We start from the raw sequence: 144,179 nt of genomic DNA, 5'->3' as shown, positions 1-144,179 counted from the left end.
ACGTAATTTTTTTTTGGGTCCCCCATTTTAATAGCTAGTAAAGGCTAGGTATTCAGCTGGGGGCTGATATTAGTAGCCTGGGAAGCTCTATGGGTATTACCCCCTTCCCAGGCTTCAAACATCTGCCCCAGCCGTCTGCTTAACCTCCGCTAGAGACAAAAATTACGGGGAACCCCACGCCAATTTTTTTAAAATAAATCCTTTATTTTAAAACTAAATGACAAGCACAGTAACCAACACTGTCACTGTACTTATTATATATGTGACTGACATGTTTCTAATCTATGTGTGATGCTCTATTCTTTCTGTTCTAAATTGTTGGGTACCGATGTATGCCGCTGATGAATTGCCGGCCAGCTTTTTTAAAGAGACAAAAACACTATTATTTTTTTTTTTTATAAATCCTTTATTTTAACACTAAATAACAAGTACGGTAACCAACACTGTCACTGTACTTATTATATATGTGATTTACATGTTTCTATCTATCTAATCTATGTGTGATGCTCTATTCTTTCTGTTCTAAATTGTCGGGTACCGGTGTATGCCGCTGATGAATTGCCGGCCGGCTTTTTTAAAGAGACGGGTGCATGAAATTCGGAGGGCACTAGTGTGTTCCAAGTGCCCTGCTATGTTTTTCATACACCCTCCTATATACCCTGCCTGCCTGTCTGCCTATATATTCTGCCTGCCTGACGTTTAATTGAGTACTGTTCCCATCGATTTGGGCAATTTTTTGACCTTCTGCAGACCGCCACGGGGGGGGGTGGGGCACCAGAAAAATGCTAGAGTTTCCCATAGACTTACATTGGGCTCGTTGCTCAGGTCGAGCACCCGAGTATTCCAATGTGATCGACCCGAGCTTCGAGCACCCGAGCATTTTAGTGCTCGCTCATCACTAATCCTCACCAGTGCTCAGTAAATGATCGGTTAATTAGTGAGTGTGTATAAAAAGAAACCCAGCACCCCAGACCTTCACTTGAACTGCAACTTGAGCTCTGACAACATGCCAAAAATCCACCCTGAAACCAAAGCCCTGATTATCAAGAGGCTGAAGACGAAATCCACTGCAGAGGTGGCTGGCACCTTTAATGTGTCTCACCGTCAAGTACAAAGAATTAAAAAAAGATTTGAAGAGACTGGAGATGTGTTTGACAAGCCCAGGTCCCGCAGACCCCACAAGACAACTGCTCAGGAGGAACGTTTGTTGGTTAGAAAATCCAAAGCAAGCCCCTCTTCCATTGCAGCAGAGTTCCAACAGGCCTGGTCACCTCAAGTCCCTGTGTCAACTAGAACAGTTTGTAGGATTCGGTCTCGAAATGGCCTCCATGGTCGAATCAGTGCCCAAAAGCCAGCACTTAACAAAAGGCAAATAAAAAAACGCGTGGCATTTGCAAAGTCCCACACCCTGCTAAACAGATGGACACTGGAAAAGTGGCAGAAGGTGGATTTCTCTGATGAATCTTCAGTAGAATTACACCACAGCCTCTGCAAATACTGCAGGAGACCTACTGGAGCCCGTATGGATCCAAAATACACCCAGAAAACAGTTACATTTGGTGGTGAAAAGATCATGGTCTGGGGTTACATTCAGTATGGGGGTGTGCGAAACATCTGCAAGGTGGAAGGCATTATCAATAACCTAAAATATCAAGAAGTCTTAGCTACCTCTTACATTCCAAATCACAAAAGGGGTCAAATTCTGCAGCAGGATGGTGCTCCATCTCATACATCCATCTCTACAACAAAGTTCCTCCAGGCAAAAAGATCAAGGTGCTCAAGGACTGGCCAGCCCAGTCACCAGACATGAACATCATTGAGCATGTTTGGGGTAGGATGAAAGAGGAAGCTTGGAAGACAAAACCAAAGAATCTAGATGACCTCTGGGAGGCATGTAAGATGGCATTCTCTGCTATTCCTGAAGACTTCATTAATAAATTGTATGAATCATTGTTGAGCCGCATGGATGTAGTCCTTCAAGCTCATGGAAGTCACAAAATATTAAATATGACTCTAATAGCACCACGACTTCATTCATCAATGTTATGCAACATATATTTGTATTTTAAGATAATTATTTGTTTGAACATCACATTACTTTCTGTGGGCGACAAAACTTTTGTCTTGCCAAAATCTGACCATTCTGCGTTCATTAAATGATCAATATTTCAGCATTGATGCCAATTTATTTTCTTAGACAACATACCCCTGACGAAGCTGCGTCTGAGCAGCGTAACGCGTAGGGTCTCTGGTGCCAGCAGGTCATTATTCTTCCATATATTTTTTATTTACTTATTTTCTTGACTTGACCACTCAGGAATGCCTGGCTTGTTATTTATATGTGGATCAACTGTGCCACGTCATATATGACTTTGGTGACACAATCTGGCCAATACCTCTAAAATATGGGTCCCCATTGCCAATAGACCATCTCTCCTACTCATTCCTTGATTCACTTATATTATTTAGGGGGGTTTGCTTTGTCATAAACACATATTTTGACTGGTTGTGCTGTGCTATTTATAGCCAGGATTGCTTAGTTGGTCTACATTAATCGAATGTTATATAAGTGATGTAAAATATACCTGTGGCACATAACATAGTGGGGTTTATTGCTATTTTTATGCATATTATCATGAATTCCCCCATATGAAGATTGCACATGTTTTTGTCTGTTTTAAATGCTTTTAAAAAAATTTTCTTTTGTTGTCTAAATGTAATCATGTAATAAAGATTTTTTTCACTTTTCCAACATTGGGTGTGCATGGTTATATATCCTGAGTCTTTTTCTTCCGAATAATTTTGTGTCTTTACATCAGGTTACTGTAGCACCCCTTTCTATTTGTGATTATTATTCCCCAGCAGTGCCCACTTTTTCTTTTTGTGTACTTGGAATTCTTTGATTGCAGACATAAATTAGATTTATTTTCTAGCGAGTAAAAATACACTTTTTCTGTGTTACGTCTAGTATGGCGGTGTTTAGCTGACAATGTGATGTGGAATTGCTTTGAGCTGACCACACGGCCGCATCACGCTATCAGATGATAGCACTGGACACTATCTGGTCAGGAGGAGGCGTTGCTGGGTTAGTGGTCATTTTATCTGGTAGCCAGGGCACCTAGCTGGTAATCGCTCTAAAAACAGTCTCTGACCATGCTGAAAATGATGCTGGCCCTGCGACATCCTACATGTGTAGAGGTCAGCGGTCTGAGACTCGCTTGTAAAATGCCTGTGCTACTACAGATTATGAAATACTTTTTGTATTATTCTGAACACTTGTAAAACATTTTTTTAAATTCAGCACCTTATGTTATTGTAATGCTTTACAGCATTCTGTTTGGCTGAAATGTGTCTGATACATTCTATTTTTTAATAAAATCATTAAAACTTATGAAGTGCCTTTCATATTCACTGTGCAGTACAACAACATAATAATAATAGTGAATTTGATAGTGACATACATAATATGCCACGATCAAATTCAACCAAATTCAAAACAACATAATAATAATAATAATAATAGCCCCCGGACATTTAATTGATAGTAACACTATAAAGATAGTTTCAATAGTGTCACTATCAAATTCATTGTGCAGCACAGACCCAAAAATAATAATAAACCCCGGAAATTGATAGTAACATTATCAAATCAATTAATTTATCAAAATTAAATGATTTGATAATGACCCTATCAATTTCAATTGATACACTAATAACACTATCAATTTCATAGTGTCAAAGGGGAGGGGTCAAGCTCTACAAAAAGGGGAGGGGTTAGACAGTTTGATACACTTTGATGGGGACGGGGCACCTGTCAGATTGAGTTTGATGGATTATATGAATTCTCTACTATTAGTATTTTAACTCTGGAGTGAGAGCCAAAACCAGATGAGGAACAATCAGAGAAAAGGTATAATAGAAACAAGTGCACCACTTCTGAATTTTTGACCCACTTCTGGTTTTGGCTCTCACTTTTTATGGATCCGGGTGATGGAACATCTGTGCTGCGGTGCAAGGAGGGACCAGAGGGGCGTAACTAAGTATCTACTTGGACTGACCAAGGTCGCACGGCGGTTCAATCGACTCCGTGAACCAGGGAGGGACTGAGCAGAGGGACCAGGTGCCACTCTGGGCCAGACCTTGTATGAGAGCAGGTGACTTCCACGGGTCAGATGGCAGGGACTGACCGCTACAGCAGATGAGCACGGCAGGCAGGCTGACGGGTGGTCCGGGTAGACGGACCGGCAGACACGACTGGTAACAGGCAGGAGCCTCCAGGCAGGCAGGCTGGTAGGCACGGCGGGTAGCAGGCAAGAGCCTCCAGGTAGGCAGACTGGTAGGCACGGCAGGTAACAGGCAGGAGCTTCCAGGTAGGCAGGCTGGTAGGCACGACAGGTAACAGGCAGGAGCCTCCAGGTAGGCAGGCTGGTAGGCACGAAAGGTAACAGGCAGGAGCCTATAGGTAGGCTGGCTGGCAGGCACCACAGGTTACTGGTAAGTTCTCCGGGTTGGCAGACTGGCCAAGCCCATAGACAGACTGGCGGGTTGGACCGTTGGCAGACTGTCGGGCTGGAGTGTGTACTGGCTGGCGGAGACAGGTAAAGGCTCCGGATAAGCGAACTGGCCAAGCCCATAGACAGACTGGCGGACTGGGCAGTAGCAGACTGTCAGGCTGGACTGGTAGTCAGGCTGGCGGACTGGACTGGTAGTCAGGCTGGCGGACTGGTAGTGAGGCTGGTGGACTGGACTGGTAGTCAGGCTGGCGGACTGGACCTGAGGGCTGAAGCAGAGTTTAGTACACAGAGCAACAACCTTGCACGGGCACCTCCATTTTGGAGGAGGTGCCTTATATATGAGAAGTCCCCCGGCCATTGGTCGGGGACTCTTTAGGATGGCGCACGCGGCCCCTTTAAGACGGAGGAAGCGCACGCCCTAAGCATAGTGCCCGGGAAGCTGCGCGCGCCGGCAGCAGCAGCAGGGGAGCAGGAGGACGCCAGGCCAGGAGCGCGGCGGTAAGGGGGACGGCATCTCTGACCGTCAGGGGGCAGAGATGCCGATGCTACACTACTCCGGAGAAAAAATACTCACCAAATACTGATAGTGGGGTCGTAGCCTCATATATAGCCATCCACCTCTCCAGTCGACTTGGGGGGTTGTCTTGTTAAAAAAGGTTGGAGGGTTGCATTTGTGCTTGGATTTTAGAGAGATCAATTAAATAACGGTTCACAATCCCTATCCTTTACCCCTTATACCGGACCAGTTTAACCAATTTTCTGGAGCTGCATGGTTTACCAAATGTGACTTGAGAGGGGTATATAACCTTATACTCGTACGTCAGGGTGACGAATGGAAGACCGCATTCAATACCAGGGCTGTGGAGTCGATAAGCTAAACCTCTGACTCAGACTCCTCAATTTCCATGACACCAACTCCGACTCCCTCATACATGGCTCATGTTTAATTTACTGTAGCACAGATTCATCTCAGCTAAAAGTCTAGACCCTTAGATCAGGGATAGGAAAGATATTTACAGGACATTTCATAACTTTCCCAAATTCTTATGAAAAAAATATTCCCCACAAACTGCATTGAACTACTGTACCCAATTTATTATATATTTTAGGAGTTGGAGTCGGTTCATTTTATACCGACTCCATCAAAATGGAATCGGACTCTGACTCCACAGCCCTGTTCAATACTCCTCAGTGTAATTTTGAAAATTTAGTGATGTAATTTGGGTTAACCAATGCTCCGGCCGTCTTTCAAAATTTCATACAATTTTTGCTCACTGGTGGGTAGATTTGTGGTGATTTACCCAGATGACATTGATTAATTCACATACTCTGGAGGAGCATTGTGAGCATGTCAGACAGTTTCTCCAGGTTCCACATGACAACCTTTATTTGCCAAACTGGAGAAATGTAAATTTGAGATCCAGCACATAAGGTGACTGTCTTAACCGATCATAAGAACCTGTTGTATATTGATGGTGCTAAGTGCTTAAACACCTGACAGGCTTGGTGAGCCCTGTATTTTTTGCCCGTTTAGATTTTGCCGTTACTTATCTCCCCAGATCTAAGAATGCTAACACGATATTCCAATCAAGATTCTTAGTGAGGTGGTGAAGATCTCAGGCACCATATTGAGGATGCTGAGGACAGTGTGAAGGAAGGTTTACCTATAAACAAACTTTATATACCTCCCTCTTTACGCGTAGATCTTCTTAATGAAGTACATGATTCCGTTTTAGCTATGTGGGTTCGTCTGCCACTTGGAGATCTCTTTCTACGTCCTTTTGGTTTCAGAATGCTCTTAAGGATATTGAAGAGTATGTCTGTAAATACAAAGTCTGTGCCAGGGCTAAAGCCTCTCATCAAGGTCAGCGGGTTATCTCTTTCCTAACGATGTTCCGTCGCAGCCCTGGACCCACGTCCATGGTACTTTGTCACCGATTTGCTGAACACTGGTAGTAATACTGTAGTGTTGTTGGTGGTGTACATTTTAGCAAACTGGTTCTTTTGGTCCCTCTTCAAAAGCTGCTTGGGTATCAAGCTGTCTTTTCTCTCAGTCTATCATCCCGAGACTAATGGACAAATGGAAAGAATGAACCAGGGAATAGAGCAGTATTAGGGAATTAGTGATGTTTTTTCTCCTCTAATCAGGAAGACTGGGTGGAATTTCTGCCCCTTACAAAGTATGCGCTAAATAAACATTCCTCAAAGGGTACTGAGACCTTGCCTTTTTTAGCTGTGGTAGTTTTCATCCAGTGTTTGGGAATTTTTCAGGATTACAGTCCTCTATGCCAGAGGAGGAGAGATTTTGTTCGCAATTAATTAAGGTCTGGAGGGAGGTCGAAAGGTATCTTTTGGTAGCTGGTGACCAGGCCAAAAGAGGTGCTAATCGCAGACATAGGAAGGCTCCTGTCTTTAGGGTGGGGGATTTTGTGAGGTTGTCCTCAAAAACTCTACGCTTAAAGATCACATCTAGAAAGTTTGCACTTAAATTTGTAAGTTCTTATAAAATTACAATTTTAAATTCTGTGATAATTTAAGTTGCAACTTCCTTTTGCCTGGAAAATCAATAATTCTTTCCATTCTTCTCTTTTAAAAAATTTGAGGGGACCTCAAGACATAATTGAGGTGGATTTGGAAGGGTATCAAGAGTATGAGGTAGGGTGAGTTCTTGGTTCCAGGTGGGTCAGGTGCTGTCTGCATTATCTCATTAAGTAAAAAGATAATGGTCCTTAACATAATTCCTAAGTTAATTCAGTGGATCTTCATGCGATCAGATAGACAATTTGTTGGGTGGGGCTGAGGAAAACCTAGTGGTCATGGTACACATTGGTACAAATGACAGAGTTAGAGGGAGGTGGAAGGTCTTTAAAAATTAGGAGAGAAGCTGAATTATAGGACCTCCATGGTGGTGTTCTCAGAAATACTGCTGATTCCACTAGCATCACTAGAAAGTCAGCGGGAGCTTAAGGAGATAATTAAGTAGCTGGAAGAAAGGGTTTGGGTTCATGGAGAACTGGGCATACTTTTCTGTCAGCTACAGGCTCTACGATAGAGACAGGCTGCAGTTCTAATGGGGAGGGTGCAGCTGTGCTGGGAGAAAAAATGGTTCGATGGATGGAGGAGCTTTCAAACTAGGATGTGGGGGAGGGAGGGTAGCTGTGCAAATAAGGGAGTAGAGTAGACAGAGTGACACAGTAGGGGTCAATGAGGATTTAGGGGGGCTGGAACATGCAAGGAAAGAAAGTAGGAGTAATAAATGTACTAATAGTATTAAATGTCTGCAGACAAATGCAAGAAGTCTTGAAAACAAAATGAATGACTTAGAGACTCTTATGTCAGCCACAGATTACGATGTAGTGGCCATTACGGAAACCTGGCTGGATGAAAGCTTGGGTGACAAACAGAGGGTTACACTACATTCAAAAGGATAGGAAAGAAAAGAAGGTAGAAGGATGGGTAATTTTGTTAAATCCAACTTAAGACCTTGAGCTCAAGAACGACTTAGGAGAAGCTTCAACAATGTAGAGCACACATGACCAACTTTGGGTGATTATATTTGGCCTGCGACACCAGAACCACCACACCTATGTGGTGCTATTATTCTGCATAGAGGACTTTGTGGGGCCCATTATACTGTATGGAAAGCTATATGGAGCCCATTATACTGTATGGAAAGCTATGTGGGGCCCATTATACTGTATGGAAAGCTATAAAGGGCCCACTAAACTGTATGGAGGACTTTGTGGGGTTCATTATACTGTATACTGGTTGGCTCACGACTTTGTTCAAGTTTTTCAATTTGGCCCTCTGCGTGTTTTGAGTTTTACATCCCTGATGTAGAGTCAGTATGGGTAATGTACATGAAAATGGCAATAATGGAAATCTGCTAATTGGAGTATAAGCTTCCTAATATAGTTCAACACGAAGAGGATAATATGCTGCAACAAATTAAAAAGGAAACAAAAACAAGTCATGGTCAAAAGTGTTGGCTCCCTTGAAATTGTTCCAGAAAATGAAGTAATTCTCTCAGAAAATTATTGCAGTTACATGTTTTGTTATACACGTTTATTTTCTTTGTGTTTATTGGAACAACACAAGAAAACAGAGAAAAAAAGGCAAATTGAACATAATTGCACACAAAACCACATAAAATGGGCCGGACAAAATTGTTGGCATCTTGCCAAAATTGTGGGTAAACAACTTTTTTTCAAGCATGTGAAGGTTGTTCAAATGCAACTGTGGCAAGTAACAGGTGTGGGCAATATGAAAATCACAACTAAAACCAGATAAAAAAGGGAGAAGTTGATTCAATCTTTGCATTGTGCGCATGGCATGTGCCACACTAAGCATGGAGAAAACAGAACAAGAAGAGAACTGTCTGAGGACTTGAGAACCAAAATTGTTGAAAAATATCAACAATTTCAAGATTACAAGTCCATCTTCAGAGATCCGGATGTTCCTTTGTCCATGGTGCGCAACATAATCAATACATTTACAATTCATACAGTCAAATATGGTGGAGGTTCAAAGATGTTTTGGGGTTGTTTTGCTGCCTCTGGCACTTGGTGCCCTGACTCTGTGCAAGGCATCATGAAATCTGAAGATCAGCAAAGGATTTGGGGTCACAATGTAGTGCCTAGTGTCAGAAAGCTGGGTTTGCGTCCTAGGTCATGTGTCTTCCAGCAAGGCAATGACACACTTCAAGAAGCACCCAGAAATGGGTGAAAACAAAGTGCTGGAGAGTTCTGACCAGCAATGAGTCAGGAGCTAAATCCCATTGAACACATGTGGAGAGATCTTAAAATTGCTGTTTGGAGAAAAATATTAAAATTTGAGAGTCATCAGTGGTGGATACCATCTTTTCAGTTAGCCATTAAAAGGTAAGAAATTTCAAGCTTTCGAGACTACTCAGGTCTCTTCATCAGACATAGTATAACACAAAATCTGAAGAGTCACATATTTATACACAACAGGGCACAGGAATAATGCAATAGATAAGACAAGTGACGTGAAGCAGAACTAGGAAAAGGGAGAAGCAGTTGTGGCCGTAATTATTAGAACAGTTCAAAGATAAGGAGTATGAAAGTTTTATTGTCCTGTGTCTGAGGTTTGGTTCATGATTGTGATGCCCTTAAATGGTCTGAGGAGCACATTCCTTAACTGATGTAAGTAGACAAATCCATGTGACACATTCATTCCTGCTCTGTGTCAAAGGTTGTCATAACTCTGTCTCTCTGAGATTTGAAGTTACCTTTTAATACAATTAGTTTCATGTCCGTGATGCTGTGATCAGGGACACAAAAATGTTTGGTAACAAGTAGGTCTATTCTTTTATTGTATGGCGATGAGAATTCATCATTGTTCCAAGTTTTTGCCCTGTCTCCCCTACATACCGACCCCAGTTGGACATTTGCTACATATAATTGAGTACACTACATTAGATGTGATGCATCTGAAAGTCCCTGGGATCTTGTGGTCCTGATGAGAGTTGGGAATCTTCATCTTGTCCGTGGTCATTATAAATGGACAGTTTTTACATTTACAGTTGGCGAGGATGAATTTTGTAAGTTTCACAACAAAAGTGAAACTGTCCTCCCGGTCAGTTTGCTTTCCCTCCCAGTATCTTTTCATTCTAACAATGTTAGGTTTCTGGGAGATTATACTTGTTCTTTTTATTTTTGGTTCTCCTTAGCTTGCCTTCTTTGCCCTATATGAATGTGTTTTAGTTTCTCACTCAGTGTTTTCATATATTTCTTCATACTTTCCTTTCCCCTTGTTCACAGTGTTGCGACCTCCCCTCTGGTTCCTCAGGAGGCACGAGAAACTCATCAACAGCCTATTAGGGAGTTAGGTCCGTGGTGGCGTTTTTAGTTGTGCAGCTAGTGCCTTTCTAGTCTGTACAGAGACCAGTTGGGTGTGGCTGCAAAATTCTTACCTGGGTGGTTTCTCCGGTGGCTATCAAGATGCCCTTACGGGTTAAAACATTTTCCACATTCTGAACATGAAAAAGGCTTCTCCCCTGTGTGGGTTCTCTGATGTGCAATAAGATTTGATTTCTTTGCAAAACATTTCCCACATTCTGAACATGAAAATGGCTTCTCCCTTGTGTGAGTTCTCTGATGTGCGATAAGATTTGATTTCTCTGTAAAACAGTTCCCACATTCTGAACATGAAAATGGTTTCTCCCCTGTGTGGGTTCTCTGGTGCTTAACAAAGTCTGATCTCTGGTTAAAACATTTTCAACATTCTGAACATGAAAATGGCTTCTCCCTTGTGTGAGTTCCCTGATGTGCGATAAGATTTGATTTCTCTGTAAAACAGTTCCCACATTCTGAACATGAAAAAGGCTTCTCCCCTGTGTGAGTTCTCCAATGTCTGATAAAAGTTGATTTCTGTGTAAAACATTTACCACATTCTGAACAGGAAAAAGGCTTCTCTCCTGTGTGAGTTCTCTGGTGCCTAACAAGATCTGATTTCTGATTAAAACATCTCCAACATGTGGAACAAGAAAATCTATTCTTCGCTGTGTGAATTTTTTTATGTTTATGAAAATACTTTTTAAGGGAAAAACTATTTCTATATTCTGAACCTGAAAATGGCTTCTTTGCATTAGGAGCAGTTTGTTTTTTAATGCTTATTTTGTGACTTTGATTTTCCTTAGTAGTCGGTAATGAATCAGAACACAGGATCTGTTTCAAAGGATCAGATGACAGATCTTTGCTGTGAAGGGATGATGGTAAATCTGGAGTAATGACATTCACTTCAATTGTATCCTGTGGGATCTCAAAATCATCTGTTTTAAAAATTGAAGATGTCGGCTGTCCCTCTGATCTCCTGGTACAGACATCTGCCAAGAATAAAACCAATTATTATTTTTTAATAAAAAATTGTTGAATTTTATATTTTTGAACATCTCTATTTAAACTGTCCGAAAAAATGGCAAGTTTTGCAAAAAAATGTACTCCTCACCTTGACAATGACAGTTTACAGTCTAATAGACAACCTCATAGCATGAACCAGTGTAGTGTGGTGTTCAATTGTTTGTTCATTCTGCCTCCCAAATATGGAATAAAAAGCCACCAAACAATGTTATGTAGGCAAAAATAATACCAATAAAAACTTCTACTCAGCTCACAAAAAACAAGTCCCCACTCAGGTCCATCATCTGTCAATGGAAAAACAGAGGTTTCCACATCACTAGTGGCTCAAAGGCTCTTGAAAATCAACATGGCTTCCATAAACCAATCCAGCAATATCCGCTCTCCCAAAGTCAAATCTCCCCTCACTTCTGAGCCTTGCAGGGTGCTGAAGCCACATAGCATCCATGTATTCGACATTACTATAGTGAGAAGAACCCACTTAATTTACGGTTTGTGTGTCTCCTGGGGCACAATCTGGGCATCATGTGTTGGGTTATAAAAACGGCAATTTTCACTCTACAACATCCACTGCGTGTTAATTTCTAGAAAGAGCCTGTGGAGTCAAAATAGTCACTACTCCTATAGATTAGTTCACTGAGGGATATAATTTCCAAAATGGAGTCACTTTATGGGGATTTCTACTGCTCTGGTTTTCTGCCATTTTGTAACATTAGGGCTTCTGAAAATGTGTGTGTCCCATCTCCTCTGGGATCTGCTTGTGCGACGTCTGTTTCTGTCACCAGGAAGCGTCTTATTCAATATGTAGGCGGCGCTGGAGGAGACATCAGAAAAAGAAGCTCTGGGCGGTGCAGGCTCTGTTCAGCCACTAATAGCCCCAGCCCCCTGAGGAAGCCAGACATGGCGAAACTTGTTGGGGAGGATATGTATATATTTTAGTTAGCACTAGGAAACCTGTGTATGTCCTAAATAATCTGACCAACCAATCTATGAACTACAGACATAGAGTAAGACTATAATGAATATAATGAGCTCATGATATCAGATGTATCCTAATACTATACAATTTCTAGAGACTTATTATTATAGTAAGGGCACAGACAAACTAGTGTAGTTTTAATTTACTTCTTTACCACATTTTAGTAAAACAGTAATAAAAGTAATGTTTTAATACACCCCTCAACCATTTTTTTTACCCTCTGGGTAATTTGTCAATATGTATATGACCGAAAATACCCAAAAGTGACACCATTCTAAAAACTGCACCCCTCAAGGTGCTTAAAACCACATTCAAGACATGCATTAACCCTTCAGGTGTTTTACAGGAATTAATGGAATGTGGAAGGAAAAAATTAACATTTAAGTATTTTTCACAAAAAATTTAATTTACACCCAATTTATTTTAGTTTTACAAGGAGACAGGAGACAATGGTTGTGTAAACATAAATCCTCTAAAACGTATCATTTTTATTGAGATGCTATTAAAAATACCAAACCCATATGATCAAAGGGATTTAAAATCATGTCACTCTATGGTGGTCCTACTAAAAAAACAGTGTCCCCATGGGACTAAATAGAGTCAATGCAATACATAAAGACATGAGCACAAGTGTACTATATATGATAATCCCCTTAACTTGCCTTGTCTGTAGCCTGTTCTGATACTGCCTATCATGGGGGTTGGCACCCTAGAGAGTGAGTTTGGCGCCCTCGTCCCTCACTATCCCGGTCTTGCCCTGATGGAGTGAGCTATATACAGGAAATGAGTGACGGCCTGCTCTAATACATATATAACACTAAACTACTGCATAACAATAAACATATCCAGATAGTAAAACTTATCTCTTATTCTGGAAACCGCCTAACGCGTTTCCAGGTTCTGTCGGTTCATCAGGCCATATAGTGAGTGATCCAGAGAGGTGTCAATATAAATGCATGGTAGATGAGGGCAAGCTATATTGATTTGATGGAAGGCTGTGTTTAAATAGGTTAATCCATCCCTTTTTAGTGAGTCCCACATGCTCATTCTCTCTAGCTCTCCCCCATTAAAAAGACAGTCTCCTGTCCTCAGATATGGACTGCGCATGTCACATACCTTTGGGCACTAGAGGCTGCAAATTCAAAAAGGTTTTTAGCGCGTCCATGTCACTTCCGGTTCATTACGAAAATGACGGTTGCATCTCACATTGGCGTGCACAGAAGAGATACTGCGCATGCACTAGAACGTCACCTCCACCCCGGAAGTGACGCGTGTCTCACAATAGAGCGCAGAGAGAGGTACCACGCATGTGCCATCGCGTCATCTCCGGGGTGTGACTTACCAACGTGGGGTCCGGATTAGACCAATGCCCGCATTTGCATACACACAACCCCGCCAGGATATGGTGTATATATTTCCAATCACGGCACACATTGAGATTAAGACTTGAGTTGCAGTATTCACCAGTGCACCATATAAAAACATATCATTCAATACCCCCGCTGATATAAATATATAGATATACAGTTTCATTACAGAGAAATTCATATAAAGATTTAGATCTTTAGTATCATAGCAAAACAGTCTTCTGAACAAATGAATAAATCCCCTCTCTGAGAATTAATATGGACCTTGCATGTATTTTGTATAGGATCCCAGTCTGTCACATGTCCCTAATGTTATACAGGGATTAAAGTCAATTTAAAGGGGAGGATGAGGCTTGGGAAAAAAAACTCCAAAAGAGATGGTGGCAGATTCTTGCCAATCTTAAATAGATATAGATAAATCAGATAACTTTATCCTGGTATTTCCCAATGGGGAATTCTGCCAGATTGGAGGAAAAAGAATGGCATCCTGTCATGAGTACACCCATATTGTCACAAGGGTAAAGGAGGCAAAAATTCAGGAAGTGCGAAGCGAGGGGGGCGACAGGTATACATTCAGATGGCATTTATATATCATTGTATATACGAACACGTGTATAGAGGAAGAAAACGTGGAGCCTTTTACAGAAAGCACACATATGAGAGCTGCTCGTTTAATCCTCTTGGGGATACCGACTATAGTCTCAATATCCATTCAGATTCTTTTCTAAGAGGTGTTTTATCTAATTCCCTCCTCTCATTTTAGGTCTTAGGAGTTCAATCATGTTAAATCATACTTCTCTAAGTCGGCCCCCATGGATTTCATTCATGTGATGGGCAATGGGAGTATCCCGCTTATTTATAATGTCTCTTAAATGTTTCCCCACACGTTCATAGCTCCCTCGTGGTTTTACCCACGTAGTCTTTCGGTCATGTACATGTAGCTTTGTATACCACCCCTGATGCCCTGCAATTACCAAAATCTCTCAGAGAATAAAGCCTGCCTGTTGTCGAGCTGGTAAAAGGTTTTACACACAACCATCCAGTCGCACCTACTGCAATTGCCACATCTATAATAGCCACAAGGTTTTCTATCAAGCCAGGTTCCTGGTTCAGTAGGTCTTTGATATAGGCTATGCATCAGATGGTCGCCAATAGGCCTACCCCTTCTGTATGTAATGCTTGGAACAGGAGGAATCAACCTCTTGACATTTGTATCCGCTAATAGGATACCCCAGTGTTTTCTTAGGATATGAGAGACTCTTTCAGACTCATTATCAAAAGTGCCTATTATCCTTGTAGTCTCTTTTTCCTCTATTTTAATATTGGGGTTGACTAGAAGCGACTGTCTGTCCCTTCCCAAGGCCTCCGAGTAGGACATCCCTGTCACGGAACCTATGGTACAAATCATTGGCATGTTCTCTAAAGGTGCTGATGTTAGTGCAATTTCTCCTTATTCGTAAGAACTGGCCTTTAGGAATACCCTGCTTTAGATTCTCAAGACGATGACTATTCCAATTCAAAAGGCTACTTGTTTCAGTAGGTTTGCGATACGTGCATGTGCCTATGGAACCATCCTTCTCCTTTTTTATTTTAACATCTAAGAATATTGGCAGTCTTTATGGTATTCAGATGTAAACCTGAGTCCAAAGGAGTTTATGTTGATGGATTCCATAAATCGCCTAAAGTCGGCCTCTGGGCCAGACCAGAACACCAGTATGTCATCGAAGTATCTGGCCCAGCGGCCAACCTGGGAGTGCTCCTCCTCCCCAAAAATGATGGTTTCCTCCCAGCAGCCCAGGAGCAGACTGGTGTACGTGGGGGCACAGGGGCTCCCCAACACTTTGCCCCTGAGCTGGTGGAAGTACTTACCATCAAAGACTAAGTAGTTATTGGTAAGTGTGAGCCGCAACAATTCCTCCACCAGTCTTTGTGATTGTAGCACTCCACTGCCCTCGATTTTAGGAAATGTCCAACTGTCTGTATCCTCGCCTCATGAGGGATGCTGCTGTAGAGGGCCTCCACATCAATGGAGGCCAGATAGGTGTTCTCCTCCACAGCAACACCCTCAAGTTGAGTAAGCAGGTGAGGTGTATGCCGAATATATGAAGGCAGGGAGATCTCAAAAGGACACAATATTCTGTCAATGTAAATACCGATATTTTGTGATAGCGAATCTATTACAGCAACCATAGGGAGACCTTTTAATGGACTGAGGACCTTATGGACCTTCGGGAGGGAATAGAAGGTAGGTACTGTTGGTGTTTCAGGTTTGAGATATTCAAATTCATTATTTGATAATAGACCTCTTTTTCTGCCCTCTTTCAAGTTATCAAGCAAGATAACCCTTCAAGTGTTTCACAGGAATTAATGGTATGTGGAAGGAAAAAAAATGAACATTTAACTATTTTTCACAAAAATTCTAATTTACACCCAATTTTTTTTAGTTTTACAGGAGAAAATGGACACAAAAATTAGTTGTGCTTTTTCTCCTGAGCACGCCGATACCCCACATGGGGGAAACAACTGTTTGAAGTATGGTGAGCACCTTGAACCCCCATGTTCTTCACAGAAGAAATTTATAATGTTGAGCCGTGAAAATACAGAAAATCATTTGACTTTTTGAATGCAAAATTTGCTGGAATAATTAGCGGATGCCATGTCGCGTTTGGAAAGCCCCGATGTGCTTAAATAATGGAAATTCCTCACAAGTGACACCATTTTGGAAACTAGATCCCTCAGGGAACTTATCTATATGTGTGGTGAGCACTTTGAGCACCTTGAACCCCCAGGTGCTTCACAGAAGCTTATAACATTGAGCCATGAAAAGAAAAAAAAAATTACCAAAATTTGTTTATTTTAGCCCCAAATTTCTTATTTTCTCCAGGGTAACAGGAAAAAATGGACTCCAAAATTTGTTGTACAATTTCTCCTGCGTATTCAGATACTCCATATGTGGGGGAAACTACTGTTTGGGCGCCTGGTAGATCTCACAAAGGAAGGAGTGACATTTTGGAACACAAACTTTGATGGAATGGTCTGCGAGTGTCATATTGCATTTGGAGAGCCTCTGATTTGCCTAAACAGTGGGAAACTTCTACAAGTGACCCGATTTTGGAAATCTGACCCCTGAGGGAACTTATCTAGATGTGTGATGAGCACCTTGTACACACAGGTGCTTCACAGAATTTTACTTTGATCTGTAAAAATGAAAAAATATATATATTTTTCCCACAAAAATGTTTTAACCACAATTTTTTTTTCATTTTCACAAGAATATCAGGGGAAAATGGACCCCAAAATGTGTTGTGAAATTTCTCCTGAGTTTGCCAATACCACATATGTGGAAGAAAACTACTTTTGAGGCACAGTGCAAAGCTCAGAAAGGAAAAAGTGCCATATTGGATTTCAGATTTTGCTGGACTGGTTCGAAGGTGCGATATCACATTGGCAGAGCCCCTGAGGTGCCAGAACAGTAGAACTCCCCTCCGTAAGAGACCCCATTTTACAAACTAAACCGCTCAATGAATTCATATAGGGGTGCAGTAATCATATGGACACCACAGGTGGGTCACAGAATTTAATACTATTGGGCAGTAAAGAAAAAAAAATTACATTTTTCCCACTAAAATTTTGTTTTAGACTACGATTTTACATTTTCACACTGGGAATGGGTAAAAATTGTACCAAAATGTATCCCACAATTTCTGCTCAATGTTGAAATACATTGAGCAAGACTCCATATAAAGAGCACCTAAGAACTCTAAGAGCAGAATCCCCCCATTTTGGAAAATATACCTCTTTGGGAATTTATCTACAGGTGTAGTGAAGATTTTGACTCCATGGGTTTTTTCCAGAAACAAGCAGCAGTGGATGTTGCTGAGTGAAAATTGCAAACTGCCGTTGTAGTGACCAGTACGTTGCAGTGCCCAGTACATTGCAGTGCCTGTACATTGCACCTAGATCATGCTTCTGGAGACATGCACCCGTAAATTAGGTTGAATCTCTTCAATACAGAAACGCCAAACATATGGACGCTAACTGCAGTTTTGGCACACTGTGGTGCTCACTCAGAAGGGAGGGGAGCCTTTGAATATCGGAGAGAATTTGCTGAATTTCTTTTGGGGGGGCGAGGAGCCATTTCACTATTCCAGAGCCTCTGTGCTTCCAGAGCTACTACTACTGTGCTACTTTTATGCACACCTAAATAGACAGGACACTGCCGAATCATAGGCAAGACTGCAACCACAGTGCGCCGAGAGTTCTGTCTGAATCACATATTTCAGAGATTTACATGGAAACCTTGGTATAAGCGCTCAGCGCAGGATAAATGTGAGCCGAGCTTTACGGCAATCTTTGAGAGGCAGAATAAACAAATCAGCAGCAGATGAAGAATTGGTTTTATTTATTTTTTACACCGTTCATCGTGCAGCATGAGTGACTAGACGACATTATACTTCGGGTTGGTGCGATTACAGCAATACCATGTTTATATAGTTTTTTTAAGTTTGGCTTTTGTCACACACTAAAAGATGATTTTTTTTGCAAAAACTAGTATTGCCATATTTTGAAAGCTATAATTTTTCCATATTTCTGCTGACAGAGTCATGCATGGCTTATTTTTTGCGGAACGAGTTGATTCTTTTATTGGTACCATTTTTGGGCACATAACATTTTTTGATCACTTTCTATTGCAATTTTTGGGAGGCAGAATCAATGAAAACCAGAAATTCAGGAATTGTTTTTTTCTTTTTTTTTATGTTGTTCCGCATGTGGTAAAATTGATAAGGCAGGATTATTCTTCGGGTCAGTACGATTACAGCGATACCACATTTATTTCTTGTTTTTTATGTTTTGGCGCTTTTATACAATAAAAACTATTTTATAAAACAAAATATTATTTTTGCATCACTTTATTCTAAGAGAGCTATAACTTTTTTGTTTCCACTGAAGGAGCTGTATGGCAGATTGTTTTTTGCAGGACAAGATGATGTTTTCAGAGATACCATATTTATTTACATTTATATTTTTGATCACTGTGAAGAAACGGCACCAGGGGGGCCCCGCAGAATCCCGCTGTCGCCGCTTCCGGTGGATACACAGCCCGCCACCCGCCTGATGTCACACTACGCCAGACAAAGCACATGATACGGATCTACCCTTTGCACCATGACGTTCCGCACCCCCCACAAGGATGCGTAAGGTCAGATCGGCACAGTTCTACACTGTCACCTCCTGTCCACGCGGGTACAGAGAGGCACCAAGGAGTGGGACAAGGTGGTCCACTCAGATGCTGACGTGGCCCCACACTCTTGACAGGCTGAGAGGCTCTTTCACTACTCCAGTGAAGCAGAGCCTTGTTGGCCTGGATAGAGCTGCCACCAGTTTCTATTTGATATAACAGACTTCTATCGAGCTAGAAACCAGCCCGGTAGCGCATTCGTCGGCCCAAACAACCGACGTAAAGTTTGTGTTTCGAGATAAAAGGACAGCCCAAGATTAAATTATATATTTAATCGCCATAAGGGCTCACTAAACAATCTACTATATACATCAGGGTTATATATACAGTGGTCAGAGTTACAAATACAAAAGCATGGTACATCAAGCATAACAGATCTTAAAGTCAATTACCATGGAAAGCATGGCTTGGGGATTGGGCGACCACATGGGGAAGAATGTGTGCCCTGTTTGGTTGCTGGACTTGTCCCTCACATCTGCATATCACGAGCTGCGCCAGGGAAAAGACAATAGGTTTTTGCTACACAGACCTTGCAACTCTCTGGAAACTCCCACTACCTGCCCCCTGTTCAGCCCAAGTCTCCACTCCCTGTTCCGTCCTGGCTAAGAGACTCCCAGAACTAACATGGCCCATACCTCCATACTGGATGGTCCCAGGGAACCGGTTCTAGTGTTAACGGACCCGGCTGGGCCCCTGTGGGTACCAAACACAGCAGTTGTAGGAGGTTCCAAAAGGCTGGGACGTGTATGTCCTCATCCCTACATGCTAGAGTGGACTAGGATGCAGTCTGCCATTCGCTATCTTCCCCTGAGCTAAAAATCCATTTTGTGAAGAGCTGGGACATATACTTCTTCCACAGCTATGTATTGAAGTATAGTACCTTACACAACATAGCACATGTTGAGAACAAAGAGGATCTCGGCAGGGAGACAGCCTGTCAGCTCAGCTCACAGCTGCCAGGGGAGGGGGATTTCTCACCCCCCTTTGTTGGCTGCAAAGGAATTCAAGAAAGTCAGATTACACTATGCCTGAAGACCTGACAACCAGGGCACATGTGATTATTCTAGAATATTCTTCACAATCACATTTTACTCCACTTTTTGTTCGGCAGTATGATGATAAAACATAATTTTTTGCCTTGTTTTTATTTTTTTTTACGGTGTTCAATAAAGGGGTTAACTGGCAGGAAGTTTTATAGGTTGGGTCGTTCCAGATGCAGCAATACCAATTATGTGTATTTTTTTTGTTTATTTTTTTTATCATAAAAATATTTATGTACAAAACATATATATTTTCATTATTTAGTGTTTTTTTTTATATATATTTTTACAGTTTTTTTTACTTTGTCCCACTATGAAACTTTCACTTTTTGCAATCTGATCGCTTATAAAGAATAGCAATAATAGCTTTGCTATGCTTTACAAACTGTCAGCGCTGCACTGGCAGACAAACTTGCTCTGGGCATGGTGTAACAAGTTTACTAGCTCTGATGACACGGATGTCGTCATGATGACATTGGTTCAGCATGGCACGGGGGGCGCCAATTGGAGGGCAGAGGGGGCTCCCTCCTAAATGCTGGGATGGATATCAATAGCAGCTGTGAGAGGCTAAAGTAGCAGGAGCGGTGCACTGAGTGCCGGGTGTCAGCTGTCAAAACAGTTATTAACTAATTGCAATAAGGAAAATGATCCCTAACTCAAGATTCTCTATTAATATATAACGTTTATTTACCAATAACAAGAAAAATTGTGCAATTTTTAAGTTACAGTGACTGTGTGGTCTTTATATAGTCTTGATGTAAAGCTATATTATTATCTTTTCCAACTTATCGCCTATATTCATTGATAATGAACACATCCACTAGAGGACATCTCCTACTAGTTTGACGTTGTCTCACTGCCAAAATGTATGATTTTTTTAAGTATGATTGTTTTGCACATTCTGCACTTTAATATTATATTTTATATTGGAGTTGTTGTGCATGCACTATTCACTTTATGTATTATATCTCATACATCACGTTGCACTTTTTTTTATCATGTTTAACCATTGCACTATGCACTTTACGAACTGATCTAATGAACACTCAGCTATGCATTTCTTGAATTTTTCTTTCATATATTTTGCACATTTAAGTGTCCCTTATCTTATAATTGCACCATAATGTCTATTCTTCAGGCAGTTATGTACGTGATGAATTCTTCTCAAATGCATTCAGTTTATTTGTATCATTCGCTCACTCTTTTGACATATTTGGGCTGGATTCCCTGGCTACGTGTCCTGCTTTGCCTCTCTCCTCCCGCATTGTGTTTACAGTTGTGGGCGGGCGAGGGGTGATGCGGGTTTATCCCCTCCTTCCTGGCCGGGTTGCTATGGCCTGCGTGTCCCTCTTTCCACTCCCCGCCCACATTCGGATCTAGTGCGTGGGTGGTATGAGGTGGCTTGGGTCACAGGTCCATTGTTCTGTGCCAGCTGGGCTTCTGTGGTTACGCGTCCCGGCTTTGCCTCTCCCCGCCTGCACTGTGGTCACGTGTGTGGGAGGGCGGAGGTGACAGATCGCCATGGCAACGCGTCCCTACCTTGTCTCTCCCCGTCCACATGAGGATTTCTTCCGATGTGGGCGGGCGGAGGTGACGTGGGACGCCGACCCTGGTTGTTCCGGCGTGGGATACAAGGGACGTGAACATCTCAAACACCGGTCATTGGTAAGCCATGATATATAAACCTTCTCCTGACACCTTTACATCACCCCTCAGAGGAAGCTGCACGCGAAACGCGCATCAGGGGTGTCCCATTGGTAGTCACACAGGTCACCTTATCTCGTCACATTTTAGGTATACTCTGGGCCTTTTCTTTACTTGGATTCATCCATATAACATATTTCAGGCAGACATTCAATTCTTTTTACCTAAGTTCCTGTGTCACCACATTTGTGTGTTGTTAAGAACACACTGATTCCTTGCTATATTTTATTTGACTCGCTCAGGTCAGTTGTATATCACTGTTTGGTTTACTGCATAAGGAAATCTCCTTTGTTAGGATTCATTGCCACCATTGAATTCAGTCATTTATTTATAAGCATGAATATGTAGACCATGCATAGTGTTTTTTTTGGGAATTATTGTCTATGACTATGATTGCAGCATTTTTTCTTTCATGATGCTGTTGGTTTCCAGCATTCTTCCTGTGTGACGTTGCCTATGTCTGATAATACATTACTGGTAAAAAGAGAGTGTGTTATTTGTGTTAATAAACAGTCTTATGTTTGGCTTATACTCCTGTGTATTTATTATGATTTTGTAATCTTCTAATCCCAGGGGGTAAGTGGATCCTCCAGGTAGTAAGTTCTATAGAAAAGGGCTTTCAATGCACAAAGTCATTCGAACAGTTTTGGGTAGAGGACAATGTTGTGTTCTAGAGGCAAAATGGTGATCATACGATTGTGATATGGCCGGACTACACCACCGATAAAGCAGCCACAGCCGGTGGCTGAGAATAATCTGTAAATGTTTTGGATTTTCAGATGATTATGAATTTCAGAAATACCTTATGACAGTTTGTTCCTAGTACTTTTTATGTTTTTGTCTGATATTTGTAGTTTTTATTTTTATGTGTTTAAGCTGTAGTACACACTGATGACGGTCTTGAGGACCGAAACGTTTGTACCTGTGTTGGACTGCAATTAAATACTTTAAAATTATGCCTGTTTGATTGCCAAGTTTCATTTGCCTTTTGTATGGTTTTAGACCCTACTTGCGCACCTATTCCAGCAGTGCTGCAGTTTTCTACACTATTATCTACTCCAGTACGTAAGCACGCTGAAGTGTCATGTCCTCTTCCACGTTCTCGTATAACGTTGAGGAAACATCCAATATCATTGCACAATCTAACCTATCATGTGATTTCTTAAAAGTCCCTCCGAAGGAGACACGAGGATGGAACTTAAAGCGAGAATTACGCCACCTCACCAGCATTGAGTTGCATTGTGCCACATTGACGGAATACTTGAGAGTGCAAAGGATCCCAAGGAGATTGAGGGTCCCAATTCGTCCAACCCTGTTTAGCGATCAGTCTGAGCACTGCATAAAATTTGAACATATACTTAATAAATGCTCTTTCGATATTATTACCCTAAGAATTGACTACTTACAGAAGGCTATTGTATCTACCAAGGAACAGGTAAAAAATCTTGAAACTCAGCTTGCCGCTATCTCTACAGAAGAACTCATCACTCTACAAAACAAAATCAAGATGAGAATCGACGAGATACGGAGAGCAAGAAAAGGAATAAGTTTGCGAGATACCGAAGATTATGAGCAAGATAGATACACCTCAAGAAATTATGCTCCCAGATTTGCCAAATCCACTACAGATCCTTCTACCTCCGGTTCGGACACAGACAGGAGGGACCCTTTCACCACTTCTGCTCGTTTTTTGGATCAACGAAAAAGATATTCCCAACGCAGAAGAACCGAAGAGGTGGCCAACACAAGCGGAAACACAGACTTCATCCGAGTGACCAGCTCTCAGGCACACAGCACCGTTGGTGGTAAATATCTCCTCTAGGACTTTGAGTATTAACCCCTTCTGTAGTACAGAAAGTTGTGCATCTTTTTCTCCCACTAACAAGTACAACACATTCAATCTTGATATGGAGTTACAGCATTTTTGTCGCTCACTACGCCTTAGGACACACTTTACCAATGACACACTAGGCAATACCTTGTCTATTCCTTCTACCCTCTCTGATGTTAATACCTCCATCACGGCGCCAGTCTCGGCCTATGCCTCAAAAGTGCATACAGACCTCCACATGACTCACGTGCGCTTGAGACCTTCATTGGTTTCGTGGATAGTGCCTTTCAGGACTTACATTCCAAGGTAGACAAAGGGCTGCTTCATTACCAGTCCAATCTTTCTCCCCTTGACCTTCAGGCCCTCAGAAGCCTTCAGGAAGAGAGTAATCTTATCATCAAACTGGCATACAAAGGGGACACCATAGTAGTGATGTATAAAGGGGATTACCTCCTGGTAGTCAATAGACAACTTAACAATAACTCCACATACCAACGACTACCCCATGACCCAACACACAAAGTCAGGACTGCAATAGCATCTGTGTTGGAACATTTTCTCGCCAGAGGAGTGATTGACAGTAAGGCACGTGATTTTCTTACTAAGCAACATCCTATCACACCTGTCTTTTATGTACTCCCCAAAATTCACAAAAGCCTTGACCATCCTCGCGGTCGTCCTATAGTAACCTCAACAGATTTGCTTCTTTAACCTTTATCAATTTTCTTAGAGAAAATATTAATACCATTGATTAAAAAAGTCCCTCCTTTTTACTAGATACAGGAGCTTTTCTCAATTTTATCACTGACCTAAAATGTGTCCCCCCCCCTAAATGCATCTTGGTTTCTTTTGATGTCAACAGCCTCTATACGTGCATTCCACACTCTGAAGGTATACAGTACAGACCAAAAGTTTGGACATACGTTTTCATTTAAAGATTTTTCTGTATTTTCTTGACTATGAAAATTGTACATTCACACTGAAGGCATCAAAACTATGAATTACCACATGTGGAATTATATACTTAACAAAAAAGTGTGAAAGAACTGAAAATATGTCTTATATTCTAGGTTCTTCAAACTAGCCACCTTTTGCTCTGATGACAGCTTTGCACACTCTTGGCATTCTCTTGATGAGCTTCAAGAGGCAGTCACCGGAAATGGTCTTCCAACAATCTTGAAGGAGATCTCAGAGATCCTTAGCACTTGTTGGCCCTTTTGCCTTCACTCTGCGGTCCAGCTCACCCCAAACCATCTCGATTGGGTTCAGGTCTGGTGACTGTGGAGGCCAGGTCATCTGGCGTAGCACCCCATCACTCTCTTTCTTGGTCAAATAGCCCTTACACAGCCTGGAGGTGTGTTTGGGGTCACTGTCCTGTTGAAAAATAAATGATGGTCCAACTAAACGCAAACCAGATGGAATAGAATGCCACTGCAAGATGCTGTGGTAGCCATGCTGGTTCAGTATACCTTCAATTTTGAATAAATCCCCAACAGTGTCACCAGCAAAGCACCCCCACACCATCACACCTCCTCCTCCATGCTTCACGGTGGGAACCAGGCATGTAGAGTCCATCCGTTCACCTTTTCTGTGTCGCACAAAGACACGGTGGTTGAAAGTCTCAAATTTGGACTCATCAGACCAAAGCTCAGATTTCCACTGGTTTAATGTCCATTCCTTGTGTTCTTTAGCCCAAACAAGTCTCTTCTGTATGTTGCCTGTCCTTAGCAGTGGTTTCCTAGCAGCTATTTTACCATGAAGGCCTGCTGCACAAAGTCTCCTCTTAACAGTTGTTGAAGAGATGTGTCTGCTGCTAGAACTCTGTGTGGCATTGACCTGGTCTCTAATCTGAGCTGCTGTTAACCTGCGATTTCTGAGGCTGATGACGCGGATAAACTTATCCTCAAAAGCAGAGGTGACTCTTGGTCTTCCTTTCCTGGAGCGGTCCTCATGTGAGCCAGTTTCTTTGTAGCGCTTGATGGTTTTTGCAACTGGAATTGGGGACACTTTCAAAGTTTTCCCAGTTTTTCGGACTGACTGACCTTCATTTCTTAAAGTAATGATGGCCACTCGTTTTTCTTTACTTAGCTGCTTTTTTCTTGTCATAATACAAATTCTAACAGTCTATTCAGTAGGACTATCAGTTGTGTATCCACCTGACTTCTGCACAACACAACTGATGGTCCCAACCCCATTTATATGGCAAGAAATCCCACTTATTAAACCTGACAGGGCACACCTGTGAAGTGAAAACCATTTCCGGTGACTACCTCTTGAAGCTCATCAGGAGAATGCCAAGAATGTGCAAAGCAGTCATCAAAGCAAAAGGTGGCTACTTTGAAGAACCTAGAATATAAGACATAATTTCAGATGTTTCACTTTTTTGTTAAGTATATAATTCCACATGTGTTAATTCATAGTTTTGATGCCTTCAGTGTGAATGTACAATTTTCATGGTCATGAAAATACAGAAAAATCTTTAAATGAGAAGGTGTGTCCAAACTTTTGGTCTGTATTGTACGTGCTGTACACAGTCTATTGCTTGAGTCACAGACAGATCACCTTATCATTGAACTTTGCATTGAACTCCTGACCTTAGTTCTTAACAAAAGTATCTTGAAACAAGAAATAATTTACTTCCTACAGACTAAAGGGACAGCGATGGGCTCTGATGTGCCCCCCCCTTATGCAAACTGTTATATGGCCACCTTTGAGGCCCTAGTAGCTTACTCCAATCCACTCTTTCGTAATCACTCCATCGCATGGAAACATTACATCGATGACATTTTTTTGCATAGCGGGTGCCCACCGGAATCTCTAAATGAGTTCTATGACCTTTTGAACTCCTCATGGACAGACCTTGGCTTTACCATGACTCACAGTTCTCATCAAATCAGTTTCCTGGATACCATGGTCCTCAAGGACCAACGAGGATTACTAACCACTAACATACACAAAAACTACCGATCTAAACGGTCTCTTACACTTTACGAATAATCACGCTTTACAAATGAAACGGTCAATTCCAAATTCCAAATCCCAGCTCCAGCAAGTAAATAGGATAGTGAGCAATCATCAATTACGCTCAGAGAGGCTACAGGAAAAGTGCCACAAATTTGAGAAAAGGGGCTATTCCCCCGAAATCCTACACCAACATAACACACCTTCAGGCCACACCCGTCCTAAACCCATGAACCGGATTCTGTTTGTCCACACTTACCATCCGTTCGCATACATCTTGCACAAAACCATCCGGAGACATTGGAACATCCTACAATCCGCTTATCCCCACATCCCAGAGTTCCAACAACCATTTTTTCCGTGTTTCAAAAGGGCGCCCAGTCTCAAGGATTCATTACTTTGTGCCGACGTGAGCCCCACACATATAGGGGTCAAACAACATTTTTTACTAATTCCTAAGAGGGGGACCTTCCCCTGCTTGCAGTGCCACCAATGCAACAACATCCTACATGGGAACACCATTTACCATCCCCATACCGGTAAACAATACCCGGTCACAGGGTATTTTACGTGTTACACCAACTTCGTAGTATACCTCATTAAATGCCATTGTGGTCTGGCATACATTGGTGAGATGACACAACCACAACCATAAGTCCACAATTAGATGTAAGAATCTACTACTACTCTTGCTACAACATTTCGTTACATTAGGCCATAACATATCTCAACTCAAGTTCCAGGTCATTGAACAGGTGCTTCCCACTATTCGCGGTGATCATGTACGCCTACTGAAGGGAGGCCTTTTGGATCCAAGAACTTCAAACCTTTACCCCCAGGGGGCTCAATATGGATTATGATTTGTTGTCATTCCTGTGATAATTTTAGGGAGAACTGTATAAGATGTACCACATTGTTGTCAGCCTTGAGTTTTCACTGTTGGAGTGTACATACAGTCATGGCCAAAAGTATTGAGAATGAGACATTGGAAAAATTACTAAGTTTACTGCTTCATTTTTTGTAATAGCAATTTGCATATACTCCTGAATGTCAAAGAGTGATCAGCTTAACAGCAATTACTGTACTTGCAAAGTCAATATTTGCCCAGAAAATGAACTTTAACCCCCAAAACACATTTCAACATCATTGCAGTCCTGCCTTAAAAGGAGCAGCTAACATCGTTTTAGTGATTGATCCATTAACACAGGTGTGGGTGTTGATGAGGACAGGGCTGGCAATCAATCAGTCATGATTAAGTAAGAATGACATCACTGGACACTTTAAAAGGAGGCTGGTTCTTGGTATCATTGTTTCTCTTCAGTTAACCATGGTTATCTCTAAAGAAACACGTGCAGCCATCATTGCACTGCACAAAAATGGCCTAACAGGGAAGAGTATCGCAGCTACAAAGATTGCACCTCAGTCAACAATCTATCGCATCATCAAGAACTTCAAGGAGAGAGCTTCCATTGTTGTCAAAAAGGCTCCAGGGCGCCCAAGAAAGACCAGCAAGCGCCAGGACCGTATCTTAAAACTGTTTCAGCTGCGGGATCGGACTACCAGCAGTGCCGAGCTTGCTCAGGAATGGCAGCAGGCTGGTGTGAGTGCTTCTGCACGCACTGTGAGGCGGAGACTCTTTGAGCAAGGGCTGGTTTCAAGGAGGGCAGCAAAGAAGCCACTTCTCTCCAGAAAAAACATCAGGGACCGACTGATATTCTGCAAAAGGTACAGGGAGTGGACTGCTGAGGACTGGGGCAAAGTAATTTTCTCTGATGAATCCCCTTTTCGATTGTTTGGGACATCTGGAAAACAGCTTATTCGGAGAAGAAGAGGTGAGTGCTACCACCAGTCTTGTCTCATGCCAACTGTAAAGCATCCTGAAACCATTCATGTGTGGGGTTGCTTCTCAGCCAAGGGAATCGGCTCACTCATAGTCTTGCCTAAAAACACAGCCATGAATAAAGAATGGTATCAGAATATCCTCCAAGAGCAACTTCTCCCAACCGTCCAAGAGCAGTTTGGCGCCCAACAATGCCTTTTCCAGCATGATGGAGCACCTTGCCATAAAGCAAAGGTGATAACTAAATGACTCATGGAACAAAACATAGAGATTTTGGGTCCATGGCCTGGAAACTCCCCAGATCTTAATCCCATTGAGAACTTGTGGTCAATCATCAAGAGACGGGTGGACAAACAAAAACCAACAAATTCTGGCAAAATGCAAGCATTGATTATGCAAGAATGGACTGCTATCAGTCAGGATTTGGTCCAAAAGTTGATTGAGAGCATGCCAGGGAGAATTACAGAGGTCTTGAAGAAGAAGGGGCAACACTGCAAATATTGACTTGCTGCATTAACTCATTCTAACTGTCAATATAACCTATTGGTACTCATAATATGATTGCAATTATATTTCTGTATGTGATATAAACATCAGACAAACACTAATAAAAATCAGAGGCCAGCAGATCATGTGAAAATATAATTTTGGTGTCATTCTCAAAACTTTTGGCCATGACTGTATATGTGTTTTGAGATACAGTATTTGCATGTCATTTGAAGGAGATTAATTTTCTTTCATTATCATGGTATTTATTTTGTATTCTTTATGTTGCAGAACAGCTTCTCCTTATTTTAATCACTGATTATTATCCTCCACTGCCCACAGGCTGATCCACTTACACCTGTTCGCCTCACATTTAAAGGCTTATTATTCTTTTCTCCACTTCCAGGAACGTTACACCAGCGGTTCACCCTGATTGGTCTCCTGGGACATTAGGTCCCTCCCTCTGACCACATATACCAGGCTTTCTCCTCCCTTGACATGGCGACCTTAGGAACCAGCGGCGGATGCCACGTTTCACGCCTGTCATACTTCCTGCTCTCACTACTGGGTATGTTTCTACATATATCTGCTCGTCCCTATTGGATAATTCCCTATGAGGCTGGTGTTCTTATGCCGGTTTGTCTCCCTAGATCCTGTGTTTCCACTGAGACACTGTGTACCTTCATGCTTTCACCTTTAGCTATATTCCAAACAGTCTAGTAGGTCACACTTATTATACAGCCATTATGTGCACTCTATTGTAATGTTTTGGATTTTCAGATGATTATGAATTTCAGAAATACCTTATGACAGTTTGTACCTTACGTACTTTATGTTTTTGTCTGATATCTGCAGTACATTCTGATAAAGGTCTTGAGGACCGAAACAATAGTACCTGTGTTGGACTGCAATTAAATACTTTAAAATTATGCCTGTTAGAGTGGCAAGTTTCATTTTCTATTTGAATGGCTTTGGACCATACGTCACCTATTCCAGCAGTGCTGCGGTTTTCTACACTATTATCTGAGAAGAATCTGTGACTTCTCTGCATTTAGTGGTTACTACTCACCTGGGAAGTCATATGTAAAAATCTCCTCTTTACACCGCTCATCACCCCTCACATATGTCTCTGTAGTATTAATATGGGTCAGATCTTCACCCTGAAACAAATACTGTAAAAGTCACAGACAGATGGAAAAGTCACATCTATGATCAGCTCTAATCCTGCCATATCCACTGTTCTCATTACACAAGTATAAAACATATAATACTGGTGGATAAAACAAGACTGAGCACAAGACCTTCACAGCCGTCTACACATCATAGGGGAGATCTCATGACACCTTCTCTCCATCTACCTGATGATCCTGAGGAACATTGGGATCTTCTTGTTTACAGTCCTGTGGAAGACGAGGAAGGGGACATCTCTCTGGTGTTGTCCTCTTACGGGATAGAGCTGGAGGAAACACATACAGGGACTGAATTCATTCTTTACATACAGATAATTATAGGCCGTGTGTATTTAGTCCTGTCTATTACTTGGTGATGTGAGGGGCTGGAGAACCTCCATCATGACGTCCTTGTATGGATCTTTGTGTCCTTGTAAATACTCCCACTCCTCCATGGAGAAATAGACGGCGACATCCTGACACCTTATAGGAACCTGACACATACAATGATACAGTCATCCCCCCGATCCCTAAATAGGGTTACTGTATAATGTCCCAGCAGTGTCACCTCTCCAGTCAGCAGCTCAATCATCTTGTAGGCGAGTTCTAGGATCTTCTGGTCATTGATGTCCTCATGTATCAGGGGGTGAGATGGAGGCCCCATGATTGGGCTCAGGGGTCTTCTCCATCCCTCAGACACAGGGTCCTGACAGCGCTCACTAGAGGTCTTCTTCACTACTGTGTAATCCTGGTTATGGAGAGACACATTAATAAATCTCCCTCCAGACATTTCCAGAGTCCTCACCTCTCCAGTTCTGTCCATCTGTTATTCCCATAGATAAGAATGATGTAAGGTGACGTCATCAGAATCTCTCACCTCTCCAGTAAGCCGGAAGAGGATCTCTAGGGTGAGGTGTAATATCCTCTCCGCCATCTTGTCCCTGTCCATATCCATGCTTAATGAATGAATCAGAAAAATTTTCTTATTTAGGGGATCCGATATTGTAGAGACCTGAATAGGAAGATGATGAGCCAATGTAAATTCATAAAAATCTTGTGTAATAATTAGTGTTGAGCGAGCATGCTCGACACTGCTCGGTACTTGCCCGAGCATCACACTACTCGGGATGTTCGGCGAGCACCGAGCATTTCCGGGTTACTCGGGCGGGAGCTCGGGTCTCCGCCCTGCATGTTTGGCGCTCTTTACAGAGCCAATGAAAATGCAGGGATTGCCAGCCAGTCACTGTAATGCCGCAGCCATGTTGATTGTGGGCATTACCTTGATTGGCTAGCGGCACAGAGTCACAACATCGTCCACCTCTTGACACAAGAGGTGGACGATGACGAGACACAATTGCCAGGAAGTGAGGAGGAGGATCGTGGTGCGCAAGTGGCAGAGGAGGAGGTGGTGGATGATCTAGTAACTGACCCAACGTGGCAGGAGGACATGCAGAGCGAGGCCAGCAGCACACAGGGTGAGGGAGGCAGAGTACCCCAACAGGCAGGAAGAAGTAGTGTGGTGGCCGCACACAGAAGGCAGGCAACAGTTCCCCGTAACACCAACACGAGGGACGTTGCCAGTACAAACTGTAGGTCTTCCAGAGTCTGGAATTTTTTTAAAGACTCTGCTGATAACCCCAAAAAGGCCATTTGTACCACCTGCCATGCCAGCATCAGCAGGGGTGACAAAACTATCAGCCTGACCACCACCAGCATGATCAGGCACATGGCAGCAAAGCACCCGACTTTGTGGGGTGAACCCCAGGGTCCACGACCAGTGTCAGCGGGTGTCACCACTGCTTCTTCCGCTGTTGTGCGTGCAATAGAACCCCCTGTTGTCTGTGCAAGGCAATCCCCTGTCAATACACTGTGTTCCAAATTATTATGCAAAAAGTGTTTAGGAGTGATAAGGTAAGAATTTTTTTGTTTGTCAGTTAAACTCATTGATGGTGATGTGTGTCAGGGCTCTTTATATCACTGTAAGCAATTGCAGACACCTGTGCTAATTAGTTTGGCAGGTGTGTCCAATGAAAGGCAAGACTACTTAAAAAGGCTGTCCACCATTATTAAGCAGCCTACATTTTCTGCCAAAATGGGAAAGAAAAAGGATGTGTCGGCTGCTGAGAAGCAACAAATTGTGGAGTGTTTAGGTCAAGGCAAGACTACAATCAACATTGCCAAGACACTTCATCCTGATCATCGCACAATCAAGAAGTATGTAGCTGATTCACAGTACACACGTGTGCGTGCTGATAAGGGCAAATTGAGGACTCTTTCCTACAGGCAAATATGTCAGGTTAAAAGAGCAGCGGCAAAAAAGCCTTGTCGTAGCAGCAGACAAGTTTTTGAAGCTGCTGGTGCCTCCAATGTCCCCCGAACAACAAGATGCAGGGTCCTTCAGAGGTTTGCAGCTGTGCGTAAGCCATCCTGTCGACCTCCCCTATCCACTGCACACAAGCAGAAACGGCTCCAGTGGGCCAAACATTACATGAAGACTGACTTCAAAACTGTTTTGTTCACCGATGAGTGCCGTGCAACGCTCGATGGTCCAGGTGGATGGAGTGGAGGATGGCTGGTTGATGGACACCCCATGCAAACACGGCTACGGCGCCAACAAGGAGGAAGTGGAGTAATGTTTTGGGCTGGAATCATGGGGAGAGAGATTGTCGGCCCCTTTAGGATCCCTGAAGGGGTAAAGATGAACTCCATAATGTATGTTGAGTTTCTCAAACAGCACTTCCTGCCATGGTTCAAGAGGAAGAACCGTGCATTCCGCAGCAAGATCATTTTCATGCATGATAATGCACCGTCTCATGCTGCACATAACACATCTGCATCTCTGGCTATGGGCATAAAAGGGGACAAACTTATGGTGTGGCCCCCATGCTCCCCTGACCTCAACCCCATTGAGAACCTCTGGAGCATCATCAAAAGGAGTGTCTATGATGGCGGGAGGCAGTTCACATCTAAGCAACAGCTCTGGGAGAGTATTCTGTCCTCATGCAAAACAATTGAAGCAGAAACCATCCAAAACCTGACAAATTCAATGGACAAGAGAGTTCAGAAGCTCCTTTCGAACAAGGGGTCCTATGTGCAAATGTAACATCACCTAGAATAAAGTTTTGAGTTGAAAACTGTTTGATTTCAGTTTGTAATAACCTGCTAATGCTTATAATTTCAAAAATGACCATTTTTTTGTTCTTTATTAAAATGAAAAGGTTGAAAACTCTGCTGTGCATAATAATTTGGAACATGCATTTTGAGAGCAGTTTGAGTGTTTTATTTTTTAAAAAATATACTGTTATCATAGGCAGTTTGTACAAAAACCTTTCAATAGTACTCTAATAGTTATTTGACTGGAAAATTACAATGACAGCAATTCATAAAGGTAATTTGGGAAAATCTGAGAAAATATTATTTGCATAATAATTTGGAACACAGTGTACTGCATGCAAAGATGCTCTCTCCTCTCAGTCTTCACTTGTTATGGCAGTTTCTCAAGATACAGCATCAACGTCCACGTCCCACCGCAGCGTTCAATTGTCCATATCCCAGACCTTTGAACGAAAGCGCAAATTTGCAGCCAACACCCCCCCAGGCCACAGTCCTAAATTCGCACATTTCACGACTGCTTGCGTTGGAAATGCTGCCTTTTAGGCTGGTGGAGACGGAATCCTTCCGCAACCTTATGGCGGTGGCCGTCCCTCGGTACTCGGTCCCCAGCCGACACTATTTTGTCCGGTGTGCCATCCCCGCACTACACAAGCACGTGTCCCAAAACATCTGCCGTGCCCTCAACAACGCAGTTACTGGGAGAGTCCACCTGACAACGGACACGTGGACAAGTGCTTGTGGCCAGGGACGGTACATCTCCCTGACGGCACACTGGGTAAACATAGTGGAAGCCGGGACCCAGTCGGACCTTGGGACGGAACACATCCTCCCCACACCGAGGATTGCGGGACCTATGTCAGTCAGAGTTGCCCCCACAGTGTACAGCTCCTGCGCATCATCCTCCATCTCAGACATCACCACATGAGTTACAAGCTGGAAGCACTGCAGTACTGCCTCCGCCAAGCGGCTACAGGCTGTGCTGAAACTCATAAGCTTAGGTGAGAAACCTCACACTGCTTGTGAGTTGTGGACAGCTGTGAAAGAGCAGGCAGATCTGTGGCCGAGACCGCTGAACCTACATCCAGGCATGGTCGTGTGTGACAATGGCCGTAACCTGGTGGCGGCTCTGAGGCGAGGCGGGATCACACACGTACCATGCCTGGCTCACATGCTTAACCTCGTGGTTCAGCGGTTTCTTAAATCGTACCCCGAGTTGCCAGATCTGCTTGTCAAAGTACGCCGCCTGTCAGCTCATTTTCGCAAGTCGGCTACAGCTCCCACCGCCCTTGCTGTGTTGCAGCAGCGTTTGCAGCTTCCGTCACACCGACTGGTGTGTGATGTCCCCACACGTTGGAACTCTACCCTCCACATGTTGCAAAGGATTTGTGAGCAGAAGAGAGCAGTTGGGAGTACTAGCTGCAACAAGGCCATCGATATTCAGGTCAGACTCCACACATAAGACCTCAGGAGTGGACCTGGATGTCTGACATATGTACCATCTTGACAAACTTTGAGGAGTCCACCAAGATAGTGAGTGGCGATGACGCCATCATTAGCGTCAGCATTCCACTTGTCTGTCTTTTGCAACGCTCTCTGCAGAGAATTAAAGAGGAGGCATTGCAGCCAGAGTATGATGAGATGGATCAAGAAGCCGTAGCGATCGATTACACACAGCCAAGCCTCATCTCATCCCAACGTGCATTGGGGGACAATGAGGGAGAGGAGGAGGAGGAGGAGGAGGAGGAAGAACAGGAGCTGGTATCATGCGCTGTAGACGGTAGTACCTGTACAACTGTAATACCGTCGGTTCAGCATGGGTGGCCTGAGGACAGGGGGGGGGGGGAGGAGGAGGAGGAGGAGGAGGAGAGCATGGTCAGTCGTCATCTTGGTGAGGACACGGAAGTCTTGCCCGTTACCAGTGTGGCACGCATGGCTGACTTTATGTTACGTTGCCTTAACCGTGACCCTCGCGTTGTCAAAATGTTGGGTGACAGTCATTACTGGTTGGTGACACTTTTAGACCCCCGCTACAAGGAGAACTTTCACTCTCTTATTCCTGAGGTGGAGAGGTCTACAAAAATGGGGCAGTACCAGAAGGCCCTTGCTGCAGAACTGTTAAAAAAATTCCCATCTGAACACGCTAGCAGCAGAGGTCACAGTTCATTGCCCAACCAAGGCGTACAGGTGAGAGAGACGCAACTCCAATTCAGCAGAGGCAGGGGAACACTGTCAACATTCTGGGAGAGTTTTCTTAGACCTTCCCTTTGGACAGGCCCTGAGGCGCGGGGTACTCTCACAAGGAGTGGAAAGTTTCAAAAGATGGTGAGAGAGTACCTTGCCGACCGTACCAGCGTCCTCTGTGCCTTTTAATTATTGGGTATCCAAGCTGGACACTTGGAATGAACTCACTCTGTACGCCTTGGAGGTCCTGGCCTGCCCTGCCGCTAGCGTGTTATCGGAGCGTGTTTTTAGTGCCGCTGGTGGAATTATAACTCATAAGCTCACTCGCCTGTCAACTGACAAGCTGACCCTTATCAAAATGAACAAGGGCTGGATTGGGCCAGACTTCTCATCACCACCAAATGACAGCAGAGTAACAAAGTCAAATCCACTGTGTTATTTAGGGAGGTGTATTCACATGCACCGCTTCACACCCACACATGGGTATATGCTTCATCATTTCGGCTGTTTTATGCTCTTCTCCTTATCCTCAGCCTCCACAACCACTATACCACCAGGGTGACCGTGGTCCGTGTTGCCAGCATTGCAAGTTCCTCCGTCCTTATTTTTGGCAGCTTTTGCTTGGAAGTCATAAGCAAAGACTATGGGAGACCCACTCCCCAATAATGGGAATAATGTTTTTAAGATGCTGTACTGTATGGCTCTTGTAAGGGTCATTAAAACCGTCTTGTTAAGCTACTGTGACCTCCACCACTTTTCCAAGGGGCATTAAAAGGGTCTTGTTAAGCTACTGCAACCTCGACGTCTCTTCCAAGGGGCATTAAAACCGTCTTGTTAAGCTACTGTGACCTCCACCACTTTTCCAAGGGGCATTAAAACGGTCTTGTTAAGCTACTGCAACCTCAACATCTTTTCCAAGGGGCATTAAAACCGTCTTGTTAAGCTACTGTGACCTGCACGTCTCTTCCGAGGGGCATTAAAACCGTCTTGTTAAGCTACTGCGACCTCCACGTCACTTCCGAAGGGCATTAAAACTGTCTTGTTAAGCTACTGCGACCTCCACGTCTCTTCCAAGGGGTATTAAAAGCGTCTTGTTAAACCACTCTAACCTCCACGACTCTTCCAACGGGCATTGCATTTCCTCCTAATTTTTGGCAGCTTTTGCTTGGAAGGCATAAGCAAAGACTATGGGAGAGCCACTCCCCAATAATGGGAATAATGTTTGTAATATGCTGTACTGCATGGCTCTTGTAAGGGGCATTAAAACCGTCTTGTTAAGCTACTGTGACCTCCACCACTTTTCCAAGGGGCATTAAAACTGTCTTGTTAAGCTACTGTGACCTCCATGTCTCTTCAAAGGGGCATTAAAACCATCTTGTTAAACCACTCTGAACTCCACAGCTCTTCCAAGGGGCATTGAAATGTTATTTTTAATTACCTCTAACCTCCACGACTCTTCCAACGGGCATTGCATTTCCTCATAATTTTAATCAGCTTTTGCTTTTCAATGCAAAGGCGAAAACTAAGGGAGACCCACTCCCCAATAATGGGTAGAAGGTTTTTAGTATGCTGTAATCCACGTCTGTTTCAAGGGGCATTGCAGTTTCTCATAATTTTTGGAAAGCCTTCCATTCACTGCTTAGGCCAACAGTGTACAGGAGACCCAGTTGCTATAAATGGAAAAAACAGTTTAGTTAAGGCCCTGTGACCTCCATGTCACTTCCAAGGGGCATTGGAGTGCCTCGAAAATTTTGGTAGGCATTGCACTCACTGTATGCCCTATAACTGTGTAGCTGAACCGTTCCTTTTGGTACAGAAACATATCCTACAAGACATGTGTGGTTGACTGGCCTGATATTGATGTGAATTGTCCCTGTTCCTCCTGCTATTTCTCCTTTGCCACCACCTCATCCATCATTTATCACCTGAAGCTTTGTTTTATAGAACTGGGATAGTAGCAGGAAAACATCCAGCAATCCTCGGAGGAGGAGGGATATGCGCCAAAACGCTGACCACGTCAGGCCTAGCCACTACTACATACATGAGCTTGCATTCCAATAAAACAAAGCAGATGCTAACTTCTATCATCCTCATCATGCTCCTCACCTTGGCACTCTCAACTCCCCTGATGGAGAAGCCAGGGCCCACCGGAGGAGTCTGGTTCTCTGGTGGGCTCGTCCAATGCTGCCCTAAAGCAGGTCAGGCTAAGAAAAGTGTGGGGGAAGTTCCCAGGAAAAATAGGGGCAGCTGGGGACCGTTTATGGACACCCGGCTGCCCCCAGCCGGCTGGGGACTGAGCGTGGACACCCGGCCGCCGGGTGGCTGGGGACTGAGTATGGATACCTCGCTGCCGAAGCAGCCATGAGATAGTGGCCAGCTTCGGCCTCCTCCAAACTAAAAGGTCCCATTTCAAATGCAAGCTAGCAGTATGGTATTGCAGCCTGCGGGTGGGTGGTTGGCTGCATATTTGCGCTTGCATTGCAAGGAATGGGGGAGGTACAATTGAACACTGCCCTGGGACAAGGACTTGCACGAGGATAGTTGCAAGTCTGCATCTTCTGATGCGGCAAGGATCACTTTTGATGGGCACACTTTTAGGTAGTGACCTGGGAGTCAGAGATGCTTCCAGGGGTCTTCCCCATGCTGTTCCCATGTCTTTTCAGCACTGTATGCATGTGTCACACAGCACATGGCCAGATAAGGTTGTAAAATGTTAAAATGACATTTCCTGGTGAATATATTTGTCACAGTTGAAAGCAATAAAAAAGTGCAAAAACGCATAAAAAATGCTACTTGTGAACATAGCCCAAGGTGTGGAGGAGTATTTTTGGTTATTTATTTTACCTTATACACAAGTCTTTACCCTGGAAAGGAAATTCCTTAACATATTTCACAGGAAAACCGTTTCAGTTTCGTTTTTGAACGTTTTATTGTGAGCCCGTAAAAGTGGCTTAATACCTCTGACCACGTTGTTGACAGCAGTGACCTGGGGGTCAGATATGCTTCCTGGGGTGATCCCCATGCTGTCCCCATGTGTTTTGAGCACTGTCACTATCGTTTTGGGCACTTTTTAGGCTTTCTACAGACTGCCGGGGGTGCCGCCTCAAAAATGCTCAGGTCTCCCATAGACTAACATTGGGCTCGTTGCTCGGGTCGAGCATCCGAGTATCACGGTGAGCTCGGCCCGAGTTTCGAGCACCCGAGCATTTTAGTGCTTGCTCAACAGTAGTAATAATACAATCACTGGAGATAATAAGGGAAACATTTGAGATTTACTATTTTCTACTATTTTGTTTTCTTCTTTACATCTAGTAATAAAACCTATATATTTTAGGCCACAGACAACAAGCAGATTCTTCCTCGCAGTCTGCAGCTGAATACCTTTCTCATAGACTCATATTCCATAAAGCTAATTCTCGTCTCATTTACCAACACTGGAATCGGCATTAACAATACTGCAGGAGATATTCATTACACGTGACATGAGAAATAACTACTTCATGATGAGGACGACATTTTGATCTTCAACTACGGCTTTAGAAACATATTTGGCCAGAGTCCTGTCACTGACTACATCACCACCGGCCGTCTATATGAATGTTTTCCGTCTTTTCTAGACTGTAATCTTCTATCATGTTAGATCTCATGTCTGATTCACACACAGAAGTTTGAGACATTTATAAAAGCTTGTTTGTAAGAACACCAAGACAGGAGGTATTTGATGCCAAATTCTCCATGTACAATGTATTTTATAGGTCGACCATCACAGCACCACGAGAGAGGGAATCCGCCCACCAAGGACAGGAAACCTACAGGCTTAAAAGGGGGCGGCCCTCCCTCTCGCCTCAGTTTGGTTTCCTGTCCTTGATGGAGGAAGCCGGTCGCAGGCGACGGGAGGCAGCTACCTGGTCTTCTCCATCTACCTTCTATAAGCACTATAGACTAGATCTGGGTGCTTCGTCTGACCTCACATTTGGGAGAAGGGAGCTCCAAGCGGTGGTCCCTCCCTAGAATCTTCATCTGTGCAATTCTCTCGTGGTGCTGTCATGGTCGACCTATAAAGAGATTAGTTACTTACCGGTAATGGGATTTCTCGGAGACAATGACAGCACCCTTATATTCCCTCCCTTCACCCCTTTTTGGGAGCACTTCTTATCTGTTTTCATTCTTTATTCTCACACATTGGTGTTGTAAGAAAATGTATATACTGTTTGTTTCATGATTATGTTGCTATGTCTACTAACCGGGCGGTCCTCTCAATGCTCTGTAATCCAAACTGAGGCGAGAGGGAGGGCCGCCCCCTTTTAAGCCTGTAGGTTTCCTGTCCTTGGTGGGCAGATTCCCTCTCTCGTGGTGCTGTCATGGTCTCCGAGAAATCCCGTTATCGGTAAGTAACTAATCTCTTTTTTTCTCCTGATAGGATAGGAATTTTTTTAGCATTTTCATGTAGGTTTCCATATATTACATGAAAAACACCCCCAAAAAATAAAATTGGGGATGGAGGTACTGTGGGAGCATTATACAGTGTGTGGGTTGATGGCGGTACTAGGGGAACAGTATACGGTGTGTGGGGGCCAAGAAAGGGGCACTGTACTATGGGAGCAATACATGATTCATTCACAAAAACACCCTAAACATAACATTTTTTTAAAAAAAAAACACAATTTATGAATCTTCAGGTAAATCACTATGTAACCATTTGATTAGAGCTGCTACTATTAAGCTAAAGTGTCTAAACAGATTTTCTTTCAAATCCATAAAGGGGCATTTTTCCGTGTTTTTCATGCCAGAACTGTTGGAGGATTATTAAAGGTGATAGTTTTCCCACCAATTAGAAGGGACACCTGTGGATATTGGTGGTTTTTACCTGCTACATTTCTGGTGTGATTTACTCCGTAAAGTGCCCTTGTGTTAAAGGGGTTGTCCACTACTTTATATGATCCCCCAATGCATTCCCCCGGGGCCCATAAGTGTTTCTCTAAATACTCTGTGGTGCCTTTTCTGCATGTGAGTGGCGCTATCACTGGCTGCTCAAAGGCATCACATGACCCCTGGCTGCAGCCGGCTCTGACATCCGCTCATGTCACGTCAAGTTCCGCTGCAGCAGGTGGTACTCACTTCTACGTTTCACGGTGGACGCTGGGCTGTGGCGTTGGTTACCCAGCACGTCACACCCGGCATCCACCGCACGCTCTTCCTCTCCTCATTCACTGGGAAAGCGAGCGGGGGATGCTGGGTGTGACGCACGGGGTAACCCCGCCCACAGCCAAGCATCCACCGCGGGGAGCGCGTCACTGATGTCACACCTCACTTGACGTGACATCAGTGACGGGTCACGTGATGCCTCTGAGTGGCCAGCGGTAGCGCCGCAAGGAGGCAGAAAAGGCACCGCAAGGTATTTACAAAAACATTTCTGGGCCTCGGGGGGGTACATTGGGGGGTTCATATAAAGTAGTGGACAAATTCTTTAAAGTGGACATTGGACAAAAGTCACAATCAATTACAATCAGACTGAAGGAACATCGCTTCTCTGTTCGGCTCTATGATTCTAGGATGAAATCCACTGCGGCCACTGCAAGAAAAAGCATAAAGAAGAGCAGACGTTTGGGGAGACCACGGTGGCCAGACATTTCTTGGAGATTGTGATAAAAGTTCTGAACTCCGACGGTCGGTGTTAGAAGAGACGACCGCAGCGGATTCACAATCACAACGCAGTAAACTTCTACTGAGACGAGTTCTGGATCTACTCCCTGGAATCACTTCCTCCCAAAGGGTTAAATGACGTCTGTAACTTCAACGTCTTTCTGTGAAGCTTCTTCTCTGAACTTTATTCCTTTGTTGTCTATCGAGGAGTTGTTTTCTAAAAATATATACAGTACAGACCAAAAGTTTGGACACACCTTCTTATTTAAAGAAATTTCTGTATTTTCATGACTATGAAAATTGTACATTCACACTGAAGGCATCAAAACTATGAATTAACACATGTAGAATTATATACTTAACAAAAAAAGTGTGAAACAACTGAAAATATGTCTTATATTCTAGGTTCTTCAAAGTAGCCACCTTTTGCTTTGATGACTGCTTTGCACACTCTTGGCATTCTCTTGATGAGCTTCAAGAGGTAGTCACCGGAAATGGTTTTTACTTCACAGGTGTGCCCTGTCAGGTTTAATAAGTGGGATTTCTTGCCTTATAAATGGGGTTGGGACCATCAGTTGTGTTGTGCAGAAGTCTGGCGGATACACAGCTGATAGTCCTACTGAATAGACTGTTAGAATTCGTATTATGGCAAGAAAAAAGCAGCTAAGTAAAGAAAAACGAGTGGCCATCATTACTTTAAGAAATGATGGTCAGTCAGTCCGAAAAATTGGGAGAACTTTGAAAGTGTCCCCAAGTGCAGTTGCAAAATCCATCAAGCACTACAAAGAAACTGGCTCACTTGAGGAGCGCCCCAGGAAAGGAAGACCAAGAGTCACCTCTGCTTCTGAGGATAAGTTTATCCAAGTCACCAGCCTCAGAAATCGCAGGTTAACAGCAGCTCAGATTAGAGACCAGGTCAATGCCACACAGAGTTCTAGCAGCAGACACAACTCTTCAACAACTGTTAAGAGGAGACTTTGTGCAGCTGGCCTTCATAGTAAAATAGCTGCTAGGAAACCACTGCTAAGGACAGGCAACAAGCAGAAGAGACTTGTTTGGGCTAAAGAATACAAGGAATGGACATTAGACCAGTGGAAATCTGTGCTTTGGTCTGATGAGTCCAAATTTGAGATCTTTGGTTCCAACCACCGTGTCTTTGTGCGACGCAGAAAAGGTGAATGGATGGACTCTACATGCCTGGTTCCCACCGTGAAGCATGGAGGAGGAGGTGTGATGGTGTGGGGGTGCTTTGCTGGTGACACTGTTGGGGATTTATTCAAAATTGAAGGCATACTGAACCAGCATGGCTACCACAGCATCTTGCAGCGGCATGCTATTCCATCCGGTTTGCGTTTAGTTGGACCATCATTTATTTTTCAACAGGACAATGACCCCAAACACACCTCCAGGCTGTGTAAGGGCTATTTGACCAAGAGCGAGAGTGATGGGGTGCTACGCCAGATGACCTGGCCTCCACAGTCACCAGACCTGAACCCAATCGAGATGGTTTGGGGTGAGCTGGACCGCAGAGTGAAGGCAAAAGGGCCAACAAGTGCTAAGCATCTCTAGGAACTCCTTCAAGATTGTTGGAAGACCATTTCCAGTGACTACCTCTTGAAGCTCATCAAGTGAATGCCAAGAGTGTTCAAAGCAGTCATCAAAGCAAAAGGTGGCTACTTTGAAGAACCTAGAATATAAGACATATTTTCAGTTGTTTCACGTTTTTTTGTTAAGTATATAATTCTACATGTGTTAATTCATAGTTTTGATGCCTTCAGTGTGAATGTACAATTTTCATAGTCATGAAAATACAGAAAAATCTTTAAATGTGAAGGTGTGTCCAAACTTTTGGTCTGTACTGTATTTGTGTTTTTTTTCTTTTAGTTTACTGGGTTAGTAATGGGGGTGTCTGATAGACACTTCTCTAATACTAACTCTAGGGATTGATACCAGCTGAAAATATACAGCTGACATAAACCCCAAAAATATTACCCTGGTTGCCAACATACCAGGGCAATTAGAAAGAGGCAGGCAAAGTGCCAAAATTTGTCGCATCTAATGTGATTTGCCAATTCTGGGGCTGCTGCGGACTGGTATTTTTAGGCTGGAAGGGGCCAATATCCATGGACCTTCCCAGCAGGATATTATCAGCCCCCAGCTGTCTGATGTACCTTAGCCGGTTATCAAAAACAGGAGGGCGTGGGTGGGGGGGACTCCATGTCATGAGTTTTCGTTTTTGCTCCCCTTCTTCCCAGAGGCATAGCCCTTTTATTTTTCAGTCAATATGGCACATGTGAGGGCATATTTTTTGCAGGAAGAGTTGTACTTTTAAACGCCATTACTAATTTTACCATACCGTGCACTGGAAAACGGGAAAAAAATTCCAAGTTCAGTGAAATTGCAAAAAACATGCAATTCCACAGTTGTTTTTTGTTCTTTTTTCTTTTCACATAATGCTAAAACTGACCTGTCATTATTATTCTCCAGGTCATTGCGAGTTTGTAGACACCAAACATTTATAGGTTCTTTTTTATTTAAGTGGTGAAAAAAAAATTCCAAAGTTTGCTAAAAAAAAAAAAAAAAAATTGCGGGTCTCGAAAAATGGCGCCATTTTTCGAGACCCGCAGTGTCTCCACTTTTCGGGATCTGGGGCCGGGTGAGGGCTTATTTTTGGGCGTGCCGGGCTGACGTTTTTATTGATACCATTTTGGGGTAGATCCGATGTTTTGATCGCCCGTTATTGATTTTATTGCAATGTTGCGGCGACCAAAAAAATGTAATTCTGGCATTTGGAATTTTTTTCTTGCTTTGCCGTTTACCGATTGGATTAATTATTTTTTTTATATAGATTTTTTTTTACACTTTTTGCTTGCTTCTATAGTCTCCATAGGAGACTAGAAGCAGCAACTGTCCGATCGCCTCTGCTACATAGAGGTGATGAGCAGATCACCTCTATGTAGCAGAAATGCTCCTGTGCTATGAGCACCGACCACTAGGTGGCGCTCATAGCAATCTTTACCTGACAACCATTGGGGTCTGCTGCAGACCCAGGGCTGTCATGCCCACCCATCAGTGACCCGCGATCACGTGACGGGGTCACCGATGGGTGGGGTAAGTGACGCGCTTCCGGCGCGGCGCTGTTAATGAGATTGACAGCAGCATTTAACTAGTTAACAGTCGCAGGTGGATCTGTAATAATCAGCTGACATGTGCTCGGTCCAGTGCGGGCTCAGCGCCGGAGACCCCGCTGAACCGGCCTTTCTGACGTGGTGCGTACTATTACTGACCACGTCGGAAAGGTGTTAAAAAAGGTGAAATACACCCTTTAGTGCCACATGGAAGGCAACTTTATAATATTTAGAAGGGAGATGACATTAATCTAAGCACTCCTTCCTATAACAACTCTCCTTGAACTACCCTACTTTCTGAGGACAGTGGGCCGAGCATCGCATCGCTGGGTCTTCTGTAAGACCCAATAACTAGTGATCAGCGAATGGTCTTTGGATAAGGGGTTAACCAAGCACACTCGAGCATAACTGAGTATCATCGGAGTGCTCGTATATCATGTTCGAGTCCCTGTGTCTGCATGATATGCGGCTATTAGACAGCCTCAACACATGCCGGGATTGCCTGTTTTTTAGGGAATCCTCACGTGTTGAAGCTGTTTAACAGCCGCAAATCATGCAAACACAGGGACTCGAACATAATATACGAGCACTCCGATGACACTCAGTTATGCTCGAGCGTGCTCGGTTAACCCCTTATCAGAGCAGGTTCCCTCATCACTACCGATAACAAGATGAGGCCGGACAATCGCAGTAATGCCAGTAGAAAACATGGCTACAGCACTACAGTGTATGGCAGGCAATGCCCGAATGGATATTGGCCGTATAACAGACACAAGACATACGGGGCGCGGTCTAGAACTCCCCCGATACTCGATCCAGTAATGGAGAGATAATCACTAGTATCTACATTACTGTGCTGGAGCTAGGAGAGGAATAATGGCGTTGTGTGAGGACTTCTCTGGGCTTCTGTCCTTCATCCTGCAGTCGTCCGAATGGATCTAATGTGGACGGGAACCAGCTAAGCCGCATTCTGTCCACAGCTGTTACCTCACTGTTCACACCACACAAGACCCCAAAAGAGTCTCCGTGCTGAAGGGGTTAATGCCCCCTGCGCCCAGTAATGGGGTCTCCACATACCTCCACCTGCAGAGCCGCCACCACATATATGGCTGCTCTGTGCGCACAGGAGCTGTGATGAGGTCACAGGAGGGGAGGAGTCAGAGGTCACATGATCAGGGGCCTCAGTGGATGCAGGACTCTGCTGTGCTGGTTGTCATGGTGCTGGATGAGCTGAAGTTTATGTGTGGGGTCAGGAGGGGTTTACAGTGTGGATGTAGCAGAGCCGCGTGTGTACGAGGTGTACGGAGCGGAGCCATGTGTGTACGAGGTGTACGGAGCGGAGCCGCGTGTGTACGAGGTGTACGGAGCAGAGCCGCGTGTGTACGAGGTGTACGGAGCGGAGCCGGGCGTGTGCGAGGTGTACGGAGCAGAGCCGCGTGTGTACGAGGTGTACGGAGCAGAGCCGCGCGTGTACGAGGTGTACGGAGCGGAACAGTGTGTGTACGAGGTGTACGGAGCAGAGCCATGTGTGTACGAGGTGTACGGAGCGGAGCCGGGTGTGTACGAGGTGTACGGAGCAGAGCCGCGTGTGTACGAGGTGTACGGAGCGGAGCCGCGTGTGTACGAGGTGTACGGAGCAGAGCCGTGTGTGTACGAGGTGTACGGTGCGGAGCCGCGTGTGTACGAGGTGTACGGAGCGGAGCCGCGCGTGTACGAGGTGCATGGAGCGGAGCCGCGTGTGTACGAGGTGTACGGAGCGGAGCCACGTGTGTACTGGGTGTACGGAGCAGAGCCACGTGTGTACTGGGTGTACGGAGCAGAGCCGCGCGTGTACGAGGTGTACGGAGCAGAGCCGCGCGTGTACGAGGTGTACGGAGCGGAGGCGCGTGTATACGAGATGTACGGAGCGGAGCCATGTGTGTACGAGGTGTACGGAGCGGAGCCGCGTGTGTATGAGGTGTACGGAGCGGAGCCGCGTGTGTACGAGGTGTACGGAGCGGAGCCGCGTGTGTACGAGGTGTACGGAGCGGAGGCGCGTGTGTACGAGGTGTACGGAGCGGAGCCGTGTGTACGAGGTGTACGGAGCGGAGCCGCGTGTGTACGAGGCGTACGGAGCGGAGCCGCGCGTGTACGAAGCGTACGGAGCGGAGCCGCGCGTGTATGAGGCGTACGGAGCGGAGCCGCGAGTGAACGAGGTGTACGGAGCGGAGCCGTGTGTACGAGGTGTACGGAGCGGAGCCGCGCGTGTACGAGGCGTACGGAGCGGAGCCGGGCGTGTACGAGGCGTACGGAGCGGAGCCGCGCGTGTACGAGGCGTACGGAGCGGAGGCGTGTGTGTACGAGGCGTACGGAGCGGAGCCGCGCGTGTACGAGGCGTACGGAGCGGAGGCGTGTGTGTACGAGGCGTACGGAGCGGAGCCGCGTGTGTATGAGGTGTACAGAGCGGAGCCGTGTGTGTACAGAGCCATGTGTGTACGAGGTGTGCGGAGCCGTGTGTGTATGAGGTGTACGGAGCGGAGCTGTGTGTGTATGAGGTGTACACAGCGGAGCCATGTGTGTACAAGGTGTACGGAGCCGGGTATGTACGCTGTATACAGCTGTATACTCCCCAGGTTCGGTGGGAGACACCGCGGCTCTTTATCAGACTGTAGAAGAACTGACACTGGACACTTGGTAAAACTGCGCTCGGACGTCTCTTGCTTCTCGCACAGATATTGATAACATAAGATGGAGTCAGACGAACCCTCCTACAAAACGTGATAACAAAGTCATTACTACAGGACTGGATGAGAAAGGGATTTATTCCACAAGAAACGCTGGGGCCACAAATGAGAGAATCCGGGCCCCGTGGCTGGATACTTCAGGCCCCCAGCGTGTTAGGACCAGACGGGGTCTTTGTCCCTGGAGCTTCTCTGCTCTGTATAATGAGACTCTGATCTTGTTCTTATAAAGAGGGTTTGTGTAAAATAGAAGCTGCCTGAATATGAGGACCTTGTCTGATCTCTATGTCCTTGTGTACAGAGCTCTGGAGATAGCGCTATTCTCTGTATAATAGATGTGATGTCGCTGGAGCCCTAATATTTCTGTACAGGGGTCTCTGTAGTACAGTGTCCATTTTTCCATTTTAGGATATGATCAGATATCAAAATCATACATCAGAATGATGTCAGTTTGAGGCTAAATACCCTGTCTGACAAGTGATTCTGAAAAGTGATTTTGACAACTGACTTTTACAACTGTAATAATAATGAAACTCATTGGGACTTATGCACAGACTGCAAGCAAGCCAAATTCAAATTATGTGTGAGTCTGATGTGTGACTTTCTTCAAACATCAGAATCATAATGACTTTTAGTCACCCTGAGTATTTTCATGGTGAATCTCATAAGTCAAGAAAAGCTGCCAGTCCTTATCACTTTCCTGGATATCTCAATGGTAAGGCATCAGCCTCTGAAACTACAGTGTCATTGTTCAAATCCCATTAGGGATATTATTTTTTTTTTTAACTATCCCTATTTAGCACACAAACTACAGGGGTGTTTTACTTTTAATATCTGACATTTTGATCTTCATCCTGACGTGTTAAGAGTTTCAGACAAGCAGTCTATTTGCATGGTAAATTACATAGCCAAACTAAATTGGGAGGCGCTAATTTACTTCATATCTATTTCCAAGTGACTGTACATTTGCATAATTTCTTAAAGGGGTCTAATGATAAAATTTCTTTATTGTCAATTTTTCTTTCCATCCACCAAAGAACTGACTGCAAACTCCCAATTTACTTTTGCTATGTAATTATTATAATTATATATCACTACCTAAATAATCAAATAATGAACCTACAGTTTAATGGTAAGGCATATATGTCACATATATTAGCACGTCAGGATGACAATCAAAATGTCAGATATTAAAAGTAAAACACCCCTGTAGTTTGTGTGCTAAACAGGCATAATTTAAAAAAAATAATAATAATAATATTCCTATTTGGATTTGAACTGTGACACTGTAGCTTCAGAGGCTGATGCCTTACCATCAAGCTATCCAGTCAAGTGATAGTAGCTAGAAGCTTTTTTGTCTTATGAGATTAACCATGAAAATACTCCGGGTGACTAAAAGTCATTGTGATTCTGATGTTTGAAGAAAATCACACATCAGACTCACACATCAAAATCACACATCATTTGAATTTGGCTTGCTTGCAGTCTGTGCATAAGTCCCAATGAGTTTCAATCAGGTTTGCACTGAAAATCATATAACTCATAGATTTTTTCAACTGAGTTAATAGCTCAGTGGTTAGTGCACTGATTTCTGGACACAGAATTTTGGGTTCAAGTCCCATCAGCAAACAGTGACATTTTTTATTATTATTACAGTTGTAAAAGTCACTTAAAATCACTTGTCAGAATCACTTGTCAGACAGGGTATTTAGCCTCAAACTGACATCATTCTGATATCTGATCATGTCCTAAAATGGACACTGTACATGTGTGTGATGTCGCTCCTCTCCTCCCTTTCTGGGTGTTTGTAACAGGATAAGAGAGGATGAAATTTAGGATCACAGCGTGGAGCCATTTTGTTGGTGACTGCCAGTGATACTGACAAGTACAGTGTCACCGAGGACTGCCGGCAGCGCCAATTCTGTTAGTGCTGCTCTCTGTATCATAAGTAGTGTTGAGCCACCCCCGTAGTGTTCGAGTTCGGTTTGGTTCGTCGAACACCCGTATGTTCGCCGAACTGTTCGCCGAACTGTTCGTCGAACACTGTTAAAACCAATGGCAGGCAAACAAAAACACATAGAAACACATAGAAAACACCTTCAAAGGTGTCCAAAAGCTGACAAACTGCTCAGAAGACACAACTAACACATGGAAAAGTGACAAGTACATATAGTCATGCGAAAAGAAAAGAGGTGGAGGAGTAAAAGGAGGGGGAGACACAGATATAAGCATGTCATGCCCTTCTAAAGCCAAAAAAGTGCGAAGCCGACACGGCCAGTCCGTTCCTGCCCGTGCGACCTCCGTGTCGCCGGGTTTGTGCCAGAACTGCGGTGGACCCTGATTGCCAGCCCCCCTCTCCCAATACTGGTGCCTGTCCGCTGGTGGGTCGAGCGAGCCCCCCTGCAGTGGAGGCAGGTCTAAGCTTTTTAATTTAAATTGTCTCTCTAATTTGAATGAATACACTTTAAATCCTTTTACAAGGATCTATTGGAGGGCAAATCTCATGCCAGCTGCCGCGTAATTCCAGCTCCAGTAGCGTCCACTAAAGCTGCTGCAGTTAAAAAGCTTTTATAAGGATCGAGCTCGGCGGTCCACCACAAGGCGTCCTACCGCCAGTCCCAACCCCTATGCCTTGGGGTGCCTCCCCGATGCTCTTCACTGAGTGTCCCGGGGGACTGAAGCATTTACTTTGAAAAAATTAAGTGTCCAAACTACAGGTGGTGCAGCTTACTTAACAGCTGGGATAATCCGCTGACTAGCAGACACTGCTACTAGGCACAAAGTATTTCCTGGGCTAGATGCAGTTAAAAATTTGTAATTAGATACTCTCGTTGGATGCTGAGAAAGCACTCCATAGAGTCTCCTGGCACGCCATATATTATTCCCTTAAAATGCTTGGGGTAGGGGTCTAGGGGACCCTTTTATAGGCAAAATCACAGCTCTGTATCGCAATAAGTCACCTAGGCTGAAGATTAATGGAACATTTTCATCACCTTTCATAATCACCAATGGGATAAGGCAGGGATGTCCTCTTTCCCCTCTTGTTAGGATTTGAACTTGTGACCCATTGCTTGCTAGTCTGTTCCTTTGCTGTGGAGCTATTCGGAACTTGTTTAACTCCTGCCTGAAACCATATGAACTTCGTCTGGGATAGATATCATCACCTGCCCTGCTGATTGCTCCAGCCCTGATTGAGATTGATTGGACCTGCTATATATACCTGGCCCTGTGCAGCTTCCTGTTGCTGAGTATTGTGGTGCTCAGTCTAACTGAGTGAAGCATTATCTGAGCTCCTGACTTGGAAGGTGTTCTGCTGGCGCTTTCCTGCTTCTTGTGAAGACTCTGCTGTTCCTACCTCGAACTCCTATTGCCTAAACGAAACTGGTGCTCGTGTGTGATCCTGGCCGGCCCTTGCTCGGGCGGGCCCCTGCATCTGCTGACAAGCTGAACTACTACCGCCATATACTGCATCTTCTGACAAGGTGAACTACTACTGCCATATACTGCATCTTCTGACAAGGTGAACTACTACCGCCATATACTGCATCCCCAGAAGTCTTCCCACGGTCAGGTCACCTGTACACATCTGCACCGGCCACTGACCTCCAGTCCAGTATCGCCAGTAGCGTGACAGAATACTCAGCCTCTCAAAAATGGAGGCCACTGGGGCAGAAACTATGGAGGCACGTGTCAGAAAACTGCAGGGTGCAATATCCAGTCTGCACGCCGAACAGATGAATGGAAAATCACGGGTAGACGCATTTATTGTACAGAGCGATCATAATGTTCAGAATCACCAACAAGCTATCCAAGATCTGCAGAATGCGGTACAAGTGTTGACTGCTCGAATTTCACAGCTAGAAGGACAAGCTCCCGTCTCGGCGTTTGCCATGCCCCCCAAGCTACCACCTTTTCGTTTTGGCGGTGATCGAGACAAATTTCGTGGATTTTTGAATCAATGCTACCTGTTCTTTGATACACATGCTAATCAGTTCCCGACCGATAGGTCAAAGGTGTTATGCATCATTATGCTGTTAACCCACAAAGCGATCGCTTGGGCTAATCCTCTGATTGAGACTCGGGACGCACGTTTAGACAATTTGAATGAGTTTATTCGAGCGATGCAGCAGATGTTTGATGACCCAAATCGTGCAGCTACAGCTGAATCAACGTTGCTGGCATTACGACAAGGCAAACGTCCCATCGCAGAGTATGCTATGGAGTATAGGAGGTGGGCCGTCGACACCGAATGGAATAATGCAGCAAAGGTAACTTTCTTTAAAAGAGGACTTTCTAGTGCAGTAAAGGACGAACTTGTCCGTGGAGAGACCCCTTCGGATCTGGATGATTTTATCAAGCATTGCATCCGGGTTGACACCCGTCTGTCTGAACGACGACAAGAGAAGTGGACCTCCATGAATCGTTCAACTAACTCGTATAACTCCTCCCTGCCATCGGTCACTAAAGAAGTGCCTAGCCGAAATTTCCGAGATACAGAATTAGAGCCAATGCAAGTGGATGCGATCCAGAGACGAGCGAGTGCAGAACGAAGAGAACAGAGATTTAAAGAGAATCTATGTTTGTACTGCGGGGAAGCAGGACATTTTCTCATTAACTGTCCAAGTCGTCCCACAAACCGTTCAAGGAAAATGGTGGCGGCCATAATGGATCCTGATTCTTCCGACGAGGAGTCTTTCATCTCAGAGACTGATTATGCTAAAGATGAGATCCAGTCCATATCATCCATAGCTCCACATACCAGGAAGGAGAGCCGAGAATCCCATTATTTTGTAACTATCAAACTGAAGGTTAACTCCCAGTGGATCACCGCATCAGCCATGATTGACTCTGGGGCCAGTGGGACTTTCATGGATTCTGCATTTGCTCAAAAACATGGCATAGATGTGCAGAAAAGACGTTCACCTATTGTGATGGAGACAGTAGATGGATCTCCACTGAATTCAGGGCCAGTGGATCATGAGACAGGACTTTTGGAGATCTATATTGAGCCGCAGCATCGCGAGATGTTGACATTCCTAATTATTTCTTCTCCACATTTTCCCATCATTTTAGGTCTGCCGTGGTTGCAGAAGCAAAACCCTATCATCGATTGGGAGATGAAAAAGATTAGTTTCCCCGAAAACGAAGTTCAGGCGGAGGTTCCAAGTGAGTCCTCATTAGAAGCAGCTCAGAATCCAGAACTGCCTCAGCTGCCAGCGGTGTATGAAGATTTCTTAGATGTCTGTGACAAGAGGGGAGCGGATACACTTCCCCAACATCGACCGTACGATTGCCCAATAGAGCTACTCCCAGGGGCGGCTATACCGTTTGGAACTATCTAACCTCTAGCGGGTCCTGAACTGAAGGCTCTCAAAGAATTTATTGATGAAAATCTAAGCAAAAAATTCATCCGTCCATCATCCTTGCCCGCTGGAGCCCCTATATTCTTCGTTAAAAAGAAGGATGGAGCACTACGGCCAGTAGTGGACTACAGAGAGCTTAATAAAGTCACGGTCAAAAATCGTTATCCCCTACCGTTGATCCCGGAACTCCTAGAAAAAGTACAAAGTGCGAAAATCTTCACTAAGTTAGATTTACGTGGGGCATATAATTTAGTACGTATAAAACCTGGGGATGAATGGAAGACGGCTTTTCGTACCCGATATGGACACTTTGAGAGTCTAGTGATGCCCTTCGGACTTTGCAATGCTCCAGCTACTTTCCAGCACCTGGCAAATGATATTTTCCGAGACCTGTTGGACCAGTTCATGGTCGTTTATCTAGATGACATCCTGATCTTTTCAAACTCTGTGGAGGAACATCAGACGCACGTAAGACGAGTGCTACAACGGTTAAGGGAGAATTCGTTATATATTAAATTAGAAAAATGTGAATTCCATCAAGAAGAGATCCAGTTCTTGGGATACATCATTTCACCTCAAGGAATACGGATGGATGCTAAGAAAACGCAAGCTATCACCGAGTGGCCTATCCCTAAAAATGTGAAAGAAGTTCAGCGTTTTGTGGGGTTCGCCAACTTTTACAGACGTTTTATCAAGAATTTTTCAGAAATCGTGGCACCCATCACGCAACTAACAAAAAAAGGAGCAAAATTCATCTGGACCCCCCAAGCGCAAGAAGCATTCTCTCGTTTAAAAATGAAATTCACGACGGCTCCCATACTACGCCATCCTGACCCTGAATTGGCTTTTATCGTCGAGGTGGATGCTTCAGACTGTGCGGTCGGTGCTATCCTCTCTCAGAGGACAGGGGAAAAGAAGTTGCTGCATCCCTGCGCATTTTTCTCACAACGTATGTCTTTAGCCGAAAAAAATTATGACGTGGGAAATAAAGAATTGCTCGCCATCATATCAGCATTCAAAGAGTGGAGACATCATCTCCAGGGGGCTGCACAACAAATTCTAGTGTTGACCGATCATTGCAATCTAGAGTTTATCAGGTCTGCAAAATGCCTCTCTCCTCGGCAGACCCGTTGGAGTCTGTTTTTGAATCAATTCAATTTTGTAATTTCATACCGACCAGGCTCCCGTAACAAGAAAGCAGACGCATTATCCCGAATGTTTTCAAGTGAGGCTAACCTCGTGACAACACCCAAACCCATTGTGGCAGATACTAAGATCTTGGGAGTAATACATGATGGAGATTTGCTGGAAGATTTGAAAGCAGCATACGAAACAGACTCGTTTCTATCACGTCCATCAGGGGACGTGCATCTGTTTTTTAAAAATCAAGTATGGACCGATGGTCAACGACTATATGTGCCAGAAGCAGCTCGGTTAAAAGTTCTACAACTAGTGCACGATTCTAAAGTTGCAGGGCACAAAGGGGTACAAAAAACGCAGGAATTTTTGTCACGTTTCTTTTGGTGGCCTAACTTTCAAGAAGACGTGAAGAAGTACGTTAATTCCTGTGACATCTGTGCCAGATATAAGACTCCACGTGCATCTCCTATGGGACTATTGCAGCCTCTCGCCATCCCAACTCGACCATGGGGATCGATTTCAATGGACTTTATAGTAGACCTACCAGACTCCAAGGGAAAAACATCCATTCTGGTAGTAGTGGACCGACTTACGAAAGCAGCGCATTTTATCCCGTGTTCAGGTCTGCCTTCAGCAAAAGATACAGCTGATCTGATAATTTGCAATGTTTTCCGCCTCCACGGAGTGCCGGATGAAGTCGTCTCAGATCGAGGTGTGCAATTTACATCTAAATTTTGGCTCAGTCTATGCTCAGCGCTACACATCAAGGTACGATTGTCAACCGCTTATCATCCCCAATCTAACGGTCAGACAGAACGTACGAATCAGACGCTGGAGCAGTATCTTCGTTGTTATATTTGCCATCTGCAAGACGACTGGGTAGATCTGTTGCCATTTGCGGAATTTTCATATAACAATTCACAGAATGCCTCTACGAAACAGACCCCATTTTTTGCAAATCTTGGATATCACCCAAACATCCTTCCCAAGAATCCTGTGGCACCATTAATACCAGCAGTCGCAGAAAGAATCTCTCTTCTACAGCAAAATCTGAATCTTCTGAAAGACACATTAAGGGAAGCTCAGGAGAAATATAAAAAAGCTGCCGACAGGTATCGTAGACCCACTCCCACGTTTAGGATTGGAGATCGAGTGTGGTTATCCACTAAGAATTTGAAATTGAAGATTCCTTCTCCTAAATTAGGACAAAAGTTTGTGGGACCATACAAAATCAGTAAGATTGTGAGTCCATTGGCCGTACGTCTACAGCTACCAACATCAATGAGAATTCATCCCGTGTTTCACGTGTCTTTGTTGAAAGCCGCCACAGACAATCCATTTCCAGAACGTTCCCCTCTGCCTCCCGATGCAATTGAAGTGGACGGACAGGAGCAGTTTGTGGTGGAAAAGATCTTGGATTCCCGAATACACAGAAATTGTTTACAATACTTAATCAAATGGCAGGGCTACGACACGGAAGAAAATTCATGGGAACCAGTAAGCAACGTCAATGCTCCCCGTTTGATTAGACAATTTCATCAGCGGTATCCTGCAAAGCCTGGGCAAATTGCGTCCAGAGGCCGCCGTTAAGAGGGGAGTATTGTTAGGATTTGAACCTGTGACCCATTGCTTGCTAGTCTGTTCCTTTGCTGTGGAGCTATTCGGAACTTGTTTAACTCCTGCCTGAAACCATATGAACTTCGTCTGGGATAGAGATCATCACCTGCCCTGCTGATTGTTCCCGCCCTGATTGAGATTGATTGGACCTGCTATATATACCTGGCCCTGTGCAGCTTCCTGTTGCTGAGTATTGTGGTGCACAGTCTAACTGAGTGAAGCATTATCTGAGCTCCTGACTTGGAAGGTGTTCTGCTGGCGCTTTCCTGCTTCTTGTGAAGACTCTGCTGTTCCTACCTCGAACTCCTATTGCCTAAACGAACCTGGTGCTCGTGTGTGATCCCGGCCGGCCCTTGCTCGGGCGGACCCCTGCATCTGCTGACAAGGTGAACTACTACCGCCATATACTGCATCTTCTGACAAGGTGAACTACTACTGCCATATACTGCATCTTCTGACAAGGTGAACTACTACCGCCATATACTGCATCCCCAGAAGTCTTCCCACGGTCCGGTCACCTGTACACATCTGCTCCGGCCACTGACCTCCAGTCCAGTATCGCCAGTAGCGTGACACCTCTCTTATACATCCTAGTGACGGAGCACCTGCTCTCATCAATTCGCCATAACCCCAATATTAGGTGGATTGAGGTGGGAGGCACCGAGTACAAGTGCTCTGCATTTGCTGATGATGTCCTAGTATATATCACTCAATCACATATATCCATCCCTGCTGTTATGGCTGAAATAGATCACTTTGTTACATGGTCAAATTTTAAAATCAATGCAGCGAAGTCTGAGGCCCTCGATGTCTCCCTCCCCAAATCCATACAGGATTCCATCCAGTCCAACTTTCCCTTTGCCTGGCCCTCACAGGGTATCAAATACTTAGGAATTCCTATTCATAGAGACCTCTCCCGTCTATGTTATCTTAATTTTGGGCCCTTTATTGAACAACTCCATACAGACCACGGTTGGCAAGTTAGAACTGTAAGATTCACTACGTGAGCCACTGGTGTTTTGTGGAAAAGCACATGTACACTGCGTTCCAAATTATTATGCAAAAAGTGTTTAGGAGTGATAAGGGAAGAATTTTTTTGTTTGTCAGTTAAACTCATTGATGGTGATGTGTGTCAGGGCTCTTTATAACACTGTAAGCAATTGCAGACACCTGTGCTTATTAGTTTGGCAGGTGTGTCCAATGAAAGGCAAGACTACTTAAGAAGGCTGTCCCACATTATTAAGCAGCCTACATTTTCTGCCAAAATGGGAAAGAAAAAGGATGTGTCGGCTGCTGAGAAGCAACAAATTGTGGAGTGTTTAGGTCAAGGCAAGACTACAATCAACATTGCCAAGACACTTCATCCTGATCATCGCACAATCAAGAAGTATGTAGCTGATTCACAGTACACATGTGTGCATGCTGATAAGGGAAAATTGAGGACTCTTTCCTACAGGCAAGTCCCACACACTGCTAGAAGCCGAAATATGTTTTCAGAGCTAGATGCAGAAAAAAATTATATTGAATTTGCAACCTGATGGAGGTTAGTATAGATGGACTAATAGAACAAGTCCCACACACTGCTAGAAGCCGAAATATTTTTTCAGAGCTAGATGCAGAAAAAAATTATATTGAATTTGCAACCTGATGGAGGTTAGTATAGATGGACTAATAGAACAAGTCCCACACACTGCTAGAAGCCGAAATAGTTTTTCAGAGCTAGATGCAGAAAAAAATTATATTGAATTTGCAACCTGATGGAGGTTAGTATAGATGGACTAATAGAATGATGCTATGCCCAAAAGGTTTTACTTCACTATGTGTAGTAAAAAAAATTGTATTCTATACACAGGTGGTGTAGCTTGCAACACAGATAGGCTTCTCCACTGACTAACACACACTGCAAGAGGACAAAAAGGATTTGCTTTGCTAGATTAAACCAAATGCTGTGAAAAAAACTTGCACAGCACTGGCACAAACCTGACTTGCAAAAAGTGATAGGAACTGATGTAACCTAGCCCTGAAAAGGACTGCAATTACAATTAGTCTTTACTCCCAACCAATCTATTTAAGAGCACAGACCTGCCTGATAAAAGTGATAGGAACTGATGTAACCTAGCTCTGAAAAGGACTGCAATTACAATTAGTCTTTACTCCCAACCAATCTATTTAAGAGCACAGACCTGCCTGATAAAAGTCGTAGGAAATGATGTAACCTAGTCCTTAAAAGGACTGCAATAACAACTATTCCCTACTCCTAAGCTATCTGTAGATTTGTGCGAAAATTGGCTTGAAATTAACAAAGTATAGCGCACACATCATCAGCGGTGCCGTCTAACGCGCAGCTGCAGCAGTGAGAAAATGGTGGCGACGGGGAAAATGGCTGGGTCTTATAGGGCAAGGACATGTGACATACACTGCCAATGACACATGCCCTTGCTTGTGTGAAAAAAAGCAGTTCGCTCCGTGTGTGCGCTGCTGATAGGCTGACAGATTGCACCTCCCCACTGTAAATGCGGGAAAGAGAAAAAAAATGGAGATCTTCATTATTTCTGCAGAGATCCATCCCCTGCCCCTCCCCCCGCCCCGCTGTACACTCAAACTGCGTATTAACATTAATTTTCAGCATTACTGAGAAAAAATCCAGTTATGATTTTGGTGCACGAACAGTTATCGAACATAACCTCGAACAGCTGAATTTTTTTCAAATCGTTCGTGTTCACCGAACGGCTCGAACACCGCCCAAAACAGCTCGAATTTGAGATTGGCAAACAGTTCGAGTCGAACACCGCTCATCTCTAATCATAAGCTGGGGTTAGATACTGTCGTGGTAGCCCTTCCAAGAATTTGGATTGAGATAATTATCTCCAAATCTGCCATTTTTGGTTCAAATTAAATAAATAAATACGATGCATCGGAGAAATAAAATAACACACAGCCAGTTTCTGAGTGTACAATTCTTGTCTGCCCTCAGAACCCAAGCAACAAGTATTTTATTACACCCCAGAAGAAAGGGGTGGGTAACATTACCTAAGAAAGAAAGTATTTTAATTGGAAATAACAGTCCTTGAAAGCTAGCTCTGTCCAATTTACTATACTTTTAAAAACAAAGAAGGAAAGCTTAACACAAAGACAGCTCTATATTTCATACAATGCCGTGTTATCGCTTTTATGAGTAACACTTATAAGACTAATATTAAAATATTAAATTATCAAAAATATATACGGTATTTTTCGGCCCATAAGACACACTTTTTTCTCCCAATATTTGGGAGGAAAATTGGGGGTGCGTCTTATGGTCTGAACGTTACCTACGGTGGTGGTGAAGTGGGATTGCAGGGCCCTCCAGGATCGCGGTGGTGGTAGCGGCGTCAGCGGCAGCAGAGGTGAGGCAGAGCGGCTGGGGCAGGGACCAGAACCTGTGCCCGGCCGGTGCTGTAGCTGGGGCCGGTGTCGGGCTGTGAGCGGCGTCGGGTGGCGAGGCAGTGCTGCCTGTGCAGGTTTCCGGTGTGCGCAGCCATCTTCCTAGAGCTGTGATATGCAGGAAAATGGCCGCCCGAGCCGGCGCATGCGCAGACCGTAGCTCCGGCAGCCATTTTCCTGTAGCTCACAGCTCTAGCAAGATGGCCGCGCACACCGGAAACCTGCTCAGTCCGCACTGATTCGCCGCTCACTGCCCGGCATCTGCCGCAGACCGGTACAGGCACCAGCCCGAGGTCCCGGCCTCAGCACGTTACAGGCCCCAGTCCAAGGCCCCGGGCTCAGTCCGCTACAGGCCCCAGCCTGAGGCCCCGGCCTCAGCCCTAGCCAGAAGCCTCAGCCCCATATAGAAGCCTCAGCCCTAGCCGGAGGCCTCAGCCCCAGCCAGAGGCCTCAGCCCTAGCCACAGGCCCCAGCACAGGAATCGGCCAGGCTGAGGGCCTCAGCCAGGCACAGGCCCCGGCCCGGCACAGGCTTCACAGCATCTGACCTCTTCTGCTGCAGCCGCCGACTTCCTGAGGGACCCTGCCTCCTGTGACCCTCGCTCCACTGCCCCCCAGATAAGATACCATACCTATTCAGACTATAAGATGGACCCCCATATTATAAAAAATATTTTTTTCTATTTTCCACCCCAAAATATAAGGGTGCGTCTTATAGTCCAAAAAATACAGTAGGTAGATTTAATTGTCTAAAATAATAATCAAATCAAAGTATAAATATTTACCATAACAATACGGAGTGTTACAGTGGGACTATTCACAGCACATGATACACTACACATATCTAGATATAGGGCTCAGTGTAGTGTATCACATGATGGGATTAGATACACCAGTCCGGGGCGTATTGCACACAATGACGGGATTAAATACACCGGTCTGGGGAATATCGCACATTTTGTTGGAGACCGCCAGCGATACTGACAAGTACAGTGTCACTGAGGACGGCCGGCAGAGCTGATCCTGATAGATGGTGCTGCTCGCTGTATCATAAACTGGGGTTAGATATGTGTACTGTATCACATGCGCGTTTAGATTAGTGTTGAGCCACCCCCGTAGTGTTCGAGTTCGGTTCGGTTCGTCGAACACCCGTGTGTTCGCCGAACTGTTCGTCGAACTGTTCGTCGAACACCTTCGAACACCGTTAAAACCAATGGCAGGCAAACAAAAACACATAGAAAACACCTTCAAAGGTGTCCAAAAGCTGACAAACTGCTCAGAAGACACAACTAACACATGGAAAAGTGACAAGTACATATAGTCATGCGAAAAGAAAAGAGGTGGAGGAGTAAAAGGAGGGGGAGACACAGATATAGGCATGTCATGCCCTTCTAAAATCCAAAAAGTGAGAAGCCGACACGTTCAGTCCGCTCCTGCCCGTGCCACCTCCGTGTCGCCGGGTTTGTGCCAGAGCCGCGGTGAACCCTGACGGCCAGCCCCCCTCTCCCAATACTGGTGCCTGTCCGCTGGTGGGTCGAGCGAGCCCCCCTGTGGTGGAGGCAGCTCTAAGCTTTTTAATTTAAATTGTCTCTCTAATTTGATTGAATACACTTTAAATCCATTTACAAGGATCTATTGGAGGGCAAGTCTCATGCCAGCAGCCGCGTAATTCCAGCTCCAGTAGCGTCCACTAAAGCTGCTGCAGTTAAAAAGCTTTTATAAGGATCGAGTTCGGCTGTCCACCGCAAGGCATCCTACTGCCAGTCCCAGCACCTATGCCTTGGGGTGCCTCCTGATGCTCTTCACTGAGTATCCCGTGGTCCCGAAGCATTTCCTTTGAAAAAATTAAGTGTCCAAACTACAGGTGGTGTAGCTTGCTTAACAGCCGGGATAATCCGCTGACTAGCAGACACTGCTACTAGGCACAAAGTATTTCCTGGGCTAGATGCAGTTAAAAATTTGTAATTAGATACTCTCGTTGGATGCTGAGAAAGCATTCCATAGAGTCTCCTGGCACGCCATATATGATTCTATTAAAAAGCTTGGGGTAGGGGTCTAGGGGACCCTTTTATAGCCAAAATCACGGCCCTGTATCACAATACGTCACCTAGGCTGAAGATAAATGGAACTGTAGCACCCTGAGGGCTCGGTTGCTACAGAGGTATTGCACCTCACCCAGAGGTGTGATATCTCACTCTCAGGTAAGGATGGAGTGTGGATCAGGACCCGACACCTGCATGCATTACACCACATTGCCGTGGGGCAGGGCGACCAATATGCCTCTGAGATGGGCACGACAGTCCCTGTCCCTGGCTGGAGTGGGGGGAGGGAACACTGAGGAAGGGGAACCCTGTAGTGCAGGAGCAGGGAGGAAGCAGTTCCTGGGTGCATTGAGAAGGGAGTATAAAAGGTGGGCACCATCTTAGTTCAGTGCAGAGAAGTCTGAGCAGAAGTGGCAGGGAGCAGGGGCTCTGCATGAGCTCTGCTCCGGAGGCGGGCCTAGTAACAGAGGCCCAGGCCTGGAAGAGGGAGAAGGAAGGAAGAGGAGTGGAGAAGGCTCCAGGAACGAGGAATGAAGGGATCCCAGGGGTGCGGACGGGCGAGTCGCCACCGCACGCCCGAATCCACCTGCGTGGAGGGGTCAGGCCAAAGGGGGAGACCGGTCCCCGAAACTATTGGAGGCAGGAAACGACCCTCAGCTAGAAACCGGAGGCTGTGACATTTTATGTGGCGCAGCCCCTCGCTACACCCGCTAGGAAGGCACCACATAGGGTCAGGGAAACTGGCGCCAAGTTTACCAAGAGGAGGACCGAGGCAGCCGGACAGAAGGGTTGGTAAGAAAAGCCAGACAAAGGACACACAAAGGGGGTCCTGTGAAGCGCTCCAAAGTTATCTGGGAGTTGTCTGAGCCCCTCACCTGGTGAGCACAGTACGACGTGGGCAGCCGTTACCTGCAGACGTGGTCTGGATAATAAGAACTGTGAGTAAAGGCCCTGGACTGCATCACTGACTCCGTGTCGTTACTGCTGCTGCCCTGCACCATCACCCCCATCCTCCGCATACACTGCCCTGAGGCTATACTCCTCCCGTGGGGAGTTATGCTATGCTCTGCTGCACCCACAACACCAGCCTCAGCGGTCTGCCCTGCAGCGGCGCTTCACTCTGACCGCAATCCACGGGTGGCGTAGTCGGACATTTAAACATCAAAACCACATAAATAGTTCCGCCACTGGTTTGACCACCCTGAGCCACGGAACCGGGTCGCCGCCACGAAGACTACAACCACCAGCATCCACCAAAAAGGGTCCGGCTCCGGGTGTCCCAAGGCCCAGGGGGTGCATCAGAACATTTTCTTCACCTTTCACAATCACCAATGGGACAAGGCAGGGATGTCCTCTGTCCCCTCTCTTATACATCCTAGTGACGGAGCACCTGCTCTCATCAATTCGCCATAACCCCAATATTAGGTGGATTGAGGTGGGAGGCACCGAGTACAAGTGCTCTCTATTTGCTGATGATGTCCTAGTATATATCACTCAATCACATATATCCATCCATGCTGTTATGGCTGAAATAGATCACTTTGTTACATGGTCAAATTTTAAAATCAATGCAGCGAAGTCTGAGGCCCTCGATGTCTCCCTCCCCAAATCCATATAGGATTCCATCCAGTCCAACTTTCCCTTTGCCTGGCCCTCACAGGGTATCAAATACTTAGGAATTCCTATTCATAGAGACCTCTCCCATCTATGTTATCTTAATTTTGGGCCCTTTATTGAACAACTCCATACAGACCACGGTTGGCAAGTTAGAACTGTAAGATTCACTACGTGAACCACTGGTGTTTTGTGGAAAAGCACATGTACACTGTGTTCCAAATTATTATGCAAAAAGTGTTTAGGAGTGATAAGGGAAGAATTTGTTTGTTTGTCAGTTAAACTCATTGATGGTGATGTGTGTCAGGGCTCTTTATATCACTGTAAGCAATTGCAGACACCTGTGCTAATTAGTTTGGCAGGTGTGTCCAATGAAAGGCAAGACTACTTAAGAAGGCTGTCTCACATTATTAAGCAGCCTACATTTTCTGCCAAAATGGGAAAGAAAAAGGATGTGTCGGCTGCTGAGAAGCAACAAATTGTGGAGTGTTTAGGTCAAGGCATGACTACAATCAACATTGTGTGATGATCAGGATGAAGTGTCTTGGCAATCAAGAAGTATGTAGCTGATTCACAGTACACACGTGTGCGTGCTGATAAGGGCAAATTGAGGACTCTTTCCTACAGGCAATTACGTCAGGTTAAAAGAGCAGCGGCAAAAAAGCCTTGTCATAGCAGCAGACAAGTTTTTGAAGCTGCTGGTGCCTCCAACGTCCCCCGAACAACAAGATGCAGGGTCCTTCAGAGGTTTGCAGCTGTGCATACGCCATCCTGTCGACCTCCTCTATCCACTTCACACAAGCAGAAACGGCTCCAGTGGGCCAAACATTACATGAAGACTGATTTCAAAACTGTTTTGTTCACGGATGAGTGCCGTGCAGCGCTCGATGGTCCAGATGGATGGAGTGGAGGATGGCTGGTTGATGGACACCCCACGCAAACACGGCTACAGCGCCAACAAGGAGGAGGTGGAGTAATGTTTTGGGCTGGAATCATGGGGAGAGAGATTGTCGGCCCCTTTAGGATCCCTGAAGGCGCTAAAGATGAACTCCATAATGTATGTGGATTTTCTCAAACAGCACTTCCTGCCATGGTTCAAGAAGAAGAACCGTGTATTTCACAGCAAGATCATTTTTTTGCATGATAATGCACAATCTCATGCTGCACATAAAACATCTGCATCTCTGGCTGATATGGGCATAAAAGGGGACAAACTTATGGTGTGACCCCCATGCTCCCCTGACCTCTACCCCATTCAGAACCTCTGGAGCATCATCAAAAGGAGTGTCTATGATGGCGGGAGGCAGTTCACATCTAAGCAACAGCTCTGGGAGGGTATTCTGTCCTCATGCAAAACAATTGAAGCAGAAACCATCCAAAACCTGACAAATTCAATGGACGAGAGAGTTCAGAAGCTCCTTTCGAACAAGGGGTCCTATGTGAAAATGTAACATCACCTAGAATAAAGTTTTGAGTTGAAAACTGTTTGATTTCAGTTTCTAATAACCTGCTAATGCTTATAATTTCAAAAATGACCATTTTTTTGGTCTTTATTAAAATGAAAAGGTTGATCGAAAAGTTTGGGGGATCTAAGAGTGTGGCAACCCAGTAGTCATGATTACTTCGAATTCTGACAATATGAGGGTCATGTTGCAGGTAGTGCAGCAAGAAGGCACTTATGTGTCTTGCGAATCTCGGAGCCCCAAAATTATTTTCCGGGCTAGATGCAGCTAAAAATTATTATTAATTTTAAATCTGGTGGAGCTTAGTATAGATGGCCTAATAGGATCAGTGCTGCACACTGCTACAAAGCCCAAATTATTTTCCAGTCAACATACAGATAAACATGATTAGTAATTTTAAATCTGGTGGAGCTTATTATAAATGGCCTAATAGAATCAGTGCTGCACACTGCTACAAAGCCCAAATTATTTTCCAGCCAAGATACAGATAAACACGATTAGTAATTTGAAAGCTTAAAACGGTTAGTAGGGTGATTTTAACCTATCATCAAGCTTTTACTCTCCCCAGGATGACACAGGGGTAGAAAAGTCGTTTCGGATCCATGATTTGTTCATCTTTATGAACGTGAGTCTGTCTACATTATCAGTGGAGAGCCGCGTGCGCTTATCTGTCAGCACACCACCAGCAGCGCTGAACACACGTTCAGACAGAACGCTGGCTGCGGGGCATGACAAGATCTCCAAGGCGTAAGTGGCTAGCTCCGGCCATTTATCCAGATTGGAAGCCCAAAAAGAGCAAGGGTCCAGTGACACAGTCATGGCTTCAATGTTTACTTGGAGATACTCCTGTACCATCGTCTCTAGGCGTTGACTATGTGTCAGACTTCTTGTCTCCTGTGGCCTTGCAAAGGATGGGCTAAAAAAGTGGTGAAATGATTCCGCAAAATTGATGTTACCAGCAGATACTGTGGTTCTGTTACGGTTTGAGTGCTGAACACTTGACGGTCCCACGGTTGGCAAGTTGGAACTGTGAGATTCACTACGTGCACCACTGGTGTTTTGTGGAAAAGCACATGTAAGATTCTGCAACAGTCTCTGCTGATACTCCTGCATGCGTGCATCCCTTTCTATGGTAGGAATAATTTCTGCAAATTTAATTTTGTACCGGGGATCTAACAGTGTGGCAACCCAGTAGTCAGGATTATTTCTAATTCTCACAATTCGAGGGTCATGTTGCAGGTAGTGCAGCAAGAAGGCACTCATGTGTGTTGCGCATCCAGGAGCACCAAGTCCCTGTTGTGTTGGTGGCGAGGTAACAATCATGCTTCCTTCCTCAGTCCTCTCCCCCCAACCTCGCACAACAGAAATGTGATCAAGGTCTCCCTCATCTGATGAGTCTTCCATCAGTTCGTCCTCCACTTCTTCCTGGGCTCCTGCACCTTCCTCACTAGTTTGGCTGCTACCATGCGCCCTGGTAAAACCATCTCCCCCACCCTCACATGCCTGCCGCCTTGGTGCTGCCGACCGTCTGGACCTTGCAGATGTTAGCCCTTCCGCATACAACTCCTCGTCCTCTACTTCCTCCACCTCCTCTTGTGCCACCACCTGACTCCGAATTCTGTTTAACATGTGCTCCAGCATGTAAATCACCGGAATAGTCATGCTGATAATGGCATCGTCAGCACTAAACATCTTCGTCGCCATTTCAAAACTGTGCAGAAGGGTGCATAGGTCCCTGATCTGAGACCACTCCTCCAGCGTGATTTGCCCCACCTCTGGATCTCGTTGGCCCAGGCTATACGTCAGAACGTATTGCACCAGGGCTTGTCGGTGCTGCCACAGTCGCTGCAACATGTGCAGAGTTGAATTCCACCGGGTAGGCACATCGCATTTTAGCCGGTGAAGTGGCAGGCCCAACGACTTCTGTAGAGATGTAAGTCGCTGAGCTGCGGGATGCGAACGGCAGAAGTGAGCACACAGCGACCGTGCCCTCTGCAGAAGGTCATCTAGTCTGGGATAGTGGGCTAAAAATTGCTGGACAACCAGGTTCAACACGTGAGCCATACAAGGCACGTGTGTGACATTGCCCCGGCGAAGGGCCGCACCCAGGTTTGCAGCATTGTCGCACACGGCCTTCCCTGGTTTCAGGTCCAGTGGAGACAACCATTCATGAAATTGGTTCTCCAGAGCTGACCACAACTCCTCAGCTGTGTGACTCACATTTCCCAGACATTTCAAAGTAAAAACCGCCTGATGACATTGAGCCCTACTGCCAGCATAGTAAGGAGGTGTGCAGGATCCCTTCTGCGCAGTTAGAAAGCTTGTGGCATGACCAGACAGGCTTTGGGTGCAGGTGGAAGACCGAGAGGAGGTTGAGGAGGCAGAAGCAGTGGAGGAACTTTGACATAAAGAGGATTGACGCACAACTCGTGGGGACGGCAAGACTTGGACAGCTGCCCCTTGTCCTGTTGTCACCATAGTTACCCAGTGCCCAGTCAGCGACATGTAATGCCCCTGTCCATGCCTACTCGTCCAAGTGTATGTGGTGAAATGCACCCTGTCACACACAGAGTTTCTCAAAGAAGCGGTGATGTTGTGTGCGACATGCTGGTGGAGCGCAGGCACACCTTTCTTTGAGAAGTAGTGCCGACTGGGCATCTGGTACTGGGGCACTGCGATGGACATAAGGTCTCGAAAATCCTCTGTGTCCACCAGGCGGAAAGGCAGCATTTCTATAGCCAAGAGCTTGCAGATGGTGAAATTCAACCTCTTAGCTTTCTCATGGCTAGGAGGAAATGGTCTTTTAATTGTCCACATCTGAGGGACCGAGGGCTGGCTATTGTGCTTAGACGGGGTTGATAAGGGTGTCCCCGGCAAACTGCCGGTCTGTGAGGAAGATGCAGGCGGACATGTTAGGTTGCCTTGATCCAAAGGTGGTGCTATCGATGTCGGACAGCGCTCAACACCAGCTGGTGTTACCACCTCCAAAGAAAATGATGACCTGCCAATCACGCTGGCTGTTGCGGGTAAAGAGGTGGCAGGTCTGCGCCCCAAAACAGGTGTGACTGCTGTCCCCCCAGTCACAGAGGATGAAGAGGCCGCGGATGCACAAGATATGGCAGACGGTGGTTGGCCCGGCCGGCTAGGCCGCATTGTAGCACACTGAGCTTCCCACTGCAACTTATGCTTCATGTCCATGTGCCGGTTCATGCATGAAGTACTCAAACTATGTATTTTTTGGCCTCTACTTAGCTTTTGCTGACAAATGTTACAGATAACACGAGTTGCGTCATCTTTATCGATCTGAAAAAATGCCCAGGCTATGCAAGGCTTAGCACCCATGCGACCTGAAGAGCCACCACGACTTGTGGTCAGAGGCAGAGTTGTGTTTGAGGATGCAGTTGTTGACGTGCTTCCAGTACTACGTCTCTGTCCAGGAAGGCGCAACCTGACCTCGTCGTCACTAGCATCTTCCTCCACCTCCTCTGCTGACCTCATCTCTTGGCTGACTGTGGGCTGACAGTAAGTGGGATGTCCAACCTCATCATCATCACCCTGTGCGTTATCACACCCGTCGTCCTCAGAACCAACCTGTTCCTGCCCTGACAAAAAACTAAAGTTGTCGCTCCAATCAGGTATTTGAGTCTCATCATCGTCTTCCTCATTGTCTCCACCAACAGGAGTTACAGTTTGGGAATGAGGGTCTACATTATGGTCAGAACCTTCTGCGTCTGGTCCTGGATCCGACTCATAAAGATTCTGGGCATCAGTGCAGATCATTTCCTCGTCTGGATTCACAGAAGCGCTGGAGTCGACCTCTGATTCCCAGGCTATAGTATGAGTAAACAGCTCTGCAGACTCAACCATCTGTTCTACCCCATACTCAGACGGGCAGCTGGAGATTTGGGAGCTGTGAGGAAGCAAGTGCGATTGGGGTGACACCTTTGAGGACTGGAGTATTTGTGATGTTGAAGTTGATGTGGAGGAGAGCCCACTTAAAGGAGCACTTGATATCCGTTGAAGCACCTGCTGTTTTTGTGCCTCATCTGGAATTTGTAGCGATTGGCGTGGCCGTAAGAAAGGGATCTTATCACATTGTCCGCTAAAAGAAGTAGATATTTTAGTTTGGCTGGAAGATGGTCTTTCTTCTGCAGATGTTACTGTTGCTTTAACACCTACCCCACGGACACAACCTTTTTTCCCCTTCCCAACACGCCTATTCCCCTTTCCACCAGCAGCAGGCCTTTTTCCACTCATTTTGGTGGTTAACTAATTCACAACTCTGGAGTTGTTTGCACAAAAAAACAATGGATGGGAACCGAGCAGAGCTGAGTGGCCAAACTGTGGTATTAGGCCAAAACTATTGGCTGGGTTAGATGCAGAAAAAAATTATATTCAATTTGCAACCTGATGGAGGTCAGTATAGATGGACTAATAGAACAAGTCCCACACACAGCTAGAAGCCCAAATATTTTTTCAGAGGTAGATGCAGAAAAAAATTGTATTCAGTTTGCAACCTGATGGAGGTCAGTATAGATGGACTAATAGAACAAGTCCTACACACAGCTAGAAGGCCAAATATTTTTTCAGAGCTAGATGCAGAAAAAAATTATATTCAGTTTGCAACCTGATGGAGGTCTGTATAGATGGATTAATAGAACAAGTCCCACACACAGCTAGAAGCCCAAATATTTTTTCAGAGGTAGATGCAGAAAAAAATTATATTCAGTTTGCAACCTGATGGAGGTCTGTATAGATGGATTAATAGAACAAGTCCCACACACAGCTAGAAGCCCAATATTTTTTCAGAGGTAGATGCAGAAAAAAAATATATTCAGTTTGCAACCTGATGGAGGTCAGTATAGATGGACTAATAGAACAAGTCCCACACACAGCTAGAAGCCCAATATTTTTTCAGAGGTAGATGCAGAAAAAAAATATATTCAGTTTGCAACCTGATGGAGGTCAGTATAGATGGACTAATAGAGAAAGTCCCACACACTGCTAGAAGGCCAAATATTTTTTCAGAGCTAGATGCAGATAAAAATTATTTTTAATTTGCAACCTGATGGAGGTCAGTATAGATGGACTAATAGAACAAGTCCCACACACAGCTAAAAGGCCAAATATTTTTTCAGAGCTAGATGCAGAAAAAAAATATATTCAGTTTGCAACCTGATGGAGGTCAGTATAGATGGACTAATAGAACAAGTCCCACAAACTGCTAGAAGCCCAAATATTTTTTCAGAGCTAGATTCAGAAAAAAATTATATTCAATTTGCAACCTGATGGAGGTCAGTATAGATGGACTAATAGAATGATGCTATGCCCAAAAGATTTTACTTCACTAGGTGCAGTAAATAAATTGGTATTCTATACACAGGTGGTATATCTTGCAACACAGATAGGCTACTCCACTGACTAACACACTCTGCAATAGGCCAAAAAGGATTAGCTTTGCTAGATTCAGCCAAATGCTGTGAAAAAAACTTGCACAGCACTGGCACAGACCTGCCTGGCAAAAACTGATAGGAACTGATGTAACCTAGTCCTGAAAAGGACTGCAATTACAATTAGTCTTTACTCCCACAATCTATCTATTTAAGAGCACAGACCTGCCTGATAAAAGTCGTAGGAAATGCTGTAACCTAGTCCTTAAAAGGACTGCAATCACAACTATTCCCTACTCCCAAGCTATCTGTAGATTTGTGCGAAAATTGGCTTGAAATTAACAAGGTATAGCGCACACAGCAACAGCGGTGCCGTCTAACACGCAGCTGCAGCAGTGAGAAAATGGTGGCGACGGGGAAAATGGCTTGGTCTTATAGGGCAAGGACATGTGACATACACTGCCAATGACACATGCCCTTGCTTGTGTGAAAAAAAGCACTTCGCTCCGTGTGTGCGCTGCTGATAGGCTGACAGATTGCACCTCCCCACTGTAAATGCGGGAAAGAGAAAAAAAAATGGAGATCTTCATTATTCCTGCAGAGATCCATCCCCTGCCCCTCCCCCCACCCCGCTGTACACTCAAACTGCGTATTAACATTAATTTTCAGCATTACTGAGAAAAAATCCAGTTATGATTTTGGTGCACGAACAGTTATCGAACATAACCTCGAACAGCCGAATTTTTCTCAAATCGTTCGTGTTCGCCGAACGGCTCAAACACCGCCCAAAACAGCTCGAATTTGAGATTGGCGAACAGTTCGAGTCGAACAACGCTCATCTCTAGTTTAGATATGCTTAGAGTAAGACATGCTGCTATTAGATACAGGACTAAGTGTAGTCCTGTATGGGGTTAGATATTGAGCTCAACAGAGTGTATCATACAGGATGGGATTAGATACAGTAATGTATGGAGCAGGGTCACACCTTACACCACTGCTCCTATAGAAGTGGACGGAGCGGGGTCACACACTGCACCCATAGAAGTGGACAGAGAGGGGTCACTATTGAGGGGTTTGTACTATTCTAGGGGTACAACAACAGTTTCATGTACCTTACCATCCACAGTCTGCTGGTACTGTGGAAAGGATGAATAAGACAATAAAATCCAGAATTGCCAAAATGTTATTGGACAAAGGTAATACTTGGGTGAATGCAGTACCTTTTGTACTGTTGAGTGTTAGAGGAACAACTTCCTCCACAACTCAGTTTACTCTTTTTGAACTAATGTCAGGAAGGAAATTGCCATTGATTTTCCAACATGAACCATTTTTGTCCACACCTCAAAAAGGTGCTGTTGCAAGGTCCAAATGGTTGCAATTGTTGCAGGAAAACTTGAAAACCATTCTTCCACATGCTGCATCAAGAATGCAGAGGATGGAGCCACCATATGAATCCAAATTCAAAAAAGGGGCTCTAGTCATGATAAAAACTTTCAGGAAGAGTGGACCTTGGGAAAGTAACTGGGAAGGTCCCTTTGAAATAATCGACACCATGGGATGAGTTATGATCCTAGTGCAACCAGCATCCAACGTGGTTAAAAATACCTGCAGACAACAAAAATTGTGGGTACATGTTGATCAATGCAAATTGTATATTGCAAAATAATGATACTGCATTTCTTTTAGGTAGAAATGGATTCCAATAAGAGCTGGAATACGGAATACCATGTCCTTGATGGATGGAAGGGATTCAACACCAATCCTTCAAGAAAAGAAAAAGTTTCCCAGGAAAAGCTACTATCTGATGGGAACCACATTTCTGCTACTTTGTAATATTTCAATTCTGATCTACGCAGAAGACATTTTATATCATGGAGCATATACTAGTGAAGTGAATGGGCATATCAAAGGAACTTTACAAAGTTTACAAACCAAGAGGATCAAGTATACAAAATCTAATAGATGAAGACATACCGGACGATTCAGTAGATATTACTGGAAACATTTGCATGGGTTATGGTGTAAAATGCTGAATTGAGCTACACTTCATACACGACACTTAATATTACATGCTGCCATAGGACCTAAGTCTAAATTTACACAGTTACAAGGAGATTATATACATTATAATAATACAGGCACATGGGAATGCAATCCTACAGATGTGTTATACTGGAATATAGAGATAAGAGGTGAAGAGAAAGCTGTATGGTCGGGTGATATTACTAATGATATGATCACAAAAGGGACAGTTAGAACATCTGAAACAGAGATTGTGTTAAAGACACAACTTTTGGGGAAAATTTTGGATCCTTCATTACTTTCTATTACAGAAGAAGATAAAGATTGGGTAAAAATATGGAATTTCCAGATAACCAGAGAATCAGTACAAGTACAAGTATCTGTAGTTTTTACAGTAACAAGTACTATCGCTCGAGAAGTAAGGGTTGCACCACAAGCAGTACATAGTCAAGAAAATATGTCTCCTCTTTAATTGAAATGCAACACAAGGTTAGAGTTACCTCCCGAGTCTTTGTTAACATGGACCAGAAACAAATTATTTTTGGGAAGTTTTTCAAATGGTCCAACAAATGTTATACATAGAAGTCAATACGGGAATGTGAGATGGCTGGATAAGAATTTTGTTTTTTCTCTAGATAATCCATCTCCTAAGGATTCTGGACTTTACCAATGTTGCGTTTTATCTACAAATAATTACAAACAATGCAAAGATGTAAATGTAAATGTTTGGTCAGCAGTAGATAATGTATGTACACAGACAAGGTTTCAACCATCTACTCCTTTCCAAATCAATCAATTCCAATCTAAACCTCTATTAAGACATGGAGTGTTGATGACTATGGTCTGGACTTTTGATATGTCTAACTGGAAAATCTCATCCAGATATCCCAAATGTCAATCACATCTCATCAACATGGAGATGGAAATAGAACAATGGTTTGGGAAAAGATCTTCAACACATGTTAGAAGTAAGAGGGGGATATTAGAAGGTATTTTGGGGGGATTAGGAACAGTGGGGAGTTTAATTAATACTATGGACATTCATACACTTAAATCAGATTTGGAAAATATTGGGTATATTGGAGGTAAAGGGGTAAAAATTAAGAAAAGTTTGAGTCAACTCCTTGAGAAGATGGTTTTGAACACTGCTGCTGTGCTGGGATCTTCAGTGTCACATCTACAAGATGCTACTTTAGCTCTAATAGAAAGTGAACAGAAATCCCAATGGCCAGAACAGGTCTAGAAATTCAGATTGAATATTCCACCAATCTGAAAATGATTGCACAGGCATTGCAGAGTGGAATTACCCCTTTAGGAATAATGAGAAATTTGCCTACAGAATATAATTTTGCATTAAATCATACAGATTTGTGGGTAAATAAGTGGTTAGGATGTGAACAGAACATTTGTATGGGAACATCACTAATCCCAATATTGGGAAGAGAAGAAACCATGGTTCCTATAACTGTTCTGGGCATTCCTGTTAGTAATACACAATTACTATATTATCTATTACAGTACACAGATTTTGCATTTGATGGTACAAACACTGAACAATTAGACATTTTTTCATGGTTATAGTGGGTACAGAAAGTATTCAGACTCCTTTAAATTTTTCACTCTTTGTTTCATTGCAGCCATTTGGTAAATTCTAAAAAGTTCATTTTTTTCTCATTAAAGTACACCCTGCGCCCCATCTTGGCTGAAAAAAAAACAGACATGTAGAAATTTTTGCAAATTTATTAGAGTTTGCTCAAAAACACATGAAGGACTCCCAGACTATGAGGAAAAAGATTCTCTGGTCTGATGAGATGAAGATAAAACTTTTTGGTGATAATTCTAAGCAGTATGTGTGGAGAAAACCAGGCACTGCTCATCACCTGCCCAATACAATCCAAACAGTGAAACATGGTGGTGACAGCATCATGCTATGGGGGTGTTTTTCAGCTGTAGGGACAGGATGACTGGTTGCAATTGAAGGAAACATGAATGCGGCCAAGTACAGAGATATCCTGGATGAAAATCTCTTCCAGAGTGCTCTGGAACTCAGACTTGGCCGAAGGTTCACCTTCCAACAAGACAATGACCCTAAGCACACAGCTAAAATAACAAAGGAGTGGCTTCAGAACAACTCTGTGACCATTCTTGACTGGCCCAGCCAGAGCCCTGACCTAAACCCAATTGAGCATCTCTGGAGAGACCTGAAAATGGCTGTCCACCAACATTCATCATCCAACCTGATGGAACTGGAGAGGATCTGCAAGGAAAAATGGCAGAGGATCCCGAAATCCAGGTGTGAAAAACTTGTTGCATCATTTCCAAGAAGACTCATGGCTGTACTAGCTGAAAAGGGTGCTTCTACTCAATACTGAGCAAAGGGTCTGAATACTTATGCCCGTGTGATATTTCATTTTTTCTTTTTTAATAAATTTGCAAAACTGCCTGTATTTCTGTTTTTTTTTCAGTCAAGATGGGGTGCAGAGTGGACTTTAAAAAAATTAACTTTTTAGAATTCTCCAAATGGCTGCAATGAAACAAAGAATGAAAAATGTAAAAGGGTCTGAATACTTTCCGTACCCACTGTACATTTTGTTTGTAAGGTAATGTGTCTACCTGGACAGGATAAAGTCATTTATAACTCGTGTTTCCATAATCATACCTCATGTCATGCCAGAGTTGAGAATGTGCACACGATACATGACTTGGTGACCCCAATAAGCTTGAACAAAATTTGTTTCCAAGTTATATCAGAAAATGAAGTTGTTTCTGCATTCTTCTCATCTTGTGTACATGCTGAAAATCTGACAATAGGTTTATACTATATTCAGGGAAATGTGAAAAATATCTCCAAGTAGGTAGGAAGTATTAATATTACATCAATAGGGACAAGAAGTCTGAAAAATCCTTTCAATACAGTTCAATTTGTGCCAAATAAATAATTTTCCTTGGGATATGTGGACAAATGAGATAAATAAAGACAAGGGTTTGTTAACAAAACAACTAAAAGAAGCTGAAATTGTATTTGGACATGAACAAGGTCATTTAGATGATATTGAACATGAGTGGACAAGTATGTCAGGCTCATCTTGGTGGAAAAATCTAGGAAGATCAGTAACTAGTTGGTCACAGTCTTCAGCGAAAATGGCAGCAGGAAATGTATTAACAAATCCAATAATAGTCATATTTATTTGGATCTTGCTGTGTATTGTTAATCAGATTTTTATCATGTGTAAAATTAAGAAGATATATAAAAAAATAAAGACAGAAATGAAAAAGGAAGATGATATTTTAAGAGAAATGTTAAAAAGAAAAAATATAACTTTTTGAGTGAATTTTTATTTTTAATTTAGAAGTTTTTGGGAACTCAGATGACATTCAATACAGGTGTCGATACAAGGTTTTCAGAATAAAGAATGAATGTGATACGAATGGTGAGAGAATGAGTTTAGGATTGATTATGATATTTTTTAAATCATAATCGGGGGGACTGTAAAATATTAATTTCTTATGATAGAAAAATATATATACATAAGCTTTAACATGCTTAGGCTCTAACCATGCTTAGATTCAAATATAGAGAAAGAATGTGCAGTTATTCTGGGACCTTGGTGGAAACCTGTTCAGTTTGTCAAACCTATAGGACTCTTGTCTATATGGGTTATTTGGAGATAACTAATGATCCTTAAAGGTCACTAGCCATATGTTTAAAATATACCAACATGAGGTGATGTGCACGTAGCCAAAATGCATATGTCACAAGCTACTAGTTTTGTTCTAATATGGTAGAAGCTACTAATATACCAGCAAGTCGCCATATTGGGTTATGAAACTGTAAAAATATTCTCCAATGTATGTCTATGAGGCGAGATGGTATATAAGGAGAGCCGGACATGGGGGAGATCACTCATTCCTCGAGTATCTCCAACACGGATCATGCTTCTATTCTGGATACGTAAGAACCTATAATTGTTTCCTTTCTCTCTTCTAACCTGATACTTCTTTTTGTGTGCTATGAACTATATTTCTTCATTTTTGTAATCACTTTTGAATGAACATTAAATAAGCTTTTGTTTTATCCACACAATTCAAGATTGTTTTCCTCTCTATTCTCACGGTACCCTTACCTAAAGTAAGGAAGTGTTAGTTTTCCTAACACCAACCAACAACCTTTTCACACTGCTCTGGCTTCAAGAGTGGTATTACGCGGCCCCCTAGAAATTGGGACAGGAAGGTAGTTTGACATGATGTGGGTGCCTGTTGGGCTCCCTCAGCAGGTTCAGTTTCATGTTGCCCACGGCCTCGGCGTGCATGTCCACTTCCCCCTCCCTTGTCACGCGCCTTGCCCATTTTAAATGGAGTTTAATATTTGTCACGTTGCCAAAAATGTCTGTATTATTACCGCTGTAATATAGGATCACGTCTGACCTGGGAGTCATGCTTCCAGGGGTCTTCCCCATGCTGTTCCCATGTCTTTTCAGCACTGTATGGATGTGTCTGATCATGTCTCACACACCACATGGCCAGATAAGGTTGTAAAATGTTAGTTACTGGTGAATGTATTTTTCACAGTTGAAAGCAATGCAAAAGTGCAAAAATGCATCAAAAACACTGTGTGTGAACATAGCCGAAGGTGTGGAGGAGTATTTTTGTTTTTGGTTATTTATTTTGCCTTATATACAAGTCACTACCCTGGAAAGAATGTTCCTTAACATATTTCCCAGGAAAATCCATTTTGGTTTCATTTTTGTATGTTTTATTGTGAGTCCGTAAAAGTGGCGTAATACTGTGACCACGTTGTTGACAGCAGTGAGCGGCTCTGCTACATCCACACTGTAAACCCCTCCTGACCCCACACATAAACTTCAGCTCATCCAGCACCATGACAACCAGCACAGCAGAGTCCTGCATCCACTGAGGCCCTTGATCATGTGACCCCTGACTCCTCCCCTCCTGTGACCTCATCACAGGTCCTGTGTGCACAGAACAGCCATATATTTGGTGGCGGCTCTGCAGGTGGAGGTATGTGGAGATCCCCCATTACTGGGCGCAGGGGGCATTAACCCCTTCAGCACGGAGACTCTTTTGGGGTCTTGTGTTGCCCCTTTATAAGAATCATAAGGTTTTGTTCTGTTTCCTGTAATAGATACATACGACCCAACTATGGAGACAGGAAGGGAGGAAACATATTGTTCTCATAGTACAGGACCCCTTTACTGGCCCCACAGTGTAATGCCCCCATTATGCCCCTTATGCAGGATGTATGATGCCCCCCACAGTGTAATGCTCCCATTATGCCCCTTATGCAGTATGTATGATGCCCCCACACAGTGTAATGCCCCCATTATGCCCCTTATGCAGTATGTATGATGCCCCCACACAGTGTAATGCCCCCATTATGCCCCTTATGCAGGATGTATGATGCCCCCACACAGTGTAATGCCCCCATTATGCCCCTTATGCAGGATGTATGATGCCCCCACACAGTGTAATGCCCCCATTATGCTCCTTATGCAGTATATATGATGCCCCCACATAGTATAATGTTCCCACAGTACCGCCTGAGGTAATGCAGTTGGAATAAGTCCTCTGGAATTTGTTTTCCCTCTGCCTGCTCCCCTCCATGTATACCCTCGAGCATGTATACATGCATGTAGGGGAGCAGGCCTTACTAGATATCGAGGCTTTGTACAGTAATATACCGCATGAGGATGATATCAGAGGAGTAAGACATTTCTTGAAATCGAGATCAATAGAGTGTAGCAGACATAATGACTTCATGGAGGATCTTTTTAAATTCACTCTTGTTCATAAGTTCTTTCTTTTTGACAGGAAGTACTTCCACCAGCTCAGGGGTACTGCGATGGGGAGCCCCTGTGCCCCATCATATGCTAATCTAGTTTTGAGCTGATGGGAGGAAACCACAATATTCAGGGATGATTATAAGTGGTGGCATCCATATATTGGGGTATGGTATAGATATATTCAGGACAATTTTATCATCTGGTCAGAGACGAGTGAACAATTTCTTGAATTTGTCAGGGAAATCAACATCAAAAGAGTGGGCCTTAGATTTACATCAGAGGTTAATTATAACCAGTTGCCTTTCCTGGATGTACTAATCAAGAAAGAACGGGATGAGACCCTAGGGACACTCATCTACCATAAACCTACAAGCACTAATAAACTATTGAAGTGGGATAGTCACCACCCCATCCCCCAAAAAAAGGAATACCCAAGGGCCAATTTTTACAGCTGAGAAGGAACTGTTCTAATGTCGCAGATTTTAATATACAGGCAATAGACATGAACACCAAATTCAAGGAAAAAGGTATCCACAATACATTTTGAATTTCACACAGTTGTTTGCAGAAAAAGGGGAGAGACAGACACTCCTCCATACCTAACCAAGAGAGCAAGAAAAAGATGGGATAACACAAGTAATAGGAACTTGTGACAATCAGAGTGACCGTATCTTTAATATCCTCAGAAAACACTGGGATATACTTGTGGTGGACCCGGACCTGAGGGTGCTGTGTGATCTACTCTCACAATAACTTTCAGAAAGGGTCGTTCAATTAGGGACCGTTTAGTGCATAGTTTCTATAAAAAACCTGCACCCAAGGGGACTTGGTTAGATAGAAGAGTTTGCGGTTTCTTTATATGTGGAGAACGTTGTACATGTAATTGGATGAGACCATGTAAATCTTTCTCGAGTTCCTCCTTTTTCTAGAAGGATTATTCCAACTGTAAAACCTCAGTACTTGTATATATGGCCACATGCACCTGCCCCCTAGATCATGTATGCACGACCAAGAGTTAGTTAGTTAGGAGGGTGGGGGAGAGGGGCATTTGCGCGATACACGCCATGGTCAGGACATCCCATTAGCGAGACACATGAACAGTGTACATAGATGTGAAACCGGAGACATCTCCTTTTGTATCATTGAGATGGTTAATCCCAACGTGAGAGGAGGTGATCACAATAGATGTATCCTCAAAAAGGAAAGTGAGTGGATTTTTAGACATTATTCACTAGCCACTAAGTGACTCAATGAGCAAATTTCCTATGCCTCTTTTGTGTGAATACAGTCCCATTCTGGATTACATTTTTGGATTTTATACTCTACCCATTACTACTCAGTTCCCTGTGAATGAGGTTCACATATTGTTTTACTTCATCGAGATATCTGAGCTTCTATATCAGAATTATTTCTTATCAGTTATATCCCATGTAACGGGTCTGGGAGGTGGAACCACAGAGCAACTATACAAAGGGGCAGTCCTTGTAAGGAAGCGGGTGACACCCAGGGAAGGCGGGCAGGTAGTCACAGCAAGTGACAGGGACAGTCTCTGGGTAGACTGGCAGGTAGTCACGGCAAGTGACAGGGACAGTCTCTGGGTAGAAGGGCAGGTAGTCACGGCAAGTGACAGGGACAGTCTCTGGGTAGAAGGACAGCAGGCAGGTGGCTGGTGAGCGCTTCCACGTGAGCGGGCGAGAGTCTCTGGACAGGCAGGTGGTCACGGCAAGTGACGGCAGAGCCTCCAGGTAGACTAGCAGACAGGTAGCAGGTGGACGCTCCCAGGTGAGCGGGCAAGAGTCTCTGGACAGGCAGGTGGTCACGGCAAGTGACGGCAGAACCTCCAGGTAGGCTAGCAGGCAGGTAGCAGGTGGATGCTCCCAGGTGAGCGGGCAAGAGTCTCTGGACAGGCAGGTGGTCACGGCAAGTGACGGCAGAGCCTCCAGGTAGACTAGCAGACAGGTAGCAGGTGGACGCTCCCAGGTGAGCGGGCAAGAGTCTCTGGACAGGCAGGTGGTCACGGCAAGTGACGGCAGAACCTCCAGGTAGGCTAGCAGGCAGGTAGCAGGTGAGCGCTCCCAGGTGAGCGGGCAAGAGTCTCTGGACAGGCAGGTGGTCACGGCAAGTGACGGCAGAGCCTCCAGGTAGGCTAGCAGGCAGGTAGCAGGTGAGCGCTCCCAGGTGAGCGGGCAAGAGTCTCTGGACAGGCAGGTGGTCACGGCAAGTGACGGCGGAGCCTCCAGGTAGGCTAGCAGACAGGTAGCAGGTGAGCGCTCCCAGGTGAGCGGACAGGCTGGTCCATAGACAGACTGACAGGTGTCGTAACGCAGACCGTCGGACCACAGGCTTGCAAGCAGGTAAGTGGATATCAGGCAGGTATCAAGCAGGTATCTGGCAGGTGACTGGCAGGTAACAGGCAGGAATCTGGCAGGTGACTGGCAGGTAACTGGTAACGGGACCTGAGGGCTGAAGCAGAGTAAAGGCTTTGCAACAACATTGCTCGGGCACCTCCATCTTGGAGGAGGTGCCTTATATATGGAGAGGTCCTCCGGCCATTGGCCGGGGACTCCTTAGAGCGGCGCGCGCGGCCCCTTTAAGAGAGGGGGAGCGCGCGCCCTAAGCACAGTAACTGTGGAGGAGCGCGCGCTGCCAGCAGAGCGGGAGGAAGACGCCGGGCACGGAGCGGAGAGGTGAGGGGAACAGCGTCCCTGCCTAGCAGGAGGCAGGGACGCCGACACTACAGTACCCCCCCTTTAGGCCCCCCCTTTTTTAGGCCAGACAGAAATTTACCAAGGATGAGAGGGGCATGTATGTTCTCCCGGGGCTCCCACGTTCTCTCCTCAGGACCAAACCCCTTCCAATCTACTAGAAAAAAGGTCTTTCCTCTTACCCTTTTGGTGGCCAGAATGTTCTCTACCTCAAACTCGCTTTCAGCGAAAACCGGAGCAGGAGGCGTACCTGTAGACTTGGAAAAAGAGTTAAGTACCACGGGTTTGAGGAGAGATACATGGAAGGAGTTAGGGATTCGCAAGTTGGCCGGGAGTTTCAATTTATAGGCCACCGGGTTGATCTGTTTGATAACCTCCAGTGGGCCGATGAACCGAGGCCCTAACTTGTAGGAAGGAATCTTGAGCCGGACATACTTGGACGAGAGCCAGACTTTATCTCCAGGACGGAATTGTGGAGGATCCAGGCGTTTTTTGTCAGCGTGTTTTTTCATCCGCTCGGACGACTGAAGGATTGCGGATCGGGTACTCTCCCAAATGGAGGAAAATTTGCTAACGAGAGATTCCGCAGCCGGATTGTCCACCGAGGTGGAGACGGGAAATGGGATCTGAGGATGCTGACCGAAGACTACAAAAAACGGGGATTTGGAGGAAGATTCGCTCTCGTGATTATTGTAAGAGAATTCGGCCCATGGTTGGAGATCCACCCAGTCTGAATGGTGGGCATTAACGAAGTGCCGGAGGTAACTGGTCAGGATCTGATTGATCCGCTCCACTTGACCATTGGACTGTGGGTGGTAAGCGGAGGATAAGTCCAGGGTGACGTCTAGCAGCTTACATGTGGCTCTCCAGAAGCGTGAGGTGAACTGCAGGCCATGGAGACGGAAGATGTGGCGGATAAAGTCTTTAGCCAGCTCGGGTGCAGACGGGAGGCCTGGCAGGGGAATGAAATGAGCCATTTTGGAAAAGCGGTCAGCGACCACCCAAATGACCGTACAACCGTCAGAGACAGGGAGATCTGTTATGAAGTCCATAGCTATATGCTGCCAGGGGGCAGCAGGTACTGGAAGAGGAAGGAGGCGACCGGCTGGCAGGTGTCTCGGAACCTTGTTGCGGGCGCAGGACACACAGGCCGAAACAAAGTCTATTACGTCCTTGTGCAGGGTAGGCCACCAGTAGTGCCGGGTAATAAGCTGGAGGGTCTTTTTCTGACCGGCGTGGCCAGCTAGCTTAGACGAGTGACCCCAGTGTAGGATCTTCTCCCGATCAGGTACCGTTACGAACGTCTTACCAGGAGGGAGAAGATTTAGACTCACGGGGGCCACCTGCATTACTCTGGCGGGATCGATGATGTGTTTAGGCTCCTCCTCAAGATCAGACACCAGGAAGGATCGGGACAAGGCGTCAGCTTTGATGTTTTTGTCAGCCGGGCGAAAATGAAGAACGAAATCAAAGCGGGCAAAAAACAAGGACCACCGGGCTTGGCGCGGGTTAAGTCTCTGGGCGTTCTGGAGATAGGCCAAGTTCTTGTGGTCTGTGTAAATTATTACCGGGTGAAGAGCCCCCTCGAGCAGGTAACGCCACTCCTCCAGTGCCAGCTTAATGGCCAATAATTCTCGGTCTCCTATAGAATAATTGTGCTCAGAAGAGGAGAAGAGTTTGGAGAAAAGCCGCAGGTTACCATTCTTCCGGAAGATGATTTTTGGGTAAGTACCGCCCCGGCTCCGGAGGAGGAAGCGTCAACTTCTAGGAAGAATTGTTTGTTGCCGTCCGGACGATGCAGCACCAGGGCGGAGGAGAAAGCCTGTTTTAAGGAAAGAAAGGCTTCCTCTGCTTCGGGCGGCCATTCTCTGGGATTAGTACCCTTACGGGTGAGCACAGAGATAGGGGCAGTCCGGGAAGAGAAGTGCGGTATGAAGAGGCGGTAATAGTTGGCGAAGCCCAGGAACCGCTGAATAGCCTTCAACCCCTCTGGTCGGGGCCACTTCTGGATGGCAGACAGTTTCTCAGGATCCATTTGTAGGCCGGTCTGAGAGATTATGTAGCCCAGAAATGGAAGAGAGGTCTGCACAAAGATGCACTTCTCATATTTAGCGTAGAGGTGGTTCTGCCTGAGCCTGAGCAGGACCTGACGAACATCCCTCGGGTGAGTAGGAAGGTCCGGAGAGAAGACCAAGATGTCGTCCAGGTACACCACCACGCAGGAGTAGAGAAGGTCACGGAAGATGTCATTGACCAACTCTTGAAAGACGGCAGGAGCGTTACAGAGACCGAAGGGCATTACAAGGTACTCATATTGGCCGTCCCGGGTTTTGAATGCCGTCTTCCACTCATCCCCCTGATGGATACGGACCAGGTTATACGCCCCACGGAGATCCAGTTTGGTGAAGATTCTAGCCCCCCTCAGACGGTCAAATAATTCAGGAATGAGCGGGAGGGGGTATTTATTCTTCACTGTAATCTGGTTAAGGCCTCTATAATCTATACATGGACGGAGTAAGCCGTCCTTCTTTTTGACGAAGAAGAAGCCTGCTCCCGCCGGGGAGGTAGATTTCCGGATAAATCCCCGGGCCAGATTCTCCTCAATATATTCTGACATGGACCGGGTCTCTGCAGCGGACAAAGGGTAGATACGCCCACGGGGAGGAGTAGAGCCGGGTATCAGGTCGATGGGCAGTCGTATGGTCTATGAGGGGGTAATGTCTCTGCTTCTTTTTTATTGAAGACATCCGCATAAGACCAATAGGGAACCGGTAGACCGGGTAGATTGACTGGGGTAGGAGAAGGACGAGCAGGATGAACGGGAACTAGACAAGTCTTATGGCAGTCCTGTCCCCAGCGAAGGACTTCTCCGGTCTGCCAGTCAAGCACGGGTGCATGTTTCTGGAGCCAAGGTAGGCCTAGCAAGAGTGCGTGAGAGAGTCCAGGCAGAACATGAAAGGAGATGCTCTCAGAATGCAGCATTCCCACCTGTAGAGTTAGAGATTCGGTGATGAGTTGGATGGGATGTGGTAAGAGGCCCCCATCCACGGCGGCGACAGATAAAGGTACGGCCAGAGGTTTGGTGGGAATGCGGTATTTTTCTACCAGGGATTGAGAGATGAGATTTCCAGCAGCTCCTGAGTCAAGTTCAAAATAGCAGTTCTCTCCGCAGATGATAGAGACTGACAGCATCAGGGATGGAGAGGGTTTACTTTTGTCTAGGGCGACCTCTGTGAGCGATCCTAGACACAGGCGTTTCCCGACCTCTCTGGGCAGGAACGGATCCGGTGCTCCTTACTGCCACAGTAGAAGCAGCTCCCCTCGGCACAGCGTAAGTCTTGACGGGTTTTGACCATCTTGGTCTGGTCGACCTGCATAGGCTCAGGTGAGTGTGCCTGGGGAGTAACGGAGGGAGTGACGGGTTTCTGGAAGGTAGGGGCTAGACGTGGAAACCTCCTCTCACGGGTGACCTCTTTGGCGCGCTCCTGGAACCGGATGTCAATCCGGGTGGCAAGTGTTATTAAGTCGTCGAGAGTGGTAGGAATGTCCCGACCGGCGAGTTCATCTTTAATACGGCCGGACAGACCCTCCCAGAAGACAGACACCAGGACGTCATTATCCAAGGCCAGCTCCGAAGCAAGGGTACGGAACCGTATGGCATATTGACCCATGGTGAGATTTCCTTGATGGAGGCGTAGCAGAGATGATGCGGATGAGGTCTTCCGCCCGGGTTCGTCGAAGACTTTCCGGAAAGCCGTGAGAAAGGCTGGCAGGTCGGACACCAGGGGGTCTCCTCTCTCCCATAGAGGATTTAGCCAAGCCAGTGCCTCCCCCGTGAGATGGGACATAAAGAAGGCTACTTTGGCCCGGTCGGAGATAAACTGGTGGGACAGGAGTTCAAAGTGCAGGGTGCACTGGTTTATGAAGCCCCGAGCTTGAGCGGGATCGCCTCCAAAGCGAGGAGGTGCAGAAAGCCGGGGTCCGGGGCAGGATACCATGGTATTGGTGGGCAGCGGCGCTGCCGGGTTGCGAGTCATGACACTATCGGTGGTTGCTGGTGGAGCAGTCAGAGTGTCCAGGCGAGAGTTGACATTCCGCAGGTGACTCAGGATGGACTCCTGTTGGGACCTCTGCCGGGACAGTTCATGAAATAGGTCCGAGAGCGAGGGAGCTTGGGTGCCACCGGGTTCCATGGCCCGAGCAAACTGTAACGGGTCTGGGAGGTGGAACCACAGAGCAACTATACAAAGGGGCAGTCCTTGTAAGGAAGCGGGTGACACCCAGGGAAGGCGGGCAGGTAGTCACGGCAAGTGACAGGGACAGTCTCTGGGTAGAAGGGCAGGTAGTCACGGCAAGTGACAGGGACAGTCTCTGGGTAGAAGGACAGCAGGCAGGTGGCTGGTGAGCGTTCCCAGGTGAGCGGGCGAGAGTCTCTGGACAGGCAGGTGGTCACGGCAAGTGACGGCAGAACCTCCAGGTAGACTAGCAGACAGGTAGCAGGTGGATGCTCCCAGGTGAGCGGGCAAGAGTCTCTGGACAGGCAGGTGGTCACGGCAAGTGACGGCAGAACCTCCAGGTAGGCTAGCAGGCAGGTAGCAGGTGAGCGCTCCCAGGTGAGCGGGCAAGAGTCTCTGGACAGGCAGGTGGTCACGGCAAGTGACGGCAGAACCTCCAGGTAGGCTAGCAGGCAGGTAGCAGGTGAGCGCTCCCAGGTGAGCGGGCAAGAGTCTCTGGACAGGCAGGTGGTCACGGCAAGTGACGGCGGAGCCTCCAGGTAGGCTAGCAGGCAGGTAGCAGGTGAGCGCTCCCAGGTGAGCGGACAGGCTGGTCCATAGACAGACTGACAGGTGTCGGAACACAGACCGTCGGACCGCAGGCTTGCAAGCAGGTAAGTGGATATCAGGCAGGTATCAAGCAGGTATCTGGCAGGTGACTGGCAGGTAACAAGCAGGAATCTGGCAGGTGACTGGCAGGTAACTGGTAACGGGACCTGAGGGCTGAAGCAGAGTGAAGGCTTTGCAACAACATTGCTCGGGCACCTCCATCTTGGAGGAGGTGCCTTATATATGGAGAGGTCCTCCGGCCATTGGCCGGGGACTCCTTAGAGCGGCGCGCGCGGCCCCTTTAAGAGAGGGGGGGCGTGCGCGCCCTAAGCACAGTGACCGGGGAGGAGCGCGCGCTGCCAGCAGAGCGGGAGGAAGACGCAGGGCACGGAGCGGAGAGGTGAGGGGAACAGCATCCCTGCCTAGCAGGAGGCAGGGACGCCGACGCTACATCCCACTTATACTATTTAGTAACTAACAAGTGTGGTGTTCCTCGTGTATCTCTAATTATGCAATAGGGGTGAAATTTGGCCATTTAGGAATATTTTGTGGGCCACCATCCCATATTTTATGAAGTGATAAAGTAGATCTACATGCCTATTGCATGATGGGAGGATGTGAAATACTTGTTTTTAGTCTCCCTTGACGCTGATCTCAGATAGAGGACTTTTCTATATTGCTGGAACGCAACCCAAATTCATTATGTGCTCCGGAGTGGAACGCATGCACAGTCGTACATAGGAGACTGTAATGCTCTCTGGCATAGAATACACACATCCAGGAGTGCACAATCGCTGACAATGACCCTAGATGCGCTCTGGCATGGAGTGCATAACTACGGGCATGCGCAGTCACGGGTACGAGTGGCGCGGCGGCAATCAGTTTATCTGCCGTTTCAGTGTAAAGCGCGTCACTTCCAGACATGCACACTAGGGGATGGACATTATCGGACCTCTAGCTCATGAGAAGTAGCGCAGGCGCAGTACATTATTATAGACAGACTGCATTCTATATATCCTATGACAATTCACCTCTAGGAATGGGAATGGGTCTCCTAGTCTGGGAGGGGTTTTGGATGAAGTGGGATATTTATACATGGACACCTGGCTATTAGGCACACTATGCTGAACATCATGAATTATCATCCCTGTATCAAGGCTCCTGATGAACCTGTTGGATAAACGCATTGAGGCGGATTATTGAAACATTCTCTGATGACTATCATACCCTTTCCTTTATATATACCTTGAGACATATCTGATCCTATTTAATGTATCAGTGTATTTTTTTGATATATATATCAGAGTTAACCAGGGAGTCTGACGGACAGCCATCAGTGAGCAGAGGCGCAATTGTCATTCCTTAGTGTGCCAACCTGCGCGGTTAGGCAGTATCAGCTTTGTTTAGGTAGGGGATCGGGTAAGGTAGTGACTGTATCAATTATTCAGCAGCATCATTGCTTATATCGGTTTATATACATCCACAACAAGCCATCCGGCTCCCTCTCCTTCCCCATCATCACAGTTTCAGCGACATCCACATTCCCATGACGGAGATACCATTGAATAGAATAGTGAATCAGGAGTTGAAAGCTCCCTGATCCACCATTCAGCCTGCGCCTGTGAGTCTGAGACTCCGTGCACAGCAGGCACAAAGACGTCACTACATCACGGCTGTAGTGTGGAGACTCGGTTTGACCAAGGTTTCTGACCTTAATTAGCCGCTGTGTTTTTGCTGCCAAGAGATGCAGAAACGTTGCCGAAATTTCTGCAGCAAATACTCAATGTGCACACATACCTTAGGGTTATGGCTTGTTCACTATCATCGTTAGGAAAGGCCAGGTGAGGGAAATTTCCCAGATTTATAAAAACCTCCTCTAACCTTGTGCCAAAAAAACACAGCTTTGGGTTCTTCTAAGCAGCTGCCTAGCTCTCTGAAAATGAAAATGGTGGAGGCCACAAAGCAGGAGAAGGCTATAAGAAGATAGCAAATCGTTTTCAATTTGCCCCATTGTTACAGGGCGGTATTCCGTATATTAATCATTAATGCCAGCCTTGACTATCAATAACCAATATCCGGCTAATACCTCACATGTTACGTACTCCGATTCCCTTGTTATAAACTATACTGAACAGCGACTAACTGAGATGAAACCGTGTATCCATGAAAGATATTTATTACACACAAGTCTTCAGTTATTATACTACTAATTACCACACTATAACAATACACAATAATAATATATAATTAGCCCCACAATAACCTAATTATACTTCCCACCCACTTACCTAAAAACACACATATATTAATAACAGTCCACCAGCCCATCACTAACTATCCCTACAGAGAACAAGGGGTTAATAGCAGCAATATTTAACAGAGTCCAGGTACTGTGAGGCTGAAGATCCTGCTTGAGGATGACCACAGGTGCTTGATGGTAGAAGAGAGGGAGCTGCAGCCAGAAGGAACGCTGGGGTCGTGTGGGGTGAAGAGAGGCAGAAGATCAGGTCAGAAGGTGTGAGAGTGTGACAGGAGCAGCAGAGTGTGACAGGCTGCCCGCTGCGGCACACAGGGGGACATGGAGAGAGGAGGAGGGGGCCATGGATGAAGGGGCTGCTGCAGAGTACAGTGCAGGACGGGAGCAGGGCTGAGACTGGAGAGCAGAGGAGATGAAGGGACTGCGGGCAAAGGATGACACAGAGAGAAGGAGGGGGCCATGGATGAAGGGGCTGCTGCGGAGTACAGTGCAGGACGGGAGCAGGGCTGAGGCTGGAGAGCAGAGGAGATGAAGGGACTGCGGGCAAAGGATGACACAGAGAGGAGGAGGAGGCCATGGATGAAGGGGCTGCTGAGGAGCACAGTGCAGGACGGGAGCAGGGCTGAGGCTGGAGAGCAGAGGAGATGAAGGGACTGCAGGCAGAGGATGACACAGAGAGGAAGAGGGGGCCATGGATGAAGGGGCTGCTGCAAAGTACAGTGCAGGGCGGGAGCAGGGCTGAAGCTGGAGAGCAGAGGAGATGAAGGGATTGCGGGCAAAGGATGACACAGAGAGGAGGAGGAGGCCATGGATGAAGGGGCTGCTGCGGAGTACAGTGCAGGACGGGAGCAGGGCTGAGGCTGGAGAGCAGAGGAGATGAAGGGACTGCGGGCAAAGGATGACACAGAGAGGAGGAGGAGGCCATGGATGAAGGGGCTGCTTCGGAGTACAGTGCAGGACGGGAGCAGGGCTGAGGCTGGAGAGCAGAGGAGATGAAGGGACTGCAAGCAGAGGATGACACAGAGAAGAGGAGGGGACCATGGATGAAGGGGCTGCTGCGGAGTACAGTGCAGGACGGGAGCAGGGCTGAGGCTGGAGAGCAGAGGAGATGAAGGGACTGCAGGCAGAGGATGACACAGAGAGGAAGAGGGGGCCATGGATGAAGGGGCTGCTGCAAAGTACAGTGCAGGACGGGAGCAGGGCTGAGGCTGGAGAGCAGAGGAGATGAAGGGACTGCAAGCAGAGGATGACACAGAGAGGAGGAGGGGGCCATGGATGAAGGGGCTGCTGCGGAGTACAGTGCAGGACGGGAGCAGGGCTGAGGCTGGAGAGCAGAGGAGAAGAAGGGACTGCAGGCAGAGGATGACACAGAGAGGAAGAGGGGGCCATGGATGAAGGGGCTGCTGCAAAGTACAGTGCAGGGCGGGAGCAGGGCTGAAGCTGGAGAGCAGAGGAGATGAAGGGACTGCGGGCAAAGGATGACACAGAGAGGAGGAGGAGGCCATGGATGAAGGGGCTGCTGCGGAGTACAGTGCAGGACGGGAGCAGGGCTGAGGCTGGAGAGCAGAGGAGATGAAGGGACTGCGGGCAAAGGATGACACAGAGAGGAGGAGGAGGCCATGGATGAAGGGGCTGCTGCGGAGTACAGTGCAGGACGGGAGCAGGGCTGAGGCTGGAGAGCAGATGAGATGAAGGGACTGCAAGCAGAGGATGATACAGAGAAGAGGAGGGGGCCATGGATGAAGGGGCTGCTGCGGAGTACAGTGCAGGACGGGAGCAGGGCTGAGGCTGGAGAGCAGAGGAGATGAAGGGACTGCAGGCAGAGGATGACACAGAGAGGAAGAGGGGGCCATGGATGAAGGGGCTGCTGCAAAGTACAGTGCAGGACGGGAGCAGGGCTGAGGCTGGAGAGCAGAGGAGATGAAGGGACTGCAGGCAAAGGATGACACAGAGAGGAGGAGGAGGCCATGGATGAAGGGGCTGCTGCGGAGTACAGTGCAGGACGGGAGCAGGGCTGAGGCTGGAGAGCAGAGGAGATGAAGGGACTGCGGGCAGAGGATGACAAGTGGAGCTAGAGAGGAGGGGAACAGAGGCAGGTCAGGTGGAGGCAGGCAGGGAAGTAGAAGAGTAGAGCGTGCAAGCACTGCCATTTTGCCATGACCTCCGTCCTCCTCCTGCCGTGCATGCAGGATGTGAGTGCCAGCATGGCGTTATGATGACATTGCATACACAGGTATCCCTGTATGCACCTGTGTGCACCCAGCGGCAGTGCGCTTTGAAGTGCCGGGCGCCCACACTGATATGATTATATCAGTCCTGGCGTCTGGACCCCTGCAGGCACCGGCTATTGCCAGGACAAGGATTTCTTTGATCCTTTTATCCTAGCAGTGTGACTCTCTACTAACATGGTAATTAACCATGTCAGCACATAGCCACAGGCAGTAGATGGACAGCTGTCCATCTTCTTCTGACATGCCCAGACTTTTCTTGTCCTGGGCATATCTGAACAGTGGGCGGATTATAAGGGGGCCAACTATATATGTGTAGAGGCACAATTATATTCATGTGCATGTGGACATATATAAGTGTGGGGACACATGGGGATATAGGCACATAAGGCATTATATGCACATGTATATACAGGTACTTCTCACTAAATTAGAATATCATCAAAAAGTTCATTTATTTCAGTTCTTCAATACAAAAAGTGAAACTCATATATTATACAGAGTCATTACAAACAGAGTGATCTATTTCAAGTGCTTATTTCTATTAATGTTGATGATTATGGCTTACAGCCAATGAAAACACACAAGTCATTATCTCAGTAAATTAGAATACTTTATAACAACAGCTTGAAAAATGTTTTTAAAATCCGAAATGTTGGCCTACTGAAATGTATGTTCAGTAAATGCCCTCAATACTTGGTCCTTTCGCATCAATTACTGCATCAATGTGGCGTGGCATGGAGGCGATCAGCCTGTGGCCCTGCTGAAGTGTTATGGAAGCTCAGGTTGCTTTGATAGCAGCCTTCAGCTTGTCTGCATTGTTGGGTCTGGTGTCTCTCATCTTCCTCTTGACAATACCCCATAGATTCTCTATAGGGTTAAGGTCAGGCGAGTTTTCTGACCAATCAAGCAGAGTGATACTGTTGTTTGTGAACCAGGTATTGGTACTTTTGGCAGTGTGGACAGGTGCCAAGTCCTGCTGGAGAATGAAATTTCCATCTCCAAAAAGCTTGTCGGCAGAGGAAAGCATGAGCTGCTCTAAAATTTCTAGGTAGACGGCTGCGCTGACTTTGGTTTTGATAAAACACAGTGGACCTACACCAGCAGATGACATGGCTCCCCAAACCATCACTGATTGTGGAGACTTCACACTAGACCTCAAGCAGTTTGGATTGTGGCCTCTCCACTCTTCCTCCAGACTCTGGGACCTTGATTTCCAAATGAAATGCAAAATTACTTTCATCTGAAAACAACACCTTGGACCACTGAGCAAAAGTCCAGGTCTTTTTCTCCTTGGCTCAGGTAAGACGTTTCTGGTGTTATCTATTGGTCATGAGTGGCTTGACACAAGGAATGCGACACTTGTAGCCCATGTCCTGGATACGTCTGTGTGTGGTGGCTCTTGAAGCAATGACTCCAGCAGCAGTCCACTCCTTGTGAATCTCCCTCACACATTGAATGGCCTTTTCTTAACAATCCTTTCAAGGCCGCAGTTATCCCGGTTGTTTGTGCACTTTTTCTACCACACTTTTTCCTTCCACTCAACTTTCCTTTAATATGCTTGGATACAGCACTCTGTGAACAGCTGCTTCTTTAGCAATGGTCTTTTGTGGCTTACCCTCCTTATGGGGTGTGTCAATGACTGCCTTCTAGACATCTGTCAAGTCAGCAGTCTTCCCCATGATTATGGAGTCTACTGAAACAGACTAAGGTACCTTTTTTAAATGCTTAGGAAGCCTTTGCAGGTGTTTTTTATTCTAATTTTCTGAGATAATGACGTTTGTGTTTTCATTGTCTGTAAGCCATAATCATCAACATTAGCAGAAATAAACACTTGAAATAGATCACTTTGCTTGTAATGACTCTATATAATATGAGTTTCACTTTTTGTATTGAAGAACTGAAATAAATAAACTTTTTGACGATATTCTAATTCAGTGAGATGCACCTGCGTCGGTGCGACAATAAGAGCATATTCTCGGTATGTATACAATCAATATAATCCAAAACATCAGACAGAATAAAAAGTAAGCTGTAAAGGCTATACATAAAAGCCCTAATATGGTGTGTACTTAGTAAATGGAAAGGGAACGCTAATACCTGATTCAGAGGTGGATCCTAGAATGCAGGAGACCAGAGGAGTCCTCCCCACACCCGACGGACGCCGTTTCGCTCAGTTGCTTCTTCCGGGGCGTGCCATGACGCGCTTACTTTTTATTCTGTCTGATGTTTTGGATTATATTGATTGTATACATACCGAGAATAAGCTCTTATTGTCGCACTGACGCTATACTTGAGTACAGTATTTCTCGGATTTGTATACCTGTCATTTGGTTTGGGTGCTACCGTTTACTATACTGAGGTTCATCCCACTAGTACCATCAGTTACATTATGTGTATGCAGAGGACCATCAGTGTGTTTCCATTCACCTGATTTTTGGAGGTTTTTCCCTTGCCTATTTTTATGTATTGTTTTAATTTATATTGAATAAAATTGTTATTTTTATATTGTCAGAATCTCTTCTTGTCTGGCGGTTATAGGCCGCGACAGACCTTTTTTGTGGTATCCACCAAATTAAAGTCTGTGATGCAATGTGGCATTGGTGGATGGAACAAGACATGATGTCCCAGATGTGCTCGATTGGATTGAGGTCTGGGGAATGGACAGGCCGTTCCAAAGCATCAATGCCTTCATCATGCAGGAACTGCTGACACACTCCAGCCACATGAGGCCTGGCATTGTCTTGCATCAGAAGGAACACAGGGCCCATTGCACCTGGATACGGTTTCACAATGGATCTGAGGATCTCATCCCAGTACCTAATGGCAGTCAGGGTACCTCTGGCTAGCACACGGAGGGCTGTGCGGCCCTCCAAGGAAATGCCTCCCCACACCATTATTGACCCACTGCCAAACCGGTCGTGTGGGAGAACGTTCTCCACAGCATCTCCAGACTCTGTCACGTCTGTCACATGTGTGCAGTGTGAACCTGCTCTCATCCGTGAAGAACACAGGGCGCCAATGTGGAATCTGCCAATCTTGGTGTTCTCTGGCAAATGCCAATGACCCTTCACCATGTTGTACTGTAAGAGCAACACCCACCTGTGGACTTCGAGCCTTCATACCACCCTCATGGAATCTGTTTCTGACAGTTTGAGCTGACAAATAAATGTTAGTGGCCTGTTGGACGTCATTTTGCAGGGCTCTGGCATGCTCCTCCTGTTCCTCCTTGCACAAAGGAGGAGGTAGCGGTCCTGATGCTGGATTGTTGCCCTCCTAAGGCCCCCTCCACATCTCCTGGTGTACTGACCTGTCTCCTGGTACAGTATATGCTCCATGCTTTGGACACTGTGCTGACACACAGTTACCCTTCTTGCCACAGCTCTCATTGATGTGCCATCCTGGATGAGCTGCACTACATGAGCTACTTCTGTGGGTTGTAGACACCGCCTCATGCTAATGTACGTCTAGGGGTGAGAGCAATGATAAAATGCAAAAGTGACCAAAACAGCCAAAAAGGATGAGAACAGAGAAATGTTCTGCAGAACCGCTCCTTTATAGGGGGTGTCTTGCTAATTGACTCTCATTTCTACCAGTTGTCTGTACCATTTACACAACAGCAGGAGAGATTGATTCACAATCAGTGTTGCTTCATAACTGGACAGGTAGATTTCACAGAAGTGTGATTGACTTAGAGTTACATTGTGTTGTTTAAGTGTTCCCTTTATATTTTTGAGTAGTGTACGTAACAGCCCCATACACGAGATAAGTGTTGGCTGAACAGTCATTTGGCAGACGGCTATCTCTCCCGACTCCACCATACACACAAATATTCCAGCTTTCCTATGGTCTGTATGAGGGTCACCTCCAGACTCCTCTAGCAGGGGAGTATCTACAGGAAAAGCAAACAATTAGCCTCTAAAATTCAGGATGCCAGATCCTTCTCTGAACTGACATCATCTGTCATTATATAGTTAGCCAACCCCAAATTCATTACTTCCATGCAACTTTAGTCTAATGTGTATGGGGGCTTTAAAATGTAACTCATTGGACGCTGCCTCTGGCCCGGCCTAATAGACTTTCATACATTGCAGGTTAAGACACCATTATTAGGTATTTAAGTATCATAGTAACTAGGCAGCCCCATACTATCGAGTACTTGGGGGAGGAGGGTCATTTAGTCGAACTCTGTCAAACCTTTTGAGATGCCATGTTTGCTTTTGACAGCAGCAAGTGGTTAAACTGCCAGGGTTTATGTTGCAGCCGCAACTGTGCCATCCCTGCGGTGTACATCTATGTTCTGCTGGTCAAAGGAATTAATTATATTAAAACAAATGTTTAATGTGTTAGAAAATAACAAAATGTGTCTTATGCTGTTTGCTTGTTTTTTTCTTTTTATAAGAACTGTTGGTGCCAATTTTCTTTTGAAACATTTTAATTTCTGCTTTTTTTTCTGGTGTTTTTCTTATAATATAGGAAAGTCTAAGGCCCGAAATAAACTCCATAAAACACTGTATATGGAGGCTTTGGTATCAAATAATTTCTGCCGACAATATTTGTGTAAACAAAAAAGGTTTTATAAATGCATCAAACTTCTGTGTGTGAATCAGACATAAGATCTAACGAGATAGAAGATTACAGTCCGGGGAAGATGGGAAACATTCATATAGACGGGTGGAGATGTAGTCAGTGATGGACTCTGGCCAAATATGTTTCTGGAGCCGTAGAAGAAGATGAAAATGTCTTCCTCATCATGAAGTAGTTATTTCTCATGTCACGTGTAATGAATATCTCCTGCAGTATTGCTAATGCCGATTGCAGTGTCTGTAAATGGGACGAGAATTAGCTTTATGGAAGATGAGTCTATGAGAAACGTATTCAGCTGCAGACTCCAAGGAAGAAACTGCTTGTTGTCTGTGGCCTAAAATATATAGGTTTTATTACTAGATGTAAAGCAGAAAACTAAATACTGTAAAATAATAAATCTCCTCATATGTTTCCCCTTATTATCTCCAGTAATTGTATTATTACACAGGATATTTATGATGTTACATAGGCTCATCTTCTTCTCATTCAGGTCTCTACAATATCAGATCCTCTCAGTGACAATCTTCTATATAAGAGAATTTTCCTGATTTACCCATCAAAACTGGATATGGACAGAGACAAGATGGCGGAGAGGATATTACACCTCACCCTAGAGATCCTCTTCCGGCTTACTGGAGAGGTGAGAGATTCTGATGACGTCAAATTACATCATTCTTATCTATGGGAATAACAGATGGACAGAGCTGGAGAGGTGAGGACTCTGGAAATGTCTGGAGGGAGATTTATTAATGTGTCTCTCTATAACCAGGATTACACATTAGTGAAGAAGACCTCTAGTGAGCGCTGTCAGGACCCTGTGTCTGAGGGATGGGGAAGACCCCTGAGCCCAATCACGGGGCCTCCATCTCACCCACTGATACATGAGGACATCAATGACCAGAAGATCCTTGAACTCACCTACAAGATGATTGAGCTTCTGACTGGAGAGGTGACACTGCTGGGAATGCTGGGACATTATACAGTAATGCTATGAAGGGATCTGGTGGATGATGGGATCATTGTATGTGTCAGGTTCCTATAAGGTGTCAGGATGTCACAGTCTATTTCTCCATGGAGGAGTGGGAGTATTTAGAAGGAAACAAAGATCTGTACAAGGACGTCATGATGGAGTTTGACCAGCACCTCACATCACCAGGTAATAGGACTAAATACACACTGCCTCTAACTATCTGTACAAAAGAGTTAATTCAGTCCCTGTATGTGTTTCCTACAGCTCTATCCAGTAAGAGGACAACACCAGAGAGATGTCCCCATCCTCTTCTTCCAGAGGACTGTAAACAAGAAGATCCCAATGTTCCTCAGGATCATCAGGTAGATGGAGAGAAGGTGTCATGAGATCTCCCCTATGATGTGTTGACGGTTGTGACAATCTTGTGTTCAGTGTTGTTTTATCCACTAGTATTACTGTATTTTTCGGACTATAAGATGCACTTTTTTCCTCCAAAATTTTGGAGGAAAGTGGGAGGTGGTGCGTCTTATAGTCCGATATATATAAATACTGAGGCTGTGGGTGGTGGCAGATGTGGGGGGAGCGGCAGCGGTGGAGTAGCGGGGCACAGGAGGTAGCAGCCGCCTGCTGCAGCCTACACTGTGCCCGCTACTTAACAAAATCAATATTCACTGCTCCCCACACCCCCCTCATCCCTCTTCCTGGGATGTATGGCACCCTTCATCCCTTATCGTGGTATGTAGGGCCCCCTCATCCCTCTTCCTGGTATGCTTGGCACGCCTCATTCTAGTATGCTTGGCCCCCCCTGATCCCCGTCACGATGCACACAAAAAAATAAAAATAAACAATTATGCTCACCTTCTCTCTCCTCCAATGCTGCGTCCCACTCTGCTGCCTACAGGGATCTCACTGTGTGAGCCGTGCGTGGCGTAACTGCCATGCGCCCTCACACTGTAAGATGCTGTGCCGGAATAGTCACTGGTCCCCACTCCGGGACCGTGTGCGTGGGGAGCATTGACCATTCACTCACCTTAATAGCGCGCACACAGTACCCGCAGCGCGGCTCCTGCTGCGGCCAGCAGTCTGTGTGCCCGCTATTGAAGACCGTGAATATTCACTACAATCCATGGGAGTGGATTGTAGTGAATATTCATGGCCTTTAATAGCGGACAAACAGACCGCAGCGCAGCAGCAGGAGCCGCGCTGCGGGTACCGTATGTGCACTATTAAGGAGAGTGAATGGTCACTGCTCCCCACGCACACAGTCCCTGCATGGGGAGCAGTGATTATTCTGGCACAGCATCTCACAGTGTGAGGTTGCATGGCAGTTACGCTATGCACAGCTCACACAGTGAGATCCCTGTAGGCAGCAGAGCAAGACGCAGCACTGGAGAGGAGGTGAGCATAATTGTTTATTTTTTTTGTGCAGCGTGATGGGGGATCAGGGGGTGCGAAGCATACCAGGATGAGGGGTGCCACGCTTACCAGGAAGGATGAGGGGGGCCATACATACCAGGATGAGGGATGAAGGGTGCCATCATACCAGGAAGAGGGATGAGGGGGGCCATACATACCAGGAAGAGGGATGAGGGGGGCCATACATACCAGGATGAGGGATTAAGGGGGCCATGCATACCAGGATGGGGATGAGGGGGTGCCATACATACCAGGATGGGAATGAGGGGTGCCATTCATATCAGGATGGGAATGAGGGCCACATATAATAGGAAGGAGGGGGCCATATATACCAGGATGGGGGATATTAACAGAAATGGGAGACATTACCCCTATAACAGCGTCCGCAGCATACCCCCTCCCCCATAACAGGGCATCATGACCACATTGTTTGCTTAATTTTTTTGTTCTATTTTCCTCCTCTAAAACCTAGGTGCGTCTTATGGTCCGAAAAATATGGTATATGTTTTATACTTGTGTATTGAGAACAGTGGAGATGGCAGGATTAGAGCTGATCATAGATGTGACTTCTCCATCTGTCTGTGACTTTTACAATATTTGTTTCAGGGTGAAGATCTGACCCATAATAATAGTACAGACACATATGTGAGGGGTGATGAGCGGTGTAAAGAGGAGATTCCTATATATGACTGCCCAGGTGAGTAGTAACCATGAAATGTTGAGAAGTCTCAGATTTTTCTCAGTAATAGTGGTGGAGAATGCAGCACTACTGGACCAGGGTGCACGAGTAGGGTCTAAACCGCATATAATGTAAGAGAAACCTCGGCACTCAGGTAATGAATTTTAGCAAAAGTAATTTGCTAAATTACTAAACTAAAGAATGCCTCTAGACCACAGCATTCTCCTCCACCCAAAACTGTTCAAATGACTTTGGGTATTGAAAGCCCTTTTCTAAAGAACTTACAACCTGGAAGATCCACGTACGTAAATTAGAAGATGCTGACCGTTACCTGTCCAGATCTGTAAACTACAAAGCCAAATGACAATGTACTTAGAATGTAGAAGCCTATAAACAGACTATGTAGTGGATGGCACTCCTAATGTGATACAAATCCTATACTAGACAAGGAGTATAAGAGCCAAAATAAATAAAATAGTAATTTTATTAGTTTCCACATCATACAAAACACACAAGTAAAATTAAAAGTATAAAAGGAGATGTTAAAACAGAGGTGAACACCTATTGAAAGAATAAAGAAACAACTGCTATTAGAATACACTATAGCTTATCACAGATAAGTATTGAGTTTAGATGACAATTTATACCATTCACAAAATACAACAATACACCCAGTCTCGCTCAAATGTGAGACTGATCTACTCCAAGACAAAGCCTGTATAAAAGTTATACATAAGTATGTGAACTATTAATATAATCCAAGTGGGATGATAATGTTATATACCGGGTAGCTAGACCACAAAGGGCACAAACAGGATGGTTTGAGAGAAGTCAATATACATAAAGAGATCTAGACATGATAGCTGAACACATGGTTTCAATGTGACTCGGGGAATCAATGTGCATATATTAATATAAGCATAATAGTCAGATATTTGCTCATTCAAAGTCAAGTGATATGAAGTATGAACAAAGGGTATAAATACCTAAACTTCATACAAAAGCTATATGAGGCACATAGGAGACCACAGGACACAGCAACACTAGTAAAAGTGCTGGTGCATAGATGGCAGTGTCATGTAACAAATATAAGTATATAAAGCAAAGCAAACCAGTGTGGACATCCTGCCGAGATGTAACCCTGACTCGCGTTTCGCGATCAGCTTTACTCTCAGGAGAAGCTGATCGTGAAACACGAGTCAGGGGAACATCTCGGCAGGACGTCCACACTGGTTTGGCTAACGATAAACTGCATAAACATTACACCTGTGCCATGATATATGTGTAAGCTAAATTTAAGACACCTCATCTCTGCACTATTATAAAAAGTTCTCTTTGAATGTCTAATATTTCTTCTTGGAAACTCATCAGACAGAAAATATTGTCCCTTACGATAGTTTAAATTCCCAAGAGCCACCGAGCCCCATACTCTAATTACCCGAGAGAGGTTTCACCACTAGTTACTCATTTTTTACTGGCAACGACTGTTCAGTTTGATCATTTCATTAGATGTGTTATTGTCTATACTCTGATTTAATCACTTCCTGCAGACAGTTTTGTGTTCCTAATTGGCCCCATTCTTCAAATCACTTCATGTGGTGATAACTTTGGAATTCTTCACCAAGGATAATAGGAAACAAATGGACCTTACAAATTATTTTCAAACTTTTCTTGAATCTGACAATACACTATATACGGTTGTACATTACTGTCTGGGCACATGGCAGGTTAAGAAGGGAAGGAGCACCATTTAGCTATTCCAATGCAGATCTTGCTGGAATAGTTTGCAGACACAATGTATTGGGGGCACTGTTCGTGGTCACCTGGCAGCTCAAAAGATGGCCACCACGAACAGTCTTGGCGCTATCTACTCCATTTTCCAGATCCCATTGATTGTCTTGCTCATCACCCTTTAATCCTAGGCTTGGGCCACGGTGTTACCTGCTGTTCTGTGGTGTGAGATGGGAAGAAGAATAGTCAGGTAGCCGGGTCAGAACCAGGAGGGCAGAGAAAATACAAAATCAGAAGACACAAGAGTAGTCAGTAAACAGGCAGGGGCCACAACAGGAAACAAATACACAAGCCGGGAGCTGAGCACAGAGGACTGAACCAGAGGAGAACAAGGCTGTATCTGGCAGCTTCCGACAATATGATTAAGGTGGCTAATGGACACATAGTTGATGGAAGGTATTTATCACAGAGATGGCTGTCCTCTGTGATGTAACCTGGAATGTTGCTCTAGTGCACGTAAGCACTAAGAGGACTGTTTGGTGCACATAGGACCGGGTTACGGGTAGTTGGAGAGATGGGCGGGTCTTGCTACCCACATACCTCACCTCTGAGTGTGGTTAAGATATATAATGGAGGCCGTTGTTTGGCACATGTTCTGTGTGTTTGGAGGGAGAAGGCCTCCTGTGTGTTATGGTCTCCTGACTGAGCCAGTGACCTGGATGCTACCGAGCCTGTGTGTGTATTTATTCAAAAATAATACTTGGTTTCATTCTTAGCAGATGACTGTACCAGGAGATCAGAGGGACAGCTGACATCTTCAATTTTTAAATCAGATGATCTTGATATCCCACAGGATACAATTGAAGTGAATGTCATTACTCCAGCTATACCATCATCCCTTCCCAGCAAAGTTCAATCATCTGATCCTGTGAAACAGGTCCTGTCTTCTGATTCATTACCGACTACTAAGGAAAATCAAAGTCACAAAATAAGCATTAAAAAACAAACTCAAACTGCCCCTCAAGCAAAGAAGCCATTTTCATGTTCAGAATATGGAAATAGTTTTAAACATCAAAAAAATCTTACAGCGGAAAATAGATATTCTTGTTCAGAGTGTGGGAGATGTTTTAACCAGAAATTAGCTCTTATTAGGCACCAGAGAATTCACACAGGGGTGAAGCCTTTTTCCTGTTCAGAATGTGGGAAAAGTTTTAACCAGAAATCAAATTTGGTTACGCACCAGAGAACCCACACAGGGGAGAAGCCTTTTTCCTGCTCAGAATGTGGGAAACATTTTAATCATAAATGGTTTCTTGCTATACACAAACGAACTCACACAGGGGAGAAACCTTTTTCATGTTCAGAATGTGGGAAATGTTTTAACCAGAAATCTGATTTGGTTAAGCACCAAAGAATTCACACAGGGGAGAAGCCTTTTTTCTGTTCAGAATGTGGGAAATATTTTACACGGAAATCAAGTTTTGATAACCACCAGAGAACTCACACAGGCGAGCAGCCTTTTTCCTGTTCAGAATGTGGGAAATTTTTTAACCAGAAATCTGATTTGGTTAAGCACCAAAGAATTCACACAGGGGAGAAGCCTTTTTTCTGTTCAGAATGTGGGAAATATTTTACACGGAAATCAAGTTTTGATAACCACCAGAGAAATCACACAGGGGAGAAGCCTTTTTCCTGTTCAGAATGTGGGAAATGTTTTAACCAGAAATCTGATTTGGTTAACCACCAGAGAATTCACACAGGGGAGAAGCCTTTCTCCTGTTCAGAATGTGGGAAATATTTTACACAGAAATCACATTTAGTTAACCACCAGAGAATTCACACAGGGGAGAAGCCTTTTTTCTGTTCAAAATGTGGGAAATGTTTTACACAGAAATCAAATTTAGTTAACCACCAGAGAACTCACACAGAGGAGAAGCCTTTTTCATGTTCAGAATGTTAGAAATGTTTGAACCGAAAATCGTATCTTCTTAACCCCTTTACCCCCCTGTTTTCACCTTCATGACCAGCCCAAATTTTACTCTGGAACACTTCAATGGATCTCACTGATTCTGAGAATGTTTTTTCGTGAGTTATTGTACTTCATGACAGTGGTAACATTTGTTTGATATGACTTGAGTTTATGTGTGAAAAAAAATAGGGAAATTTGGCAAAAATTTTGAAAACTTAGCAATTTTCAAACTTTAAATTTTTATGCCCTTAAATCAGAGAGCTATTATGTTACACAAACTAGTTAATAAATAACATTTCCCACATGTCTACTTTACATCCACACAATTTTTGAAACAAAATAAAATCTTTTTTCTTAGGAAGTTATAAGAATTAAAAGTTGACCAGCGATTTCTCATTTTTCCAACAAAATTTACAAAACCAATGTTTTATAGACCACATCACATTTGAAGTGACTTTGAGGGGTCTGTATGACAGAAAATACCCCAAAGTGACACCACTCTAAAAACTGCCATCCACAAGGTGCTCAAAGCAACATTCAAGATTTTTATTAGCCCTTCAGGTTCTTCACACGAATTAATGGAATGTAGAAGGAAAAAATTCACATTTAACTTTTTTCGCCCACAAATTTGATTTTATACCCTGTTAGTGATTTATTACATATTACAGCCTGGGAAGGTCATTCAAAACCACCCACTGTGATCTCTTGAGTGAACAACTCTCTGCTGCCCCCTATCATCCGGACAATTACACGATTGGCCGACGATTAATGGAGGAGGCCACAGGCTGTTTGCACTAACAGGCCGATTATCAGAAAAGTAACAGTGAGCGGATTGTATATACACCTCCTGGTTCCAAAACATGGAATATATGTATATAACACCGAACGATCACCGCTAACTCTATGATAACCCCAGACTATTCGCTGCCACCACCAATAGTTTATAAGGCTGATTGTATAGCGTATGGCTTTGAGGCGCGGTTACAGAACAAAACAAAAATCTGGATTCCGTTCCTACCATTCCACCGAAACTGCCCTTAACAAAATGATTAATGATTTACTTAAAGCTAACAGACAATTCTCCATACTCCTTCTTCTAGACCTGTCCTCTGCCTTCGACACAGTTAACCACTGCCTCCTACTACAGATTCTCTCTTCCTTTGGTGTCAAAGATCTTGCCCTATCCTGGATCTTCTCATACCTTTCCAACTGCACTTTTGGTGTCTCCCACTCCCACACTACCTCCTCACCCCGCCCCCTCTCTGTTGGAGTCCCTCAAGGATCTGTCCTAGGACCCCTACTCTTCTCCATCTATACCCTTGACCTGGGACAGCTCATAAAGTCCTACGGTTACTAGTACTACCTGTACGCTGATGACACCCAGATCTACTTCTCTTGCCCAGACGTCACCTCTCTCCTGTCCAGAATCCCAGCATGTCTAGCAGCCATATCCTTCTTCTTCTCCTCTCGCTTGCTCAAACTCAATGTGGACAAAACTGAACTCATAATTTTTCCTCCATCTCACATATCTTTCCCATCTGATCTGATCTATAAAAATAAATGACATCACTCTTTCCCCTGTAACAGAAATCGGCTGCCTCGGTGTAACTCTCGACTCTGCTCTGTCCTTCAAACCACATATCCAAGTACTCGCCACCTCCTGTCACCTCAAGGTCAAAAATATTTCCAGAATCCCACCTTTCCTCAACCCTCAATCTACTAAACGGCTTGTGAATGCCTTCATAATCTCCCGCCTCGAATACTGCAACATCCTCCTCTGTGGCCTACCTGCTAACACTCTCGCACCTCTCCAGTCTGTCCTTAACTCTGCTGCCAGACTAGTTCATCTCTCTTCTCGCTACTCCTCTGCTACCCACTTTGCAAATCTCTTCACTGACTCTCAATTGCTCAGTGTATCCAGTTCAAACTACTAACACTGACCTACAAAGCCATCCATAACCTTTATCCTCTGTTCATCTCTGAACTAATCTCCCGATATATTCCCTCACGTAATCTCCGGTCCTCCCAAGACCTCCTTCTCTCCTCCACACTTATTCGTTCCTCACCCAACCGCCTCCAAGACTTCTCCCGAATATCCCCCATCCTCTGGAATTCTGTGCCTCAACACGTCCGACTATCTGCCACATTCGGATCCTTCAGACAGAACCTGAAAACCCATCTCTTCAAGAAAGCTTACAACCTGCAATGATCACGCTGCCACATCACCACCACCAGAGCTGCTGCAACCCCCCACCTACTGTCTCCTTCCCCATCCTATAGCATGTATGCCCGCAAGGCCAGGGTCCTCTTCCCCCTGTACCAGTCTATCATTGTTAGTTCATTTACTGTAAGTGATATCTGTATTTTGTATGTAACCCCTTCTTATGTACAGCACCATGGAATCAATGGTGCTATATAAATAAATAATAATAAAAGGAATAGAACTATTAAATGTTATATTTAATTCAAAGGGAGGTAGTGTTTATGAAAAATATACAAAAGATTTTACAAAGGGGACAAAACAATACTGCATACAGTTATATAAAATGAAAGTAATAAAACAAAAGAAACTTACTACCCCGATCACAGGTATGATTCAGCCTAGCTAAGGAAAGAGCTTAGTTTGAAGAATGTCCAGTGGACAGGAATCATGTAGACACTGAAATGTATCTCTCTATAGGAACCCAGATCATAATCCGGCTTGATCTATTATCAACTCCTGAGTCCCACACACACACACTCCCCCGTGATGACCTCACATGGGTCAGGTTGTGAGCTGGTCTCAGCCATTCATGATTTTATGAAATCCCCAACTTATGTGATAACTTCTCTCCAAATGATCGCAAAAGTTTGAGATTGACGTCATATTTTCCATCGGGATTTTTTCTTTACTTAGATAGTAAACATGGCATAGCTGTTGTCAGTTATCTGGTTACTGTGTATTTGTGGCTCATTGTTAGGGGTTACAGTTATGAAAAATTATGTGTCTTCTTTCCCTGTTAGCCACAGTTCTGAAAATGTCTCATTAATATCAGATTTGTACAAATCCTAGTATTCTATATTTTATTTCGGAGGCATACTGTCTGTTACTGAAGCTGTTCTGATGAAAGGAATGTGTATGCAGGGTGACTATAGCCATTTCTAAAGAGTGTGAGCTATCTGCTTTAATCCTCTCCAAAACTTAAAAAGCATTTTTCTGTGGACAAACGGCCTTGCCCTATTTATGTATCAACACATTTTTTGTTGTCCAACTCTTTTGAAAAGAGTTCTCCTTTCTACTTTAAATCTCATTTCTTTCTCACAAAAAGCATCTTCTGTCAGTAATTAAGGCATCTTCTTTCAGTCATCTGGGCATCAAAATGTCTTCATACATGTTAACCCCTTACCAACCTTAGACAAACTCAGTACGTCCTGCTTGGGAAGTGCTTCCTGACCTGGGATGTACTGAGAATTTCCAGGTGATTTTGCGCGCATACAGGCTGTGCACGCACGATCACCACCGGGTGTCAGCTGATTCTGACAGCTGACACCCGGCACTCGATGCCAGGAGCCGTGCCCACACGGCTCCCGGCACTTTAACCCCATAAACGCTAGTGGTCGCAGCATTTAGCTGGCAGGCAGAGGGAGGGAGCCCCTCTGCTCTTGGATCGGTGCCCCCACATGAAGTCGCAGGAGCCCGATCGTTGCCATGGTGACCCGATGTCATCATGACTATATCCGAGGTTACCAGGCGTTAGCAAGTTATGTAGATCATGCGCAGTGCATGATCTAACTTGTGTCAGTGCAAAACTGACAGTTATAAAGCATAGCAGCGCTCCTGCATTGCTATGCTTTATAATTGGGATCAGACTGCTAAAAGTGAAAAAGTATAAAAAAGTAAAAAAAAATAGAAATTTCTTTTTTTTAAATAATAAAATATATGTATTGTACTTTTATGTAAATAAAATAAATAAAAAATAATACACGTTTGGTATCGCTGCATCTGAAACGTCTTGCCCCATAAAATTATTACATTTGTTAACCCCGTCAGTGAACACTGTAGAAAAAAAAATGGGGCTAAAAACTATGCTTTTTCATCATACCACCAAACATAAAGTGGAATAAGACGCGATCAAAATGATAATGTAAATAAAAATGGTGTCACTGAAAACATCATCCTGTCCAGCAAAGAAAAAAGCCATCATACAGCTCCATCAGCTGAAAAATAAAAAAGTTATAGCTCTCAGAATACAGCAATGCAAAAATAATTATTTTTTTTCTATAAAATAGTTTTTGTGTAAAAGCGGCGAAACATAAAAACCGCTGTAATCGTGCTGACCCAAAGAATAAAGTCGTCTTATCAATTTTACCACATGTGGAATGACATAAGAGAAAACAATTCCTGAATTGCTAGGTTTTGTTCATTCTGCCTCCCAAAAATCGAAATAGAATTCAATGAAAAAATTTAGTGTGCCCAGAAATGGTACCAATAAAAACGTGAACTCGTCCCGTAAAAAACAAGCCCTTACATAACTGTCGGCCGAAATATGGAAAAATTACAGCTCTCAAAATATAGAATGTCAGGGATTATTATCACTATTTGTCCCTGGAATTCTTTAAGTGGCCTTTAAGGAATGAATGATTCTATATGTAACTCTGAAATTGCAATCACTTTTAAGCCTCATCCTTAACATACACCACATATAATGGCTTTTCTGGTCTAATCAGATCTTGGTACCTGACCAATCTGGGCAGAGGAATGTGTTAGGGGTCATATTACCTTACTCTCTGACCCATTCCTTTGCTTGGGGATGGGGTGCCATTGGCATTATCTGCCTTGGTCACCAAAATGCCTTGTCCTGGATGACTGCAATGTAATACTGACATGTGGACATTGTAATTGAGGACTGGTTGCAGGACTGATTCTGACTTTCCTGATAACTGAGGTGAACATTAAAATGGCATCCCTTCCCAGCAGTGCATTTGACACATGTAGTGAATAAACGTAAATCCTCTTACTTTTGTTTTCTTCTGAGGGGAGGGAGGTGGGAAGGGTATTGGTTTCAACATTAATGGCGTGGTAAAATATGATATGGTCAACGTGATTCTCCAGGTCTATATGATTATGGTGATGTCAAACATTTTATTGATTTTTTTCTTTAATCTTGAAAAATAATATGTCTAAAAGGAATCTGTCAGTAAGATCAACCCTCCTAAGCCACTTATATGGGTATGCAGGTCCTAGAACATTGAATAATACGATACCTTGATATATGCAATCTGATGTGAATGATCGCCCTCAGAATCTGCCTTCAGAGCTTATTTTTAATGAAAGGGGCGATAACTGTCCCTCATTACATGTCTCATGCTGGTATCAAACTTAGCAAAACAAATCTTTTTCTTATTACAAACAAATCTTGTTATGCACGTAACTCACTCATACACTGGTAACGGGAATAGTAAAGCCTACAACACCTAGGAGCTAAACCCAAACCCTACAGGTCCCTGTACAGACCAGAGAATCCCTAGCTGCAGAACTGAAAACACCACCTCTGACCTGACTCCCTGAAAGGCCATCAAAAGGTTTCTCATACCTCCTGGGGAACCAGAGGAGAGGTGTGCAGAGGGATACGAGTCTGACCGTGCTCAAACATGGTTCGATCATACCACAGCTCCTGGGCAGGGGAGGAAGCAAAATAGTATACGGACATTACAGCATGGGATCACAGCTGATCCTTTCTTTAAAGTAAAACATTGTTTAAAAACAGGCAGGGAAATGTTTTACCTCACAATAACAATCAGCTGTGAGCCCGTGCTGTAATGTCTATATTGTCTTTTGCTTCCTCCCCTGCCCAGGAGCTGTGGTATCATCAGACCATGTTCTGTACACGGTCACACACAGCCATTACACAGGGGAACATTTATTAGATTATCTCAGCACAGGAACACTTTATTTAAACACATCCAATTGCGGAAATTATCATCATTCCAAGATCTATTGATTAAAATGAACTTTAGTTTGTGGGAAAAATTAAATAGGAGGAAAATTACTGTGTACGTGCGGTAAAGTTGTGAGATCTGCTCTTCTGAGCCCCTGATTATTATGATGCAATATCTCTTTATTACTCACCTGCTTTGTTACTTGCTGCGACCTTCTTTCCTTGTGATTGGTCGTGTTTGATCATGTGATTGAAGGATATCCAATAAGTCACTTCCCAATTCACAATTGTATATGCAATGAATATAGACAGCAGTGTGAACATTTGCTTGTAACAGATGGACTTGTGACCTTTTAAATATTTTTTTAATAAAGTGTTTTTACGAAGATTTGGATGCTGGAATTTATCTTCCTACCTTTTTCCTGTGTCACCGCAAGTTTCCTCTACATGGATCATCTATATATGGCTGAGCTGACCTGTTTCTCCTACTTTTTCGTTAGACTAGAGTTACTCCTGTGAGGATCTTCCCGAATCAGCTCTAGACAGTTCAGTGCTGAGATGACTAGAATGGAGTTGCTGGAAGCAGAGGCGCACCGCCAATGGTGTAGACCACGCAGCTGCTATGGGGCCCGTGAGTCGGAGGGGGCCCATCCAGCATCACAGCTTCAAGTATATCAGTATTCTGGATGCCATTACAGTTGAATACAATGATGAAAGAGGGATTAGTAAGCTCCCTCCTCCATCATTCTCTCTGTGTTTGAGCTCTGACGTCTCAGTGCAGCAGGTGCATTGACATTTTATTTCGCCGCAGTGCAGAGCAATGAAGAGCTTCAACACACAGGGTACGGAGACCAGAGAAGTGGGGGAACACGGAGAAGTATTTTTTTTTTTTATCAAAGAGTACATTGTGTGGCCCATTATACTGTGTGCGGGGCTATGTAGGGTCCATCATAATGTTTGGAGGGCTATTATACTGAATGCAAGCAATTATAGTGGGAAGGTTTGTGTGAGGTCCATCATGCTGTGTGGGAGCCATTATGCTGTTTGGAGGGCTGTGTGGGGGCCATTATGCAGTTTGGAGGGCTGAGTGAGGGCCATTATGCTGCTTATGTTGGGGCCATTATGCTGTTTGGAGGGCTGTGTGGGGGCCATTATGCAGTTTGGAGGGCTGAGTGAGGGCCATTATGCTGCTTATGTTGGGGCCATTATGCTGTTTGGAGGGCTGTGTAGGGGCCATTTCGCTGTTTGGATGGTTGTGTGGGGGCCATTATACTGTATGTAGAGCTGTGTGGGGGTCACAGTTGGGTTATCATACTGTGTTGGGGTCCTTTTGTTCTCTCTGAAGATAAGCCATCACCAGAGGAGTTTGACACCTACTCTCTAATAGACAGCACAAGAACATTTGGCTAAGTACTCCTGTATATGACAGCAGAGAGCTGTCAACCAAACAATTGTAGGGATTGGGTGTTTATGGGCTTTAAAGGGAATCTGTCACCACTTTGGAGTTATCAAGTAAAAGTAAATCTATACATACCTGTATGGCCCATAGTAGAGGTTTGATTGCAGAGAAAAGCGCTTTAATCAATTCTATTTTGTACAGGCTTGGCGTCCCCCGGACACCAAGCAATCCCTGCCTATGTGCTTCTTACTACCCGAAATCCCCGCCTATCGCCTATATGCTTAATTATCATATCCCCCCCATCCCCTGCATGTCACAGGGCCCTGTGACAGGTCCTGTGACGTGCACTATGCTCCCTGACTTGCCGGGCATGCGTAAAGCGCCGCTCTAATAGAGTGCGCTTTGCTTCATCCTCGCCCCGTCTGCCTGTGCACTGCGCTGCAGGTTTCTACTGCGCAGGCGCCGGGAAGCGATAGGGACTTCCTGGCGCTTGCACAATAGAAACCTGCGGCGCAGTGCACGGAGAGACGGGGCCGGGATGAAGTAGAGCACGCTCTATGTGAGCAGCGCTTTGCGCATGCCCGGGCAGTCAGGGAACACAGTGCACGTCACAAAATATGGGAAAGGGTGAGGGGGAAAAAACGTGTCCAAAGGAAATAAGGGGGAGGGGGGTTTTGGAGGAATTATACTCATCTATCTGACATCAGACGTCACCAGTGTCACCCCTTATGGGAACACTGGAGCTCCACTTGGTGAAAAGATGACCAGTGATGCAATGGCATCTGCAAGGAGGTGCGCTCCTGTGGAGGCACGGCATGGTGAAAAAATGGTGGGGGAAATCTACAATACCTAGAATAAAATAGAAAAAAAAATCATGCAAAAGACTCGATACAAGTCGTGTCTGACTCCTATGGACATTTCGCTAAAATTGAGTAGCATAGAGTCCGAGGAGAGGATATAGCCCGTTATGTGGAGTCAACATTTGTTAGGATGTTTTTTTACGCAGTTTGGAGCCATCTGGTGGCCGGGCGTAAACCTGCAGTCCTGTGTTACTCAATACTACTAATGAGAAAAAATGGTTTACATACCCACCACACGCAGACCCGCACAAGTAATACTACACTTCCCTGCGCACCACCCCACATGAAAGGCGACATCACACGTTATCCTGCCCAGCACCATGTAACATCATCCACTTCCTCACGCAGCCATACGCAAATAACAGGACCCACCCTGGTTCCCCACGCAAGTAACAGGACTGCAGCACATAGCCTCACGCAAGTAACAGCACCCCCTCCATCCCCACGCAGGCCCCCAACAAGCAGCCCCATGTAAATAACAAGACGCCTCTAATTCCCAATGCAGACTCCCAGCACGCAGCCCCACGCAAATAATAGCACCCCCTCTTTCCCCACGCAGACCCCCAGCCACACGTAAATAACAGGACCCCCTCCATCCCTACGCAAATAACAGGATCCCCAGCATGCATCCCCATGCAAGTAACAGGACCCCCTTCTTCCACATGAAATTAACAGTGCCCCCTCCTTCCCCACGCAAACCCACACATAAAAAATCACCTTGTTCCCTGTGCAGCCTTTATGTAGGAACATCCACTTATCTGTGGCCCCAAAACCCCTCATCTCCTCAGTGTCATCTCTCCACAGCCTCAGCAGAAGCCACAGCGGAAGTCAGCACACACATGGCTCCGCACCGTACGCCTCGTACACGCTCCGCACACCTCGTACACACGCGCGGCTCCGCTCCGTACGCCTCGTACACGCGCGGCTCTGCTCCGTACACCTCGTACACGCGGCTCCCCTCCGTACACCTCGTACACGCGAGGCTCCGCTCCGTACACCTCGTACACGCGAGGCTCCGCTCCGTACACCTCGTACACGCGAGGCTCCGCACACCTCGTACACGCGAGGCTCCGCACACCTCGTACACGCGAGGCTCCGTACACCTCGTACACGCGAGGCTCCGCTCCGTACACCTCGTACACACGAGGCTCCGCTCCGTACACTTCGTACACGCGAGGCTCCGCTCCGTACACCTCGTACACGCGAGGCTCCGCACACCTCGTACACGCGAGGCTCCGCTCCGCACACCTCGTACACGCGAGGCTCCGCTCCGCACACCTCGTACACGCGAGGCTCCGCTCCGCACACCTCGTACACGCGAGGCTCCGCACACCTCGTACACGCGAGGCTCCGCTCCGTACACCTCGTACACGCGAGGCTCCGCTCCGTACACCTCGTACACGCGAGGCTCCGCTCCGTACACCTCGTACACGCGAGGCTCCGCTCCGTACACCTCGTACACGCGCGGCTCCGCTTCGTACATGCGCCGCTCTGCTCCGTACACCTCGTACACGCGCGGTTCCGCTCCGTACACCATGTACACACGCGGCTCTGCTCCGTACACCTCGTACACGTGCGACTCCGCTCCGTACACCTCGTACACACGTGGCTCCGCTCCGTACACCATGTACACGCGCGGTTCCGCTCCGTACACCATGTACACGTGCGGCTCTGCTCCGTACACCTCGTACACACACGGCTCCGCTCCGTACACCATGTACACGCGCGGCTCTGCTCCGTACACCTCGTACACACGCGGCTCCGCTCCGCACACCTCGTACACGCGCGGCTCTGCTCCATACACCTCGTACACACGCGGCTCCGCTCCGTACGCCTCGTACATGCGCGGCTCTGCTCCGTACGCCTCGTACACGTGCGGATCCGCTCCGCACGCCTCGTACACGCACGGCTCCGCTCCGTACACCTCGTACACGCGCGGCTCCGCTCTATACTCCTCGTACACACACGGCTCCGCTCCGTACACCTCGTACACACGCGGCTCCGCTCTATACTCCTTGTACACACACGGCTCCGCTCCGTACACCTCGTACACACGCGGCTCCGCTCCGTACACCTCGTACACACGCGGCTCCGCTCCGTACACCTCGTACACACGCGGCTCTGCTCCGTACACCTCGTACACACGCGGCTCCGCTCCGTACACCTCGTACACACGCGGCTCCGCTCCGTACACCTCGTACACACGCGGCTCCGCTCCGTACACCTCGTACACACGCGGCTCCGCTCCGTACACCTCGTACACACGCGGCTCCGCTCCGTACACCTCGTACACACGCGGCTCGGCTCCGTACACCTCGTACACACGCGGCTCCGCTCCGTACACCTCGTACACACGCGGCTCCGCTCCGTACACCTCGTACACACGCGGCTCCGCTCCGTACACCTCGTACACACGCGGCTCCGCTCCGTACACCTCGTACACACGCGGCTCCGCTCCGTACACCTCGTACACACGCGGCTCCGCTCCGTACACCTCGTACACACGCGGCTCCGCTCCGTACACCTCGTACACACGCGGCTCCGCTCCGTACACCTCGTACACACGCGGCTCGGCTCCGTACACCTCGTACACACGCGGCTCGGCTCCGTACACCTCGTACACACGCGGCTCGGCTCCGTACACCTCGTACACACGCGGCTCCGCTCCGTACACCTCGTACACACGCGGCTCCGCTCCGTACACCTCGTACACACGCGGCTCCGCTCCGTACACCTCGTACACACGCGGCTCCGCTCCGTACACCTCGTACACACGCGGCTCCGCTCCGTACACCTCGTACACACGCGGCTCCGCTCCGTACACCTCGTACACACGCGGCTCCGCTCCGTACACCTCGTACACACGCGGCTCCGCTCCGTACACCTCGTACACACGCGGCTCTGCTCCGTACACTTCGTACACACGCGGCTCTGCTCCGTACACCTCGTACACACGCGGCTCTGCTCCGTACACCTCGTACACACGCGGCTCCGCTCCGTACACCTCGCACACGCGGCTCCGCTCCGTACACCTCGTACACACGTGGCTCCGCAACGTACACCTCGTACACACGCGGCTCTGCTCCGTACACCTCGTACACACGCGGCTCTGCTCCGTACTCCTCGTACACACGCGGCTCTGCTCCGTACACCTCGTACACACGCGGCTCCGCTCCGTACACCTCGTACACACGCGGCTCTGCTCCGTACACCTCGTACACACGCGGCTCCGCTCCGTACACCTCGTACACACGCGGCTCCGCTCCGTACACCTCGTACACACGCGGCTCCGCTCCGTACACTTCGTACACACGCGGCTCTGCTCCGTACACCTCGTACACACGCGGCTCTGCTCCGTACACCTCGTACACACACGGCTCTGCTCCGTACACCTCGTACACACACGGCTCCGCTCCGTACACCTCGTACACACACGGCTCCGCTCCGTACACCTCGTACACACACGGCTCTGCTCCGTACGCCTCGTACACACACGGCTCCGCTCCGTACACCTCGTACACGCGCGGCTCTGCTCCGTACTCCTCGTACACGCGCAGCTCCGCTCCGTACACCTCGTACACACGCGGCTCTGCTCCGTACACCTCGTACACACGCGGCTCCGCTCCGTACACCTCGTACACACGCGGCTCTGCTCCGTACACCTCGTACACACACGGCTCTGCTCCGTACACCTCGTACACGCGCGGCTCCACTCCGTACACCTCGTACACACGCGGCTCTGCTACATCCCCCCTGTAAACCCCTCCTGACCCCACACATAAACTTCAGCTCATCCAGCACCATGACAACCAGCACAGCAGAGTCCTGCATCCACTGAGGCCCCTGATCATGTGACCCCTGACTCCTCCCCTCCTGTGACCTCATCACAGCTCCTGTGCGCACAGAGCAGCCATATATGTGGTGGCGGCTCTGCAGGTGGAGGTATGTGGAGACCCCCATTACTGGGCGCAGGGGGCATTAACCCCTTCAGCACCGAGACTCTTTTGGGGTCTTATGTTGCCTCTTTATAAGAATCATAAGGTTTTTGTTCTGTTTCCTGTAATAGATACATACGACCCAACTATGGAGACAGGAAGGGAGGAAACGTATTGTTCTCATAGTACAGGACCCCTTTACTGCCCCACAGTGTAATGCCCCCATTATGCCCCTTATGCAGGATGTATGATGCCCCCACACAGTGTAATGCCCCCATTATGCCCCTTATGCAGGATGTATGATGCCCCCACACAGTGTAATGCCCCCATTATGCAGGATGTATGATGCCCCCACACAGTGTAATGCCCCATTATGCTCCTTATGCAGTATGTATGATGCCCCCACACAGTGTAATGCCCCCATTATGCCCCTTATGCAGGATGTATGATGCCCCCACACAGTGTAATGCCCCCATTATGCAGGATGTATGATGCCCCCACACAGTGTAATGCCCCATTATGCTCCTTATGCAGTATGTATGATGCCCCCACACAGTGTAATGCCCCCATTATGCTCCTTATGCAGTATGTATGATGCCCCCACACAGTGTAATGCCCCCATTATGCCCCTTATACAGGATGTATGATGCCCCCCCACAGTGTAATGCCCCTTATGCAGGATGTATGATGCCCCCACAGTGTAATGCCCCCATTATGCCCCTTATGCAGTATGTATGATGCCCCCACACAGAGTAATGCCCCCTTTATGCCCCTTATGCAGTATGTATGATGCCCCCACACAGTGTAATGCCCCTTATGCAGGATGTATGATGCCCCAACACAGTGTAATGCCCCCGTTATGCCCCTTATGCAGGATGTATGATGCCCCCACACAGTGTAATGCCCCCATTATGCCCCTTATGCAGTATGTATGATGCCCCCACACAGTATAATGTTCCCACAGTACCGCCTGAGGTTTTACAGTTGTAATAATTAGAGATGAGCGGTGTTCGACTCGAATTGTTCGCCAATCTCAAATTCGAACTGTTTTGGGCGGTGTACGAGCCGTTCGACGAACCCGAACTATTTGCAAAACAATTGGCTGTTCGAGGTTATATTCGATAACTGTTCGTACACCAAAATCGTAACTGGATTTTTTCACAGTGATACTGTTAATCAATGTTAATAGACAGTTTCAGTGTAGAGTGGGCGGGGAGAGGGGCAGGTGATGGATCTCTGCAGAAATAATGCCGATCTCCATTTTTTTCTTCTTTCCCGCATTTACAGTGGAGCGGTGAAGTCTGTCAGCCTATCAGCAGCGCACACACGCAGCAAAGTGCTTTTTTTTACACAAGTAAGGTCATGTGTCATTGGCAGTGTATGTCACATGTCCTTGCCCTATAAGACCCAGCCATTTTCCCCGTCGCCACAATTTTCTCACTGCTGCAGCTGAGTGTTAGACGGCACCGCTGCTACTGTGGGCACTATACAGTATAGCTGTGTGAATTGGGAGCGAATTTGCTGTTAAATAGAGAGCTAGGTTTAGGGAGTAAGGACTAGTTGTAATTGCAGCCCTTTTGAGGGCTAGGTTACAACAGTTAATAGCACTTTTTTCCAGGCAGGTCTGTGCCAGTGCTGTGCAAGTGTTTTTCACAGCATTTGGCTAAATGTAGCTAAGCCAATCCTTTTGGGCCTATAGCAGTGTCTGGTAGTCAGTGGAGTAGCCCATCTGAACCAAGCTACACCACTGTGTATCAAATAACATTTTTTTACTGCATCTAGCCCAGTAAATCCTTTTGGGCCTGTAGCAGTGTCTGTTAGTCATTGGAGTAGCCCATCTGAACCAAGCTACACCACCTTTGTATCAAATAACAATTTTTTACTGCATCTAGTCCAGCCAATCCTTTTGGGCTAGTACGACAGTTTGGGCACTCAGCTCTGCTCGGTTTCCATCCATCGTTTTTTGTGCAAACAGCTACAGTTGCCAATTAGTTAACCACCAAAATGAGTGGCAAAAGGCCTGCTGCTGGTGGAAAGGGGAATAGGGGTGTTGAAAAGGTTGTGTCCGTGGGGTAGGTGTTAAAGCAACAGTAACATCTGCAGAAGAAAGACCATCTTCCAGCCAAACTAAGAAGTCTACTTCTTTTCGTGGACAATGTGATACTATCCCTTTCTTACGGACACGCCCATCGCTACAAATTCCAGATAAGGCACAAAAACAGCAGGTGCTTCAACGGATATCAAGTGCTCCTTCAAGTGGGCTCTCCTCCACCTCAACTTAAACATCACAAATACTCCAGTCCTCAGAGGTGTCACCCCAATCGCACTTGCTTCCTCACAGCTCCCAAGTCTCCAGCTGCCCATCTGAGTATGGGGTAACACAGATGGTTGAGTCTGCAGAGCTGTTTACTCATACTATAGCCTGGGAATCAGAGGTCTGCTTCAGAGCTGTGAGTCCAGACGAGGAAATGATCTGCACTGATGCCCAGAATGTTTGAGTCGGATCCAGGCCCAGATGAAGAAGGTTCTGAGCATAATGTAGACCCTCGTTCCCAAACTGTAACGCCTGTTGGTGGAGACAATGAGGAAGACGATGATGAGACTCAGATACCTGATTGGAGCGACAACTTGACTTTTCGGTCAGGGCAGGAAGAGGTTGGCTCTGAGGACGACGGGTGAGAGAACACACAGAGTGATGATGACGAGGTTGGAGATCCCACTTACTGTCAACCCACAGTCAGCCAGTCGATGAGGTCAGCAGAGGAGGTGGAGGAGGATGCTATTGACGACGAGGTTAGGTTGCGCCTTCCTGGACAGAGACGGAGTACTGGAAGCTTGTCAACAACTGCATCCTCAACCACAACTCTGCCTCTGACCACAAGTCGTGGTGGCTCTTCAGGTCGCATGGGCTCTAAGCCTTGCATAGCCTGGGCATTTTTTCAGATCGATAAAGATGACCCAACTCATATTATCTGTAACATTTGTCACCAAAAGCTAAGTAGAGGCCAAAAAATCCATAGTTTCAGTACTTCATGCATGAACCGTCACATGGATATGAAGCATAAGTTGCAGTGGGAAGCTCACTGTGCTACAATGTGGCCTTGCGGGCCGGGCCAACCACCATCTGCCCCATCTTGTGCACCTGTGGCCTCTTCATCCTCTGTGACTGGGGGGATAGCAGTCACACATGTTTTTGGATGCAGACCTGCCACCTCTTTACCCGCAACAGCCAGGGTGATTGGCTGGTCATCAGTTCATTTGGAAGTGGAAACACCAGCTGGTGTTGAGCGCTCTCCGACATCGAGAGTACCACCTTTGGATCAAGGCAACCTAACATGTCCGCCTGCATCTTCCTCACAGACCGGCAGTTTGCTGGGGACACCCTACTCAACCCCCGTCTAAGCACAACAGCCAGCCCTCGGTCCCTCAGATGTGGACAAGTAAAAGTCCATTTCCTCCCAGCCATGACAAAGCTAAGAGGTTGAATTTCACCATCTGCAAGCTGTTGGCTACAGAAATGCTGCCTTTCCGCCTGGTGGACACAGAGGATTTTCGAGACCTTATGTCCGTCGCAGTGCCCCAGTACCAGTGCCCGATCGCTGCTACTTCTCAAAGAAAGGTTTGCACACAACATCACCGCTTCTTTGAGAAACTCTGTGTGTGACAGGGTGCATTTCACCACAGACACTTGGACGAGTAGGCATGGACAGGGGCGTTACATGTCGTTGACTGGGCACTGGGTAACTATGGTGACAGCAGGACAAGGGGCTGCTGTCCAAGTCTTGCCGTCCCCATGAGTTGTGCGTCAATCCTCTTTATCTCAAAGTTCCTCCACTGCTTCTGCCTCCTCAACCTCCTCTCGGTCCTCCACCTGCACCCAAAGCCTGTCTGGTAATGCAACCCGCAAACTAACTGCGCTTAAGGAATGCTGCACACCTCCTTACTATGCTGGCAGCAGGGCTCAACGGCATCATGCTATGTTTACTTTGAAATGTCTGGGAAATGTGAGTCACACTGCTGAGGAGTTGTGGTCAGCTCTGGAGACCGAGTTTCATGAATGGTTGGCTTCACTGGACCTACAGCCAGGGAAGGCCGTGTGCGACAATGCTGCAAACCTGGGTGCGGCCCTTCGCCTGGGCAATATCACACACGTGCCTTGTATGGCTCACGTGTTGAACCTGGTTGTCTAGCAATTTTTAGCCCACTATCCCGGACTAGATGGCCTTCTGCAGAGGGCACGGTCGCTGTGTGCTCACTTCCGCCGTTCGCATCCCGCATCTCAACGACTTGCATCTCTACAGAAGTCGTTGGGCCTGCCAGTTCACCGGCTGAAATGCGATGTGCCGACACGGTGGAATTCAACTCTGCACTTGTTGCAGCGACTGTGGCAGCACCGACGAGCAATACGTTCTGACGTATAGCCTGGGCCAACGAGATGCAGAGGTGGAGCAAATCACGCTGCAGGAGTGGTCTCAGATCAGGGACCTATGCACCCTTCTGCACAGTTTTGAAATGGCGACGAAGATGTTTAGTGCTGACGACGATGCCATTATCAGCATGACTATTCCGGTGATTTACATGCTGGAGCACACATTAAACAGAATTCGGAGTCAGGGGGAGGAAGTAGAGGAGGAGTCGTATGCGGAAGGGATCACATCTCCAAGGTTCAGACTGTCGGCAACACCAAGGCAGCAGGCATGGGAGGGTGGGGGAGAGGGAGTAACGAGGCAGCATGGTAGCAGCCAAACTGTTGAGGAAGGTGCATGAGCCGAGGAAGAAGTGGAGGACAAACTGGCGATGGGCATGGAAGACTCATCAGATGAGGGAGACCTTGATCACATTTCTGTTGTGCGAGGTTGGGGGGAGAGGGCCGAGGAAGGAAGCATGATTCTTACCTCGCCACCAACACAACAAGGACTTCGTCCTCCTGGATGTGCAAGACACATGAGTGCCTTCTTACTGCACTACCTGCAACATGACCCTCGGATTGTCAGAATTTGAAGTAATCCCGACTACTGGGTTGCCACACTCTTAGATCCCCGGTACAAAAGTAAATTTTCCGAAATAATTCCTGCCATAGAAAGGGATTCACGCATGCAGGAGTATCAGCATAGGCTGTTACAGAATCTTACATGTGCTTTTCCACAAAACACCAGTGATGCATGTAGTGAATCTCACAGTTCTAACTTGCCAACCGTGGGACTGTCGAGTCTTCATCACTCAAACCGTAACAGTAATACAGTATCTGCTGGTAACAGCAATTTTGTGGAATCGTTTCACCAATTTTTTAGACCATCCTTTGCAAGGCCACAGGAGACAAGAAGTCTGACACGTAGTCAACGCCTAGAGAGGATGGTACAGGAGTATCTCCAAGTGAACATCGAAGCCATGACTGTCTCACTGGACCCTTGCTCATTTTGGGCTTCCAATCTGGAAAAACGGCCTGAGCTCGCTACTCACGCCTTGGAGATTTTGTCGTGTCCTGCAGCCAGTGTTCTCTCTGAACGTGTGTTCAGCGCTGCTTGTGGTGTGCTGACAGATAAGCGCACGCAGCTGTCCACTGACAATGTAGACAGACTCACGTTCATAAAGATGAACAAATCATGGATCTGCAAGGACTTTTCTACCCCTGTGTCATCCTGGGGAGACTAAAAGCTTGAGGATTTGGGAAAATCACCTCACCAACCATTTTAAGCAACTCTGGGGCAATTGATGCCACTTAAGTGGTGTCTGTGCCACAATTTTTGGAAAAAATGGAGACTCTTTTTGGAGTCCCCTTGCTGTGTTTTACGTGACGTTGACATCGTCAATTCCAGGTGGGTCTGGTTGCTCCCCCGCCCCCCCCCCCCCTTTTTAACCGTAAGAAACTACATACACTATGGCTTGGGGTAACACAGATGGTTGAGTCTGAAGAGCTGTTTACTCATACTATAGCCTGGGAATCAGAGGTCTGCTCCAAAGCTTCAGTGTCTGCTAGTCAGCGTAGTAGCCCAGCTGTGAAGCAAGCTACACCACCTGTGTATCTATTAACAATTTTTTACTGCATCTAACCCAGCCAATCATTTTGGCCTAGTAGCAGTGTCTGCTAGTCAGCGGAGTAGCCCAGCTGTTAAGCAAGCTACACCACCTGTGCTTTGGACACTTAATTTTTTCAAAGGAAACATTTTTTCAAAGGAAACGCTTCGGGCCCCCGGGACACTCAGTCAAGAGCATCGGGGAGGTGCCCCAAGGCAAAGGGGCTGGGACTGGCGGTAGCACGCCTTGCGGCAGACCGCCAAGCTCGATCCTTATAAAAGCTTTTTAACTGCAGCAGCTTTAGTGAATGCTACTGGAGCTGGCACCAGACTTGCCCTCCAATAGATCCTAGTAAAAGGATTTAAAGTGTACTCATTAAAATTACAGAGCCAATTTAAATTACAGAGCTTAGACCTGCCTCCACCGTGGGGGGTCTCGACCCACCAGTGGACAAGCATCAGTATTGGGAGAGGGGATTGGCCGTCAGGGTCCACCACGGCTCTGGCACAAACCCAGCAATACGGAGGTCGCACGGACAGGAATGGCCTGGCCCTGTCGGCTTTGCACTCCAGCGTAGTCCCGCTGCCCGCTCGCGCCCATAACCTCAAAGGGATGCGCAAGCGGCTTTTATTCCCAGGGCTGTACCCCGCCCAGCAGGAACGTGGGGGAGCTCAGGTCCGCCTTCCACCGTAGTCCCTTACCTCCCTCGCCCTCTTTCCTTCTTCCGTTCTCCATCTAACCCCTTGGCTGTGTGGTGTCCGCTCTTTCTCCAGCTCTCTCCTTCTCACAGGTGGGCTACCGCGTGTATTCACACTGTGGCGAATCTTTTGGGCCCAGGCATAAGAAGTCGTTGAGGTAATGGATAATATGTGCCCCCTTAGAAATGTCGATGACGACCCATTCGAGGAAGCAACTAATCGCCTCAAATAGTGAGCAGGATATGGAGCACCCCATGGGCAAACAGCGATCTATATAGTATGCTCCTTCCCAGAAGCTGCCTAATAGACGGACACTATTCAGAGGCACAGGTAGTAAGTAACCAGAACGCCCCCTCAATGTCTGTTTTGACCATTAGGGTGCCCCTTCCCAACTTCTTGACCCGCCTGATTGCCTTGTCAAAGGAGGTACAGTATATACTACTGTACTTGGTTCCGCGACGATGTTGTCGTTTACTGACCTGCCCCTTGGATATGACAAATGGTGGATTAGTCCGAATGTATTGGGTTCCGTTTTTGGCACGACTCCCAACGGGGATACCACTACATCTTGTAAGGAAAGTGTTCTGAATGGAATCGTCATTCTACCTAAAGATATTTCTTTTTTTAATTTTCTTGTCACGACGTCTGGGTGTTGGTAGGCTGATTTTAGATTTTTTCTCCAGCCTTTCTTGATTTTAGAAGGGCATGACATGCCTATATCTGTGTCTCCTCCTCCTTTTACTCCTCCACCTCTTTTCTTTTCGCATGACTATATGTACTTGTCACTTTTCCATGTGTTAGTTTTGTCTTCTGAGCAGTTTGTCAGCTTTTGGACACCTTTTTGAAGGTGGTTTCTATGTGTTTTTGTTTGCCTGCCATTGGTTTTAACGGTGTTCGTTGAACATACTGGTGTTCGACGAACCGAACCTGAACACTACGGGGGTGGCTCAACACTAGTAATAATCCCTCTGGAAAATGGTTTTCCCTTTGCTTGCTCCCCTACATGTATACCCTCGAGCATGTATACTTGCATGTAGGGGAGCAGGCCTTACTAGATATTGAGGCTTTGTAAAGTAATATACCGCTTGAGGATGGTATCAGAGGAGTAAGACATTTCTTGAAATCGACATCAATAGAGGGTAGCAGACATAATGACTTCATGGAGGATCTTCTAAAATTGGAGGATCTTAGGCTGTGTGTCCACTATGCGTTTTTTAAGCGTTTTCACAGCGGCAATTCCGCTGCCGAAATGCTTAAAAAACACTTGGTAGAAGGTCTGCTATGTTCCCCAATGCTAATTCGCATGTGCTGTGCACATGCTGCGGAAATTGCAGCTGCGAATTATCATTGCAAAAAAATCCGCAGCACTACCAATTATTCTGCATAATCGCGGCATTTTCGCCGCCATTGACTTGCATTGAATCTCTTAATATCCGCATGACTACATGTGCACATGCGGATATCATGCTGTTTAATGTGCAGACGGTACCCGGGTTTGAAGAAGAGGAGACTCTCCTCCAGACCCGAGTTCCATAGTACCTATAAAAAAAAAGAATTAAAATAAAAAATCTACATTATTCTTACCTTCTGATGGCCCCTGGTCTCCATAGTGATGCGTCCAGGCTCCCCAGCAGCTTGCAATGGTCTAAAAGGACCTGCCATAATGTCATTTAGTCATGTGACGGGTCACGCGACCGCTGACGTCGCCGGTCGCGTGACCTGTCAATGACTCAATGAGCAAATTTCCTATGCCTGTTTTGTATGAATACAGCCCCATCCTGGATTACATTTTTGGATTTTATACTCTATTCATTGCTGCTCAGTTCCCTGTGAATGGGGTTCACATATTGTTGTACTTCATCGAGATATCTGAGCTCCTATATCAGAATTATTTCTGAACAGTTATATCCCACATATACTATTAATAATTAACAAGTGTGGTGATCCTTGTGTAGCTCTAATTATGCAATATGGGTCAAAATTCATAGAATCATAGAATGTTAAAGTTAAAAGGGACCTCCAAGGTCATCTGGTCCCATGTCCTGCTCAATGCAGGATTCACTAAACCATCTCAGACAGATGTCTGTCCAGCCTGTGTTTGAAGACGTCCATTGATGGCCGCTTGTTCCACTCATTGATCACCCTCACTGTCAAAAAGTATTTTCTAATATCTAATCTGTATTTTCTCCCATTCAGTTTCATTCCATTGCTTCTCGTGTTTGTATGTGCAAATGTGAATAAAGCTGATCCCTCTACACTGTTACATCCCTTCAGATATTTGTAGACCGCTATTAAGTCTCCTCTCAGTCTTCTCTGTTGCAAGCTAAACATTCCCAGATCCTTTAACCGTTCTTCATAGGACATTGTTGTTAGACCGGTCACCATACTGAACTTGCTCCAGTTTTTTCATGTCTTTTTTTAGGATGTGGTGCCCAAAACTGTACACAGTATTCCAGATGAGGTCTGACAAAAGAGGAGTAGAGGGGGATAATTACCAGGGCTGTGGAGCCAGAGCCCATTTTGGTAGAGTCGGTATAAAATGGACCGACTCCGACTCCTAAAATATATAATAAATTGGGTAAAGTAGTTCAATTCACTTTGTGGGGAATATTTTTTCATAATAATTTGGGAAAGTTACGAAATGTCCTATTCCTGATCTAAGGGTCTAGACTTTTAGCTGAGATTAATCTGTGCTACAGTAAATTTATCACTTAAACATGAGCCATGTATGAGGGAGTCGGAGTGGTGGAGTTGGAGTCGGTGGCATGGAAATTGAGGAGTCGGAGTCAGAGGTTTGGCTTACCGACTCCACAGCCCTGATAATTACTTCACATGATCTAGACTGTATGTTTCTTTTAATGCAACCCAGAATTATGTTTACCTTTTTTTGCTGCTGCATCACACTGTTGACTCATGTTCAGTCTGTGATCTATTAATATACCCAAGTCTTTTTCACACGTCTGTGATCTATTAATATACCCAAGTCTTTTTCACATGTGCTGTTAATTGGCCCTATTCTTCCCATTGTGTATTTGCTTTTTTCATTTTTCTTGCCCAGATGTAGGACTTTGCATTTCTCCTTGTTAAAAAACATTATTTTAGTTGCTGCCCACAATTCCAGTGTATTTAGATCTTTTTGAATGCTCTCTCTGTTCTCTAGTGTTAGCTATCCCACCTAGCTTTGTGTTATCTGCAAATTTAATCAGTTTATCCTTAATTCCTTCATCTAAATCATTGATAAAGATGTTGAACAACACAGGGCCAAGTACATGGCCTTGTGGTACATTGCTTGAGACATTCATCCAACTGGATATGAAGCCATTTATGACCACTCTTTGGGTCCGATCACTAAGCCAGTTATGAATCCACCCAACAGTTGCCTTGTCCATTTCATAGTTGGTCATTTTTTCAATAAGTATGGTATGAGATCCTTTGTCAAATGCTTTGCTGAAGTCAAGATATACTATATCTACTGTGTTTCTCTGATCCACCCAGTCAGTGATTCTGTCATAGAAGGAAATTAGTTAGTCTGACATGACTTATTAGTTACAAACCCATACTGGCTCTGGTTAATCACTTCATTCTCATAAAGATACTTGCATACATGTCGTTTAATAATTTGTTCAAAGATCTTTTGGTATAGAAGTAAGGCTCTCAGGCCTATAGTTCCCTGGGTCTACCTTCTTTCTTTTTTGAAGATCTGGACAATATTCACTCTTCTCCAGTCTTCTGGGATTTCTCCGGTTCTCCATTAATTTTCAAAGATTATGAAGAGTGGTTTAATAATTTCCTATATCTCCTTCAGTACCCTAGGATGCAATTCATCTGTACCTGGAGACTAGAATTCATTTATGTTAGCTGAGTATTCCCTCACTATCTCTCTGTTTATAGATAGTGTGGATTCTTCTATTCCTTCAATAGTACCGAGAAGATCAATTGATGTTACATTTGCTTTCTTAGAGAACACAGAAGCAAAATAGGAATTTAAAAGTTTGGTCTTCTCAGCATTATTTTTTACCACTTTAGCATTTTCATCCTGTAAAAATCCTATAGCATCTTTGACTTTTGCATTTAGCCTTTTAGGAATATACTGTGGTCAATCATCCCATATTTTTTTGAGTGATATAGTAGATTTACATGCCTATTGCATGATGGGAGGATGTGCCATGCTTGTTTTTAGTCTCCCATGATACTGATCTCAGTATAGGACTTTCTGTATTGGTGGAATGCAATCCAGATTCAGTATGTGCTCTGGCGTGAAACGCATGCTTGCAGACATGCGCAGTCGCAGATAGGAGACTTTGATGCTCTCCAGCGTGGATCACACACGTCCGGTTATGCGCAATCGCAGACAATGACGCAAGATGCACTCCGGCGTGGAATCATAACTACGGGCATGCACTGTAAACGGGTACGAGTGGCGCGGTTGCAATCAGTTTCTTTGGTGTTTCAGTCTAAAGCGCGTCACTTCCGGATATGCATACTAGGGGATGGACATTATTGCCCCGCTAGCTCACCAGAAGTGGCGCAGTACATTATTGTAGACAGACTCCATTCTATATATCCTATGACAATTCACCTCTAGGAATGGGAATGGGTCTCCTAGTCTGGGGAGGGGTTTCGGATGAAGTGGGATATTTAAACATGGACACCTGGCTATTAGGCACACTATGCTGAACATCATGAATTAACATCCCTGTATCAAGCCTCAGGATGACCCTGTGTGTATATGTATGTATATACAGTACAGACCAAAAGTTTGACCACACCTCCTCATTTAAAGATTTTTCTGTATTTTCATGACTATGAAAATTGTACATTCACATTGAAGGCATCAAAACTATGAGTTAACACATGTGGAATTATATACTTAACAAAAAAGTGTGAAACAACTGAAAATATGTCTTATATTCTAGGTTCTTCAAAGTAGCCACCTTTTGCTTTGATGACTGCTTTGCACACTCTTGGCATTCTCTTGATGAGCTTCAAGAGGTAGTCACCGGAAATGGTCTTCCAACAATCTTGAAGGAGTTCCCAGAGATGCTTAGCACTTGTTGTCCCTTTTGCCTTCACTCTGTGGTCCAGCTCACCCCAAACCATCTCGATTGGGTTCAAGTCTGGTGACTGTGGAGGCCAGGTCATCTGGCATAGCACCCCATCACTCTCCCTCTTGGTCAAATAGCCCTTACATAGCCTGGAGGTGTGTTTGGGGTCATTGTCCTGTTGAAAAATAAATGATGGTCCAACTAAACGCAAACCGGATGGAATAGCATGCCGCTGCAAGATGCTGTGGTAGCCATGCTGGTTCAGTATGCCTTCAATTTTGAATAAATCCCCAACAGTGTCACCAGCAAAGCACCCTCACACCTCCTCCTCCATGCTTCACGGTGGGAACCAGGCATTTAGAGTCCATCCGTTCACATTTTCTGCGTCGCACAAAGACACAGTGGTTGGAACCAAAGATCTCAAAATTGGACTCATCAGACCAAAGCACAGATTTCCACTGGTCTAATGTCCATTCCTTGTGTTCTTTAGACCAAACAAGTCTCTTCTGCTTGTTGCCTGTCCTTAGCAGTGGTTTCCTAGCAGCTATTTTACCATGAAGGCCTGCTGCACAAGGTTTCCTCTTAACAGTTGTTGAAGAGATGTGTCTGCTGCTAGAACTCTGTGTGGCATTGACCTGGTCTCTAATCTGAGCTGCTGTTAACCTGCGATTTCTGAGGCTGGTGACTTGGATAAACTATCCTCAGAAGCTGAGGTGACTCTTGGTCTTCCTTTCTTGGGGCGGTCCTCATGTGAGCCAGTTTCTTTGTAGCGCTTGATGGTTTTTGCAACTACACTTGGGGACACTTTCAAAGTTTTCCCAATTTTTCGGACTGACTGACCTTCACTTCTTAAAGTATTGATGGCTACTCGTTTTTCTTTACTTAGCTGCTTTTTTCTTGCCATAATACAAATTCTAACAGTCTATTCAGTAGGACTATCAGCTGTGTATCCACCAGACTTCTGCACAACACAACTGATGGTCCCAACCTCATTTATAAGGCAAGAAATCCCACTTATTAAACCTGACAGGGCACACCTGTTAAGTGAAAACCATTTCCGGTGACTACCTCTTGAAGCTCATCAAGAGAATGCCAAGAGTGTGCAAAGCAGTCATCAAAGCAAAAGGTGGCTACTTTGAAGAACCTAGAATATAAGACATATTTTCAGTTGTTTCACACTTTTTTGTTAAGTATATAATTCCACATGTGTTAATTCATAGTTTTGATGCCTTCAGGGTGAATGTACAATTTTCATGGTCAAGAAAATACAGAAAAATCTTTAAATGAGAAGGTGTGCCCAAACTTTTTGTCTGTACTGTATATTAAATGGGTACTGCCATATTACATAGACATCCAAAAAGACAGAGCGTATATAAACCCAATAGAGTAAAACGTAAATTTTTATTAATAGAACTTTACAAAGACAAAAATATATTAAAATTCAAGAGGAGGGGATACAAGACAGAGTGACACCTCACCCAGTATAAATTAGAAATGGTACCCCTGAGTATGTCACAATTACAAAAATTCATGTGATATAAAAATAATAAATAATTATAGTGTAGCCACCAAGTGGATAGTATGTAACATGTGGTTCTATTACAACATATTCCTAGTGCAATGAAATATATAAAAATTAATCAGACCCACAATGGTACCAGTTCAATAGATCATGCACTACTAGAGTAGTTTAAGTAACAAAAAAACTGAATTAAATCTATAAGGAATATTAATAAATAAATGCTTATAATACAGCATATAAATAAATGCATAAAGTGCCTTGTGTGCAATAGACATACAAGCTAAAAAGCTGAAGGGGTTAGAAGAACTACCATATAAATATATAAGAGCATAGATACATGTATAGGATTAGTACCTAGGATAGTCGCAGCCACTGGGTAGGCGGAAGCCCCAACGCGCGTTTTGCACCTGCTTCTTCCTGGGGGGTGTGTGTTTTAGTCTAATGTGTTTGGAGGCGTTAAAAAGTAACTTATTGGACGTTGCCTCTGGCCCGGCCTATTAGACTTTCTTACATTGCAGGCCCAGACACAATTAATAGGCATTTAAGTATTGTAGTAACTAGGCAGCCCCATACTTTTGAGTACTTGGGGAGGAGGGGCATTTAGCCGAACTCTGTCAAACATTCTTAGATGCCATGTTTGCTTTTGACAGCAGCAAGTGGTTAGACTGCCAGGGTTGGTGTAGCAGCCGTACCTGTGCTATCCCTGCGGTGTACATCTGTTCTGGTGCTCAAAAGACTTAATTTCTTTTAAAACAAATGTTTAACATGTTAAAAAGTAACAAAATGTGTCTTGTGCTTTTTGCATGTTTTTTTTCTTTTTACTAGAATTGGAAATGTATGTGAAAAAGGAGATGATACCAAGGGGATTAAGGCTAAAAAAATGGTCTCAACCCTGTATAATGAGACATTTCAAACAGGGTGGAACTACATCCTTAGCGATTGTTCATTGAAGTTGATGAGTTAATCCTGAAATATGAGGAGCTGGAACTTACTTTTTATTTCTGTTTTAGTTTTTGTATCCAATCCTCATTGGAAAAATTTGTGCACAACAAGTATTTCACTGGCAGTAATTACAAACTGAAAGCTAATTTAGCGAAGATGGAAGATTTCATTATGAACATCCACAAAATACATCTACTAGTATGCCAAAAAATGGAGTAAGGGGGGGCCACAAACACAAGCGGAAACAGATATACCACCCGGAATAGAAACCACCGCTATTAGAGCTACCGACTTGGAATTTGTCCAGTTTTATGTTATCAGAGGAACAATTATCACTTTTAAGTTTTGCCCCTACCAATGAGTTTGATGTATTAGAGCAATTTTGGCTGTTAATAGACTGGCGCGAACCCTTAGTGTGAAATGTCATTTTGATAGCTCTGATAATGATGTTGAAAATATTACTGATGTTGCAACAGTTAATTCTGATATTACTCCTAACAAATCTTTTTCAGAACAAAAGGTATTATTACAATTGAAATAATTGGAGAGGGAATCTATGAAGTCTGATACCTCTCTGAATAGTCTGTTTCATAGGGGAAATCCATCCTTTAATCCACTTCAGTCACGTTCCATGTTTTTAGGCCACTTTCAGGATCTTATTGAAAAGGATTTGGTTTCTCTAAAAAAAATGAAATCACTCATAAGGGAAATAAAAATAACAATCTAACTAGAAAAGAAAAAATTGCCCTGAGGGAACTCAAAACTAATATGGATTTGACAGCAGACAAGTGGGGCACAATAGTGGTATTAAATTCTATTTAACTCAAGCTCAATTTGATTGATTTAAGAAACAAGAAACCCTGATGTGTATTTGGAACTAACCAGAGACCTCAATATGGAATTATATATATTGCTACAAGAAGGTTTGAGTACAGGAGCCTTGAGTAAAAAAACTTGCGGAACAGCTCTTTGTGGAACAACCTTTCATACCTATATATCAATTTCCTAAGATCCACAAAAACATATTTCCACCACCACTCAGACCAATAGTAGCGGGCTTAGGTTCTATGAGAGAGAGACTGGGTGCGTGGATAGATTTCTATCTTCAACCACTAGTGCAAGAAATTCCCAGCTACATTAGTGACTCTAAATTTGTGGCTACTGTATTTGAAGATTTTTCTATAGCAAGAAAATTATCACTGGCTATCATGCGATGTTATACACACGTGGTCAAAATTATTGGTGCCCCTCGTTTAATGAAAGAGAAAACCCACAATGGTCACAGAAATAACTTGAATTTGACAAAAGTAATAATAAATTAAAAATCTATGAAAATGAACAAATGAAAGGCAGACATTGCTGTTCAACCCAGCTTCCACAGAATTTTGAAAAAAAATAAACTCATGAAATAGGCCTGGACAGAAATGATGGTACCCCTGAAAATAATGTGACAAAAGGGACATGTTAAATCAAGTTGCGTCCACTAATTAGCATCACTGGTTTCTACAATCTTGTAATCAGTTAGTGGGCCTGTATATAGGGCTACAGATACTCACTGCGCTGTTTGGTGACATGGTGTTCAAAAAAAGAACACTTTCCCTACTGTGAAACATGGAGGAGGCTCTGTTATGTTCTGGGGCTGCTTTGCTGCATCTGGCACAGGGTGTCTTGAATCTGTGCAGGGTACAATGATATCTCAAGACTATCAAGGGATTTTAGAGAGAAATGTGCTGCCCAGTGTCAGAAAGCTTGGTCTCAGTCGCAGGTCATGGGTCTTGCAACAGGATAATGACCCAAAACACACAGCTAAAAACACCCAAGAATGGCTAAGAGGAAAACAGTGGACTATTCTGAAGTGGCCTTCTATGAGCCCTGCCCCAAATCCTATTGAGCACCTTTGGAAAGAGCTGAAACATGCCATCTGGAAAAGGCAACCTTCAAACACCAGACAACTGGAGCAGTTTGCTCATGAGGAGTGGGTCAAAATACCTGTCGAGAGGTGCAGAAGTCTCATTGACAGTTACAGGAATCGTTTGATTGCAGTGATTGCCTCAAAAGGTTGTTCAACAAAATATTAAGTTAAGAAGAACCATCATTTCTGTCCAGGCTGATTTCATGAGGTTAATTTTTTTTTAAATTCTGTGGTAGCAGGGTTATAAAGCAATGCCTGACTTTCATTTGTTCATTTTCAGACATTTTTAATTTATTACTTTTGTCAGATTCAAGTTATTTCTGTGACCATTGTGGGTTTTTCTTTCATTAACCCCTTCATGACCGGTCAATATGGCCATGTGAGGGCTTATTTTTTGGGAGACGAGTTGTACTTTTAAACGTCATTACTAGTTTGACCCTATCGTGTACTGGAAAATGGGGAAAAAATTCCAAGTGCGGTGAAATTGCAAAAAAAAATGCAATTCCACAGTTGTTGTGTTTTTTTTTTGTTTGTTTGTTTTTTCCTTTCCACGTTCACTAAATGCTAATACTGACCTGCCATTCTTATTCCCCAGGTCATTATGAGTTCGTAGACACTAAACATGTATAGGTTCTTTTTTATTTAAGTGGTGAAAAAAAATTCCCCAAAAAAATGGCGTAATTTTCCGAGACCCGTAGCATCTCCATTTTTAGGGATCTGGGGCAGGGCGAGGGCTTATTTTTTGACTGACATTTTTATTGATACCATTTTGGGGTAGATCCGATGTTTTGATCGCCCATAATTGCATTTTATTGCAATGTTGCGGTGACCAAAAAAACATAATTCTGGTGTTCGGAATTTTTTTCTTGTTACGCCGTTTACCGATCGGATTAATTATTTTTTTAGATTGATATATCGAGCGATTCTGAATGCGGCGATACCAAATATGTGTGTGGGGGGTTTATTTTTTATTTTATTTTGAATGGGGCAAAAGGGGGGGTGATTTAAACTTAAACTTTTATATTTTTAAAAAATTGTAATATTTTTAAAAACATTTTTTTTACACTTTTTGCTTGCTTCTATAATCTCCATAGGAGACTATAAGCAGCAAAGGTCTGATTGCCTCTGCTACATAGAGGCGATGAGCAGATCACCTCTATGTAGCAGAAATGCTCCTGTGCTATTAGCGCCGACGACTAAGTGGCGCTCATAGCAATCTTTTCATGACAACCACTGGGGTCTGCTGCAGACCCCGGGTTGCCATGCCCACCCATCAGTGACCCGTGATCACATGACGGGGCCACTGATGGGCGGGGTAAGTGACACACTTCTGGCGCGGCCCTGTTAAATGCCGCTGTCAGAGATTGACAGCGGCATTTAACTGGTTAACAGCCGCGGGTGGATCGCGATTCCACCCGAGGCTGTTGCGGGCACATGTCAGCTGTAAGAATCAGGGGGGGTGATGGCCTGGGGCTTACTAATATGCCCCATGCCAGTAAGGGGTTAATCGAGGGGTACTAACAATTTTGACCACATGTGTAGCTCTATATTCATCCATACCACACAGTGTAGCATTAGCTAGCCTGAGCTATCACTTGGATACCTATAGCACGTATACAATAGAAATAAAAGATTTCATTATCCTGTCAGTTAAATTTCTTCTGGATCATAATTATTTCTGCTTTGACAATCAATTTTTTTTTTTTTTTTTACAAAGGAGGGGAGTAAGTATGGGCAGCAAATTTTCACATCCAATGGGAGGAGCAACACATTTACCATGAGAAAAATATTTATAGCCCAAAAAATCATATGGTACGGTCGATTTATCGACGACCTCCTCCTGATGTGGGGAGGCACACAGGAGGAGGCGTTGAAATTTGCACAAAATCTCAACAACAATGATTTCAATTTGAGATTCACACTTTGTTTTGAAACCCCATAAAACACTGTACATGGAAATTTTGGTATCAAATAACTCCTGTCTTTGTGTTCTTACAAACAAGCTTTTATAAATGCCTCAAACTTCTGAGTGTGAATCAGACCTGAGATCTAATGTGATAGAAGATGACAGTCCGGTGAAGACGGGAAACATATAGACGGCCGGTTGTGATGTAGTCAGTGACAGACTCTGGCCAAATATGTATCTAGAGCCGTAGTAGATGAAGATGTCGTCCTCATCATGAAGTAGTTATTTCTCATGTCACGTGTAATGAATATCTCCTGCAGTATTGCTAATGCCGATTCCAGTGTTGGTAAATGAGACGAGAATTAGCAATAAGGAAGATGAGTCTATGAGAAAGGAATTCACTTGCAGATTCTGAGGAAGAAACTGCTTGTTGTCTGTGGCCTAAAATATAAAGGTTTTATTAGTAGATGTAAAGAAGAAAACTAGATACTGTAAAATAATAAATCTCCTCAAATGTTTCCCTTATTTTCTCCAGTAATTGTATTATTACACAGGGTTTTTATAACGTTACATCTGCTCAACTTCTCATTCAGGTCTCTACAATATCGGATCATCTTAGTGAATATCTTCTATAGAAGAGAATTTTCCTGAATTACGCATCAAAGATGAATATGGACACAGACAAGATGGCAGAGAAGATATTACACCTCACCCTAGAGATCCTCTTCCGGCTTACTGGAGAGGTGAGAGATTCTGATGACGTCACATTACATCATTCTTATCTATGGGAATAACAGATGGACAGAACTGGAGAGGTGAGGACTCTGGAAATGTCTGTAGTGAGATTTATGAATGTGTCTCTCCATAACCAGGATTACACAGTAGTGAAGAAGACCTCTAGTGAGCGCTGTCAGGACCCTGTGTCTGAGGGATGGGGAAGAACCCTGAGCCCAATCACGGAGCTTCCACCTCACCCCCTGATATATGAGGACATCAATGACCAGAAGATCCTAGATCTCACCTACAAGATGATTGAGCTGCTGACTGGAGAGGTGACACTGCTAGGAATGAGGAATGCTGGGACATTTTATAGTAAAGCTATGAAGGGATTGGGGGGATAACTCTATCATTGTATGTGTCAGGTTCCTATAAGATGTCAGGATGTCGCTGTCTATTTCTCCATGGAGGAGTGGGAGTATTTAGAAGGACACAAAGATCTGTATAAGGAGGTCAAGATGGAGGTACCCCAGCCCCTCACATCACCAGGTAATAGACAGGACTGAATACACACGGCCTATAATTGTCTATATGTAAAGAATGAATTCAGTCCCTGTATGTGTTTCCTCCAGATCTATCCAGTAACAGGACAACATCAGAGAGATGTCCCCGTCCTCTTCTTCCACAGGACTGTAAACAAGAAGACCCCAATGTTCCTCAGGATCATCAGGTACATGGAGAGAAGATGTCATGAGATCTCCCCTATGATGTGTAGATGGCTGTGAAGGTCTTGTGTTCGGTCTTGTTTTATCCACCAGAATTATATGGTTTATACTTGTGTAATGAGAACGGTGGAGATGGCAGGATTAGAGCTGATCGTTAGTGATGAGCGAGTGTATTCGTTACTATTCGCTATTCGCACGAATAGTACGGTATTCGGGTTACTTGTTATATTGCTAGTATTTGTGTACTCGCCTCGCTATATTCGAATGTCCCGCCCTGCAGTATTGGTGCCTCCTTTGCAGCCACTAAACATGCTGGGCTTCATAACCAATCACAGTAATGCTTCAGACATCTTGGTTGTGGCATTACTGTGATTGACTGGCCACCCAGCGTCATAGGGTCTATTTAAGCCCTGTCGTCGCCATTTTGTGCACATTGCGTCTGGAGCCTGCATTGTAATAGCCTAGGGAGAGATCGCTGTGCTGCTAGGGAGAGTGCTTAGGCCTCTTGATAAAACAAAAGCCCTTTTAAGGGCTACCTGCAATGTATACTAGTTCTGTGTTGAAAGGAGCCGCTCACTAGCTCCATAATACCATCAAAAAAATAGCTCTTTTCAGAGCTGAAGACACACAACAAAGTCAGAGTACAAGGAGGGAGAGATTGTGTATTAGGTAGGGAGTGTATTAGGTAGTGTTCTTCCAGTGTCCATATTAAAACAGCTCTTGTCAGAGGCAAAGCAATATTTTTCCAGCACACACAGAAGTAGCATTTTGTGCTGCCTTCTTTTTTTTTTTTCTTAGCACCGGTCTATTTTTCCTGCTGTTTTAGGGGTCAGAGCCTACCTTCTGTCCATATTAGTCCACTTAAAGTGTTTTGTGCCCTACACAAAGCAGTAGTCCAAACATTTTCTACTGCCTGCTACAAAGCATGCACCAGGCCATTTTAACCACTATTTTGGCTGTGACAGCTAGCTTGGCTTGTGCCATCAACATCTGAAATTCTGTCAACAAAACCCAAAATGTCCTAAAAGACTGTTGTTAAGGGACGTGTCAGTGGTGCGCGAGAAGGCACTCAGTCTGTGTCAGGTCAGAAGAAGCTTGATGCATCCACTATATTCCTGGAAAAATTTCCCGGTCTGGAATGTAAACGTGTGTGGAAGCCACAAGAGCGAGAGCAGATTCTGTCTTGGATAGAAGACAAGGCCTCTACGCATTTGTCAAGTAACAACAAATCTTCCACGACTACACAGTCTACTGTGGATACACAGAAGGCTGGCCCATCCAATCCTGAAGCTGGTTCTCCTTCCTCCAACCATTATCAGTCACAGGAGACATATGACCCCAAGCTTGGCCACTCCGAGGATCTGTTTGGTACGTATCCTTTGGTTGGCTCTGGACTATCACTGTGCAGCATTGAAGAGGAACAAGAGGAGGTGGCGTGCATTGATGCTTATGTATTTGAGGACCTATGGCCAGAAGAAAGACGCTTGGCGGAACATCAATTTTTGTCTCCAGAAGTAGAGGCTGAAGATGATGAGACACAGTTGCTATCAGTTCAGCCTACAATGTCAACTGGGAAGGAGGATGAGATGGAAGACCAGGTAGTCGATGATGAGTCCACTGATCCGACCTGGACCGTTGGCATGCATAGCCATGACAGCAACTCAGAGGAAGATGGATATGTAGCACCAACACAGGCAGGAGTCGTGGTTTGCCCAGAGTGAGAACTGGGTCAGCTGTTCCCAAGAGCACCCCCGCTGTGCACCAAGTCAGGGCAAGGGGGCGTTCAGCTGCTGTGTAGAATTTTTTTTTCTGAAAGTCCTTCAGAGAAAAACATTGTAGGCTGTAGCATCTGCCATACTAAGTTGAGCAGAGGCCAGGGCAAAGGCAACCTACATGCTCACCATCCAAAGCTCAAGTTCGATGCTTGCAAACCTATTCAGGAGACATAAATACAAAACAAAAGACGACAGCCCACCACCTGGATATAGGAGTACTACCGGACTAAGGCACCCTGAAGGAAAAGACCCTCCAGAGACTGGCCGCCCTCCGGGCAGCCAGTCTTTCATACTCCAGAGAACGTACCTTCACCAGGTCACCTACGATGTTCCTACAAACTTCATCTGCACTTAGGATTTTACTCTGCGTCGAAACTAAAACTCGTGCGTTCCACGTGAAATACCTGACCCCTACACTTAGTATAAAGTGGTTCGGTCCCTTCTCCCATGGTCTCCGAACTCTCCATAGGCCCACCCGGCATAGGACAGAGTAGCCAGCCAATGGAAGCTCCCACCCTGTTGTACACCTCTGTATTAAAGGGACAATGAAGCACGAAGTGCTCCATGCTTTTCAGCATGTTAGCACAAGCCTCACGGGGGGCAATTTCTGTCCTCTGAGCGCCTGTACTTCAAATTGCCCCTTACACACAGCTTACCTTGGAAGCAGCGCCAAGTCAAGTTCCAGTACTTGGGGATCCTGCTGGAATTTAACAAACTCAACCCAACCTCCAGATCCCGACTTGGGCAGTTCTTGAGGACCAATGGACTCTGAAAATGAGAAAGCAAGACCCTCCTATCGAGGAGTTTCCTCGGGAGGGACCTCACGTCCTACATTCCCAGACCTCACCGGTGGATCATTTTCAGAACTGGGATAACATAAGCCTGGAGATGCCCATGCAGTGTACGAAGATCTTTCAATCTTCCCCCTGAAGATTGATGGCTGAAACCATCCCTTGCAGGATAACATCCATGGAGGAGCCCTCTCCTTCCAGAGGTTTGCCACATTAACTTTCAAGAAGGTGTTCACTAGGAACACGACGGGGTTCACCATATCTAACCACCCTAGTCTCCTCGTGCGGTAAGTGACCTCCCGCTTGACTTGGTTCAGTCTATTCCCCCATAACATCTGGAAGAACAGACTGTAGACCCATGTCCAGAGAGGCTCTGACAGGACACAGACGCTGTCCAGGTACTTTAGCAAGGGGAGCAGGAAAGCTTTGCACAGGCCAACCCTTTCCATCAGGCTCAAAAACCAACCCTTCCATTGGTCCACTCTTTGGGCGACACCTTTGATTCTGCCTTCTCAGTTTTTCATGGGGTAATCACCCTGGCCGAGTTCAGTGCCGAGGACTTTGGCGTGTTCTTGGAGTTCGGGGAGGGTGTCCGGAAGATCAAACCCGGGATCTCCACCTCCCAGCCAGAGACTTTCACACTTATCCTGGTTGACCTTGGACCCGGATGCCTCCGAGTAGCGCTCCACTTCTGAGATCACCACCATTGTTTCTTCGCAAGAGGAGGCAAAGACGGTGACATCGTCCGCGTAGGCCACTACCCTCAAGATAGCCTCCGGCGCAGCCCTGCCCATCCGCATCCCTGCCAACGATCCACAAACGATCCTTCTGAGGAAGGGATCAATTGCAAAGGCATAAAGCAAACGGCTAAGAGGACAGCCCTGACGGACATCAGATCTTACCCTGAAAGGTTGTCCAAGCCACCAATTTGTTTCAATTGACATCTCTCATGTTGGAGCATGATTCATGTCAGTCCACTTGGTGCAACAGCTCTCCAAGGTGTGATCACTCCTTTTTAGATGCAGACTAATGAGCAGATCTAATTTGATGCAGGTGTTAGTTTTGGAAATGAAAATTTACAGGGTGATTCCATATTTTTTTCCTCAGAATTGAGTGATTCCATAATTTTTTTCCCTCTGCTTGGTCTGAAAAAAATTACCCTTACTGAGTACTACATTTTTAATCTTGATTTCTTTTAGTGTTTCTTAAAGCCCTAAAGTTGCCATTTGAAATTACTTTAGTTTTGTGCCATGTCTGTGATCTGCTTTTTTTCAAAAACATTAAACAACTGAATGAACATCCTCCGAGCCCGGTGATTCCATAATTTTTGCCAGGCGTTGTACAATGGAATCATTTAAGAGGGCCGTTGTAGATCAGTTGCTGAAAACATCACCCTCAGATAATGCTGGTGGCAGAGTTACCAGCTCTTTTCAACACCAAGGGATAATGGGGAGAGACACGAACACCAGCTCCAACGGAGGTGGGGGAAAAATGTGCCCAAATTGGGCAATTTTCAATAAGCCAGCAAAACAGCAAGGGCTATCTGTGCCTATAAAAATGCCCAGGAGGGATAATGGTCAAGGGTTACTTTAAGTGACCATACGTGTGTCCTTTCTGATGCTTCAGTTCCCTCTAATTATTGGGTGTCTACGCTGAACACTTGGCCCGACCTCTCCTTATATGCCTTGGAGGTGCTGGCCTGCCCGGCTGCTAGTGTGGTGTCTGAGCGTGTTTTCAGTTCCGCTGGGGATATCATCACTGATAGTCGCACACGCCTCTCTACGGAAAATGCAGACTTACTCTGATTAAATTCAACAAGGACTGGATATCTCCACAGTTTGTAATCCCTCCAGATGACTGCAAGCCAACCTAAATTCACCAAAAATGCAGATTCATGCTACTGCTCTTAACGTCACCCCCTTCCCATAAAAACAAGATTCCTTCCTTCGTCAACCATGACTCAGCCCATAGGGCTAATTTTTACAAACTATGCATATTGTGCAGTGGGCAAACCAGGACAGTATTCCTACTCCCGCCTAACTACTATTTGTGATTGGTGACCCTTGGGATGGTGGCTTCCTGTGTCAACCATGGCTCAGCCCATCGGGCTAATTTTTACAAACCCTATGCACATTGTGCAGTGGACAAATCTATAATGTACAGTGGTCCTACCAAACTAATATTTGTCATTGGAGTTTGTGCCACATTGTGACTGAGATAGGGAATACATATTCAATAGAAATGTACTGTCAGTCAACCTATTTGGCAAAAAATATGCCTGGCTTGTGCCACATGGTGACTGAGATAGGGGATACATATTCATTAGAAATTTACACCGACTGTTGATGACCGACTGATGGCCCTCTGAAAATTTGAATTGAGGGCCACAACTACTACAGTACTCCATCGTAGATAATGTTTGACAAGGGAGGCCCTTGTCAAGGAATCTCCCTGCACTTATGACACAGCCACCAGGAGTAATTTTTGGAAGTACGATGCACATTCTGCACTGGACCAAGTAGTACAATATCAACAAGTCTTCTCTTCCTATATAATCTGGGGAATATTGACAATCAAAATTTCGGAGCCATTTGGAGAAGCTTCATCAACCCATCCTGGAGAGGAGCACCATATATCCTTTGTCCATTGACTTGCACAAGTGATATATTTGGGCTCGTTATCCAGTTAACTAGTGCAGCTTTATTTTTCCGGTTCACTAAGTTCAGCCATACCTGAAGATCGCAGGCCGTACTCACTGCTACCTTCTAGTACTCCATTTCTCTTGGATATTTTCTCTGTAGTCTCTGCCCCTAAATGAGTTAAATAATACAGTGAGGGCCCTACAATATGAGTAAGTAAGGGCACTCTCAGATGTACACGAGGGACCTCCAAAATCTCTAGAGGAGGGCACTTCAACATGTATGTTACAGGGCCACACGAGGGCTCTCACAAAACTCCGCTTTCCTGCCTACTGCAGGCCCTCTGAAAATTTGAATTTAGGGCCGCAGTATCACGTGGTGGTGGTGGAGGAGGGTCAAGCCCAACGCTACAATGGGCACATTGTAAACTGCTATTGAATGTGTATTCCACTATCTGAGTGTCAATGATGGAGGGACCGCCCAAATGTCTAAGTAACAGCTGTCCTTCCAAATCGCATGTTACAGAGCCACCTGAGGCCTCTCAGGTCAAAGATCTACATACATACTGGTGAATTCTAGCTGTGCTTGTAGAGTGCTGGGGAATAGCGAACTGAAAAATGATTTATGACAGAGGGACCTACAAAATGTATAAGTCAGGGCCCTCCCAATTGTAAAAAGCGAAAAAAAGCCACAGCAGTATGTGTGAACAAAGGCTAAAAGGGATATTTTTTGGGCTTCACTGGTTTATTTAGTCTTATATACAAGTGATTGTGCAGGAAAAACTGTTTCTTAACCTTTTTGGCATGTTAAATGCAATTTAGATTAGGTTTGGTACTTGTTCTCGTGTGTCTGTAAAAGTGGCGTAATACTGCAACAAACTTATCCCCAGAAACCATATGTGAGTCAGAAATCATGCAGGCCCATTCTCCAGGCTCTTCTCATTCTGTTTCATCACTTTCCCATCCATTTCAGCCTTTTCCTCAGGTCCCCAGACACCTTTTTAGGGTCTAGCAGAAAATTACTCGCATTTCCCATTAACTTACATTGTACTCGCTATTCGGAACCAATACGCGATTATTACAAAGTACTCGTTACGAGTATAGCGATTACGAATATTTCGGTACTCGCTCATCACTACTGATCATAGATGTGACTTCTTCATCTGTCTGTGACTTTTACATTATTTGTTTCAGGGTGAAGATCTGACCCATATTAATACTACAGAGACATATGTGAGGGGTGATGAGCGGTGTAAAGAGGAGATTCCTACATATGACTACCCAGGTGAGTAGTAACCACTAAATGCAGAGAAGTCACAGATTCTTCTCAGTCACCGGCTGTGACTGGTTTACCGGTCATGTAATCCAGCTGGATCACAATCGTGTGATCACCATTTTGCATCTAGACCAAAACATTGTCCTCCACCAAAAACTGTTCAAATGACTTTGGACATTGAAACTCCTTTTCTATAGAACTTACAACCTGGAAGATCCACCTACCAACTGAAATTAGAAGACCCTGACTCTTACCTGCCCAGATCTGTAAACTACCAATCCAAATGACAGCATATGTAGAAAGTGCTGACAAGTTAGAAAATCACTTGAAGAAAAATATTATGATGGGCCTGTAAAAGAAAGCGAAGGGTGATGATGCTGTTGGCTTCCTAGATCCCTGATGAATCTACCTTCTTTCCCTTCTGTGCTGCTGAATGTGCTCATATGGTCCCTACAAGACCAGGTCCAGTCTTTCTGGCCAAACTTCACTTTTATGATCGACAACATTAAATGTGCAGTGAGGCCAAGTGTGAATTTCTGTATAATAACAGCAGAGTTTCCCTTTATCCTGACTTTTCAATTTCTTTTTAAACCAAATTACTTCAAATAGATAAAGTATACAAAAAACATTACACCTGTGCCATGATATATCTCTAAGCTGTGCGGGGCTGATGGCTGTAATATACATTTATTCACGCCTGCAGGAGATGTGTTGGCTCCAGCCCTGGTTTCATGGATTCACTCCACGTCATAAATATTATCGATCCTAAAGAATTTAGATACAATTTATCTTAAAATGGGGGCGCTAATACTTTCTCTACTCTTCTGGTCAGGACTCATAGTAGCTCCAACGGTCCACCATAAATGAGTGCAATTCTGGTTTAGTGTTGGAGTCCCCCCTCCAAACATACATTCTTGTTGGGGATGTAATGTGTTTTTTTTATTCTGTCTTTTTTTTTTACAAGTTCATTCTGTATGATAGTTTGATTGTGGTCGGATTTGCCTGCCTCACTTAACTCTGTAGTTCCCTGGTAGTCTTTCAAAAAAGGTCTCCATTGTCTCATCCAAATGCCCGAGTTCTAAATTTAAGACACTTCAGCTCTGCACTATTATAAAAAAGTTCTCATTAAATGTATATTTCTTTTTGAGACTCATTTGACATAAAATATTGTCCCTTACTATAGTTTAAATTTCCAGGAGCTGCGAGGAAACATACTCTAATTACCCCAGAGAGGTTTCACCTCTAGTTACTTTTTCTTTTTTTTTTTGATCTTTTCATTAGATGTGTTATTGTCTATAGTCAAAGTTTTGCCCATCACTACTTGACCCCTCTACATGGATCTGTACTTACACAAAGACCCCTAGGCTTGGACTTGGTGTTGCCTGCTGTTCTGTGGTGTGAGATGACAAGAAGAATAGTCAGGTTGCCGGATCAGAACAAGGAGGACAGAGAAAATACAAAATCAGAAGATACAATAGTAGTCCGTAAACGGGCTGAGATCACAAGAAGGAACTAAGAAGAAAATACACAACACGGGAGCTGAACACAGTGGACTGAACCAGCAGAGAACAAGGCTGTATCAGGCAGCTTCCGGCATTATGCATGAGCTTTAGTAGGGTGTGGTGCTTTCCATTTGAGTTAAGTAGGGAGCAGATTTGACTTTGGAAGAGCAGATTTTGCTGGATTGGTTTATGGAAGTTATGTTTCTTTTCAAGAGTGTTTGAGCCACTAATGATGTGGAAACCTCTGTTTTTCCACTGACAGATGATGGACCTGAGTGGAGGCTTGTTTTTTGTGATATGAGTAGAAATTTTTATTGGTATAATTTTCGCATATTTGATATTTGGGAGGCAGAATGAACAAACAGTTGAACACCAAACTCTACTGGTTCATGCTATGAGGTTTTCTATTAGACTGTCAACTGTCATTGTCTTGGTGAATAATTCAATATTTTTACATAACTTGACATTTGTACCAACAGTTTAGAAATGTTCAAAAATATAAATTTCAAGAATATTTTATTCAAATATATTTTTTTTACTTAGCAGATGACTGTACTAGGAGATCAGAGGGACAGCTGACATCTTCATTTTTCAAATCAGATGAGCTGGAGATCTCACAGGATACAATGGAAGTGAATGCTATTACTCCAAATATACCATCATCCCTTTACAGCAAAGATCTGTCATCTGAGCCTATGAAACAGGTCCTATCCTCTGATTCATTATCGACTACTAAGGGAAATCAAAGTCACAAAATAAGCATTAAAAAACGAACTGCTCCTAAAGCTAAGAAGCCATTTTCATGGTCAGAATATGGAAATAGTTTTCCCCTCAAAAAGTTTTTTCTTAAACATCAAAAAATTCACACAGCAACGAATAGATTTTCTTGCTTCAAGTGTATGAAATGTTTTAACATGAAAGCAAGTCTTCTTACTCACCAAAGAACTCACACAGAGAAGATGCCTTTTTCCTGTTCAGAATGTGGGAAATGTTTTAACCAGAAATCACATCTTGTTACACATCTTCGAACTCACACAGGGGAGAAGCCTTTTTCCTGTTCAGAATGTGGGAAATGTTTTAACCAGAAATCAGATCTTGTTAAGCACCAGAGAACTCACACAGGAGAGAAGCCTTTTTCATGTTCAGAATGTGGGAAATATTTTACAGAGAAATCAAGTCTTATCAAACATCAGAGAATTCACACAGGGGAGAAGCCTTTTTCATGTTCAGAATGTGGGAAATGTTTTAACCAGAAATTAGATCTTGTTACACATCAAAGAACTCACACAGGTGAAAAACCTTTTCCATGTACAGAATGTGGGAAATGTTTTACAGGGAAATCAGATCTTGTTAAGCACCAGAGAACTCACACAGGAGAGAAGCCTTTTTCATGTTCAGAATGTGGGAAATGTTTTACAGTGAAATCAAATCTTGGTAAGCACCAGAGAACTCACACAGGGGAGAAGCCTTTTTCCTGTTCAGAATGTGGGAAATGTTTTAACCAGAAATCAGATCTTGTTACACATCAGAGAACTCACACAGGGGAGAAGCCGTTTTCATGTTCAGAATGTGGGAAATGTTTTACAGTGAAATCAAATCTTGTTAAGCACCAGAGAACTCACACAGGAGAGAAGCCTTTTTCATGTTCAGAATGTGGGAAATGTTTTAACCAGAAATTAGATCTTGTTACACATCAAAGAACTCACACAGGGGAAAAACCTTTTTCATGTTCAGAATGTGGGAAATGTTTTACAAGGAAATCAAGTCTTGTTAAGCACCAGAGAACTCACACAGGGGAGAAGCCTTTTTCCTGTTCAGAATGTGGGAAATTTTTTCACCGGAAAGCTTTTCTTGATAGACATCAGAGAAGTCACATCGGGGAGAAGCCTTTTTTATATCCTTAATGTGGAAAATGTTTTACTTGAAAAGACACACTTTTAGCAAGAAAAAATCGTGCTAATAAGTGAGTGTGTCCTATAGACTGAATGTAGCTTCCTGTGACTGAGAACAATGAGAGAGTGTCCTTCCTGATCAGTGAGAGAACTGCTCTCTTCTCAAGCCCCACACTTATCTAACTGATTGGTGCAGTAGAGGAGAGGAAGGTACTGGGACCTGTACAGACTACTCGTCCTGACTGAGCAGCTGAAGAACCTAGCTTATGGACCTTTCAGATCATGTAACACTGTTTTACATATTTTTAAAAGTTGTCAGGTTCCGTTATGAACTGAGCCATTTCTTAATGAGTTTGACCTCCTGAATTCAAATTGGACAATGAGTTTTCCTTTTACTGCTACATATAATTTAATGACTAAAGGTTCCAGCACTTTGAAACATTATTATTTTTGTAAATATACAGATGCAGAATATTTTGTTATGCCAATTTTCTGATATTTATTTAGAGAAAACTTAGAAACAATTCAAATAACTAAAACCTGTCTAAACCCTATTGCGAATTTAAACAGTTACAGAAATTGCACTACAAAATTAGTCCTCATTCAGTGACAACTGTTTTTTTTGCTTGTTTCTTGTACTCCTGTATCGGATCATCTCTTAAAATTATACAACAGTAATCTGCAAGCATTGATGGATTTCATCTTCCTTGATATCTTTTCTCCATAGTTGCAATATCTTGGTTACTTCTCTCACAACCCTCGTCTCTCAATACTCCACAGTTTGGTGGAAAAAAAGTCTACAATATAAGAAATTAATCATTAAGGACATGTTACAGCCAAGATCCTTACATGTTTTGAGTAGAAATAACACCAACTCTTCATAGTTACTGTTTCTGCTCTTGAGTTTCCCAAAAAGTTAGTTACCACAAATGCAAATGTAAACCATACAGAATTTTCCTTGCCCTGGAACAAATGAAGAAACTCCTTATCTTGAAGAAGCTTACGAATCTGAAGTCCAGTAAAGACTCCTTCTTTTATATTTGCTTCACTTAACCTTGGAAAGTTACCAATCAGATGCATGAATGCTTTTACATTTTTATCTATAGCCTTTACTAAGTTCTTCATTAGGCCCAACTTGATAAGATTTTGTTACCACCATTGCCTAGGTGGATCCTCAACTTCTGGAAGCAGGACAGTTACTCCCTTGCTGAAGTGAATGTTGGAGAGGCCAGTCCCTTTTTTTGTAGCCATATTCTCTTGCACGACTATCCCACTCACACAGAAAGCAGCAATACTTGTGTGCAACAACCCTGACGACATATGTGAACAAGCAGATGTAGGAGCTCCTGCCGAGCATCTAGCTATTTATCCGATATAGGACCTGATGACCATCCTGAAAATCGGCATACATCTACCAGTTAACTGTTGGAGTGTGGAAGTACTTTGCTCCAGGGGAAAAAAATGACCAGGAAAAGCCACATAAAGACTTCGGGAGAAGCAGGCTCTCAGCTCCAAGATGACACCATGGTTGTCACGCTGGAGACAGATTGAGCAGGGGAGATGAGGAGGAGGGAAGTGGTGGCCTGGCTGTAGCAATTTGCCTGCACAGAAACTCAGGTCTCAGCAGGTGACAGTGACCTTATAACAGCTACCCCACACCTGTGCACGGGCTCCAAGTGGAGGAGATGGGAGAGGCAGCCGCTTTGAAGGGGATGAAAAGACCACAAAATTGCATGTGGCACAATACTCCCTGCCCCACGGCCTAACCTGCACCAATGGGACATACAGGTACCTGAGGAACCTACTTTAAAAGATGTTTTCATTGCAGTGGTACATTGTAAATTCTCTCTCTGCTTTCAATGTACATTTTGGTGGTCTTAAAGATGAGACAGCAGGTATACAACACAAACTGCAGAAAATAGAGCAGGGGCAGTGAAAGGCTAAGTCCGCGCCATTGAGGACCAGATAGCCGATACAAGCAATGAGAACAGGCGTGCAGAACAGCAAATATCGGCACTGCTGGCGGAAACAGATGATCTTGAAAATAGGTCAAGGCTCAATGATATACTACTTATTGGTGTGCCTGAAAAAAATAGAAGCCTCCTTTCCTACTGAATTCTTTGAAAACTGGCTGAAATTAATAATCAGGCTTGAAACCTTAACCCCCTATAAGCTGTAGAACGATCTCATAATGTGCTCATTTAACAAATTAATTAAAAAAGGAAGCGAATTAATTTATAATGATATTTATTTTCCTTCTAATAAAATTATACAGTAATTGATAAAACACACTGATATCAATATAATTACACAAAATAATATTCTGACATATGAAACACGACAAATGGACTGTAACAAATATAATAAACTAAAATAACATTTAGAGGAATTCGGATAAGAGCATTTTAGCTCATCAAAAAGACATTAAATAAAATAAATAAAACAAGAATTTTTTTGACATACAATGAGCTACAAGTTTTTTACACACTTTTCTCCTACCCTTGGATTTGCTTTTCTTTTTAATCTTTTGTTAATTCCTAAATACACATAGCGGCCTAATGAGTAAAGAACACAGGACACAGTGGTTTTCCCTATAGAGACATAGGTTCTAGCCCAACTCGTGCTTTTAGAATAAGTGAATAAATACATTTATTTTAGCGAACATTTGAACTTGCATA

General features: G+C 45.0%; 1 pseudogene; it reads left to right on the top strand.

Moving 5' to 3' along the window:
* The first annotated feature begins 75,795 nt into the window (after positions 1-75,795).
* On the top strand, positions 75,796-143,603 carry LOC141271721 (uncharacterized; annotated as a pseudogene).
* The last annotated feature ends 576 nt before the right edge of the window (positions 143,604-144,179 follow it).

The sequence above is a fragment of the Phyllobates terribilis genome, unplaced genomic scaffold (genome assembly GCF_046119375.1).
Source record: "Phyllobates terribilis strain yellow unplaced genomic scaffold, ASM4611937v1 Scaffold_5__5_contigs__length_657084704, whole genome shotgun sequence".
NCBI lineage: Eukaryota > Metazoa > Chordata > Amphibia > Anura > Dendrobatidae > Phyllobates > Phyllobates terribilis.
Note: the sequence above shows the minus strand (reverse complement) of the source record. Positions and strands in the feature narration are given on the sequence as shown.